At 39.1% G+C, this 144,179-nt stretch overlaps 3 protein-coding genes and 1 long non-coding RNA gene across 6 annotated transcripts in view; 2 read left to right on the top strand and 2 right to left on the bottom strand.

Annotated features, from left to right (window-relative positions):
- Positions 1 to 26,518, bottom strand: part of syn2b (synapsin IIb) — an 84,055-nt gene extending 57,537 nt beyond the window's left edge. Inside the window, exon 1 of the mRNA XM_039648553.2 lies at positions 25,712 to 26,518. Coding sequence (XP_039504487.2) covers positions 25,712 to 26,055 — 344 coding nt within the window. The 5' untranslated portion in view covers positions 26,056 to 26,518. The remainder of the gene's footprint in view (positions 1 to 25,711) is intronic.
- An 8,069-nt stretch (positions 26,519 to 34,587) lies between these two features.
- Positions 34,588 to 51,525, top strand: tamm41 (TAM41 mitochondrial translocator assembly and maintenance homolog). 2 transcript variants are annotated; one of them, XM_039649160.2, is made up of 8 exons: positions 34,590 to 34,972; positions 35,658 to 35,840; positions 36,242 to 36,334; positions 39,157 to 39,307; positions 40,641 to 40,786; positions 43,642 to 43,807; positions 50,046 to 50,108; positions 51,262 to 51,525. In XM_039649160.2, exons 1-8 carry the CDS (start codon positions 34,835 to 34,837, stop codon positions 51,336 to 51,338), a joined length of 1,017 nt encoding a protein of 338 aa, XP_039505094.1. In that variant the 5' UTR covers positions 34,590 to 34,834; the 3' UTR covers positions 51,339 to 51,525. The 2 variants fall into 2 exon arrangements, with proteins under 2 accessions (XP_088981297.1, XP_039505094.1); XM_089125171.1 differs by lacking the exons at positions 50,046 to 50,108; positions 51,262 to 51,525 and adding an exon at positions 45,764 to 46,072 and having other exon boundaries at positions 34,588 to 34,972.
- LOC148970068 (uncharacterized) lies at positions 46,337 to 46,719 on the bottom strand. The gene is made up of 2 exons (XR_016148585.1): positions 46,533 to 46,719; positions 46,337 to 46,387 (listed from the first exon to the last, which is right to left on the bottom strand). It is a non-coding gene; the product is annotated as an uncharacterized LOC148970068 (long non-coding RNA).
- Positions 51,526 to 51,727: 202 nt separating the features above from the next.
- vgll4b (vestigial-like family member 4b) lies at positions 51,728 to 123,593 on the top strand. 2 transcript variants are annotated; one of them, XM_089125173.1, is made up of 6 exons: positions 51,728 to 51,868; positions 53,396 to 53,472; positions 104,766 to 104,955; positions 117,018 to 117,234; positions 117,941 to 118,052; positions 121,325 to 123,593. In XM_089125173.1, exons 2-6 carry the CDS (start codon positions 53,409 to 53,411, stop codon positions 121,555 to 121,557), a joined length of 816 nt encoding a protein of 271 aa, XP_088981299.1. In that variant the 5' UTR covers positions 51,728 to 51,868; positions 53,396 to 53,408; the 3' UTR covers positions 121,558 to 123,593. The 2 variants fall into 2 exon arrangements, with proteins under 2 accessions (XP_088981299.1, XP_088981298.1); XM_089125172.1 differs by lacking the exons at positions 51,728 to 51,868; positions 53,396 to 53,472 and adding an exon at positions 82,340 to 82,678.
- The last annotated feature ends 20,586 nt before the right edge of the window (positions 123,594 to 144,179 follow it).

Raw genomic sequence — 144,179 nt, 5'->3', positions numbered from 1 at the left:
TCCTCTAACCCTCCACCTCCCCAGATCCACCTTCCCAGATCTGTCCTCTGAGCCCTCCACCTCCCCGCCTCCACCTACCCAGATCTGTCCTCTAACCCTCCACCTCCCCAGCTCCACCTGCCCAGATCTGTCCTCCACCTCCCCAGCTCCACCTGCCCAGATATGTCCTCTGAACCCTCCACCTCCCCAGCTCTTCCTACCCAGATCTGTCCTCTAACCCTCCACCTCCCCAGATCCACCTTCCCAGATCTGTCCTCTGAGCCCTCCACCTCCCCGCCTCCACCTACCCAGATCTGTCCTCTAACCCTCCACCTCCCCAGCTCCACCTGCCCAGATCTGTCCTATAAACTCTCCACCTCCCCAGCTCCACCTGCCCAGATCTGTCCTCTGAACACTCCACCTCCCCAGCTCTTCCTGCCCAGACCTGTCCTCTGAACCTCTCCACCTCCACCTGCCCAGATCTATCCTCTGAACTCTCCACCTCCCCGGTTACACCTGCCCAGATCTGTCCTCTGAACCCTCCACCTCCCCGGCTCCACCTGTCCAGATCTGTCCTCTGAACCCTCCACCTTCCCAGATCTGTACTCTAACCCTCCACCTCCCCAGCTCCACCTGCTCAGACCTGTCCTCTGAACCTCTCCACCTGCCCAGATCTATCCTCTGAACCCTCCACCTCCCCGGCTATACCTGCCCAAATCTGTCTTCTAAACCCTCCACCTCCCCAGATCCACCTGCCCAGATCTATCCTCTGAATCCTCCACCTCCCCGGCTACACCTGTCCAGATCTGTCCTCTGAACCTCTCCACCTCCCCAGCTACACCTGCCCAGATCTATCCTCTGAATCCTCCACCTCCCCGGCTACACCTGCCCAAATCTGTCTTCTAAACCCTCCACCTCCCCAAGTCTACCTGCCCAGATCTGTCCTCTGAACCCTCCACCTCCCCAGCTCCACCTGTCCAGATCTAACATGCTCACAGAAGTGTGTCTTTGTATCTATTAAAAGTAGCGAGTCCATACTTGCTCTGCAGCAGAGGTCTAGCAGATCTAGTCCTCTAATAACCAACACATTAACATTGCCATATTCAATAACATGCTAAAATATTTCTAGAGTTATTATGATTAAATTATTATAAGCAGTTATTATATTATAAGCAAACGACTAAACACGTTGTATTCTGCTGCCAGTCCAGTAGATGGCGATGTCACAGTGTAAAGAAACACTACGCGCCTTCAAACTGAACACGTAATGCGCATGTCACCGTTTTCACAGATTTGTGTTTTTGTAGTTTACACAGAGACGATAACCGTATCGTTTTCAAAAACTTGCACTTTAAAACCCATTTTCAAAAGTTTGATTTTTCAGGCACCCAAAACGCTGTTGTCGTGTACATGAATTCATTTGTTTCCTCAGTTACTCATCCATTCATTAATTAGGCTCACCTGTTTCACATTTTCTACATGGATAGCACTTATTTGTCCGTTGTTGTATTTTGGTGGTTTGGTTCGCTCTTCTCCAGTGCCCAGGCGTCTGGTTATATTGAGTTTGATTTGTTTTCTATATCCTTACCTCGCCTCGCCTCTCCTTTACTGAACCTAACCATGACTTTATCTATACATTTTCATTAAAATATTTAGACTCTAATGAATTACTGGCAAATGAGCACCAAAAGTTTGCATGCTCTTTGCACACACATAAGAACAGTTTCACAGTGTCTGCCTTTATCAATCCCAATTTCTTCCTTAAATTTGACACAGGGTAAAATCCATGATATTTAGGATCAAATCCGATCATACCTGCCTTTTATAAATGAGGACCCTGGGCTCACTTCTTTTTTATAGTTATTGCCCTCATGTTTAACGACCTTTGGTAATTTTGATCATTCTGAGAGCTGATGGACGCACTTTATTTTACAGCCCTGTTCTGCATACGTATACTATGTACTTATTATAGCACTTACAATAATGGGTTACTTCACAACCTATAAAGTTACCTTATATCCTTTCTTGGATAACTACGCTGTACATGTATTCTAAGTACATATACTGTAAAAAAAATGCACCCTGGCAGACCAAACCACGAAGATATGGGCCAAACGGGTCCATAATTACGCTTAAAGAAACACATAATGTGATATTCTTATTTTTCATGGGGAAATGTCAGTGATAGTTGAATCAGTCAGACCTGTGTTATTTGAAGACAGTGTTCTGTCTTTTTTATTTCTGGCATGAATCCCATGAGCCCTCAGAGACTGTTATAGGTAAAATTTAATTGTGCTACAGGAGTCTTAGAAAAGAGGACAATTATCATGACAGAAAGAAAGCTCAGGCACACTCTAATCAAATCACAGTATATTGAAATCCTACAGACAATCCAATTGTGGCACAAGTAAGCATATCCATCCCATGTCTGTAACAGAAATGTGAATTAGATCAACGCTCCACCAATCTTGAGTTTCGAGAGGCTCGGACTGGCAGCTAATGCTAAAATACTCTTTGACATGACAGTCAGCTTGTTGCAGTCTATAAACATTGATTTGGTTTGCCTCTTTTTAATGGTTAAACATTCACTGATTCAATAATCAGCTGTGATATGTGGCTACCTTTAGTTGTATATCACTGTTGGAGCCTCTGCCTGCATCGATCAGGATCTCTTTCAGGATGTATGACGTAACTGAGACCAGACTTTCTGCTATCCTAAGAGTTCAGTGAGCAGACAACTGTGAGTAAGCCATTCATCACTAGACTCCAAATAGTGTACCAGTTTGACCGACGAATTGGCAGACTATATGGGAGTGATTGGAAAACATATTTGAAAATAGTCATTATGTTGACTTGGCAAAGCTTTTTTTTTTTATTCTCACACTAAACAGTTTCAAGATTCAGTTCTAGAGCCTTCTAGCTTGGTTCAGTCCAATATTTGGGATTGCTGTAGTTTTTTGTAGTGAATAATCAAATTAATCCCCAGTCCATCCATCTATCCATAAGACCTTAGCAACCAATCAGAACACCCAAGCAACATCATCATAGAAACCAGGCAGAGCAGCTTAGCAACATTTTAGAAACTAGACAGAACAATCTAGCAACATCCTAGAAACCAAGCAGAACACCCTAGTAACATCCTAGAAACCAGGCAGAACACATGCCTGATAGCAACATCCTAGAAACCAGGCAGAAAACCTTAGCAACATCCTAGAAACCAAGCAGAACACCCTAGCAACATCCTAGAAACCAGACAGAACACATAGAAACACCCTAGAAACCAGGCAGAACACCCTAGCAACATCCTAGAAACCAGGCAGAACACATGCCTGGTAGCAACATCCTAGAAACCAGGCAGAACACATGCCTGGTGGTAACATCCTAGAAACCAAGCAGAACACCCTAGCAACATCCTAGAAACCAGACAGAACACATAGAAACACCCTAGAAACCAGACAGAACACCCTAGCAACATCCTAGAAACCAGGCAGAACACATGCCTGGTAGCAATATCCTAGAAACCAGGCAGAACACATGCCTGGTAGCAACATCCTAGAAACTAAGCAGAACACCTTAGCAACATCCTAGAAACCAGACAGAACACATAGAAACACCCTAGAAACCAGACAGAACACCCTAGCCACATCCTAGAAACCAGGCAGAACACATGCCTGGTAGCAATATCCTAGAAACCAGGCAGAACACATGCCTGGTAGCAACATCCTAGAAACCAAGCAGAACACCTTAGCAACATCCTAGAAACCAGGCAGAACACATGCCTGGTGGTAACATCCTAGAAACCAGGCAGAACACCTTAGCAACATCCTAGAAACCAGGCAGAACACCCTAGCAACATCCTAGAAACCAGGCAGAACACCCTAGCAACGTCCTAGAAACCAGGCAGAACACATAGCAACATCCTAGAAACCAGGGATAACACCCTCGCAACATCCTAGACACCAGGCAGAATACCTAGCAACATCCTAGAAACCAGGCAGAACACCCTAGCAACATCCTAGAAACCAGGCAGAACACATAGCAACACCCTAGAAACCAGGCAGAACACCCTAGCAACATCGTAGAAACCAGGCAGAACACATAGCAACGTCCTAGAAACCAGCGATAACACCCTAGCAACATCCTAGACACCAGGCAGAATACCCTAGCAACATCCTAGAAACCAGGCAGAACACCCTAGCAACATCTTAGAAGCCAGGCAGAACACCTTAGCAACACACTTGAACATCTGGAGCATCCGCTTAGTAACCCAGAAACTTTGAAATAATCATCTTACCCTTCAAACTCATTCTTTTCTCACTTTCTTTCTTTCTGGAACTCGTCTGAATGTGTGTGTGCATGTGTTTGTGTTAGATAATAGTGTTATATGTTAGAATAATCAATAAAGTCTTGTTTGTATTTTAAAGAGAAGTGTTCTTGGTATGTGCTTACAAATTGAATGTTTTAAACTGCTGATCTCAGTTGCCTTGCTAATAAATAGTGTTTTCACTATAGTCTAGATTTATATCCACTGCAGAGCTGATAGTTTCCCCCCCATTAAGTGAACGCTGGACGAGTCATTTGGTTGGACGTAAAATAAATGATTCTTTATTTACTTTATTTTAAAGAAATGATTCTTTATTCGAATTATTTAAAATTCCCTTTGAGCTAAATTGACCTTTTTACCCTTACAATTCAGACTGATGTATGCACAATTAAAATCAATTAATTGCTTTTTATTGAGTCCTATTTAATGGTCAGCGTCTATTGTTTTCTATTTGACTCCGTGAAGGTATTTTTGGCAGGAAACACGTTTCACTGTGATGGAAAGAATGGGTTGTAAAAGCCTATGAATCTGTTGACTGGAATATTAGCAGAAAGCTAGCAGCTGCCCAGTGACTTTGCAGTCCCCTGGAGGGCAAGAGTTACGGACATTATACAAAGACACAATCTATTAAATACTAGCCCTGCGGAGCCGCTATAGAGTGTGACAGCATGAGCTGCTATTAGCTCTCCAGTCTAATACAGAGCAAATCCTTCCATCTGAACGACAGAAGGACGTTCCCCAGCAGTTAAAGAAAATTATTAGCTTTGAATGACGTCAATATAATGTCTTGAATTACCATTATTGTGGCATATATAGTAAAGTGTATATTTCAGTAATTGTTTTACTGTTTAAATTCAGATCTAAAGCCTATCATAACAGGAGTGTGTGTTCAGTAAACAACCTTATAATATGGTTCATAATGCTGGAAATATTCCGTGTATCTACACAGAAATGTACTTTTTTTTTTTTTAAATGCAAACTTTACATAAAATATGAATGGCTGTAGATTAGCAGATACCCACAGGTCATCGAAGCAGTTCAACTCACCAGCAAATAATGAAGGGAAAAGACCCAAAGACCCTCTTGTGTGTGTAACTTACTTCAAAGTAGATCAGAAGATGCCTTACTAAAAGCCTTACTTCACAAATTCCCCCTTAGGCCTTCAAAGGGCTCGGGTAGAAGTAAAAAGGAGGCAGCGAGTGTTGTGGTTTTGTTGTGTGTTCATGCTTTCATGTCTTTTATTCCAACCCAATCTCACGGCAATTCATACGAATTTTACTAATTGTACGAATTCATACAACCTCAGTTGTACAATTTCGGACGATTTTTGCGAATTCGTACATATTTTATGAGTATGAGTTTTATGAGTTTATGAGAATTTTTCAGGATTCTTTGATGAATAGAAAGTTCAGAAGAACAGTGTTTATTTGAAATGAAAATCTGTCAATTTAATGCATCTTTGGTCAAATTATTGATTTCATAAAAATAAAATCACAATGTGCCAAACTTTTGAATGGCAGTGTATTTGATAAGGCTACATACACAATTACAATAGAGTCGGTTTCAAGCATAATAGTTCAAAACTTAAATGTATAATTTCTGTTCGTCCTCCAATCTAATATTATAATATCATATCTGTTGAGTAACTTGTGAATACAGCAAAAACACACAGAGTTGAACCCTGTTCTTGGATGAGAAGTTGAATTTTGAGAAAATTATGTTTTAAAAGTTGTATTTTATAAAAAAAAAATGATGCGTTGAAATATTGACTGGAGCAAAGCCTGTGACAATCAGCAGATATTTCTCACTAATAGGTTTTCGTGAACAGTTTATTTGTCCTGTCACATTGGAAATATTGAATTTGACCCAGAGACTTTTACAAGGATCAATACTTTTCTTCAATTTCTTTCCAGTTGACTTGCATGAGGATTGAGACAGGCAGGATTTCCCCGCCGCATCAATGATGTGTGAGATCATTTTACAAATAGTTTTGTTTTGAAATGCCAAGACTGTCTTCATTTACTCTCTCTCTCTCTCTCTCTTTCTCTCTCTCTCTCTCTCTCCCTCCGGTTTCATCTCAGAATGTCTGACAACTATAAGAACTAAGGAGCCAACAATATTCATCATATGCATTCAGTTGTTTAACAATAATGAGCCCGTTCTCATCCCAAAGCGCCATATAGGACGCTTTTGCAAAAGCGTAAATATCCAACGCACATGGCACCCTTTAACGTCAAATGAGACTCAGATATATTTGGGCAGAAGGCGCCCCCTAGTGGTCTAACCCATACCCTACACCATACCTAAACTTAACCATAACCGAAGCGTCTCATTAGACGTCAAAGGGTGCCATGTGCGTTGGATATTTACGCTTTTGCAAAAGCGTCGTATATGGCGCTTTGGGATGAGAATGCGTTGCAATAATCCTCACTTGTGCGAGGTTGTCCACTCCTCAGTTTATGCGAGAGTGTGTATAGTCAGAGTAACACAGCTGAAATCTGACGCAGACGCTCTTTGACTAATGTTGAGAAAGGTCGTTTTCACTCATTCCCCTTCCGGAGAGCCAGATCTCTTCTGTGACAAATGAGGCTGTACCAGATGATAAAACAGAAAGCTTCTGGAATTCATAGAATTTTAAAACATATATACATAAAAAAATAAAGACTCTGTAATTTCTCATGTAAAACGTGATTCTGAACTGTAACGAATCATCAGTAGTTCAGTTTCAGGTCTGTAACTAATTTGCATAATGCCCGCCTCTGGTCCTGATTGGCTGAGCAGCATCTCTTAGCTCCGCCCTCAAACACTGTAGTGTATCTGAGACTGGAAGAGTTTGGTTTGTGTTGTTCGTGTCGAAAAGACTTTGATGAGATTGATACGGTAAAACCCACGCCATCTTTACTGTTCATATCACTGTGTGACTGAGCTGAGATTCGGATATGATAATGAGCATTTGCTGACCAATCACAGCAGAGCATCTCTCAGAGAGGCGGGGCTTAGAGAGACTGAATCCTCAATGGAAGCGTTTCAGACACTGAGAGAAAGAGCTGAAGCTGCAGTGGAGATTATGAGGACATTACCTGGAGACACCAAAACAACACAACTAGCATTATAGGAGCACTTTCATAGGACATTACTAATAAAACATAATCTTTAGCATTTTACAATGTTTTCTATGGGTTTTATAACTTAACGTGAACAGTACTGTACTTTTCTTTGAATTAGTTCCCAGATAGCAGACTGACATTGAATCAACGTGGAAATATGACATCGAAACAACATTGATCTGACATTGTTTTGCTCATCGAATTAACGTTGAACCAACGTCAGATGCGTCATTCTTTCAAAACTAACGGAAAATCAACTTGAATTCAACACATTGTTTCAACGTTATGAAAGCAAACCAATTTTCGATTTTCATTTAGCTTTGAAGAATGCCGCGTCTGACGTTGGTTCAACGTTAATTCGATGAGCAAAATCAACGTTGTTTCAATGTCATGAGAGACGTCGTTTCCACGTTGATTCAATGTCAGTTTGCTGTCTGGGTTCTTTTTTCATTGCACAAGTACACTCTTTAAAAAAGATAATTTTTGGGGGCATTTATGATTCCATGAAGATCCTTTAACATCCATGGAACATTTTCATACCCCAAAAGGTTCTTTGTTGTGGAAAAGGATCTTTAGATTTTTAAAATAATTCTTATCATCACTAAGAGAAATGGTTTATTTAAGAACCGATCAAACCTTTATTGCTTTAGGAACCTGTATTGGATGATTATGCCACATTTTTTACTTTGATTCGTCTCCAGCTATTGATTCTGACTGACTTTAGAACCGCAGTTACTCATTCTCAGAACATTCATCAAACACACATTTATATTTCATGAATATTTAATAACTATTTAATTTCTGCCATTTTCTGAGAATGTCCAACATTAGAGAGCATGTGTCCATTCCTGACAGTATTGAAAGATATTTATATTTATACACCAGATGGGAAGAAATCATAAGTTAGATAATGCCTGAGTTACTGAATATATATTACATTATTGTGAATCAAACTATTTATTTTTTCCAAATCAAATTCTGTTATTTCTAATGTTCATTTACAGAGAAGCATTATTTTGCAGCAAAATGCACAAACACACAATCAGCATGTTTTTATCATTCAACAACACACACCACACACACACACAATATCGCGGTAATGCAAATATAGGATTTATTCACCTACGCTAAAATTAGGTAAATTTGTCTGCAAATAATTCCAATCAAATCCTCTTTCCACACTGAGCTGCTGCTTTATTTTTAACAACACAAAAGTGTACAGATCCACGACGCATTTCTGCTGACAAACACACCGAGGCTTGTGTGTGTGTGTGTCCGGACCGGAAAGACTTCAGGTTGTTTGTGTACTAAAGTGCACAGTGTGAGTTTGGTTATTGCAGATATAGGAAAAGCTGTGAGTTTAAATGAAGTGAGTTTGTGCTTTATATATAACTTACTTATACACTTTAAGATAACTAATTATTTGTTTCAGCGTAGAGTTGCACATACACAATGAATAATCCATTTTTTTTTACTGTGCATTTTTAAGTGATTTTTCAGTGCATCCAAAGAATTCTTGTAATGTTATTTTTTATTCCAGAAACTCAACCAATAGAATATGGAATACAGACAAGAGCACATACAGCGTTTCAATAGAGTAGAACAACAGAGAAAGATGCACATACATTCAAAAAATGTGGATAAAAAACATTTGCAATCAATTGCGGCGGATCGCATAGGGGGTGGAGCTTTAGATTCTAGAGAGCACTTGATTGGACAGAAGCAAGCTGAAGTCACAGTGATGTCATAAAAATCTCTGAAGCGGAAGTGAGAGACTGTACATTTTGAATGCTTATATCTCCTAAATGCTAATGTTGTTGTTGTTGTTGTTTTGGAACACACACATTCATAACCTTAAGGTTAACATATGCATAATAAAAGATAAAAAAAAAACTTACATTTTGATTTCAGGGGGCCTTTAAATTCGCAACCTTGATATGAAACAGTTGTTTAGAGCTAAACTAGGTCTTTATTCATCAGTTTGATGACACAGTATTTATTCTCAAACATCTGTTTGAGGTTTCTGACTGTTATTACAAGAATGAACACATCAACTGATGATCTATTCAGCACTGACAACAAATTATGACAAGGGTAATGACAGTGTATTATTTAGTTTCCCGGCAATAATTCAATTCAATTCAACTTTATTCGCCAGAGTCGATTCATTTACTGTAATCAATCCTCCCAATTAGAAATCCTTTAAAATTGTAATATTAATATTTTTTTTTTTGTTAAACAGAGAATAAATTTGGGCGTTGTTTTATTATTCATAATGTTATTATTATTATTTTTTAAAAGAAATTACGAAAAGTAATTTTGGTGCAAGGTAATGCTGTGAAGTAAATCACTAAGATTATTAAAAAATCCAGAGTTTCTAATAATTGCAGCAGTTTTTCATCTGTCAAAGCTGCAAAGGAAATGTTCAGTAAAAGCTCATTAGAGTTGAGAGAAAAAAGCTCTTGAGCCTTCAGTCATTAATCTGCTTCATCAATGAGCATCAACAGGCTCATTAAAGCAAACAAGCACAGGACAAATTATAGAAGACGTCTTTGTTTTATTAGCAATCGCACAGAAGTTTCCCCTGAGGACTAGCCACTTATCATATTTAATATTAATCTGTATTAGTTTAAGATGTTCATGTAGTTCCAGTTTAGGACTTTTCTAATGAAATTAATTCATTAATTTCAGTGTAATTACAGGCAGTGGGTTATTTGTATAATAAATGAAAACTAGTTTGACATTATTAAAATTAAAATAGCTTGATTATCCATCATCAAATGTCCAAAATGTTTCCTGATTGTGTGTCAGATCTGTGAGATTGATCAGTGAAGTTTCGGCAACTGTAATTCGAGCATTAAAAATGTAATTTATGTTTAATGTGTCGCTTAGTTGAACTCTCATTACAGAATTTGTTATTGAGCTTTATAGTCGTGCATTAAATAATGTTAACAGATACAAGTTTTGATTTTAATAGTACATTAGTGAATGTTGAAATTAACATTAACTTAGATTTAATGTGATGTAAACGATGAAACCTTATTGTAAAGTGTTCCCATAAGTATAACTGCTTTCACTGTTATTTCATAAGAAATATTTTCACTGCTCAAAATAATACAAGAATCAATTTGTCATTCCAAATCGCAATATACTTTCTGCATTAGCTAACCCATACAAGCTAGAGAACTAACTTGAATAGGCATTAAATGAGCTTGAAGCGAGAGTGAGTGTTGTGTTTGCACGGATGTACAGCAGAGCAGGGCTGATTGAGTTTGGATGCTGTTAAATAAGGTCAGAAGACATGATTAAATTACACTCTGGTAAATATTCGACGTGCTTAGAGACTCAGACTCCGACTCGACCACATATGCGCTAGATCTGAGCCGAGACTGGACGCCACGAACCTTTAAAAAGACTGCAGTTTTAGTCTGAACGACTCGTTGTATTCATGACATGATCCAGACAATATACAAGAGTGATTATAGCTTCTGTACGATAGACATGAGTGATTATAGACATCTGTACGATAGACACGAGCGATCATAGACATCTGTATGATAGACACGAGTGATCATAGACATCTGTACGATAGACACTGTACGATAAACACGAGTGATTATAGACATCTGTACGATAGACATGAGTGATCATAGACATCTGTACGATAGACAAGAGTGATCGTAGACATCTGTACGATAGACACGAGTGATCGTAGACATCTGTACGATAGACACGAGTGATTATAGACATCTGTACGATAGACACGAGTGATTATAGACATCTGTACGATAGACGCAAGTGATTATAGACATCTGTACGATAGACACGAGTGATTGTAGACATCTGTACGATAGACACGAGTGATCGTAGACATCTGTACGATAGACACGAGTGATTATAGACATCTGTACGATAGACACGAGTGATTATAGACATCTGTACGATAGACAAGAGTGATCATAGACATCTGTACGATAGACGAGCGATTATAGACATCTGTACGATAGACACGAGTGATTATAGACATCTGTACGATAGACAAGAGTGATCATAGACATCTGTACGATAGACACGAGTGATTATAGACATCTGTACGATAGACACGAGTGATTATAGACATCTGTACGATAGACGCGAGTGATTATAGACATCTGTACGATAGACACGAGTGATTATAGACATCTGTACGATAGACACGAGTGATTATAGACATCTGTACGATAGACGCGAGTGATTATAGACATCTGTACGATAAACACGAGTGATTATAGACATCTGTACGATAGACACGAGTGATTATAGACATCTGTACGATAGACACTGTACGATAGACACGAGTGATTATAGACATCTGTACGATAGACGCAAGTGATTAGTGTTGTCACGGTACCAAAATTTCAGTATTCGGTACCGATACCAGTTAAAATTCACGGTTCTCGGTACCAATTTCGGTACCAAAGCTTAGTTTAAATTTACATATATTTAAGTGTTTATCACGGTTACAAGTATGGAAACTGTACATTTGTATTATAAACACTTTAGAAAAAGATTAGATAAAATTACCTAAAATAAACAATAGTATACACTAACACATTTTTAAAGTTGTTTGTAAAGTTTTAATCCATTATTTATTTAATGCACAATGAATTAAGTGAACAAACATGAACAATCAGGTGTTTGTAATAAATAACATTTTCAAACATTAATTAATGTTGTAAAAATATATTGTTCACTCAATGTGTTGATAACTAAGTAATGTTTATGAATGGTATCTTTGTAGCATTACCATAAAACATGTTTTATTTGACTTGACTGTCCTTTTATTAATCTAAAACTGCGTTCATATTTAATTTTAAAAAGGCTTTTTAAACCTGCTGAGTTATAAAGGCAAGAATACGCCTAGAACTGGCACTGACATTAAATGACAATACTAATACCATAGTACTCTGGTGTCGGGTGGATACTACTGTGCTCATGTACTCGTAAAACTACCCCGAAAGCACTTTAGAGGCCGTTCACATGTCGCGCGTGTTTTTTAATTATATTTTTGCGCGTGCTTATTCTTTCCAAAGCGCTTGCTCTCACGCGGCGTCTGTCGTTGCTATGCAACGCCAACGAGTTTTTATTAGGAGCGCGCTTGAATCACGCCTATATTTGAAATTGCGAATTTGCATGTAATCGGCCTCTTATGGCAACGTGACATTAGCCTAATCCAAAATATTTCCATATGTGGCTCTTTCCTCCTTTCGTTTCAACAAGTGGATTCAGAGAGAGAGAGCCATATCAGCGTTATGAAGAGGACGCAACTGTGCACGTTTCAGACATCGTGTCTAGAACAGAACTGGATTAACCTGGTACTCGGTACCTAGAAAAGCTGGTACCGTAACATTTTTTTTTTTTAGTACCGACTTGGTACCGAAGTACCGAGTTTTTTGACAACACTACAAGTGATTATAGACATCTGTACGATAGACACGAGTGATTATAGACATCTGTACGATAGACACGAGTGATCATAGACATCTGTACGATAGACAAGAGTGATCATAGACATCTGTACGATAGACATGAGCGATTATAGACATCTGTACGATAGACACGAGTGATTATAGACATCTGTACGATAGACACGAGTGATTGTAGACATCTGTACGATAGACACGAGTGATCGTAGACATCTGTACGATAGACACGAGTGATTATAGACATCTGTACGATAGACACGAGTGATTATAGACATCTGTACGATAGACAAGAGTGATCATAGACATCTGTACGATAGACGAGCGATTATAGACATCTGTACGATAGACACGAGTGATTATAGACATCTGTACGATAGACAAGAGTGATCATAGACATCTGTACGATAGACACGAGTGATTATAGACATCTGTACGATAGACACGAGTGATTATAGACATCTGTACGATAGACGCGAGTGATTATAGACATCTGTACGATAGACACGAGTGATTATAGACATCTGTACGATAGACACGAGTGATTATAGACATCTGTACGATAGACGCGAGTGATTATAGACATCTGTACGATAAACACGAGTGATTATAGACATCTGTACGATAGACACGAGTGATTATAGACATCTGTACGATAGACACTGTACGATAGACACGAGTGATTATAGACATCTGTACGATAGACGCAAGTGATTAGTGTTGTCACGGTACCAAAATTTCAGTATTCGGTACCGATACCAGTTAAAATTCACGGTTCTCGGTACCAATTTCGGTACCAAAGCTTAGTTTAAATTTACATATATTTAAGTGTTTATCACGGTTACAAGTATGGAAACTGTACATTTGTATTATAAACACTTTAGAAAAAGATTAGATAAAATTACCTAAAATAAACAATAGTATACACTAACACATTTTTAAAGTTGTTTGTAAAGTTTTAATCCATTATTTATTTAATGCACAATGAATTAAGTGAACAAACATGAACAATCAGGTGTTTGTAATAAATAACATTTTCAAACATTAATTAATGTTGTAAAAATATATTGTTCACTCAATGTGTTGATAACTAAGTAATGTTTATGAATGGTATCTTTGTAGCATTACCATAAAACATGTTTTATTTGACTTGACTGTCCTTTTATTAATCTAAAACTGCGTTCATATTTAATTTTAAAAAGGCTTTTTAAACCTGCTGAGTTATAAAGGCAAGAATACGCCTAGAACTGGCACTGACATTAAATGACAATACTAATACCATAGTACTCTGGTGTCGGGTGGATACTACTGTGCTCATGTACTCGTAAAACTACCCCGAAAGCACTTTAGAGGCCGTTCACATGTCGCGCGTGTTTTTTAATTATATTTTTGCGCGTGCTTATTCTTTCCAAAGCGCTTGCTCTCACGCGGCGTCTGTCGTTGCTATGCAACGCCAACGAGTTTTTATTAGGAGCGCGCTTGAATCACGCCTATATTTGAAATTGCGAATTTGCATGTAATCGGCCTCTTATGGCAACGTGACATTAGCCTAATCCAAAATATTTCCATATGTGGCTCTTTCCTCCTTTCGTTTCAACAAGTGGATTCAGAGAGAGAGAGCCATATCAGCGTTATGAAGAGGACGCAACTGTGCACGTTTCAGACATCGTGTCTAGAACAGAACTGGATTAACCTGGTACTCGGTACCTAGAAAAGCTGGTACCGTAACATTTTTTTTTTTTAGTACCGACTTGGTACCGAAGTACCGAGTTTTTTGACAACACTACAAGTGATTATAGACATCTGTACGATAGACACGAGTGATTATAGACATCTGTACGATAGACACGAGTGATCATAGACATCTGTACGATAGACAAGAGTGATCATAGACATCTGTACGATAGACATGAGCGATTATAGACATCTGTACGATAGACACGAGTGATTATAGACATCTGTACGATAGACACGAGTGATTGTAGACATCTGTACGATAGACACGAGTGATCGTAGACATCTGTACGATAGACACGAGTGATTATAGACATCTGTACGATAGACACGAGTGATTATAGACATCTGTACGATAGACAAGAGTGATCATAGACATCTGTACGATAGACGAGCGATTATAGACATCTGTACGATAGACACGAGTGATTATAGACATCTGTACGATAGACAAGAGTGATCATAGACATCTGTACGATAGACACGAGTGATTATAGACATCTGTACGATAGACACGAGTGATTATAGACATCTGTACGATAGACGCGAGTGATTATAGACATCTGTACGATAGACACGAGTGATTATAGACATCTGTACGATAGACACGAGTGATTATAGACATCTGTACGATAGACGCGAGTGATTATAGACATCTGTACGATAAACACGAGTGATTATAGACATCTGTACGATAGACACGAGTGATTATAGACATCTGTACGATAGACACTGTACGATAGACACGAGTGATTATAGACATCTGTACGATAGACGCAAGTGATTAGTGTTGTCACGGTACCAAAATTTCAGTATTCGGTACCGATACCAGTTAAAATTCACGGTTCTCGGTACCAATTTCGGTACCAAAGCTTAGTTTAAATTTACATATATTTAAGTGTTTATCACGGTTACAAGTATGGAAACTGTACATTTGTATTATAAACACTTTAGAAAAAGATTAGATAAAATTACCTAAAATAAACAATAGTATACACTAACACATTTTTAAAGTTGTTTGTAAAGTTTTAATCCATTATTTATTTAATGCACAATGAATTAAGTGAACAAACATGAACAATCAGGTGTTTGTAATAAATAACATTTTCAAACATTAATTAATGTTGTAAAAATATATTGTTCACTCAATGTGTTGATAACTAAGTAATGTTTATGAATGGTATCTTTGTAGCATTACCATAAAACATGTTTTATTTGACTTGACTGTCCTTTTATTAATCTAAAACTGCGTTCATATTTAATTTTAAAAAGGCTTTTTAAACCTGCTGAGTTATAAAGGCAAGAATACGCCTAGAACTGGCACTGACATTAAATGACAATACTAATACCATAGTACTCTGGTGTCGGGTGGATACTACTGTGCTCATGTACTCGTAAAACTACCCCGAAAGCACTTTAGAGGCCGTTCACATGTCGCGCGTGTTTTTTAATTATATTTTTGCGCGTGCTTATTCTTTCCAAAGCGCTTGCTCTCACGCGGCGTCTGTCGTTGCTATGCAACGCCAACGAGTTTTTATTAGGAGCGCGCTTGAATCACGCCTATATTTGAAATTGCGAATTTGCATGTAATCGGCCTCTTATGGCAACGTGACATTAGCCTAATCCAAAATATTTCCATATGTGGCTCTTTCCTCCTTTCGTTTCAACAAGTGGATTCAGAGAGAGAGAGCCATATCAGCGTTATGAAGAGGACGCAACTGTGCACGTTTCAGACATCGTGTCTAGAACAGAACTGGATTAACCTGGTACTCGGTACCTAGAAAAGCTGGTACCGTAACATTTTTTTTTTTTAGTACCGACTTGGTACCGAAGTACCGAGTTTTTTGACAACACTACAAGTGATTATAGACATCTGTACGATAGACACGAGTGATTATAGACATCTGTACGATAGACACGAGTGATCATAGACATCTGTACGATAGACAAGAGTGATCATAGACATCTGTACGATAGACATGAGCGATTATAGACATCTGTACGATAGACACGAGTGATTATAGACATCTGTACGATAGACACGAGTGATTATAGACATCTGTACGATAGACACGAGTGATTATAGACATCTGTACGATAGACATGAGTAATCATAGACATCTGTACGATAGACACGAGTGATTATAGACATCTGTACGATAGACACGAGTGATTATAGACATCTGTACGATAGACACGAGTGATCATAGACATCTGTACGATAGACACAAGTGATTATAGACATCTGTACGATAGACACGAGTGATTATAGACATCTGTACGATAGACACGAGTGATTATAGACATCTGTACGATAGACACGAGTGATCATAGACATCTGTACGATAGACAAGAGTGATCATAGACATCTGTACGATAGACACGAGTGATTATAGACATCTGTACGATAGACAAGAGTGATCATAGACATATGTACGATAGACACGAGTGATCATAGACATCTGTACGATAGACACGAGTGATCGTAGACATCTGTACGATAGACACGAGTGATCGTAGACATCTGTACGATAGACGCGAGTGATCGTAGACATCTGTACGATAGACACGAGTGATTATAGACATCTGTACGATAGACACGAGTGATTATAGACATCTGTACGATAGACACGAGTGATCATAGACATCTGTATGATAGACACGAGTGATCGTAGACATCTGTACGATAGACACGAGTGATTATAGACATCTGTACGATAGACACGAGTGATTATAGACATCTGTACGATAGACGCAAGTGATTATAGACATCTGTACGATAGACACGAGTGATCATAGACATCTGTACGATAGACACGAGTGATTATAGACATCTGTACGATAGACACGAGTGATTATAGACATCTGTACGATAGACACGAGTGATTATAGACATCTGTACGATAGACACGAGTGATTATAGACATCTGTACGATAGACATGAGTAATCATAGACATCTGTACGATAGACACGAGTGATTATAGACATCTGTACGATAGACACGAGTGATCATAGACATCTGTACGATAGACACAAGTGATTATAGACATCTGTACGATAGACACGAGTGATTATAGACATCTGTACGATAGACACGAGTGATCATAGACATCTGTACGATAGACACAAGTGATTATAGACATCTGTACGATAGACACGAGTGATTATAGACATCTGTACGATAGACACGAGTGATTATAGACATCTGTACGATAGACACGAGTGATCATAGACATCTGTACGATAGACAAGAGTGATCATAGACATCTGTACGATAGACACGAGTGATTATAGACATCTGTACGATAGACAAGAGTGATCATAGACATATGTACGATAGACACGAGTGATCATAGACATCTGTACGATAGACACGAGTGATCGTAGACATCTGTACGATAGACACGAGTGATCGTAGACATCTGTACGATAGACGCGAGTGATCGTAGACATCTGTACGATAGACACGAGTGATTATAGACATCTGTACGATAGACACGAGTGATTATAGACATCTGTACGATAGACACGAGTGATCATAGACATCTGTATGATAGACACGAGTGATCGTAGACATCTGTACGATAGACACGAGTGATTATAGACATCTGTACGATAGACACGAGTGATTATAGACATCTGTACGATAGACGCAAGTGATTATAGACATCTGTACGATAGACACGAGTGATCATAGACATCTGTACGATAGACACGAGTGATTATAGACATCTGTACGATAGACACGAGTGATTATAGACATCTGTACGATAGACACGAGTGATTATAGACATCTGTACGATAGACACGAGTGATTATAGACATCTGTACGATAGACATGAGTAATCATAGACATCTGTACGATAGACACGAGTGATTATAGACATCTGTACGATAGACACGAGTGATCATAGACATCTGTACGATAGACACAAGTGATTATAGACATCTGTACGATAGACACGAGTGATTATAGACATCTGTACGATAGACACGAGTGATTATAGACATCTGTACGATAGACACGAGTGATTATAGACATCTGTACGATAGACATGAGTAATCATAGACATCTGTACGATAGACACGAGTGATTATAGACATCTGTACGATAGACACGAGTGATCATAGACATCTGTACGATAGACACGAGTGATTATAGACATCTGTACGATAGACACGAGTGATCATAGACATCTGTACGATAGACACAAAAGATCGTAGACATCTGTACGATAGACACAAGTGATCATAGACATCTGTACGATAGACACGAGTGATCATAGACATCTGTACGATAGACACGAGTGATCGTAGACATCTGTAGCATAGACATGAGTGATTATAGACATCTATACAATGATCAATGTAACTTCACAACAAGTACATAAATGTCTCCACTAACATTCAGAAACGTCCAGGAGCGTCTAAAAGTTACAACCTCTTCCGCTATTGCTTATTTCTGGGATTCTGGATCAATGAGATTGGCCTGTTTTGTTATTGCCAGAGTTTCTGAAGCTTATGTAAAGGCTCCGCCCACTTCTGAACGGAGGTGGACACCTCATTTACATTTAAAGGGACACTCACAAAAACGGGGCAAATTTGACAAGATATAAGATATATTCTGATACTGATACTGAAATATTTGAACCACTTCCAATACTTATTTGCTCTGGATGAATATTGTTGCTGTAACAGGTCTTGAATATCGCTGAGGGATTGCGCGGGTTGTGCATAATTTCACCCATTCCTGCAGATTTCGTGCTGACAGTCGAAGCGCGGCACATAAAGCCACCTCTCAGTACTAAATTTAGTTCATTTTTCACCGCTTATTGCACTTATGCAGTCAAATACACACAAAATAGCGTAAAAATGCCAGGCATGACTATGAGTATTGACACACAACCCCAAAAAAACTAAATTCGTATTTTGGTTCTTGGAACACATTTCAAAAAAAGTTGGAACATTAAAGCATTTACCACTTTGTAATGTTGCCATTCCTTTTCACAACACTTTAAAGATGTTCAGGGACTGAAGACACCAAGTGATGAGGTGTTTTGGGTGGGATTTTGTCTCATTCTTCCAGCAAACAAGTCTTAAGGTGGGCAAAATGCGCCACACATTCTCTATTGGAGACAGGTCGGGACTGGAGGCAGGCCTGTCAACCCGTATCCTCTTCCTCTTCGCAGCCAGGACTTTGTAATGTGTGCATAATGTGGTTTTGCTTTATCTTGTTGAAATATGGACGTCCCTAGAAATGATGTCTTCTTGAAGGCAGCAAATTTTGCTCCAAAATCTCTTTGTACTTTTCAGCATTAATGGTGCCATCACAGAAGTGCACAACCCCATACCATGACAGACCCTGACTTTTGGACTTGTTGCTGGTAACAGTCTGGATGAAGCTTTTCTTCTGTAGTCTGGAGCACACACGTCAATTTCTCCCCCCAAAAAACTGATTCATCTGACCACAGTACACGTTTCCACTGTGTGATGGTCCATCCCAGATGCCTCTGAGGACAGAGAAGTCTACGGTGCTTCTGGACACTGTTAACATTGGGCTTTCTTTCTCCACAGTACAGTTTTAATTGGCATTTGTGGATGTAACATATTGTGGTATTTGACAAAGGTTTGCCAAAGTATAGTCCTGAGGCCATGTGGTGAAATCGCTTATAGATGAATGATGATTTTTGATGCAGTGCCACCTGAGGGATCGGAGATCACAGTTGTTCAGCTAAGGCTTGCGCCCTTGTCCTTTATGCACTGAAATTCCTCCACATTTCTTGGTTTTTTTTAATTATGTTATGCACTGTTGTTATGCACTGTATGCACTGTAAGGTGAAATGTCTTTATAGCTTTCTTTGAGGAACATTGTTTTTAAACATTTCAATATTTTTTCTCACGTATTTGTTGGCAAATTGGCGATCCTCTGCCTATCTTTTCTTCTATAGGACTACCTGCTTTTGCTGCTTTTGCACCAAATTATAATTACAATCACCTGCTGATATCACCTTTAAATCACATCATTATTTAACCAATTTCTCTGATTACAAGCCCTAAATTGCTCCTGTCCCCAACCTTATTTGAAATGTGTTGCATCTGGAGGACATGCAGCAGGAAAGAATGTATATTTACTAGGGGTATTAAAACGCGTTATTAATGGCGTTAACGCAAACCCGTTTTAACGGCGTCAGTTTTTTTATTGCGCGATTAACGGCCTTTTTGGCCTAGCAAACTTTGTAGTTTTCTTTCACATGCTTTTGAAACAGCACGCGGCATGCGCACGCTGCTCTATGAAACCCATTCATTTCAATGGCTAGCACTGTGCGAGGACGTTTTGTTGCTTCGTCGACCAAAGCGCAAGTGGATCTAGCTAGACCGTAAACAAAACAACAGGCAGGTCGCACACACACTTGTTTGGGCTTGCGAGCTGGCCAATTAGTTGGTTAACGCTACGTTTTGAGTGGATGACGAGCGCGAGACGCCGAACTGGATGCCAATAAGATTCTGAATAGAAAGTTTACTTTTAAAAAGTTGCCAAATGGTTCCATTGACAAGACCAAAGTGATCCGTGTGGACATTTGCACAAAGCAAGCCGATCCACTTTTCCATGTTGATACGAGTATTAAAATGAGAAAAAAAAATAATGGGACAAAAAGAAATCAAGAGACATTTAAAATAGATAAAAATGTGATTAATTGCGATTAATCGCGAGTTAATTATGACATTAGTGCGATTAATCGCGATCAGTGTTGTGCAAGTTACTTCCAAACTGTAATACATTAGGTATTACTTGTTACTGTTATTTAAAAGTAATTCATTACCTTACAATATTACTGTCCCAGAATTGTAATGCGTTACATTACTCATGTATTACTTTTGAGTTACTTTCACCAAAATAACTAAGTAGAACTTAACTTTTGGGCTGTAACGATATGCAATATGAAACCGAAATCACGATTCGCCACATCCACGAACCTACAGAATCGCGACACACCTCTTCCAACTCCAGCGTTATTCTCCTTACCGTCCATATCCAATGCCACCTTATCTTTAAATTAGGCTATTAGTATTATTTGAAGTTAACTTTATAAAATACGTAGACCTACACCACAAAACTAGTTGAGGATAAATTATTTAAAATTGGGGAAGTCCAGCATTATGGACATGACATTTGCAGTCAAAACTTGAAATAAAAATTCTCAGAAAATTCATGTATTGAAACGTATATAGGCTACTTCCTTAAAGGACTCCAGACATTAGACAAATATCAGTCTATGTTTTATTTTTAATATTAGGGAAAAGACACACATTCATGCGTGACAAAAAAATAGGAGGCAAAATACATTTTTTGTAATTCTGTTAATTACACTGCACAAATCGGATGAGGAAGGGTTGGCTCTCCAGTCTCCATAGAACTTAAAATATTCATTTTATTTTAGTTTTCGTGTTCGCATTTATGAGGAAAAAACAATGTTACAGACGCGACCGCTCTGAACTGGCACTAAAAGACTGCTTTAAAACTTTCACATAGTCTGTTGCCTTTAAGAAGTAAAAGCAGACAATACACTGTAATACAACTGTAATACAAGCCTCACTGAACATGTAACGAGTAAAATATTACTGAAAATTGATTAGTAATGCCTTACACTACTGCGTTACAGCAAAAAGTAATATGTTACTGTAATGTATTACTTTTGTAATGCGTTACTCCCAACACTGATCGCGATTAAATATTTTAATCGTTTGACAGCACTAATATTTACAAATTAAATTAATTAAATGTGAAATATTTTGTGTTCACATTGTCTGCAATGAAATACGAGTCAAAGTACATTTAGAAATCACCACTTTCTTTTTTTATTTGTGTTTTCCATACTGTCACAACTTTTTCTGATTTGGGGTTGTAAACACGGTCAGTTACATTATAAGTAAACATAAACCGCTGAGAATGAAAAGGCACATGTGACAGTATAATGGATCCGTGCATTAGGTCTTAAAGTGACAGCAGCCTAATATTCCTGCTGTGGAATTATGAGATAATATTAAAAATATCAATTTGGCAGTTTTCACAACACTATTGGTCAAAACTGTGGCTAGTAACTTTGGGAAACCAGTGACTGTAGAGTAAAAGAGTTAATGTCAAGCCCTGGATCTGCATAAACCAGAAGAAGCGGATACCGGTAATGTGAAACATTACAGTAAATACTGTAAATCAAAACTGCCTTATGTTACAGAAGGAAATGTTGAACACATGAAAAGGAAACGACTGAAGCTCGTTCGTTCTTGATCTCGTTCTGAATCCCATCCGGACGAAGACTTTGACAAAAACACTATGTGGTAAACATAGACTGTTTGTTTATTCATACAACTAAATATTATGAGGGCCATGAAATGTTTGTGATGTTGATGCTGGTGGGGAGACAGTTAGCACACATGTATATACATAAACATAATTGCAGCAAATATCTGTCCTGCATGTCGACATTTGCTTTCCCAGCAACACCATCGTCCTCACACACACTCACACAGCGCTCAGACGCAAGCCTTGGGCTCACTGTGCTGATTCACCATGTCTCTTTTCATTACTTCAACACATGACTGCCCTCACACACTCTCGCCGATCCACACAGAGGAGACTCAAGGGCAGAACGGCTCCATATCCCCATATCCACCGGGATTCAGCGCTCCTCGTAGGCTGGTGGAGGGGGGGGGGGGGGGTTAAGAAAACTAACATGTAGAAGACCACAGACATCTCACAATACTTCAGCAAAATAAAGGAAATGTAGTAGTACAAGTGCCACAGAAATCTCCAGCAAGAGAAAAGCACACACTCTTGAGGGAATAAAGCGAGGTTTTTCCCAGATCCCACAGAAGATGGAAGCCGACGGTTATGTAAGCGTCATGTTTGTGTCATCCTCACTCTTCAGTGCTACACAAGACACTTTTCTGATCACCCTCAAAAACCAACCTTTCTCACTTAATGCTGGGATTAAAATGCGTGTGATCATATGAAATGCGCAAGGATGAGATGTTATTATAAGAGGTGAAGATTGAAGATGATGTTTGTCTTTATTCTCCTTCTGTTTGAATACACATTCTCTGCATGTGGACTGAAAACGCGATGTGTCGCACTCATCCAACACTCTCAGAGACAAAAGCTGTCAATGGGGCAGAACCCTTTCAAAGGATGCACATTTGTACTTAAAGAGTGCATGTTAGTACATAAATGTTATATATTAGGACCTTTTTAAAGGGTACCGTTCCAGTGACATCTCTACCATTTGTTTCTGAGAGTGAACAATCTAAATACTTGAATTTCATGAATGTGTAAAATGCAAAATGAATGCAAAACATTTGCAAGCCTCTACAGTAATTAGGCTCGCTTACATTACAGTAAAAGCTCTGCCTTCTTTAGTCAGTCGTATCGAGCCTTACGGGCTCCCCCAGTGCTGGAAAAATCAATAGTGTCCACATAACACACAGTTGGCTTTGCTTTCTTAGAGAGAACGCATGCTGACTCTCCTGGAGAAATGCTACTGAAATATTCATGTTTGTAACCAGGGGAAGTAAGTTGTGATTCCTCTACTCTGGGTTATGCAAATCCTGTGAATAAATGTCTTCTGTGGCATGCTTATAGCGCTAAGCTCATTAATGTAACGAAGCCCGAACATTCATCAGGTGCAGTCGGTCGGGGGTTTCCAAGCCAATCAATCGCAGCACTGGAGACAAGACTCTAACAAATGCTGGGTTGTTTCAACCCTAGTGTGGGTCAAATATGGACAAACCCAGCCAAATTGTTTTTTAATTAAAATGTTTAACCTTGCGGTTGGGTTTGTCCATGGGTCAAAACAACCCTGCATTTGTTAAGAGTGTATAGTAACCGAGACTGGACTTCTGGACATTTCATAATCAGCAATTAATTTGATTAAAAGAATAGCAGATTTCACACCACAACTATAATGATAATGATACACAGGAACAAAAGATTGCAAAAGATGGAATCATCATCCGTGTCAAGTCAGCTTTATTTAAATAGCGCTTTTAGAGTGTTTCAAAGCGGCTTTACCGAGATAATAGGAAAATAATGCAAGTCTGTTTCTAGAAAGAAAAAAAGCGTCATTGATGCATCTCAAACACAACCCAGGATAATCTCGATAAAAGGTTGAATTTGTGATGTAGAGAGTAGCTCTAGTGCTCAATCTGCGTCGTGACAAGCGGTGTCGTAAATCAAGCCAGTTTGCATGCATGCCTATCAGGCGTCCACTTCTGCCTGGAATCAGGCTCGTTTTGTGAAGAAAACCCCTAAACTGAGATGAAGCTCTAATACAAGCATGGGTGAGGAACGTGAGGACTGATTCATGCATGCAGTATTGCACAGCCAATCAATCACAGCACTGGAGTGGAGACTTTAGTCACCAAGACTGTAGAGCTGGGCATTTCATAACCAGCAATTAGGACTGCAAAAAGATGAGCAGCAGCCTCCCCTTTCAAGTGATGGATCTCAAACACAACCCAGGACGAAACTGTGATGTAGAGAGTAGATCTGCGTCGTGACGAACAGTGTTGCAAACCATGCACTGTTTGCTTAAGAGGCGTATAAATAAAGAATGGCAGTTTTCATGGTACCAATCAACTTCTGACTGGAATGAGGCTCGTTTTGTGAAGACAACCCGACAGTGAGATCGAAACGTGCCTCCAAAACAAGCATGGAGGACGACGTGTGCACGGATTCATGCACGATCAACAAGTCTAGTTCACTATGGTTTGGTGGTCAACACTGCAAAAAGATGGAAAAATTGCAGTTCATCCACACTTCCAGCAGCCTAACCATCTCATCTCAAGCACTGCACGATCTCAGTGAAAGGTTAAAATTGTGATGTAGAGAGTATAGCTCTAATGAAGAACAGTGCTGTAAATCAAGCCAGTTTGCATGCAGATCTGCTTATCAGGCGAATACATAAAGAACTTCTGACTGGAATCAGGCCTGTTTTGTGAAGAAAACCCGACAATGAGATAGAAACGTGACTTTAAAACAAGCATGGAGGATGATGTGCGCTCGTATTCATGCATGATCAACAAGTGTAGTTCCCGGACGCACACTCACCAGTCGTGCTGCGGCTCGTCAATGACCAGGAGGATCCTGAACCTGCGGGACGCCACGGACGGGCTTTGCTCCACGAGTCCCGCCGACGCCGCGGTCTGCTTGACGGCGTTGGTGATGGAGCTGAAGAAGCCGGAGCCGGTGGACATGGTGGGCCCGGTGGGGCCGGTGGGGCCGCTGGACTGGGCTGGCTGGAGCGCGGGAGGGGATTGGGCTGATGGGGTTGGGGTCGGGCCGCTGGGAGGAGGAGGAGGAGGAGGATCGGGCCGCTGGAGGTCCGACATGTATCCATTGGGAAGGTTTGCGATGAAGCTGCTGTCAGAGAGACGACGGCGGAGGAAGTTCATGGCTGGTGACGGTTGAACGCTCAGATCAGATGTGTGTGTATATGTGTGAGTGTGTTGATGTTGCTCTTCCTACACTGACAGCTCGAATGCCAGGAAGAGATGCTCACACTGTGCCTGTGTCTCTCGCTCTCTCTCTTGTTCTCCTCCTCTCACACGCTCTTCCTCTCTTGCTTTCTCTCTCTCTCACTCTCTCTCCTCTCTTGCTTTCCTCCTCTCACACGCTTTCCCTCCGTCGCTCTCTCTCTCTCGCACACTCTCACTCTCCTCTCTCCCTCTCGCTCTCCTCATCTCACACACTCTCCCTCCCTCCCTCTCTCTCTTGCTCTCTCTCTCCTCTCTCTCTCTCACACTGTCTCTCTCGCTCTCCTCCTCCCACATGCTTTCCCTCTCTCTCTCTCTCTCTCTCTCCCTCTCCCTCTCTTGCTGGAACTCCCCTCCCCCAGTCCCTCACGATCTGCTACATCACCGAGAGTGTGTGTGTGTGTGTGTGCATGTGTGTGTGAGAGTGTCTCTCTCTCTCTCTCTCTCTCTCTCTCTCACTCTCTCTTTCCCCCTGTTTCTCACGATCTCCTGCATCACTGCTTACGTGAGTGTATTACGCTTACGCTGAACCGCAGCTGCTGAACGGGGTTTCCAGTGAATACACATGGAAGGAGGGGACGCTCCTAAAGCAACCCCCCCTCCCCCTCTCCTCGAGATCGGGATGACCTGCAGACCCTGGGAGGACGATGGGATGAAGGAATAGGTGTGGGCAGATTGCGGAGACACGGCTGCGCCATCGTCCAGTTCAAATATGGCAACCCCACTACAGGAAATACAAACAAAATGTATGATGAGGAATGACGTGAGAGGCATTTGAAAGCAACAGAAATGTAACACGAGGTTGTGAGGCTGAAGGGTTAAATGGTGATGGTGCTTGTCTGGGTTTAAACAACAATGAAGCTGCAGCTGAAGCAGCACATATGCGACTATTACAGTTTTTTTACAATCACTTTGACACTATTTTCAAAACCTTGATGACACAAAACTCACAACCAATGATCAAAATGCACATTTTTCAAAACTCTACCCCTTTTCTCAATTGCTTGGATACAATACACATAAAACTTAGATCATTTATTCATTCAACAAAAATCACCTGTTCAATATGATACAAAACCTTACGCTCAAGAAGTGAAACATCAGCCCATATTTGCACAACTATAAGCACATTGTCAACCTCACACTAGTTGCAAAATTGTACACACAGTGATTTGCAAAACACTAAACACACTTACACTACACACAAAAATCTATCATGAAGTCACTTCCTTGCAATACCAAAGCACTGACTGTCAAATTACCGCACCATCCAACCAATTGGTTTAACACAGTCATCAGGTGTGCAAACACTTGTTTGCTTAATTGTAGACAAACCAATCAGGTGTATAAGCACTATAAAAAGCAGCAGGTGAGTTCATCGACCTTCAAACACAATGGAAAGAGTCAGAGAAAAAGTAAGACCAGGAGGAGAACGAGGAGAAGGACAAGGAGGAGAACAAGGAGGAAAACAAGGAGGAAAACAAGGAGGAGGACAAGGAGGAGGAAAAGGAGGAGGACAAAGAGGAAAAGAAGGAGGGGGCAAGGAGGAGGACAAGGAGGAAAACAAGGAGGAGGACAAGGAGGAAAACAAGGAGGAGGACAAGGAGGGGGAACAAGGAGGATGACAAGGAGGAAAACAAGGAGGAGGACAAAGAGGAAAAGAAGGAGGGGGCAAGGAGGAGAACAAGGAGGAAAACAAGGAGGGGGACTAGGAGGAGGACAAAGAGGAAAAGAAGGAGGGGGCAAGGAGGAAAACAAGGAGGGGGACAAGGAGGAAAACAAGGAGGGGGACTAGGAGGAGGACAAGGAGGAGGACAAGGCGGAAAACAAGGAGGAGAACAAGGAGGGCAAGGAGGAGGACAAGGAGGAAGGGGAGGAAGAGGAATCAAAAGAGGAGGAATCAATAGAGGAAGAGATGGAGGCCATGCTGGAGTTAGAGGTATGGGTAGAGGTATAGGTAGAGGAAGAGAAAGACAAGAAGGTGCTCAAAGAGACAGAATCTGACAAATGAGATCTGTGCAACACTGGTTGACCACGTTGTCAACCACGGCCTAATGCTAAGGGAGGCTTGACTGTGAGTACAGCCAAATCTAAGCTGATAAACAGTGGCAAGTGTGATAAGAACATTTTGCCTTGAAATAGGTATTGTAAAAATAGCATCATATCAAAAACATCTGTAAGTTTTCAGTAACTGCTTACAGTACTGTATTCTATGCACTATCTCAGCACTTCTGTTACCTTTTCCTGTGAAATTACTGTACTATTGTATACTGTTTTTTTTCTACATAGGATTGAGGGTCAGGAATGATTATGCAGAGCTATGCATTCACTTTAGCAGAGTGATCTTGCATACTGTCTCATAATCTTTTACTGTACTGTAGTACTTGATTTACACTGAACTACACAATTTTGCCTGACACTGTTCTTCAGAGAGTTTTACGAATGGAGAGGAGATCCAGCATGAGTTAATTTACATAGATGAGGCTGGGTTCAATCTGACAAGAACACGAAGGAGGGGAAGAAACATCATTGGCCACGGGTCTATAGTCAATGTCCCAGGTTAACATGGGGTAATATAATACTCAGACCTTACACAGAAAGGGGTCCTCCACTGGCATGCCCATATGGGCCCTTACAACACAGCACTCATAATTACATTCTTGGACCAATTGCACAACATAACAGCAGCAAATCAAATTGATCATATGCAATACATTATTGTCTGGGACAATGTGTCTTTCCACCGCCCTGCTCTGGTTCAGAACTGGTTTCAGCGTCCTATATCTTCCACCATACTCTCCATTCCTCAACCCTATAAAAGAGTGTGGCGAACAGAATGGCAGAAGGACGTGAGAGAACGGCACGATGCATCTCTCTTACACTTACAAATACATCAGGTAGAATAAATGGTATGCGTTTTTGGCATGCTGTCTGAGGAGACGGTTTGGGGCTCGATATTTAGGTTGAACCCAGAGTACTCCCCCCAAAAGTTGCGGGACAGCCACCAAAAATGATGTTGATGACCCCCAAAAATGTGCGAAGTGCAAAGCTTTTGGTGCCAGTCGTAGGGAGGGAGTTTAGTCCCTGTGGAGTTTGTTTGGATGGAGAAATGGAGCTCCTGCGGGAGCAGGGGAGCTGGCGTTGCTGCAGCATTTGAGTGAGTTTTGGCGGAGTAATGGAGCTCCTGGGGGAGCGGAGGAGGTGACGCTGCTGCGGCGGTGGAGCGAGTTTAGACTGAGTAACAGAGCTCCTGCGGGAGCGGAGGAGGTGACACTGCTGCGGCAGTTGAGCGAGTTTTGGCGGAGTAATAGAGCTCCTGCGGGAGCGGAGGAGCTGACACTGTTGCGGCGGTTGAGCGAGTTTTGGCGGAGTAACGGAGCTCCTGCGGGAGCGGAGGAGGTGATGCTACTGTGGCGGTTGAGCAAGTTTTGGCGGAGTAACGGAGCTCCTGCGGGAGCGGAGGAGGTGACGCTGCTGCGGTGGTGGAGCAAGTTTGGGTGGAGTAACAGAGCTCCTGCGGGAGCGGAGTAGATTGTGCTGAAGTGGAAAGACTTAGTTCTGACTTTCTTTGAATGATCCGATGATCCAGTTATCCGGTGGCCACACGGTGTTGCTGGAGGTTCATTTGCGGTGTCCTGGTCAGCATGGGAGCTCGTTGCAAGCAATTGAATGCTGCGATGGATCCTGGGCAACGAGGGAGTTGTCATCCGATGGGAAGAGTTTAAAGGGTTAGTCCACCCAAAAATGAAAATTAAGTCATTAATTACTCACCCCATGCTGTACCAAGCCTGTAAGACCTTTGTTCGTTTTCGGAACACAAATGAAGATATTTTTGATTAAATTTGAGAGGTGGATCACTGCTACATAGGCTGCCTAAGGGACCGAAACTTGACGGCCCAGAAAGTCAATGAAGAAAATGTTTAAATATTCCATGTGACAATTGGCTCAACGATAAGTTTATCCATCGACGAGAATACTTTTTGTGCGAAAAAACAAACAAAAATAACGACTTTATTCGACTATTCCTTTTCTTCCTTTTAGGCCAGACGAGAGTTCAAGAGATTCCCACAACGCATGCGCGAGAACTGAACTGTAGTTGAAGGAGATTGCAATTCTCGTGCATACGTCATGGAAATCTCTTGAACTCTCGTCTCAGGCGAGAGGCGAGTTCATGGGTGGAATACATATATGGCACCTTTACACCTCTGCAAGTGTGCGTGTGTGTGTGTGTGTGTGTGTGTGAGAGAGAGAGAGTTTGCAAATAAAAGTGACTTGACTTAACAGGTTAAGGTGATGTAAACAGGTTAGATTAGTAGCTACTAGAATTATTCATAGTATAAATAATAATAACAATCCATTACTGTAAACTTCAGCACATAACTCAGACACAGCAACAGGCACACATGAATCCTGTGGGATGAGTGGGATTGAGAAGGTCGTGCTGGACCATGAGACAAAAAATCCCACAAACACACACACTGAAAGAGGAACAATCAGAGAGAGAAAGGGTTAAAGCGATGTTTGCTCATCAAATAGCATGAGTTCTCAAGTTAAATTAGATGACGATCTTCATTTCTGTGTGAAGCCCAGCGGGAACAACAACATGCTGATGGCAAACAGGGAAAATGATAACCAATATGAACATAATTACATTGTGTCTTGTGTAATTAGAGATGAATTCAAATGAGATGTTGCAGGTTCAACATCTCAATTTGTGCACAACTGATAAGAAGCTACACCATTCAAGTACACTGAGATGCAGAGGTTTCTGCTTAGCTCATTGTTGGGTTTGTAATGCAGATTTACATTTGAAAATCCAGCATTTAGTTGATCCTAGTAAGCGTTCATTGTAACAGCTATAAACTCAAAGACGTTCTTCTTCCATGAGGTGTTTTGGCGTCACGGCATTTGTTTCCAGGCAGATCGATAAAGAATGCAACACACACGTCTCGCGGACACCCTGCAGAATTCAATTAATTCAACCAATCAGATCGCGACTTAGAAACACTTGAAGTGTTTCCAGAAAAGTGTGCCATATGCATCAGGCGTTCATATTGTGAGACTAGGCGAGCACGTGGCTGTCCAGCAGCGGCAGACTGCGGATGAGGATCCAGCGACTCTTCGGCAGATGGGAAGAACTGGAGTTGTGACATGGTAGCAAAAAAGTTCGAACCAGTATGACAACCCAATCTCATGGCAATTCGTACAAATTTTACAAGGTGGCTAATTCGTACGAATTCATTCGACCTCACTCGAATTCATACGAATTGGGCAACTCATGAAATATTTACAATTTCGCAAAAAACGTACTGGTTGACCAAAAGTGAGGTCGAATGAATTCGTACGAATTATCCACCTCGTAAGATTTGTACGCTTTTTGCGAAATCGTACACAAATTATACTATTAATCATACTGTCGAACACAAATCATACTACTAAATGTCTCATATGGATGACATTTAATAAGTAAAAAGAAATCGCTAGTTTACACCACTAACAAGGCTCAAAATAGCCCCACACTAACACAGTAACATAATGAGGGTCCCTGCATGCAAAACAAAGCATTGAGAACTTTGTAAGTGTACAGACCGTTTAAGAAGATATTTTGTACAGATCACTTCGTGTATACAGGCAGAAGCCATCTTGGAAAACAGTCTCGATAAATCGAACCACGAACGCCGTTCATACAGTTCAGAAGTTCGCTGAACTTCATACATTTCAGCTCACTTGGCACGTCGTTCATGGTTCGATTTATTGAGACTGTTTTCCAAAGATGGCTTCTGTCTAAAGTATCTTCTTATTAAACGGTCACTTACAAAGTTCTCAATGACCAAAGTTTCATTTTGCGCCGGACTTCTCCTTTAAGGTGGATACATTACACAGAAATGTGAGATTATTTTTATAGCCCTCTATTAGTAGATTTTATAATCTATGCGTTCTGATTAGTATTCTATTTGTTTTCCTATTTTTTATTTGTATTTAATAGGATCTTCCATGCAAATATATAGAGACATTATAGAATTTAGAAATTGAATGTGCAAACTTTGTGAAATTATTAATTTATAAATTTGCCAAAGGACATTCTGTTGAAAATGATCCAGATGAAAATGAATTTATGCTGCTTTAAAAGGAGATTATATAAACCCATCTGCCATATTAAACCAGCTCTGTAACATATGGCTGTGTTAAAGTGTTTCTGGAATATGATTAAGACGCTTTTTGTTGTTGCTTACAGTCTGTTTAAACCTCTCATGTTCTCTGCCAATATCTGCCTGTGTTTCCCTCCAACGATAAGTGCTGCATGAATTATTAAGCTGAATGTCATACTTCTGAGGTCTCCGTGTGTTAAGTGCATTGTGTTGATCAGAAAGGCATCAGGGACACAGTGTTGTAGGAGATGCGACAGTCCTCGGATGGCGGGCTTTACACACAGTGATGAGAAGTGAAAAGTCTCCATGGCAACTGCAGTAAAGTGTGAGTAGTGTGTGTGTGTGTGCTTGAGAAAGAGCTGAGGTCCAGATGCACGTATAATCGTCAGTTCCTCCATTATCATCACCGCCTGAAACACAATATCCCCTTAAATTAGCCTTCGCTGCGAGGCAGACTACACTGCACACACTCAAAACATGGAGAAAGAGATTCATCAGTGTGTTTTGGGCTCTGGGACTCTCTGATGATGATGATGATGACGATGTTCTCTCTCACGTGACATTAAATGCGCATATGTAGAGGACATGTGACAAAGGACTCTTGAGTTCTCATCACAGAATCAGCCCTTGTATCTGAATTTTTTTTAATGCTCAACAACATAAGAACATTGTCAAGGAATTACATACAAATACATATACATATAATATAGCCTAATAAAAGAAAGAAAGAAAAAATGACATTGCAGATATATGACAAGAAGGCATACACAACAATTGTATTGATACAATAACATAGGCTACATTAATATTCAAGGCAAACTTTTAAGTAGCCTACATGTATTTCTGCATAATATTTAATAAAACTATAGGGGTTCATTTTTTTTATCGTTATTATAAAAATAATGTCTTTTAAATTAAAAGAATGTGTGACATTGGTATAATCAAGATTGTAAGAACCAACATCAGACCAAAATTGTATCATCATCATCATAATCATCATCATCATCATCATCATCATCATCATCATCATCATCATCATCCTCGTCATCGTCATCATCACGTGAACGAATCCTGGTGTTGTCGTTGCTGTCATCAGGCACGTCATCTCTCTATAGTATATTTATCCTTATTTAAAATATAAATAAATAATAATAGTCCAACGCTCAATCCTTCAGCGCTCCCTAGTGGCCTTTCATGGAAACACAGCATTTGTAGAGGTAGGATTTCTGTTACACACACACACACACACACACACACACGCACACACACACACACACACACACACACACACACACTTTCATTAAAAAAAAAAACAAAAAAAAAAACAATAATAACATTTTATGGAACTCCGAAATGCTTTTTGTTTACAGTTTTTCTCAATTGCTAAAACACTAAAATCCATGGCTGAACAAAGTTCTGAGTTGCCTGAATTTAGCTAATTGTGGAGTCTGTTGTCAATACCGTAAACAATTTCACACGGTAAAACACAATTTGCAGATCTCACTTAGACTTTTCAGCAAAATTCTGAACACATTCTCATTCTCAAACACATTCTGCACTCTAATGCACATGTCATCCAAACTGGTAAACACAAGTGGCAACAACCAAATACAAATAGAAAACACATATCATTTGATTGAACACAACCACAAGAAAGAGGAAGAGGAGGAGGAAGAGGAGAAGGAGGAAGAGGAGTAGGAGGAGGAGGGGGTCGAGGAAGAAGAGGAGGACGAGGAGGAAGGGGCAAGGGACAATATTGCTTGTGATGTCGACGAAGTGCTCTGGCCTGACCCAGGCCAAAGACAAGAAGCACAATTGATCACGTTTACTCCTTTCATTTGTGTCCCTTTGAGTACTGTAGTACAGTGCACTGCTGTAGACAAATGAAAAAATATGAAATTTGTTTTGAGATTTGTTTTGACATATAGTTTTCCCTGAGAACTACAGTGTATGTTTTGAACAATGTGTTTTAAATTTTTTGGTGTATTGTTTACTCACTGCTTGATAGTGTAGCTATAGCATTTTGATCACTTTGTTTATGATTTGATAGCAGTGTTTGATTTTGAAAACAGGTAAAACTATTTTGAGAGCAGTGCTTGATTTTGAACACAGGTAAAATTGTTTTGAGGCAAAAGTTTCATTTTGCAAGAGGAGTCAGAGGTTTTATAAATAGTGCTTGAAGATGAGGTTTTGTTTTTAATGTTTTCAGAAATGGAGCAGGTTTCAGAAATTGTGTTTTAGCAATTGAGAAAAACTGTAAATGTTTAATTCTGCTGCGCCAGAACGCACGGTGGCGCCCGAGAACTATCAGCTGAACACCCGACACTCTTCAGAGCTCGACGGTGAAATAACAATAACCGGTCTAAAGAATCTAACATTTTTTAAATAACTCAGAAGACAAAAAATAATTGACAATATAACTATTAATAATATTCGTTATTAACATCATGCCTGTGAGTTCTAGCGGGGAACAGTGAGGTGTTGTAGCTCTGAACGCGATGTAAGTTAAACACGCGCTGGTCGGTGAGTTTGTGTGTTTATTCTCCGCTATGACTCTTCCAGCTCTTCAGAAAAACAGTGTTTTCTTCAGGAAGATCCTCAGTCAGTTTCCTCAGGACTGCAGTCTGGTCTTCGCTTATGGATCTGCTGTTTTCAGTCAGATGGGAACCTGTCAAGGTCAGATGAGGGTAAGAAACGCCTCACGTGGTGCAGATGTTATGGTCTGAAGAAAGCCTGTCACTTGGAATTAAAATAGATGAATTCCTGCCTTATATAAAGTATATCAACCGGGTTAATCATCATCAGTCAATGGTATGGTTACTGTCATGGAGAACAAACAAGAAAACCTTTACTGTCAGTCAAAGTTTTTTTTTTAAATAATAGTCTCTTTTCACCAAGACTGCATTTAATTTGATTTAAAAAAACAAAAACAAAAAAACAGTAATATTGTTCAATATTATGACAATTTAAATTATCTGTTTTCTATTTGAATATGTTTTGAAATGTAATGATTACTCCAGTCTTTAGTGTCACATCATCCTTCAGAAATCACTGTAATATTATGATTTTGAACTAGCATTTATTTAAAATTGGATCTTTTGTAACATTATAAATGTCTTTACTGTAACTTTTGATCAATTTAAATCATACTTGAGTAAAAGTATTGGAATAAAATGACACTACTATATAGTCACATAGAAAACAGCTGTTTTTACTGTGTTTTTTATATTTTTAATCAAATAAACACAGCCTTGATGAGCAGAAGAGACTCTTTCAAAAACATTAAAAATCTTGCTGATCGATCCCAAACATTTGACTGGTAGTGTTTGTTTATTCCTAAGAAGTGCTTGTGTTTTGTGTTTTGTGTTTCAGAGGAACATGCTGGATTTTGTGTTCGCCGTGGACGATCCGGTCACATGGCACACACTGAACCTGATGGAGAACCGCAAGCATTACTCGTTCCTCAGGTTCCTGGGGCCGAAACACGTCAGCAGAATCCAGAGCGAGTGGGGAGCCGGAGTTTACTTCAATACACTGATTCCTGTGGATGACCGGGTATCAAACTCGCACACGTTTTGTTTTTAAAGTCCCCCTGTAGTCAATCATCTCATCCCTTAAAACTCATCTTTGATCACCAAAATTACATATTTAAACGTTTGCCTTAAAATATATTGAATGTAACAGAAACATTCTATTCTTTGAAGAATCCAGAAATAAAAATGCGCACAACAGTTTTCAACACTGATAATAATCATAAATTATTTTCTTGTGCATCAAATAATCATATTAGAGTGATTTCTGAAGGATCATGTCACACTAAAGGCTGGAGTAATTTACTATATTTCACACTGGAATAATATTTCACTGTTTTTACTGTATTTTTGATCAGATAAATGCAGCCTCGGAGAGGGAAAACACAAGAGATGCGGTTTGTTTGACGTCTGTTGTGTTTGCAGTTGATCAAGTACGGCGTCATCAGCACCGAAGCTCTGATCGATGATTTACTCCACTGGAAGACGCTGTACGTCGCGGGCCGATTACACAAACCTGTGAGTGTTTACCCAGCCCATCGGAGGTGCCGGTGTTCTGATGATTCATGCTACCCATTGAGATTTGCTACTTACCGATTATGCGCATGTGCAGACTCACAGTTTTTTTTTTACAAAAGGTACATTTTCCTGTTATAATGTATAATTTCCCTTTAAAAAATGCTTTCTACCATATGAATATTTGTACGGTCAGCCAGCTGAAAAAGAATAACTGAAAGTTTCAGTTACTATGAGGAAAGGTGTTCTTTGACAAGTCAAAGATGAATATTTTATGATAATTTTTACTTTTCACACGGTTTTAAAAATAAAAACAGTAGTATACAGTAGCTACTCGTAACTTAGAATTGTATTATAATTGAATTTCATACGACTTTAATCGGCATTCTGTGATCAATTCGCGGAAGCAAAAATCGACAGAACACCGTAACAGTCAAGTATCATGTGGTTAAATATCACACACTAGATTGTGTGCAAATTAAACTGCTGTGACGTCACAATCACGGTGCATTGTGGGATATGGATCTGTCTGAAGTGAACATGTTGAGTTGTAGGGCTGTCACTTTTGTGAAAAAAAAAACATCCTGTTCGATTTTTGAGACATAAGTGTTCATTGAATCGATTGTAAAATCGATTTTCCATGTCTAAAGCCATTTTCCATGTATAAAACCATATGACATTCCTTTGTCAACATGACATCATGACTTTTGCGTAAACAACGAAGCAAAATGTACATCTACATCTGGGGAGCTATCTTTCTTTTTTCCTAGGATGGTAAGGGAACAGTCATGAATGCTATTAACCCCAGTGACGGTTAGGTTTAGGGACGGGGTTGAGGTAAGTCATATATTTATATATACAGTAATAACGTTAGGTCAACGGCGTTCATAAACACGCTGAAAAGCGATTATGCGTCTTGATAGCACGCCAAAAATGGAAATACGAATTGGCGTGTCATACACACGCTACTTCATGAGATCAGTCTGCCTTTGTAATGTTCCCTGAAAATCAAAAGTTTCCACAACAGTCCGATCGATTGTTTAGTCGATTTTCGAATGTAAAGTGACAGCCCTATTGAGTAGACGAGGGGTCGAAGCTCTGTCCAAATAAATTTTCCTCGTCTGCTTGACGAAGTTGAACGCACTTTAAAATGGCGGCAGGGATTCAACAAAGTTTGGTAATGTGACATTCACACAATCACACACTCTCACGCCATAATGTCATTTTGACGGTTAGGACTGAAAATGATGTCAGATCTCTATCTCTGTGTGCTCATGTGTGGCGTCCCGTAGTTTGTGACTTAATATTCACTAGCTTGGGTTGATTGGGCTTTGCTGATGTCACTGCCTCTTTAAATCCAGTACTTGGGTTATAACTGTGATTTGTGTCTGATATAGATCTAGTCTTTCCCCCTCTTGTCCCAAAGTAATAAAGACTTACTGTGCTGTGTTACTGAACCTCATTTCAAATCGGAATACCCTTTACGAAAGACACAAAACTTTCAAAAGGGTCGAAGCCCAGTGTGTGTTCATTCATAGTGAGATATCGGGAAACATAATCAAGCATTTCTTTAAACAAACAAGAGACACCTCACTCACAACTAGATCATTCTCATTCGAGAACACATAATCTCCCACATTTTCCCTGTTACTGCATGTGTCCCAGTTGTCCTTTATGTTTGGTACGTATCAAGATTGTGGATAAAACACACAATAAAATATATCTGGAACAATACAAGGACAAAAACATCCCAATCAAGGCCAGGGGTGAAAACTAAAAGAAAAGTTGTCTTTGTTTTAAAGACGGCGCATGCCTCCTCTGGGTCTCGGCTCTTCTGTGTGCATGATCTGTTGTTGTGAACCTGCAGTCTTTACTCTTCACATCCTCACCTATAATACTGCAAACTAACCGTCCTGGGGTGTGTTTCCCGAAACCATCGTTTGCCAACAAACATTCGTCAACAGCGTCGCAGAGTTGTGTGTTTGGAGCGACACAGTTTCATGTTTTCATGACACGTGGACTCAATAAATCCTGATCTTTTGCAAAATAAGCAAGCTGACATTCAGTACATCTATATCTTTTATTTAGAACACATACTAATGTCGTTTACGTCTTTTAGCTTGTCAAGAGATTTAAAGTGTCGTGTTTGAAGAGTGCGCATGTGTGAATGAGCTCTAGTGTGTAAGAACGAGTCTATGATAGACTATGGAAATAAAGAAAAATAACTGAGAAACTGAGAAATCTCTCGGCTGTCAGTGAAATGGTTAATTTTGGGCACTTGCAGGCGAACCAAAAAGTATTCAGACACCAGATATAATTTTTGATGTTGTTTCACTAGTGTGATCAAGACGTTATAGTGCATTTATGTAAGTCAGGAGAGCAAAATAAAGTAAACTGTGGCATATTATACCCAAATATTTTCCATACACTGACTACCAGTGAAACATTATTATTTTTGACACTTAGATCTAATCATGTTTTCTATAATTGCTAATGCTCTTTTTATACACAGACTGAACAACATGAAGCATTGTTTGGTCACTGGTTGAGCTAAACTGGTATTATCTAATTGTGTAGTTCAATTTATCAGATATTCAACATAATTCATGTGGGAGAGTCTAACGGAAGGACGGACAAACCCAGTGAAATATCCACTGATCTGATCGCTCGTCATATTTTACTAGCATTTTCTAAACTATAGCGAATAAACTGTGATGATGCGAGAAATGTTGAAGGTGTCTGAATAGGTTTGTGGTCTGACTGTGTGCATGGTGTCGGTATGTTCTCCTCAAGTGTGAGTGAGCTGGTGGTTTGTTCCCCCACAGGTTCGAATTCTGCTGCAGAATGAGAGTGGGAAACTGCGCTCCGCTCTCGTGGGGAACTTGAAGAGTGCCGTGACCGCCTCGTTCCTCATGCTGCCCGAGAGCTTCTCAGAAGAAGAGCTGTTCCTCCAGATCGCAGGACTGTCCTACTCTGGCGAGTCTTTCTCACATGCATTTTACAGTTTTACTCTAATCTGTATTTGTTTTTTGTCAGAAATCTCCACTTCAGCAGCTTCACACACACACACACACACACCAGACCCCTCTACAGTATATTCTGATGAGGTGGTCATGTATCATCCACTGGATTTTGTTTATTTTCTTTCACTTGATTTTTTTGGAGTGATGAGAAGAAAACTCTTTAAAAACCTTTAACTCTAAGTCATTTTAGGTTTTTAAATATATTTTTTAAATATTTTACTTCGTCGTAGTGGTATGAAACTTGGTAAAGGTTTTGGCACTTGCTGTGTGAACACACACACACACACACACACACACACACAAAAAAAAAAACATGGACATGATTTGAAAAGGTTAAATGGTCACAAAAAACCCCAACTGGTCACTCTTTTATTGTTTGCGGTCAAGAATGAGCCCATTGGAAATGAATGTGAGACGAGTTTCCTCTAGTGGAAGTGTTTGGCACTGCAGCTGAACAACAGAAAAATAATTTTTGTGCATTTTTCATAACAAAATATAAAATAATAAGTTCACTTTTTTTAACCCTCTGGTACTGCTAGTGTTGACTTTGCGTGCAACAAAATGACTACTTTTTATTTTTTTATATGTATATTTTGTATTTTAAGGGATTATACTGTATTTATGCTGTTGTTATAATCAGGGTTTGAAATTAACTTTTTCACTCCCCGGCCATTTTGGCTACTAAAATAAGTCGTAAATAAATAAACCAGTCCAACCACATCGCACGTTAAACTTTTTCCAATTATTTCCATGATTTTGTGTGCGTGTTCACACAGCAAGTGCCAAAGCGTACATTTTTGTGGTAAAAAATGACTGAACTGCACCTGAGGGTTAAACCTTTCTTCACTTCACCAATAATCTGCCAAGTGTCATCTTTAAAAAGAAGAACTTTGAACTTTAAAAGAAGAACTCTGGAACTACAAAGGATTCAAGATTTATGACCGTTAAGTCTATGCTCAAAAACTGAATAAATGGATTATAACTACTGCACAAATATCGCCTAAAAATGCGATATATTAAGTAAAAATAGAAACTTTGTCAAACTAAAACATAATACATTCATTTAATTGAACAACAACACGAGCAATACCAGATGATTAATATGTCATGAAAATGATTTGAAATGATGTTTTGAAAATGGATGCAAATCAATGCATATTTAATTAAACGATACCTAATTTGCATATTTTTTAACATAGCTTTTCAGGAAACTCGGTATTTAAATGTGACAGTTTGTTGAAATCTATAAGTATGTATTTTTTTGCTTCTCTTCTGTGTGACTGTAGGGGATTTCAGGATGGTGATCGGTGAGGATAAAGCCAAGGTCTCCAACATCGTGAAAGACAACATGCACGATTTTCGCAGGTTATACAGCAAGATTCTTCAGGAGTGTCCTCAGGTGGTGTACAAGCCTCAGCAGGGCCGGCTCGAGGTGAGAGACACTCCTCTGTTTACAATCCCTGGGGATTATTCCTCTGAGATCAGGCAGATTCACTTTGCTCATCCCTGGGTCGAGTCGAGTCGGGTCAAGGTCATTTCAGGTCAAGTCACCTTCATTTATACAGCGCTTTTAACAATCTAGATTATATCAAAGCAGCTTTACAGTGATAATTGGATATTAAAGTAACAGAAATTGTTTTGACTTTACAGCAGCTCTAGAATAAAGTTATTGTCCAGCTTAAGTTAGTTTTGGTTGATTCACTTCCGTCGCAACGATGATTAGTTATTAGCTTAGGTGCCGCTAACATGACACCGTTCTAACAGAAAACACATAATGCGCTCCGGCCGCAACAACAGTGTCTGGTGCTCGAGACCCCAACCTTGAAACAGGTTGCAAGATGCATGTGTTGAAAAATTGTGAAACAAAAAAAGTTATCATCTCAACGCAAACTTCAAAAACGCGAATCTGACACCGTGCACATGCGTACTACGTGTTTAGTCTATAGGTTTTCGCATTTGAATATAAATGTGCACAGGCGTGTGTCTTTTTCTACAAATTGACCTCAACAAACTCCCTGTCCTGCCTTAGAAATTCGTAATACAGATTTTTATTTTATCGCTTTTTATAGTGAGCTACTGGAGAGATTAGAGATTGTTTGAAAGTAGGGTTGGGCATTGTTTGAATTTTAACGATTACGATTCCAATTTCGATTTTGCTTCTCAGTTCCTAATTTCGATTCCAATAAGGTAAAAAATAAAAACACGTAGATATCATTCACATCTAGTCTTATGGCAAAACATTTGTAGCTGAACAAAAAACAAAAGGCTATAACACTTACGTAAGGCCTGTGGTTTAAAAACACCATAGAAAAACAACTAGCCAAACTAATATACATTTCAAGCATTATTAAAGACAAGTAAACACTCAGCAATTAAAGAACAAATAAGCAATGGCAACCAATAGATACACCTGAACAAAGATACAGTTTTCAGGTATTTTGCAGTAACACTGCACTTTATAAATAAAATATCAGTTACAAATATACTTACCAAAGTTATTCAGTCAATTTTCTCATTGTCTTCTGTAGTTTGATTAGTGTTGTAATCGAGATGGCAGGAATATTAGTGCTGTCGCTTTAAGAGTTGTCAAAGTTATACACACCTGCTGCGCTGAATGGTCTAAAACCACATCAAAATCAAGCATGCTTTCGATGTGTGTGTAGCTTGAATGGTTAAAAGTCAAATTAAAATGCTCATTAAGAGGAATCGAAATGATCCGATTCCTGATCTCAAGTATTTGATTCCAAAATTTGTTCCCAAGCCTATTTAAATAATAAATAAAAAAATCAAAGTTTATCAAATAAGTTTTTAATGTTTGATTTCTTCGTTATATAGTAATGTGGCGAATCCCTCAAAAACACGTCCGGGTTCTTTGGCATTAAGAAGGATATTTTTAGTGTCATTGCAACTTCACTTCCATCTGCATATTTTCTCCTCTGTGCACATGTATGTTCACTTGCACTGACGTCCATCAATCTGAATGAATCCAGTGTGTTCATAGATTCCAGGTCAAGGGTTCGATTCCCAGGGAAAGCAAGAACTGATAAGAATGTAAATGTGTTCCTTGAAATGCAAAATCGATAAAAGCATCTGATAAATGCGTAAATGTAAACTTTCAGTTCATTTCAAATATTAGTTTTCATGGGCACAGAGCTGCTCAATTAATCATTAAAAGATTGTGATCGGAGTTCTGATCCAGAGAGAGCTGTTATCATGTATAGATATGAAACAGCTTCACAAACAGTCTTTTCAACTCACAGTATCATTAATTCTGTCTTAATCATTCACATTATCACAGAAGAACTGAGATAAAAGTTTATAGTTCAGTTATAAACACTGATGTCTATGGTAGAGATCAAAATAGAGCAAATCACAATTACTTCATTACACCAGTAGGTGGCGGCAAGTGACTGAAGTGTCGTTGAATCATTCATTTAAAAACACTGATTCATCCAGTAAAGAAACTAGTGAGTCTTTATCAGTGAGTCATTGAATCATTCATCCAAACTGATATTTTTATAAAGTTATACAGATTCATTAAACAATTTTATATAGACTACAAACAATAATCGTTTTGTCAGAACCTCTTGTACATGTTATTTTGTTTAGTTGTCTGTTCAGAATCATGATCTCTGTTTGAAGCAAACAAACAGTGATTTTCAGTTAATCCAGATTCGTGCCGCTCTACATCTGATCTGAACAGACGCACTGTGAACACGTCACAGGAACTACAGGCAGAATGGTGTTTCTGCCTATATGATGATCTTTAAATATTAGATTCTTGAAAAAGAAACAAATTCTTGAAAAAAAAAAACCTTAATACTTGCAATGAATTTGCTGCATATCCAAAGAAGGATTACATGCCAAGATACTAGCATTAATATTTTGACTTTTGAGTCACTCAGTTATATGGTTGACACTAAAGAGCTTTTTTGCGTGTTATTTTCATAAAAATGTCAGTATGCCAAAAATCTCTGCTTTATTTTCTTTTTGCAAAATGTTTTTTTTTTCTACAATTTTGAAAATTCTAGACATGAGGGGACCAAATACAGGCTAGGGGAACTCATATTAATGTTAAAAAACCTCAGAAAATTATAATTTCATGCCAGGGGACCTTTTTAAAGCCTTTAAGAGTAGATATACAAGTTAATGACCAATTTGTAAAACAATACTCAATATGTGAAAAAATACATGGTATGTAAGAACAACTTGGCAGCTTTGGTGTCCAGAAATCTTCATGATTTAATGATCTTCATGATGCTAACCTCCACAATGTCTGTGCGTCAGGTGGACAAGAGCCCCGAGGGCCAGTTCACGCAGCTCATGGCTCTCCCGCGCGCGCTCCAGCAGAACATCACGGCGCTGGTGGACCGGCCCGGGAAGAACCGGGACGTGGAGGAGATCCTGCTGCAGGTGGCACAGGACCCGGACTGCGGATCCGTCGTATCGCAAGGTGACGCTACAACAATCGTTTGTGTGTGTGTATACATTACAACAATCAGATCCTTGTGTGTGTGTGTGTGTGTGTGTGTGTATGTGTGTGTATACGTTACAACAACCAGATCCTGATGTGTGTGTATGTATACGTTACAAAAAACAGATCCTGGTGTGTGTGTGTGTGTGTGTGTGTGTGCGCGTGTGCACGCGTTACAACCAGATCCTGTTGAGTCTGTGTGTGTGTATACGTTACAACAACCAGATCCTGATGTGTGTGTATACGTTACGACAACCAGATCCTGATGTGTGAGTTTACGTTACAACAACCAGATGTGAAAATCAGTGTTAACCCTTGTGCTGCATTAGATTTTTAACACCGTTGAGTGCATTAAGGACCAAAAATGGCCACATATTAAACATTGCCTAAAATATTATATATTATTATTATTTTCCACTTTTACCAAGTTAAATCTTTTAACCAGCATCAGTCCTCATCATAACTACCAAAAATGTATTCAATTTCAGGATTTTAACCCTTTAATTACCAGTTTTGTTTGCGAAACCATCGATTTGTATAAGAGGAAAAAACACAAAAATTCAATTATTTTCAATAAACTAAATGCAAAGAGAAAACTTTAGATTTGGATTATCACAGTCCCACTTTGCAAAAAATCCCACTTAGCGCGTTAGAGACCAAAAATGGCCACCTATTACACATTGCCTATTGCCTAAAATAAGGTGCATTTCCACCCATAGGGAATAAATATGTAGTGACGTCATCTGGTGGAATACACTATATAATGCAAATATAATGCTTTTGCTTCAAAATGAAAGGATGTTTGTGCAAAAATCATGTTTCATGTATTACTGACAGCCTCAGATTTAAACAACGTTTTAATGGGTTTCAATGGGCCATTTTTGGTCTTTATGGTGCTGAGTGTTACTATTTGATCTACACAGTGTGTGTTATACATATTTTGCAAAATGGGATCACATTTTTTACATGTATCCAAAAAGTCACAATTTTGCCAAATTTCATACCATTTGCATTAAAACAGCCAAAATGGTCAAAGAAATTAAACTGCAAAAGACCAAAAATGTCCCTAATGCAGAATAAGGGTTAAAGCCACTGCACATGTTCCAAAAGCCCTGATGTGTGTGTGTGTGTGTGTGTGTGTGTGTGTGTGTGTATATATATATATATATATATATATATATGAAGAGTTCAGATGCAAAAGCCTCTAAAATTTTCTTCTTGAATGATGATTTTTATCAAGCTTGTATATTTAAGTTCAGTAATTTCACTTAAATAACAATTAATAGGTAATCATCATTGCCATTTAAGTGAAATCACTGAACTTAAATATACAAGCTTGATAAAAATGGTCATTCTAGAAGAAAATTTCAAATGGCACTTAGAGGCTTTTGCATCTGAACTCTTCATATATATACACGTATTTGTATATATTTAATATTTTATATTTTCATTTGTATATATGCAGTATCAGTTAGATGTTTGGGATCGCAAGATTTTAAATATTTTTGAAAGAGTCTCTTCTGGGGGCTGTTCCATAAACCAAGATTAGAGTATAAGCCAGGCTTATTTCGGTTAGTCAGGCTTATTTTAGGTAGATTCGGTTTCATAAATCAAGCGTAAAAAAGTTCAAACTCAGTTACCCCGGCAACTTATGCTGGCAAATTAACCTGGTCCGGGGCAAGCTAACTGTCAGGCTAAGTCTGAGTTCAGGCTTAACGAGCATACAATTTATACTCACCTGCTGGTATTTCGATGTCATTTTATTAATTTTACTTAACCACTATTAATACATTTTTTTTTTTAAATAAATAAGGAAATGTTCAAAACTTGTGTATTTAATTGGTGACTTTGTTTAATGAGTTTGGTAATTAATGAAGTATATAAATAGGGAGCTAAACTCGTTTCCAAACTTAACCATGGCGTGTCCTTTCATAGATGAGGTGTTGGATGAGGGAGCTATAGTCTTGCGGAGGGCATTTCAAAGAGAGAGAACTTTCAGAGACAGGTCAGACCCATTGGCATTAAATGACAGCTACCTGTATGAACAATATAGGTTCTCAAGAGATGGGATTGCATATATTTGTAGATTACCAAGCCCACACATATGCAAATAATTTGTTGCCTTTAAAATTTTCCACTGGCCCCTTAACTTTCTCCTTAGTTGAACAAACACACAGAAGTCAAAGTATTGAATGTGATTTGTCTTTATTCAGAGTGAATCTGCCTGTTAGGGGTGAAAACACAAATAAATGTTGTGAATGATCAAAAAGGTAAAGTTTTTTTCTTTTCCTTTTTAAAAATGGTATTTCTACTTGCATTTTTCTGTAGCTGTTCTGAGCAACTTCCTCATCTTCAGTTTTTTATACTGGATGTCGATATCAATTGCTTCCATCTGTTTAAGGCGGTAGCGTTTTATACACTCCTTTTATGTTTTCTGGGTTATGTAGCAACATTTAAGTTATTTCATTGAATTCTCTTGTCACATTGTTTTCATTTCTTAATACTCACTTTGTCACATGTGGTCCCAGACTGAGAGGGCTCTAGAACAGTGTCTGCATCCTGAAAACACATTATGATCATTTTATCACACAAGTACACTTTTTAATATTCAATACAGTATATCATGGATGGAACCTGTGAGTACTGATTAAACTCAGTTAAACTCATTATCTTGCATAACTGATTTAAAAGGTCTCATACTCACAGGCAACATGATGTCTGGTGGATCCATAAAGCATACAGAATCTTCATAGAAAGAAAAAAATGTTTTTTTTTGTTGTTGTTTTTTTTTACCAAAATGCACCATTACAGTAGCAAAAGTACCTCTACGTGACATTACTGCTATGATGTACTTAGGCTTACAATGCCCAAGGAAGGAGGAAATCAGTTAGTCATGAAGGAATAATGATAATAAAACACACACCTTTTATATACTCACTCCTTATACTACGTGATATCTTTTTAGATGATGTCCCCCCCCCATTCCCTCAAGGACGGGCCTCCCTTTATTAATTTCCAAAGCCAGCTCCTCTGCAGGAGTGAAGCTGGCTGGTGGTGGCCTTCCCCCAGTGCCAGCAACCTCAGTCTTCTTTTTGGTCGTTGCAATAAAAAATAAATAATAATAATAAAAAAAAAACCTGAATAGTTGTAACTTCAAACTGGCATTGATTACATATCTACATACCATTAGATTTACTTACCATTCTGAACTATATTTTAATATTTTATTTTCACCTGCTGCCAGGTTCTTTTTCCTTCACTTAAGTTGCTGCTGTGTGAAAGCAATTAACGTTACTGTTATTCACACATAAACTTTGCAATGTATTGTGACACACATTAAATGTTGATAAAGTATTTTAAATAGTTTACACCGCTACTTACGCATTTAAGCCTAGTTCACACTACATGATTTCAAAACATCGGGCTGAACTGTGCAGTTCACACTACATGACTTGCTCTCTGTGAAATCAGGAGTGTTCAAGTTGCTGAGCCGTTCACACCAAACGACACATCATGATTGATCCGCAACTGGAGCTGACGCACTACAGGATTTGACAACAACTCTGTCACCCAACGATTCAATCTCATCTACAAGCGTTCGCAGGGATACGGCCCTGATCTTAATGTCCTCAACGGTAAAGTCTAGAATTAATAAAGAAAATGCATTATTCATTAATTCTCAGTTATGCACCCCCACTAATTCTTTTGTTTTAATTCTCTGTTTCAAACTAAATATGACAAATAAATCCTTGAACTGAATATCCTCTTATTCACAATATAATATATCACAACAAACAGAATTACAGTAAGATTTAATGTACATTTCCAATAACATTTTGCTCACTGTTTGAGGGCGTTTGTGATTTCTGTCCACCTTTTCTCTTTCTGGATGCGGTTGTGGTACATCTCATGTCCAACATCATAAAGGCATTCATGCTCCTGCCACAGTTCGATTCAATTTTGATCTAAATCTTGAGTCCATTGCTTTCTTGACATGTTGCTGATCTTTCTGCAAACTCCTATTGGACGTGTTTGTTCGAAAATCGCGCATTTCGCGTATTTACCTGGTGACCTCAACCCATGCCTTGCTCTGATTGGCTCTAGCTCATGACATCACTGAGATGGAGTCGCGCGACAGCTCTGGATATTTAGCATGCTAGATATTTTTCTGAGCTCGGTGACCTGTCTGCGAGGTGTCTGCGAGCTGTCTTTGATGCGTTGTTGGCTCTTTCATACTAACAGATTGGCCCGCGATTTGCACGCGATAACACCCTGACTTGTTGGTGACTCAACGATTTGCAAATCGGGCTTAAAATCATGTAGTGTGAACTAGGCTTTAGACGATCAGCAATTTCCTGCCAACCTTTCTCTCTTGCTTTATTTATTGCCGCTGTATTGCCTTTATTGGTGATGACATCTTTAAATTCTTCATTAAGTTTCCAATAGCAAACGCTGTTCCGTTGCCCTGAACATCGCTTTCTATTGTTGCCATGGTAGCCCACAGTAAATCGATTGACCCATGCTCGAATTTTCAGAACTTTTAAAGAATGGCGTGCACGCGCAATTATCTAGACTATTTAAACCTGACTCAAATTAGTAAGATCATATGATCCTCAACTTACTGTTATGGAACCAATTTAAGCGCGGATGTTTAGCTCGGCCCATTCAAGTCAGGTTTTGGACTTTAATCCCCGCTTTTCTAAGCGGCTTTTATGGAACAGCCCCCTGCTGTCCAAGGCTGTGTTTATTTGACAATAAAAAACGGTAATATTGTGAAATATTATTCCAGTGTAAATCATCTGTTTTCTATGTGAATATATAGTAAAGTGTAATTTATTCCTGTGATCAAAGCTGAATTTTCAGCATCATTACTCCAGTCTTCAGCGTCACATGATCCTTCAGAAATCACTCTAATATGATGATTTAATGCTCAAGAAACATTTAGTATGATTATCAAGTTTCTCAATTATCGGTTATCGGTATCAACCAAAATTTCCATGTGGGTGCATTTGTAGCGTTTTCTCATTTTCATGGTGTTTATGTTGTTATTGAGAGGAATTTGCAGCACACATTCATATAAGCACATGTACTAACAGAAAGGGTGTTTCAAACTTGTTTTTACCCTCGAACGAAGAACGTAAAGAAGTTTTCCGTGAGTATATCCGGGACTAAACACTGACGCCTTCTAATAAACGCATGAAGAACTTCAGAGCTGGATTTACTTGGATAAACAGCGTGAAATAAAACATTTCACCCGAGAGATTAATGAAAGGGCAAGCAAGCAGTGGTTTTACTGAGACTCGCCAAACTGGCCGGCTGGGTTTAGTCGGTGTTGAGTTTCTCCACGGCCTCACCCTCATGTCTCATTGTCATAATAACCGTCAGCGTTTTGCACAAACACCTGGCTGTCTCTCGGCCCTACGCTTAACTCCCGACTCTCCAGTATTAAGAGTTGCTGTAATGCATTTCAAATGCATATCATCTGTCAATCACTGTGAGAAACCTTGATTTCGGTGAAATGACCACTTCTGTAAATAAAATCATCTGTCAATATTTAGAATGAATTCCACAATTTAGTAAGGAATACTGAAACATGACAATATCTCACAACATAAATTCACCATACATTTCATTTTAAGTTCTTTCACTTTTCAGTTATAATACTTAAGTTGAATTTATTTATTCACTAATAACTTTTAAAAATGACAGCATGTCTGCATGCAGATGATTAGTAAATAGGGATGCACCGATATGGCCGATACCTATATTTTTTTATTTTTGAAAGCCGATAACCGATTTATTGGCGGATAAATCTAAATCCAAATTTGTATATTTTTGAGAGCCTGATTACAAGAACACAAGTCTCACCATTAGAAACCATAACCCAAACATACAATTATAATGTTCTAATTATAATATGCATCCGATATGACAAGACTTATGTTGTAATATATTTTCACTTTTTTTAAAGTGATTCCAATGAAATTTCAAGCAATTCAAACCCATTATATTGAATAGTTGCATCTGAAGGAAATAATACATTTATCAGCTTTAATATGTCAGCCACATTTTCTCGCCGTGCCGATAACGATAACAATAAAAATGAACATATATTGGCCGATACCGATATGGTGGCCGATATATTGTGCATCCCTGCTTGATATTCTAATTGCCAAATTATGATTTGTTATCATACGTAATTACACTGTTTTCACAGGAATCTCATCAATAGTGAAAACTTCCAGTCTAACTCAGAGTGCCAAAGGAATCGCAACTGCGGGTGAGAGTTCAGAGATCATAGGTCGACTGATCCTTTATTCTTCAGATGTGGGAAACATTGATGATCACTTGTGTGTTGAAAAAAAGCATTTGATTTTCTCTATCCTTGATCAAAAGTATGATATATATTCATGCCCTCAAAGCATAATAGAAGGATGTTTAGTTCTTTTAAATCTCTTTCTCTTTTTTTTTTACAATAGCAGATATTTTTATTATTATCAATTTGCTCATACTGTAAACTTTTCTTTGTAAAAAAAAAAAAAAGGGAGCTGAAATCCTCCATGCTTTGATGTTTGATCTGTATTCTGGAGTTTAAAGGAGTAGTTCACTTTTAAAAAAAACTTTTGCTGATAATTTACTCACCCCCATGTCATCCAAGATGTCCATGTCTTTCTTTCTTCAGTCGAAAAGAAATTAAGGTTTTTGATAAAAACATTCCAGGATTTTTCTCCATAATAGACTTTACTGGTAACCAAACGGTTCGAGGTCCAAAAGACAGTTTCAGTGCAAACTGTTCAAAGGGCTTTAAATGATTCCAGACGATGAATAAGGGTCTTATCAAGCGAAACGATCGCTCATTAAAAAAACAAAAACAAAGTTTAAGTTGTATAAGCTCAAATGCTTGCCTTGCTCTGTTCTGTGATGCATGTTCGTGACTCATCCATCGAACTCATTCATCAAAATGAACAAATCTTTTTCCAAGTCAATTCGTTAATTTTGTTTGTTGAATCAACCAAATGACACGAAAAAAGATTCGTTCATTTTGATGAACGAGTTCGAACAGGAGGGTCATGAACGCGCATCACAGAACAGAGCAAGCCGAGCATTTGAGCTTATAAAACTTAAACTTTGTTATTTTTTTAAAATGAGCAATCGTTTCGGTTGATAAGACCCTTATTCTTTATCTGGAATCGTTTTAAGCCCTTTGAACAGTTTGCAGTTTGCACTGAAACTGTCTTTTGGACCTTGAACCGTTTGGTTCCCATTGAAGTCCATTATATGGAGAAAATCCTGGAATGTTTTCATCAAAAACTTTAATTTCTTTTCGACTGAAGAAAGAATGACATGGACATCTTGGATGACATTGGGGTGAGTTTTCATATATTGATTCTACGATTATTAGTGACACACTGATGTTGAAACTTGTTTTACAGGTCTCTTCAAAACGGTGTCATACAGCGCAAGAAAGCTGCAGAAAATGTGGAGAGGCTGGCGTAGAAAACCCTCGTGACTGACAATTATTTCCAAACGCATTTCACAATTACTCATAATCGTGTCAAACATAGTAATATTTCCACAGTTGATATTTATTTACAGTCTAAGCATGAAACTAATGACTGGATCCATTCAAACTCTTATATTCCAAAGAAAATGTCAATAAAGATTTGTCTAAAAATGTCTTAAAATATTCTTGTCAAGTGTGTGTTTGTGTATTTGCGGACTTTCCCTTCACGTTGTACCTGTTGCAAGGACACGATGGCGTCACTCCCTCATTAGCATAATGTATGCTGATCTCATTCCCTTGACCTCGACCAATGAGAATGCTCGGCTCTCATCACCTGCTAGGAAGAGAATTCCATCATTCCAAGCATTCTTCCTCACAGCTCTCCTTCACACACACACTCACTCACTCACTCCTGGATTACCGCATCAAACCCTGGATCTTTCCCACTGGATTTAGCGCTGTTTGGGGGCTTTTTTTGCTCTGGATCTCTCATCGACTTTGTGATTGTGGAGATTTCAAAGTGGCGCTTCAAAGTGGTACGTAGTTTTGTTCTTTAAAATGCAAGAAAGAGTGGTTATACACGGAGTTTAGGGTCATTACAGGAGCAGGAGTCGCAAATAAAGCAGCACTAGTACGGAAAGAGTCGAAGACAACAACACAACGCGGTAACACAACCCGAGAGTTCCAGAACATGCGAGGTCACGCAGTTTCATGCGACACACATTAATAAGTAACGTGCGAGCAATTGATAGTAAAACATTAATGACTAGCTTAAAACAAAAGCGCGCGACTAAAACCCAAACGCACCGCAAACATTATTGAGGAAACACGCGCGTGCGGTTGTTAGAGGCGCGTTCTAGTTCTGGGCGTCCACAAAGCGCATTCCCGAAGTTATAATTCCCATTGTAAAGTTGGGATCTCCTGTAGGAAGGGGCTCAGCTGTGTGTGTGTGTGTGTGTGTGTGTGTGTGTGTGTGTGTGTGTGTGTGTGTGTGTGTGTGTGTGTGTGTGTGTGTGTGTGTGTGTGTGTGTGTGTGGAATGCACTCTGGGAATGTTCAGTGTGGGAAGAGCGAGCAGTGTTTCAGTTCTCCACATGTTTGCGCTGTTTATTCTGGTAATGCATGAGAAAACATGTGGATTGTGACCTTCCCAGTATTTACTGATATAGTTTACCTCTGGATGCGTCGATGCGATGTCATGAAAAGAATGTTACATTCACGTGTTGCTGACTTTACAGGGTTAGTTCATCCAAAAATTAAAATTATTATTACTATTATTAGGCTGAGTTATTATCTTTTTTTCAGCCTAACTCAGAGTTTATTAAATAATATCCTGGCTCTTCCAAGCTTTATAATGGGATTGAATGGTGCCTGAGATTTTTGAAGTGGATCATTCTTAACCATAATATACGGATCCAGGGGTTAATAAAGGCCTTCTGAAGCCAAGAAAAATATACACATTCATAACTTTATAAACTATAATAATCACTGGCTTGTGTTAACGGCCATACACAAGTTGAGCTCTGGTGGAAGAGTGACCTCTGACCCCACGCATGACCTCTGACCCCACCCATGACGTATGATGTAGGAGTAGCGTAAGCTCAGCTGAGAGTCGCTGCCTCTCACGGTTCAAACAAAAAACTCAAGCTCCTCCCACATTTTTCTTTAATAATGCTCCTTTTAGAAGTCTAATTCTTGACTGGTGTTTTGTTTTGCTCAATTCTCTGCGCTTCCGTGTTCATCAATATGTCATGCTTCGGGTCAGAGGTCATGGCCGTTACTGGAAGCAAGTGATTATAGTTTATAAAGTGATAAATATGGATATTTTTCTTGGCTTCAGAAGGCCTTTATTAACCCCAGGATCCGTATGGATTATTGTTATGATGGACGCGCTTCAAATTCTCAGGCTCCTTTCACTCCCATTATACAGCTGGAAGAGCCAGGACATTTTTCACATAATTCTGATTGTGTTCGGCTGAAAGATGAATGTCATAAACACCTAGTAGAAGATAATGTTCATTTTTGGGTGAAGTATGGCTTTAACGCTCTGGTTTTCCTGCGCAGGGTTTGGACCAGGATGGAAACGCCTCTGGATGTCTTGTCGAGGGCAGCATCTTTAGTGCATCAAGACGACGAGAAACGTGAGTCCATTTCAGAGATTGATCGGAATAGTTTGATTGTGTGTGTAAATGAATAGGTTTGGACCCAAAGCACATGACATAGAGACACCAGAATTACAATATTCATGATTCTGAAGATGAAAATACTGAGTTATTTTAAGATGAATATGCTTTCACTGTCACTGACTAGATATATTTAAAATAATGTCGGACACTTTTACTGATAAAGGTATTTGGCAGTACCAGGATCAACAAATATCCCCCATTGCATTAATATACATTATTAAAACATTATATAATGGTTTAAATAGTTTTAATAATGTAGTACTGATACTAAAACTATGAAAAGTAGAATTTTTCTCACACAGTAATTTTCATTGTGGATGAACTACACACACAATATACTGTATATTGTCACTATCCACATATAGTTGCATTTTTTTAATTATTTTTCAAAACTATTTTGTTTCTATTTCATGTATGAATTGTCTGTATTCATCAGTAAATTTTCCTTGTACAGTAAGTACGTTTTACTCATACAGTAAGTTTTCCTTGTACAGTAAGTTTTCCTCGTACAGTAAATAAGTATCCCTCGTGCAGTAAGTTTTCCTCGTACAGTAAATAAGTATCCCTCGTGCAGTAAGTTTTCCTCATACAGTAAGTTTTCCTCATACAGTAAAAAAGTATTCATCATACAGTAAGTTTTCCTCATACAGTAAGTTTTCCTCGTACAGTAAATAAGTATCCCTCGTGCAGTAAGTTTTCCTTGTACAGTAAGTTTTCATCGTACAGTAAATAAGTATTCCTCGTGCAGTAAGTATTCCTCGTACAGTATATAAGTATCCCTCATGCAGTAAGTTTTCCTCGTACAGTAAGTTTTCCTCGTACAGTAAATAAGTATCCCTCATGCAGTAAGTTTTCCTCATACAGTAAGTTTTCCTCATACAGTAAAAAAGTATTCATCATACAGTAAGTTTTCCTCGTACAGTAAGTTTTCCTCGAACAGTAAATAAGTATCCCTCGTGCAGTAAGTTTTCCTCGTACAGTAAGTTTTCCTCATACGGTAAGTAATTTTTCCTTGTACAGTAGGTTTTCCTCGCACAGTATATACGTTTTCCTCATACAGTAAATAAGTATCCCTCGTATAGTAAATTTTCCTCGTACAGTAATTAGTAAGTTTTCCTTGTACAGTAATTAGTAAGTTTTCCTTGTACAGTATGCTTTCCTCATACAGTAAATACATTTTCCTCGTACAGTAATTTTTCCTTGTACAGTAAGTTCTCATACAGTAAGGTTTCGCTCATACAGTAAATACGTTTTCCTCGTACAGTAAGTTTTCCCTCATACAGTAAATACATTTTTCCTCATACAGTAAATACGTTTTCCTCATACAGTAAATACGCTTTCCTCGTACAGTAATTTTTCCTCATTCAGTAAGTTCTCCTCATACAGTAAGTTTTCCTCGTGCAGTAAATACGTTTTCCTTTTACAGTTAATACGTTTTCCTCGTACAGTAAATACATTTTCCTCCTACAGTAAGTTTTCCATCATACAGTAAATACGTTTTCCCTCATACAGTAAATACGTTTTCCTCATACAGTAAATACATTTTCCTCAGTTTTCCTCATACAGTAAATACATTTTCCATATACAGTAAGTACGTTTTCCTCATACAGTAAGTTTTCCCTCATACAGTAAATACATTTCCCTCACACGGTAAGTTTTCCCTCACACAGTAAATACGTTTTCCTCATACAGTAAATACATTTTCCCTCATACAGTAAATATGTTTTCCTCATACAGTAAATACATTTTCCCTCATACAGTAAATACATTTTCCCTTATACAGTAAATATGTTTTCCTCATACAGTAAATACATTTTCCTCATACAGTAAATACGCTTTCCTCGTACAGTAAGTTTTCCCTCACACAGTAAGTTTTCCCTCACACAGTAAATACGTTTTCCCTCATACAGTAAATACATTTTCCTCATACAGTAAATACGCTTTCCTCGTACAGTAAGTTTTCCCTCACACAGTAAGTTTTCCCTCACACAGTAAATACGTTTTCCCTCACACAGTAAATACATTTTTCCTCATACAGTAAATTCATTTTCCCTCATACAGTAAATACATTTTCCCTCATACAGTAAATATGTTTTCCTCATACAGAAAATAAGTATCCCTTATGCAGTAAGTTTTCCCTCATACAGTTAATACGTTTTCCCTCATACAGTATATATGTTTTTCTCATAGTAAGTTTCCCTCATACAGTATGTACGTTTTCTTCATACAGTATGTAAGTTTTCCTTGTACAGTAAGTGATCTCTGAAACGCTGCTGGATTTCGATAAGGCTTTATTCAGTGTCTGCATTGAGCCTGTGATCATTTACATGAGAAATGCTCCTCATAAAGCCCTCGACTCTCTGAAATGCCTCTCGATTCTGTTGCTGCTCAGCTCAATGCTCTGATATATGATCGTGAGTGGAGCGTTATGAAAGAATAGGACTTTGAAAAGCTTCCTCCGGCCTGACATGAACACGCTGTGTTTCCCTCAGAAATTCCTTCCTAGATTAAACAGAATCAAATCCTTCTCAGTCGGCATTTAGTGTTGCTGGAAATCATTGTGCAACAACATCTACATGTTACAGCGTCTGTTCTGTGGCTGTCGTGTTCGTTCACTGATGCAACAGGATTTTGTTAGAAGTATGAAATGTATTGACTAGTTTAACTCCCACCTTAACATCTTCAGCTGTAACTAAACTGAACTAACATAAGGGTCATTGGTTGAGCCAGTGATTTTGTGTTCAAAAGCCTATATATTTATTTCATATTTATATATCAACCTATGAATGGTTTACTTCTAATTGTCTATAAGCAGAGATAATAGAAAGTATTTTAAAGTTGGCATGAAAGGGAGTTTCAAACTCTTTTCTCCTCTGCGTCGTGTATCGAGTGATCATCAGAGAAGAGGAGATGTTGCAAGAGGAACTTATTCTGATTCAAGATTATTAACACAATAATGATGTGTATATTTATAATAAACACTACGATATTACATAGAAAACAAGAACTGTTCATTTTGATTTCATGGTGACTTTAACGGAAAAAACCCAAACTCTTATTCACCCGACTTTACTCTTAAAGTCGGCCTTTAGTCAATAATTTATCCCTTAAAACTCATTTTTGATCTCCAAAATTACATATTTAAGCGTTGCCTTAAAATAGCTTGAATGTAACTTGACACCATTTCCTCATTCAGTATGTGCGGTTCTATGAATATGCAAATGAGCCCCGCCTCCACTCACTCCCTCAGATCAGAGTTCCACTGGTTGACGATCACACGTCGATCTGATTGGTAACAAGGTCGTTCGTGACGTCAGAAACTGTTCACTGCTCCCTACTCCCTGAACACGGTATATCCTACGGTATATATACGGACTTCCTGTGAAGTGATGTATCGATGTTCCCTTATTCCCTATGCCGTTTGCAGTGCCCTTCGAACTGAACATGTTTGTTTCCTTCGAATTGGAATCTCGCTTAAGATGGCGAAATACCCTGTGAAGTCCACTTCGCAGTCCACTTATGGTCGAATGGAACGCACCTTGTCTTTGGTTCACTGCAGTTTTAAGGAAAAAATACTCAGCAATGCAATGTCTCATGAACTTACTCATGCACTGAAAAAAAAAGTCTGTTGGATTTACATGATTTGATAGTGTACATCGGTCCCACATGAACCAATTAAGTTACACAAACATAATTTATTAATGTATCTTCAATGTCATGGAATTAAGTAATTTTAAGTTATCCAATTAAGTAGTCTCAAAGTGATTTTAAAAGGCTCCCTGATTGGCTGTTCCAGGTATTCAAATTCATATATTCATTTATCCAATTAAGATTAAATGTGTTTGTCACACTTCTCAATATCTAGTTTATAGCCTGCAGGTAGCTACCAATAGTACTTGGTGGCATACTGAATGCTAAGGTATACATACACCATCAGCAATAAGCAATTGCTATAAACATAGTTGAATCGGTCCACAGCCTAACCAAATCATCCACTCTTCTCCACAATGGTAACCAACTGTAATTCAAATGATTCTAATAATTCCAATGTAATTGAACATTAAACACAATTACACACTAACCTTTTCTTATTTTCTCAAAAACATATAAAATAACACATCATTTCAACATTTATTCTCTCATAATTCAGACATATGCAAAGCATGCTGGGAATTAACATGCACCGCCCAATTTCAGTTAATGCAACACAAATCATTCATGTTATCCAACACAAACGGATTAAGTAAACTTAAATTGTACATATATTTAAGCAGATTGGACACAATCAAATTAAGTTTGGACAAAATGTAAAGCAATTATGTTGCTTAAGCTAATTTTAATTAAGCGATTTGAACAAGCAGCAAAAATCATTTTTTTCAGTGTGGTTTGTCTTAAAGCATATTGAAAAGGACACATACACAACATTAAAAGCTGGATTTTCACCACCAGAATGTTCCTCAAAAGACTCCTGAACCTGTTGCGACTGCATTAAAACAGAACGGGATATTTAAAGGAGCAATTTCAAGGAGAAGTTTATTTCAATTAATCATAAATTTTCCCTGATATGTCACTAGACATTAAGAAGTCATGTTCATTTCAAATACCTATATCACTGGCGACAGTAGTCCAGTGAAGTCGCAGCCCTTGACTGATGTTGATTTTGTCGAGTTGTGTTTTGTACTGATTCGTCACCCTCCACCAATCTACCAATCACGGAGTCAGTAGTATTGCAGCATTCGGGTTGCCAGCTCTTCTCTAGTTACCACAGCTGCAGATACGTGTCGGAATTGGATAGAAAAAATTCTAACGTTGCGAAACCTCCAAAAAATCAATATGAATCCGAAATTCTGTGTTCCAAAGTCTGAAATAAATAATTAACAGGAAAAAAACCTCACTCTGTAGGACTTGTCACTTGCAATTGGAAGCTTCTTGTAGAAGCCTACATTCCTGCTGGAACCTGCAGCATATCTGGCAACCTCTAGTCATGGGGGAAGGCGGGGATACAACCTAATTTGAAAGTGATTGCAGTACCAGTTTTGGCCACAATCTTGCATACAGCTCTTTTAATGTTAGGGATTCAAATTTTTTTTAAATATGCAAGTTAGAGATAGAAACGGTTGAACACTTGTTTTTTTTCAGTGCAATTTGGTAAACACAATATGACATGATGCAACAAAGTAAGGCTGAGTCTGTCGTGGGAAACTGTTAGATTTGGTTTGTTAATTAAGGATAAAAAGGTATCTCATGTAATATACAGTATATTAATGTGTTGCTTTTGCTGAAATGTTACACACACAAATTATTTTTTTTTCTAAATTCCTCTATTGTTTAAAGGGGTGATGAACTGAGAAATCAAATTTTCCTTGAGCTTTTGACATCTAAGAGGTCATCATATTAGAAGAATATCCTGTAAGTTTCAGAACTGAAAACTTCCTTGTTAGTCCAATAAAAGCTTTTAATGACACCAGCCTCAGCAAACGACTCGTTTTTAAAAGTGGGGAACTATGACGTCAAAGAGGATAAAACACCACCCCCGCAGAAGATGATCAAAACACAGCCGGTTTAGCCCCGCCTACAGATTCGCGCATTACACGCATAGCTAAATAACATAGATTCCTACCTCGTGATGACAAACCGGATCGAGCTACCGAGCAATACAGAATATTGTGCAGTGCCTGGTTGTGGAAAACAGTTTCTGCATAAGCTTCCTCTGGATTCCAATAGGACTGCATGGATAAACTTCATTTTGAATGACGTTCCAGCTGCTATATTGGATCTGACAGGAATTGTACAACACATGAACTCTGGGTCGAATCATTCCGGTTGCCATTTTACAACACTGAACGTTTTCAAAACAATTTCCCCCAAGTGCATCGACGGGTGAGTTGAAACTAATTATAATATGCAAAACTGTTATCCACTCCCAGCAGTGGGCGTTTACTTAAAGTCTTCAGTGCGAGACGCCAATAAAAACCGAGCGTTTTCAGGTAGGCTAAAAGCTAGGGTACAAAATAGCCTATTACTTACTTATTTTGATGTTTTTGAATGCAAAAACCAAGCGAACGTCATAAGTTGACCTCAGACAACAATATAATAAAATTTAAAAAGCCAGTTCATGACCCCTTTAATGAGGAACTTTTGGTATATTTGGAGACGTTGAGAGAGATAAAGTCCTAAATCGGTTTATATTTGTATTCTGTTGGGAATGGTATGCATATTGTGATTGATTGAATGTAAGCTTAGTCTTGTTTGTAAAACGTTCAGTTATTAATGCCTTTCTGTTAATGTTCAACACACGTGTCTCTGGATCACAGACACAGTCACGTGTCGCACGGGTATATCTGTGGCAATAGCCAACAATACACTGTACGGGTCAAAATTATTGATTTTTCTTTTATGCCAAAAATCATTAGGATATTAAGTAAAGATCATGTTCCATGAAGATATTTTGTAAATTTCCAACCGTAAATATATAAATCATGCATTTTTGTAAGTGAATGCAGCACAGTAACCAACATAAATGCACAACTTTAGAGGAGATTTTTGCACCCTCAAATCGCAGATTTACAAGTAATTGTATCTCGACCAAGTATTGTCCTATCCTAACAAACCATACATCAATGGAATCTTATCTATTCAGCTTTCAGATCATGTATAAATCTCAATTTAAAAAAAAAATGACCCATGTGACTGGTTTTGTAGGGACGGGGTCACATTTAAAAATTAACAAAAGAAGGTTGTGATGGCGGTTGTTCCTCTCCCTTCCCCCGCTGTGTGTGTGTGTGTGTGTGTGTGTGTGTTGTTTGGCACAGGGCTGATGTCATGTCTTTGTGTCTTTGTCTCCTCAGTGTGTCTGACCTGTTTTCACTGTAGCTCCTCCTGCTCGTTTGCATTTATTGCAAGCTTTTTTGATTGTTCTCACTCGCAGGAACGCGTGGATCCGTTGCTCACACTCGCGCACGTTTGCCGCTGACAAGCTAAAGCAAACACTCGCTCACTTCAGTGTAGAAATACTTAATCACAGGGAAGGTGTGTCTCTCTTTATCTCCAGATTCAGGTGACAGCTTTGCTTTCAGACGCCTGAGGCAAAACAGCGCAATTACACTGTGTTCAGAATGCCATTACACACACACACACACGCCGTGCTTTTAGCAGCGATTAAAGCAAGTTGATTTATCAAGCCGAAGTACTCATCTTGAACAAGAGAATGGATGTTTACTTTTTGTCATAGAACTCAAAAGTCGAATGCCTAAAGTCTAAAATTTCCATTCAGAATGGATAATGATAGATGTTTCAGGATGAACTACCTCTGTTGATTCTTGAAAACACGATGATTTCAACTTTTTTAAAGGTGCAGTGTGTATTTTTAGCGACATCTAGCGGTTCGGTTGTGAGTTTGCACTAAGGGCTCAGCACACTGCTCACCTCTCCCTTTCAAAGAAGACGAGTCTGAGACGGCAGAGAATAGCGAGAATAAGCCAAGAGTGTGTAACATTGTCACTGTTTCTGTAACACAGTCCATTATAAACCACATCATCGGTAAAGTTTACAAAACCATAGTCAGGAGAAGATCAAGGGTCTTAATATTTTATAATAATAGTAATCAGCTGATCGTTTTATGAACGTAACCAGCTAGGGCTGTAGTCAAGACCACCTTTGTCGAGTCCAAGACAAGTCCAAGTCGAGTCCAAGTCAAGACCGAGTCCAAAGAGGTTCGAGTCCAAGTCAAGACTGAGTCCAGGACAGGAAAAAAAAAGTCTTCAGGGCCTGAGTTTCGTTTTTGCCAAACAAAATTATTAAATTTATCTTGCCTAAATGTTTGCGCTCGTTGCATTTTTTACAATAGGGTAATGTTGTTAAGAATTTACACAACACAAGGCTTGATTTAAAATGTTTGTTCAATTAAATTGAAAAAAGTTGCACGAATAAATACAATACAATAAAGATACAAATAAAGAGAAAAGTTTTTGAATAGGTCTAACACTAGTATTCATAGACAGAAACTGAATAAATGAATCAAATGGAAAATAACACTGGATAGTATTTTAGTCCTGAATAAATTAAAAACATAGGCTATCAATCCTAATTCCTTTAACTTAAAGCTCTCTTTTCTTGTTTTGATGACAAAATTAATGACCGACACATATGGTTGCTGTCAGTTTAAGAGCTAGTGTACGAATTCTGTATTCATTATACTGGCATGCGTTTTATGCTTATTAAAGACAAAACCGACTATTTTTAGAGTATACTCAGAAAGACCCAAATTGACACAGTTTTGAGTGTTAAAGCAATATAGCTAATCCGTGAAAATAACTTTTGTTACTGGGCAGCTGTTGTTGAGGCGGATTTTCTTTGAATGTGCGCATAGTCATCCCAGAGAGCGCGCGAGCACTGAGAGTTTAAAATCGCTTCAATGTTTAAACTGATAAGACTTAAAAAGACGTGCAAATGGTACGCTTTATTCACGATGCAAGTGGATATTCCGTCATGTCCCGACTCCTGAACGCGAGTGTTTATTATCGCGGCAGCACTTGATGGTTGTTTTCCACAACACATTTTGAGAGAAGAGAAGACGCGGCCCCGCTGAACACTCACGCTGTTTGTGAAATTGCGTCTGGCAGATAGTTATTAAAAGAATGATTTGATTTTATAATCTGTGTGGATTACGGATTATTGTGGGAAAATCCAACACTATCTCACGACCAATTCGTACGAATTCGACGCATGATTAAAAAGTGTCTAATTCGTACTAATTCGTACGACCTCACTCGTACTAATTCGTACGATTTGTCTAAACCCACGTGATGGTTAGGTTTAGGGGCGGGGTCAGGGGTAGATCATTCGTACGAATTCATACGAATTGGCCAATTCGTAAAATATGTACGATTTAGCAAAATCGTATTAATTCGTACGAGTGAGGTCGTATGAATTGTTACGAATTAGCCACTTTTTAATCATTCGTCGAATTCGTACGACTTGGTCGTGAGATCGGGTTGGAATATCCCGCATTATAAATGGGAGAACTGCGGGAATGATTAGAATTGTGCGCAACACCCAGGATTTTTAAGTAACGTTAGTAGCTAGTGAGATAGTAACTATAGTGACAGAAGACGTGCCCGGTTGTAGTGAGCACTTGGTCGGTTAATTTTGGCATTTTCTAAGTTAACGTTACCCTGATAAGCTAGTAATAAATGAACGTCGAGACCAAAAGCCATATTTGGCAAGACCAGTGGCCGAGACAAGTCCGAGTCCGAATACCAGCGAGTCCGAGACAAGTCGGAGACCATAGAAAAACGGTCTCGAATACTACAGCCCTGTAACCAGCACATTTCTCCATAGCCTAAATAGCAAACCCATAATACAGCGAGGGAGAAGAACCACATGAAACTATGCAACCATATATTTTTTCTAACAGGGTAGTAAAAGTTTAGCTGGCTAATATGAGCGGTTACTGTGGCTGAGATGGTTAAAGCGTAAATCATTGTTTAAACTCGACACGTCCGCATGAGCGCAAAGGTGCGCTCGGCAAAAATGATTGTAACAGCGCGCGGGCCTCCGCATCCCCGGCCTAGACACCATTTACTATACATAATAGGCTTTTTTCCCTCTGATTTTGAAGACTATCGATTTAAAATGCTTCCAAGATTGACAGGTTGGTGATCCCCCCCTGTAACATGACTTTTTTACGGTCAATGACAAGAGTACTAATCAGCTCAAAACTGATGAATTTAGATTTTAGTTTTTTAGTAGTCCTGAATTTTACTAAGGAAATAAAAATATAGTTTTATCGGTCACATTGTTATATCAGATCATATTTTCCCAATGCAAGCAGTAAGGCTTTTCTCTGCTTAGTTTTCTTTTGATTTTAATTGTGTGATAGAATCATAACCTCACACACCTCTTGAACAGAAGTACAGTACAGTCTCAGTGTAGTGTCAGAGCATTGAGGCGGGTCAGTAGTGTCACATGTGTGTGTGTGCTGTTAACACTCGCACCTGCAGTCCAAACAGGATCCAAACAGGAAGTTGACCTTTGAGTCCCTGGGCCATTTTTCTTTCCTCTTAATGAAGGATTGATATTCTGTGTTATTGTTCTGTGGAATGCCCAAACACACGGACACGGAGGAGTCGCGTCAATAATTACCCTGGTCCTTTTGTTGAAGCCGTCAGGATCTGGTTCTGCCATCTTTTACTTCTTTTGAGTCTTCTGCATTATGTCATCTGTTGAAATCACATGGATGTTTTGGATTCTGTTTTTGTTTTCAGCTTCTAAATAATGAAAGCATTTTTGAAAAATGATTTTGCCCTAGTAACCACCTACAACACCCCAGCAGGTGCATAGTAACGCCCTGGCAAACACCCAAATCACCCTAGCAACTGCATAGAATTGCACTACTGTGTTCACATTAGCTACTGCATATCGAGGCCCTGGCAACCACTTACAACATCATAGCAAGTAGCAACTGCACTAAAAAAACACTAGAATCCTCTCAAAACATCTTAACAACTGCATAGCAACACCCTGGCAATCACATAGTAACACAATGATCAGAGCATCTTACAAACCGTATACCAAGCCCTGGCAACACCTGACATTTTTCATATATCACTGCACTGCTCAAAACACCTTTGTGACTGCATGGCAACACCATGGGAAACCCATTAAACACTATAATCCATGTGTGTGTACGCATGTGTATTCCCTGGCAACCACTTAAACACTATAATCCTATAACACATTGGGAACCACCCACACCACCCTCGAAACTGGATAGCAACACCCTGGGAACCATCCACAACACCCTAGCAACTGCTTAGTGACACACTCTGCTAAAACACACTAGCAAATGTATAGCAACACCCCGGCAACCACCCACAACACTCTAGCAACTGCATAGCAACGCCCTGGGATTTACCCACAACACCCTAGAAACTGCTTAGTGACGCACTGCTCAAAAAACCTTAGCAAATGCATAGCATCACCCTGGGAACCACCCGGGCAACTGCATAGAAATGCCCTGGGAATCACCCACAATACCCTAGCAACTGCTTAGTGATGCACTGATCAAAACACCTCAGCAAATTTATGGCAACACCCTGGGAACCACCCCAGCAACTGCATAGAAATGCCCTGGGAATCACCCGCAACACTTTAGCAACCTCTTAGTAACACACTGCTCCAAACACCCTAGCAAATGCATAGCAACGCCCTGGGAACCTACCACAACACCATAGCAACTACATAGCAACAACCTCATAGTAACATACTGCTCACACACACCTTAGCAATTGTGTGGCAATTCCCTAGCAAATACCCTAGCAACACCCTAAGATTCACCCTTAACACCCTAGCAACTGCATAGAAATGCTCTGCCAACCACCCACAAAACCATTGCGACCTAATTGTAACACACTGCTCAAAACACCCTAGCAAATGCATAACAACGCCCTAGGAACCTACCACAACACCATAGCAACTACATAGCAACAACCTTATAGTAACATACTGCTCACACACACCTTAGCAATTGTGTGGCAACACCCCTGGAACCACCATAAATACCCTAGCAACACCCTAAGATTCACCCTTAACACCCTAGCAACTGCATAGATATGCTCTGCCAACCACCCACAAAACCATTGCAACCTAATTGTAACACACTGCTCAAAACACCCTAGCAAATGCATATCAACGCCCTGGCAACCACCAACAACGCCCTGGCAACCACCCACAACAGCATTTAAGAATGAAAAATAAGATGACTAGAGTTGGAGTGTGTTGGAGTTGATTGATTTGGCCCGTGTGTGTGTGTGCGTTAATAGACTGAGCCTTTTGTGTGCTGTCACCCATTGGTTCCTGAGTGCTTTGTGTCCCCTTGCATTGTGTCTGATTATATGCCTTATAACTTTCTGTGAAAGAACAATGTTTTACAAAATCATGGTCGTGAGCACTAATAAGACATTGCATCCTTATTAAAAGGTTTTAACAGAAACATAAGTCTCAGTGACAGTCTAATGCCAAAAACAGCATTTTCCTTGGTGTTGTAAGCAACCCGATCAGGGGCCCTCGGCTCATTTCAGCAGCACACATGCGTTACCCCGGGGTTTGGGGCCAGAGGTCATAGGTCACTGAAGTGGGACACACACAATTGTATTTGAGCCGCACAAGCTGTTGTCTCAATAGATTTCAGAAAGGAAAGTACCGATCTATTTCCGATGTGCACTAAAGCTTGCAGGAGTAAAAGTTTCGTTTTTATGAAGGAGTTTATGAAGGATTTTGTCAGCAGTCAGAGAAGACTGTAAAAGAAATATCAATATGTCAGCGATATACAGCTGTAATATAGCATGTTATGTGGTTATTTAAGGACAATTCAGTTGAATGTGTAAGGCAAAGAGTGAATAAGGCAGCGATTACTTGAGCTCGTAATGATCACAATATAAGGAAAATATTATAATACTGAATGTCGATCCACAGTTGCCATCATCGAGTCTTAATACAGGTGAAACTCGAAACATGAGAATATGGTGCAAAAGTTAATTTATTTCAGTAATAAAAGGTGAAACTAATATATTATATAGACTCATTACACGCACAGTGAGAGATTTCAAGCCTTTATTTGTTATAATTGTGATGATTATGGCTTACATGTAATGAGTAATATATTAGTTTCACCTTTTAAGTTGAATTACTGAAATAAATGAACTTTTGCATGGTATTCTAATTTTTCGAGTTTCACCTGTAGTTGATATTTATAATTAGTTATAGTTGTCCACGTTTGTAATAAATATTTGGGTTTGATAACCACATAGCAACACCCTAGAAACCATGCAGGAAAATGCTAACAAATGTTATATATTTCATTCAGTCATGTTTCAATATAACAAAACGCTTTATTTGAGATCATTACGTGTGTTTTCTCTTCACTTACTTGTTTTCTTCTTTGAGGAATAAACACTCGTCCGTCCCATAATCTGAAGATCTCAGACACGGAAAGACCTTTAATAGATCGCTAGTTAACCGTCGTCAAAACATTAATGGCTCAAAATGTTGGGTGTTGTTCCACCATGATCACTAAACTATAAAACAATAAACTTAAACTATAAACAAACTATAACCTGCATGTAGTTACAGTTATATTGTGGTTAATGGAGTGTTTTGATATTGAAGCAGTTGTTTTTAATAAGATCATTATTTAGATCTGCTCATTGATTGTTGCCGTTAGACACTGAAAACGGAGAAGAGTACATTGTTAATTCGTCTTATAGGCTGGTGTTTCATATGTTGTAAATAAAGTTACAATTATAGTTATAGTTATAGCACTATAATTACCATGTAAAAAGCATTTGTATTTGAAATCAAAATGAAATCACTATGAATCAAAAATGACATTTAATATATAAATTGACACATCATTATTGTGCTCATAATCTTGAATCAGAGTAAGTTCCTCTCGCATCATGTCTTCTTTTCTCTGATGACGAGAGCGTAGCAACCTGTCACTCACATGAGATCAGCCACAACCATCCAATTAATTCCCCACAGAGACAATCAAGCCCCGCCCACATGTGTTCTTGTTCAAGAAGCGTTTCACTTGATCTACAACACAAAAGAGGCGAAAAGACCACCACAAGTCCCTCTTAATTCCCAGAATTCCAGAACAGCAAACGCACACAGTGTGTGTGTGTGTGTGTGTGTGTGTGTGTGTGCGTGTGTGGCAAATGAGGTCAGCGGAGGTCAGAGGTCATGGCGCAGCTGTTTCACTGTATCTTACAGACCAGGAGAAGCGCAGGAATGCAGTGTGTGTGTGTGTGTGTTTGGGGTTATTCACATGTTAGAGAACAGCAGGATCTGAGATTAAGGAGGACTGTTGCATAAACTGATTTAAAGTGGCCCTATAATGCTATTTTAATGGTTCCTAATGTTGTTTTGGCGTCTCCAACAGGTTTACATTCATCCAAGGTCAAAAACACTGTAATGTCCACATAATCTCTACTGCAACTTTAGCTCTTTTCTCTCAGTGTCTGAAATGCTTTCATAGAGGATTCAGTCTCTCTAAATCCCGCCTCTCTGAGATCTCTGGGCTCCGCCTCTCTGAGATCTCTAAACCCCGCCTCTCTGTGATCTCTAAACCCTGCCTCTCTGTCTGAGATTTCTAAACCCCGCCTCTCTGAGATCTCTAAACCCCGCCTCTGAGATATCTAAACCCCGCCTCTCTGAGATCTCTAAACCCCGCCTCTCTGAGATCTCTAAACCCCGCCTCTGAGATCTCTAAACCCCGCCTCTCTGAGATCTCTAAACCCCGCCTCTCTGAGATCTCTGAACCCCGCCTCTCTGAGATCTCTAAACCCTGGCTGCTTCTCATTTCTTATTTGTGCATCCTCGTTTCCTTTCCTTGCGTCTCAGCTCCACCCCCTGTAGGATTCGAGGGAAGGAAGCGAGGAAAGGAAAGGAGGACAGAGGAATCGAATAAAAGCTTTTTTATATACATTGGAATACTTGATCACTCGAGTGTCACTCCACAGTGTCATCAGCAGCGCTAAAAGGATCTGCTCTTATGTTGTTGAAGTTTGGTTATTTAATAAATTCATAGTAAATAATAATATAAAAGATAGGCTATACTGTTGAAATATCTGAGATGTGTGGTTTATATAAACTGCAAAGGTAAAGTATAAATGAAAATGATTGTGACCGATGTGAAGGGGGAGGAGAATTGACACGTGTGTCACGTTTAGTCAACATAACAGTTCCGCGTAGGATGCCAGGGCTCCAGACTAACTTTTTTTACTAGGAGCGCTGTTGCCCCTAACTGAAAATTTTAGGAGCGCAAGCTGAAAATTTAGGGGCACACCTTAAATCAGCTTGCAATGCAATTATTCAAATTTCCCCCAAAATAACTGTAATACTGACAAATTCTTTAATAATAAATAGACTTAACATTATGATATGCTGTTTTGTTTTAAGTTCACAGGGTTTCAGACTCAAAGTTGAGGGCAGCATCACCTCAAATGAGAACTCACTGCGAGTTCTACAAAAAAAATAAAAAATTTGGTAGCACTGGTGCTGACAATAAATCACTAAGCTTAATTTAGGGTGTAGATGAAATTAACTTTAGTTATTATCATTTATAATGTCTTAATATTAATTAATAAAAGTAGTGAAAATATGTATATGGAGCGAAAATAGCCAATACACATCCTACTGTTTACAATGGTATAATTATTTTTTTAAAGTGTTTAAATAAGAGTTTTCCAACATCTCAATTTTTTTCTTTTTAGGACAATCTTTAAAGGATGAACAAAAAATGTGTTGGTAATCACATAAAAAATACAAAAAAATAAAACATTTATATATGATATTATTGAAGTGCTGGGAAAAGATGTGTAGCTGCTAGGCTACTTGTAAGCATTTGACTTTCTTACACATTATCATATTTATGGTTAGAGTTAACTTACTACATTAGCCTAAATCCATGGTTCTGTTAGGCTGATTTGTGGACTGAAAGCCTTCTATAAGTGTTTCTTTCCACGTCAGCGCTGTTTGATCTGATATGGTTTATAAAAGAACTCTGCGCCGAATCGGAGTGTTTCTCACTGGATCTCGTGGTGTTAATGTTATTAATTCTGAGGCGAATTCAATGGATTTCTTCACTGGATCTCCTATTAACAGTGTTGCGTGAGCGAGATCGGCCCGCGACTGGCAAGTTCGCGGCTTTATTTTACCGTCAATGGTTCGGATCGCTGCTGCTGCTCCACGGTCCTATGAGTGACGTATTTTCGTTCCACTTTCATTTTGTTTGCATTCGCTGCTAGGTAACGACTAACGAGTCGATAGATCGCTGATTGATCAGACGCACATCAGGTTGTGATATTTGTCTCCGTCTCCTTCCCACAGACGTTTACGCGCGCTATTCTTGTCACGGATTCATTGACGCGCCCCTTCCACGCTTTACCATGCGTTTAACGTGCGGCAAATTTACTGGTCGCACATGTGCGACTGGATGTAAAATTCAGTCGCACACTCTCAAATTTTGGTCGCAAAATGCGACCATTTGGTCACAGTCTGGAGCCCTGGATGCACCTGTGTATCCTCGCTTATGACTCCTCAGGAAGCCTCCTCACTCCTCGATCCTCGACTCCTTACGGTGCAATTAGAGAATTGAGATGTCCTTCAAGATGGCTGAGCTCGATCGGTTTCCGGGTCATAGGAGGGAGGACGGAGGAGCGTGAAGACGAGGAGGGATATTGAGAAGCACCCCCTGTTTCTCTGAGATGTCTAAACCCCGCCTCTCTGAGATCTCTAAACCCCGCCTCTCTGAGATCTCTAAACCCCGCCTCTCTGTGATCTCTAAACCCTGCCTCTCTGAGATCTCTAAACCCCGCCTCTCTGAGATCTCTACCCCGTTTCTCTGAGATCTCTTAACCCCGCCTCTCTGAGATCTCTAAACCCCGTTTCTCTGAGATCTCTAAACCCCGCCTCTCTGAGATCTCTACCCCGTTTCTCTGAGATCTCTAAACCCCGCCTCTCTGAGATCTCTAAACCCTGCCTCTCTGAGATCTCTAAACCCCGCCTCTCTGAGATCTCTAGACCCCGCCTCTCTGAGATCTCTAAACCCTGCCTCTCTGAGATCTCTAAACCCCGCCTCTCTGAGATCTCTAGACCCCGCCTCTCTGAGATCTCTAAACCCCGCCTCTCTGAGATCTCTAAACCCCGCCTCTCTGAGATCTCTACCCCGTTTCTCTGAGATCTCTAAACCCCGCCTCTCTGAGATCTCCTAACCCGCTTCTCTTTGATCTCTAAGCCCCGCCTCTCTGAGATCTGAGATGCTCTGCTGTGATTGGTCAGAAAGCAAATGTTCATTATCATATCTTAATCTCAGCTCTTGATCACAGGGATATGACGAACAGTAACAATGGCGTGGGTTTATACCGTATCAATCTCATCAAAGTGGATTTGCTTTGTCAGCAAAAAACAGCTTCTCAACACGAACAACACAAACCAAACTATTCCAGTCTCAGATACTCTACAGCTAAGAGACACTGCTCAGCCAATCAGGACCAAAGGCTGGCATTATGTAGATGAGTTACTGAAACTACTGCAATTGAGACTGATCTACTGATGATTCGTTTCACACTCGTCACACACTACATGAAAAGCATAATAGGGGATATTTAAATCAGTAGGTCCTCAATATTTGTGATTTCCGATCACTGAAACATGCTGAAGTTCAGATTCTCTAAAAGCAAATTCAATACGTTTATAGATTAGTTTATTAATATGAATTTTCATGTGTTCAACTGTTAGAGTAATTTCCCATGTCTGCCCATCTTTTGTCATTTTGCTGTTGTTGTTTTTTTGTCAATGTCCTGCTGGAAATGAAGGATTGTTCTGTTTTTCAGTGTTGTCAAACACACTGCTTTTCCTCCTAGTGGTTTCAGGTGTTTCCAGTAAAGGTCTGGGTGTGACTCCACGTCTCTCAGAACTGGTTTCTTTTCTAGACTGACGTCTGGACCGTTTCTGCCAATTCAAATTGAATCAAGCATTGCTATATAAGCATTGCTTCTGTGCAATAAATGACATTTAAATGTGCATTTTAAACAAACTACATCTTTTTGTCTCTTTTGTTTTTGCATATTTTTGTTTTAAAAAAAGGAAGACATTTATAATCTTACAAAATATTCTATTTCAAAATAAAGGCTGTTCTTTTGAACTTTCTATTCATAAAATAATACTGAAAAATAAAATGTATCAGTTTCCACAAAAATCTGAACTGGTTTCAGCATTGATAATCATAAATGTTTCTTGAGCATCAAATCATCATATTAGAATGATTTCTGAAGGATCATGGGACACTGACTGGAGTAATGATGGTGAAAATTCAGCTCAGAAGTGTGTGTTATAAAGTCACAATTCTGACTTTTTCTCGCAATTCTGACTAACACAATTCAGACTTTATAACAGAATTGGGACTTTATATCATGTAATTCTGACTTTGTATCACGCAATTCTGACTTTATAACAAAACTCTGACTTTATATCACACAATTCTCACTTTATATCACACAATTCTCACTTTATATCACGCAATTCAGACTTTATATCACACAACTCTGACCATATCATGCAATTCTAACTTTATAACACACGATTCTGACTTTAACACAATTGTGACTTTATATCATGCAATTGTGACTATATTACGCAATTCTGACATTATAACATAACTCTGACTTTATGTCACGCAATTCTCACTTTATAACACAATTCAGACTTTATATCACACAACTCTGACTTTATAACACAACTCTGACTCAATATCATATAATACTGATTTTATATCACACAATTCTGACTTTATAACACAACTTTGGCTTTATATCATGCAATTGTGACTATCACACAATTCTGACATTATAACACAGTTCTGACATTATATCACGCAATTCTCACTTTATAACACAATTCAGACTTTATATCACACAACTCTGACTTTATAACAAAACTCTGACTCTATATCATGCAATTCTGCCATTATAACACAACTCTGACTTTGTATAATGCAATTCTGACTTTAGAACAAAACTCTGACTGTGTATCACACAATTCTAACTTTATAACACAATTCAGACTTTATATCACACAACTCTGACTTTATATCATGCAATTCTGACTTTATAACACACGTTTCTGACTTTATAACACAATTGTGACTTTATATCATGCAATTGTGACTTTATAACACACAATTCTGACATTATAACACAGTTCTGACTTTATTTCACCCAATTCTCACTTTATAACACAATTCAGACTTTATATCACACAACTCTGACTCTATATCATGCAATTCTGACTTTATATCATGCAATTCTGACTTTATAACACACAATTCTGACTTTATAACACAACTCTGACTTTATTTTACGCAATTCTCACTTTATAACACAATTCAGACTATATCACACAACTCTGACTTTATAACACAACTCTAACTCTATATTATGCAATTCTGACGTTATAACACAACTCTGACTTTATATCACGCAATTCTGACTTTATAACACAACTCTGACTTTATATCACACAATTCTCACTTTATAACACAATTCAGACTTTATATCACACAACTCTGACTTTATTTCACGCAAGTCTCACTTTATAACACAATTCAGACTATATCACACAACTCTGACTTTATAACACAACTCTAACTCTATATTATGCAATTCTGACGTTATAACACAACTCTGACTTTATATCACGCAATTCTGACTTTATAACACACAATTCTCACTTTATAACACAATTCAGACTTTATATCACACAACTCTGACTATATAACACAACTCTGACTCTATATCATGCAATTCTGACTTTTTAACACAACTCTGACTTTATATCACGCAATTCTGACTTGATATCATGCAACTCTGATTTTATAACACAACTCTGACTTTATATCACACAATTCTGACTTTATATCACAACACAATTCTGACTTTATATCATGCAATTCTGACTTTATAACACACGTTTCTGACTTTATAACACAATTGTGACTTTATATCATGCAATTGTGACATTATAACACAGTTCTGACATTATATCACGCAATTCTCACTTTATAACACAATTCAGACTTTATATCACACAACTCTGACTTTATAACACAACTCTGACTCTATATCATGCAATTCTGCCATTATAACACAACTCTGACTTTGTATCATGCAATTCTGACTTTATAACAAAACTCTGACTGTGTATCACACAATTCTAACTTTATAACACAATTCAGACTTTATATCACACAACTCTGACTTTATATCATGCAATTCTGACTTTATAACACACGTTTCTGACTTTATAACACAATTGTGACTTTATATCATGCAATTGTGACTTTATAACACACAATTCTGACATTATAACACAGTTCTGACTTTATTTCACCCAATTCTCACTTTATAACACAATTCAGACTTTATATCACACAACTCTGACTCTATATCATGCAATTCTGACTTTATATCATGCAATTCTGACATTATAACACACAATTCTGACTTTATAACACAACTCTGACTTTATTTTACGCAATTCTCACTTTATAACACAATTCAGACTATATCACACAACTCTGACTCTATATTATGCAATTCTGACGTTATAACACAACTCTGACTTTATATCACGCAATTCTGACTTTATAACACACAATTCTCACTTTATAACACAATTCAGACTTTATATCACACAACTCTGACTATATAACACAACTCTGACTCTATATCATGCAATTCTGACTTTTTAACACAACTCTGACTTTATATCACGCAATTCTGACTTGATATCATGCAACTCTGATTTTATAACACAACTCTGACTTTATATCACACAATTCTGACTTTATATCACAACACAATTCTGACTTTATATCATGCAATTCTGACTTTATAACACACGTTTCTGACTTTATAACACAATTGTGACTTTATATCATGCAATTGTGACATTATAACACAGTTCTGACATTATATCACGCAATTCTCACTTTATAACACAATTCAGACTTTATATCACACAACTCTGACTTTATAACACAACTCTGACTCTATATCATGCAATTCTGCCATTATAACACAACTCTGACTTTGTATCATGCAATTCTGACTTTATAACAAAACTCTGACTGTGTATCACACAATTCTAACTTTATAACACAATTCAGACTTTATATCACACAACTCTGACTTTATATCATGCAATTCTGACTTTATAACACACGTTTCTGACTTTATAACACAATTGTGACTTTATATCATGCAATTGTGACTTTATAACACACAATTCTGACATTATAACACAGTTCTGACTTTATTTCACCCAATTCTCACTTTATAACACAATTCAGACTTTATATCACACAACTCTGACTCTATATCATGCAATTCTGACTTTATATCATGCAATTCTGACTTTATAACACACAATTCTGACTTTATAACACAACTCTGACTTTATTTTACGCAATTCTCACTTTATAACACAATTCAGACTATATCACACAACTCTGACTTTATAACACAACTCTAACTCTATATTATGCAATTCTGACGTTATAACACAACTCTGACTTTATATCACGCAATTCTGACTTTATAACACACAATTCTCACTTTATAACACAATTCAGACTTTATATCACACAACTCTGACTATATAACACAACTCTGACTCTATATCATGCAATTCTGACTTTTTAACACAACTCTGACTTTATATCACGCAATTCTGACTTGATATCATGCAACTCTGATTTTATAACACAACTCTGACTTTATATCACACAATTCTGACTTTATATCACAACACAATTCTGACTATCACACAATTCTGACTTTATATCACACAGCAATTCTAACCTTATATCATGCAATTCTGACTAACACAACTGAGACTTTATATCACACAATTCTAAAATAAAACATTTTAAAAGGCAATTGCGACTTCTTCTATTCTTTGACGGAAACCAGCTTCCACAGAAATGTGCTGCGTCTTCTGTTTCTAAACCCTTTCATAGTGTTTTGTGAGATTGTGACTGTGGAACAGGACTGACTCCTGTGAAAGCTCACGTGACCTTCGGCTCAGAGGGATCATGTTCATATGGTGTAGTGTTCACACTGAGAGGCTGTTTCTCTTACAGAACTACTGGAACAATCCAGTCTAATAACACTGTTCGTCCTCGATCATGTTGAGGCAGTCAAGATTCAAAAGCGCAAAGTACCAGAATGGCTGTTGTGTTTGTGATGTTATTCAGTAAAGTTTTCCTCACAGTGAAGCTTCAACTGCTGAGAACGAATCATTAAATGAGTTCGTTCCTTGAGAAGCTAATGATCACTTCAAGTCAAAGAACACACCCTTCAGTTGTGTGAACTGAATCAGCCACGAGTTAGAAGAACACACTGACACGTAACAAATGCCACTACTTCTCTCGTTATTTCATTATTCATTTATAAAATGTAGTGTGTAAATGAATAACTGTATAAATCAGTGTTGGTTCAGGTCAGTCAGTTCAGTTCAGTGTTTGTTCAGTTCAGCGTTGATGCAGTTCAGTGTTGATTGTTCAATTCGTTGATTCAGTTTAGTCACAAAGTTGGTGTTGAGCAGGTCAAGCTTTTAGCAAACGATGATTTAAATGTCAGTGTTTCTCGCTATTGTATGAGGGCGAGAGAAGGATAACTGAATGATCATTTTTGAGTGAACTTTTAAGTAATGCACTGGTTGTATAATGTTGATCTTAACTGACAGCCCGTGACTGATTAAGGCTTGGATTTGACTTAGTTTTTTATTGGATTAATGACATGGTAACGGCTCATTAGTCAGACATGACACAATCTAAAGGCTGATCATATGTTTAAACTTCGACTCGACTTGTTTCATCTGATCCTGGAGACAGAAAGGCTGTGAAATGCCCTAATTAATCCGGTGCATCCCAGTTTATGATTATATACTCGGAGTTCCACCAGGCCAGATTTGTGGGACTAACTTGATCATTCCCAGTCTGATCCAATCTGATGCTCACAAAAGAGAAACCGCTTCAGGCTTGAGTAAGAATTAATCATCTTAACTTCGTGTTTCAACACAGCGGCCTTTTGAACAGCATTAGCTCCTGCTTCAGATTTAACACTCTTAATACAAAGCCTTTTAGTGTATTCGGCAAATTATAGCCATTGATCATACGTGGAGAGTTGATGATCTGTCTCTGATGATGAGCACGACCGACTGTGAAAATGAGTTTTGGGCACTTATTCAAAATATTTAGAAAAATCTAACCTTTAATTTCAGTTAATTTACACAAAATATAAATGGGGAATTCATGAAACAGGGTTTTCTCAAATTATTGGCACCCTACAAATTTTAATTTTAATTTGACAAATGTAGACTAAGTGAAATTCCCATTTACATGGTATAAAGTAGACCTTTTAAATTAATAAATTATTTTTGTTGGGCCCAAGAAAATTCAGTTCAGTGTTGATTTAGTTCAGTTTAGTGGTTCAGTTCAATGTTCCGTTCAGTGGTGATTCAGTTCAGTGATTCAGTTCAGTGTTGATTCAGTTCAGTAACAATGTTGATGTTGAGCTAGTCAAGCTTTTAGCAAATAAATATTACAATTTCAGTCTGTTTCTCACTATTGTATGAGGGCGTGTGAATGATAACAGAATTATAACCCATAAAATACAATTTTTATTTTTTTTCCAAATTCTGTGTTTTCCATTTTAATTTTCTGTATTCTATTTCAGTCGTTTAATTAAATTTGAATAATCGAAAAGACTAATCAATTAAATCCATAAAAACACCCCTTTTCCTCCCTCAGCTCAGAGATCCACTGGTTGACGACCACACATTGATCTGATTGCTAACAAGGTAGTTTGTGACCAGGGTTCTCAAGTTTGAGCAAAAGCTTGGAGTGAGATCACATGCGGTTAGGGGAGGAGCCATAATGAAGCCCCGCCCCTAATTTTACCCATTGTTCATAATTAACCAGAACAAATTGAAATTATAACAATTAGTAAATCTGATAAATGACAGAGCAATTCGTCACATCAAATATACTCTTTAATGCAGTATTACAAATATAGCTAACCAAAAATATAACAAATTGCTCCAAACAGTTTCAAACAAATCTTTAAAAATTGCATTTTGAATGCGTCTTCTAGACGAATGATTTATTGTGTGGTGGGACATTGAGAAGAAATTGACAGATTAGAGTGCACCACCTCTTCCACTGTCTCCTCCTCTAATCTGGCAACCTTTTTAGGGGGCTTACCCTTTGGTGCCCAAAATGACAAAATATCTTTCTGCTTTTTTCCTGACATCTTTGAAAAATACAAATGCAACATTATGACAATGATTAAATATTACCCAGAGCAATCTGCTGTAATACATCCTTAATGTAACTAGAAAGACTATTAATATTACAGTATAATATAATTTAAAATAAAATCAGTAAATCTTCATTCCTTTCCATACCCACTAACATTTCTCTTAGTTTCAGATAACGTAAGATAGCCAAACTGAGCCTGGTTGCAAAGTAGTTGTAGAGTTTTTGACTGCATCAATAATAATGTAGGCTACGATGGGCTATATATTAAATGTTCTAGCCTAAAAATGTTAGACGAGCTTCTTCCAATTTACCTTCTTCTCCATCACGACACATGTGTTCGCGCGATGTTGTTGGTTACCTAGCAGTGTTGGGGAAGTTACTTTTAAAAAGTAGTGTTTGCTCGTTACTCGTTACTTTTTAAAAAAGTAATCTGTTACTTTACTTAGTTACCCCCTTTGGAAAGTAACTTTTTACGTTACTCGTTACTTTTACGTTACTTTTATGTTCCTTGACTTTGGGCAGAACCCAATATATGTTCCTAAATGTGTTGGCCTACATAAAGTTCTACTATGGATGACATAACAGTTATTTCTTTTGTGCTCTTTATTATAAAAAATAGTATCAAGGCTCCTTGGGAACAACACGGTAACCTCAAATATGTCTCAAAATAAAACATTCATGCCTCATCTAAATCCAACAAAAAAAATAAAAAAACTTAAAAATGGCTTGATGTTGATGGCTTGTGTAAATAAAATGGCATAATACAGCTTAGAGGCAAAGACATTTTAGCCAAAATAAAATCAAGCACAACTTAAAGGATGACTAGCCTCAGAATTAAAAAGGCTTTGTTAACTAAATATGCTGGTCCTTCTTCACAGTTTGATGGCAGATAAAAGAGGATATTGGGCATAGGCTTGGGTTGTTTATAGCATGGGTGGCAGGCAACCTATTCCACAACTGCAGAAAATGGGTGATTATACCTCATCAGGAGCAGTCTTTCAAACCGTTTATCTGAAAGTCTGTTTCTTCTGGGGGTAAGCACAAGACCTCCCAGGCTGAACAGCCTTTCCACTGGTGCACTGGATGGTGTGGCAGTGTTGTACTTCATGAACACAGCTTTTACTCGGGGGAAACGGTTGAGAGTTTCTATCTCTGAGCCTGATCTCATGTATTCAAGTACCTCTGAGTCTGCGCTAAAGGCCATTGCATCTTCCTCCTCATCAAAAGCAAAAAAGTCCTTCTCATTGGCGCTGCTGTGTGCGGCAACCTCTCTGTTTTTATTCTCAGCCGGCTCTGCAACATGGGGTAGAGTGCGGCACTCCGCGATGAGCAGGGCACGTGCCGCTTCTCTCCGCTCCTCTCCCCCTATCCAACGAACTTTAAATTTTGGCAACGTCAAGGCAGCCAATAAAGCTTCCCTGCTCTCCAACACCGGTGCGAATCGCGTCTTGATAGCCTAGGAGGACGAAATAATATAGAAGACAAGCTTAGTTTTCAGAAATGCCTTTCTATAGCACGCATTGTGTATTATCGTGCAATTTATACGCGAAAATGAGTTTTCACGTGCATATGATACGCAGTTTTTGCGTGCATTTGATACGCAGTTCATTTGCGTGTAATACACACGACACGAACCCCAATTGGTTGATAAAACATTGATTGAAATTAAGATACAATTTATGAAAAAAAAAAATTAACTTTAAAGAAAGGCTTTCTACAGAAAAAAAAAAAAAACGGTGAAGTAGTCAAAATCATGTCTGCCCACTCCATTTGTCTCCCGATATATTACGCAAAATTATGATCTTACTCATGGTTTTCACTTTTCATATTATCAACATAGATGAAAAAAATTATTTTTTTTACATAAATATGAAACTAAATCGGGGTTTTTTTAATGACTAGGATACAACACGTAGGCCTGTTACTTACTTTCAGATAGGCTATTAAGAATTGGCTTACCTGTACAATTACACCCGGTAGGTCTGCTGTCATCCTTGATAGTCCATTTTGGAGTGCGAGCGTCCTTGACATCAGGGTCTCCAGGGTTGGTAGAAGACAACCATAGTAACAATTATCTTCACCTTGCAAGATATCCAGTGCTACTGTCAGTGGTTTCAAAACACTGCAGTATTCCTTTAGGAATAGATGTTCGCGCTCTGTCGGGCCTCTGATATCCAGTCTAGTACAAAGCGTATTCAAATCTTGGGCCGGGATGTCACTGATACGGGACAAGGCATCGTGGAAGGAATTCCACCTTGTTGATGTAGGCACGATCATTTTTTTCCCACAGATTTCATCGACAATCTCAGAGGCCATGGTAGAACGGCTTGCCTTTGTCCAAAGAGCAGCACACTTCGCCGTTGCACTCCTGTACACAGATTTTGAGTCAGTATTAGATGACAGCCATTTGTCGATGTCATTGCACGAGATCAAATTGAGCGTATGCGAAGCACACCTAAAATGCGGGGGAAGAGAAAACTGTCCTTCTGTGGTCCCAAGCAACTCTTCCACATCTGTGAAAACTACACCTTGCTCTGCATCCTCCTCCTCTTCCTCTTCGTCAGGCTCAGGGCGTGCATACATCTTAAAAGCTTTAACAAAATTCGACCCGTTGTCTGTAACGGTGGCGGTGATCCTATGTGAAAGGCCAAACGTTGAGTGAATCTGTTCCATTTCAAAGCCAACAACATCATATGTATGCCTGCCCTTTATTCGTTTGCATGCGATGGCAGCTTTCTCACGATTCAAATTGCGTGGATTGATCCAATGCACGGTGATTCCCAGAAAGCTTCTGTTATGGCTACTCCATATATCCGCAGTGGTTGACACATACTGCAAACTTTCGAACGTTTTCTTTAATTCAGTCTCCATTTTTAGATAACATTCGTCCAGATAGCCCGTGAAAGTTCTACGATCTGACCATGGCCGCCTGTCTCCTGTTATTGGTATTTTGCTTAGTATCTTTCTGAAAGTGGGAGATTCGACAGTACTGATGGGCAACATTTCATCGACGATGAACGAAGCGACAAGTTTGTCCAACTCTTGTTTAGTTACCTCCTGGTGGTGAAAATGAAGTTTTAGCTGCTTATTTGGAGTTGGAATCGACACATCATCATTTCCCCGGGGATCTTGAGCGACAAGCTTCATGTTAGCATGTTTTCCTTTCAAATGCTTGCTGAGGTTCGCAGTTGAGTTAACGGCGGTGGACAAAAGTTTCTCGCCAGGACACAGTGTGCACCTTACACTCACATTCCTCCCCTTAGTTTCAACGAGTTTGAAGTAGTGGGAATACTTCCATCCCTCAAAAGTTAGCGTTGGCTGCTTCTCGCTTGCCATGATTGCTCTGAGTCTGCTACAGCCTCTGTCCGTTGCTACCGTGTTTGTGAGTATTGCGCGCGCAAGCGCGCAGCTGGGACAAAAGTGTCGCTGTCAAATTTTTCCATGGGGAAAGTAACGTTGCGCCGAATTTAAAAAGAAACTACATTTCGTTACCAAATTTTTAGTAGTAACGCGTTACACTACTTTTTACCCGAAAAAGTAGTTACGTTACTGTAACGCGTTACTTTGTAACGCGTTACACACAACACTGTTACCTAGTAACGAACGTACGGTGGCCGAGGATGTTCCGTCCATTTCCGTGTGTTCTGTCATTCAGTAGCGCGAACACACGGAAATGGACGGAACATCCTCGGCCACCATACGTTCAGTGGTGCACGCAGCGCGCGTATATGTTGCCTAGTAAGGAACGCAATCTGGCGGATATACGCGCTGGCGGCAGGAAACTTCACTTTGTTTGCCTGCGCCTCGTATACAACGTTAGAAAGCTTTCAGCCAGGACAACTTGGTTGGCATTGCCTTTTCAGCGTGAGAAATACACAGTGTGGCGTGTGAGCGTGTGAACCGGTCGAAATGCGTGTGTCTCACGGCCAATGCGTGAGACTTGAGAACCCTGTTGTGACGTAAGAAACACCAGCGATTTCAAACCATGTTTTTGAGACCGTCTTTGGTTCACTGCAGTTTTAAGGAGAAAATACTCAGCAATGCTGTCGACTTATAAATTTACACATGGTTTGTCTTAAAGCATATTAAAAACAGCACATAGACACATAAACAACAAGCTGGATTTTCTCTTGTTACAGTACAGTAAATGCTAATGATGGACAACTCAAGAAGTATTAACTTTCTCAATATCCTTTTAGATGTTATATTTAGAAATATGAGCCCCAGTCTCCGATCCAGATAAAAACATGGTTATTATTCTGATATAACGTGTGTAAATCACAATATCAGTGAGTTATCGGCCCTTATAAAGCCTGCTGAATTTCTGCACATGATACAAGGCCCCAGCAGAGGGCAGTGTCATAAATCATATCAGCTCACATTGAGTTAAGGAGTTTATAGTAAAGCATATGAACTCACATTTTGGTTCTGTCTTGTGAATATTCTATAATAATTATAGTAAGTGACATTTATTGGGCTGATAGCAAATTGATCAATGCATAAAAATGACAATATGGTTAATTTAAGATTTAATACAGAGGTGGACCCATAAAGAGTTGAGTTGTAAAAATATAATCTGAAGATTTTACTTCCTGTGCATGTTGTTTTAATTTTTCCCTTAAACGTAGGCTACAGGTAATTATTTTTAGATTTTTATTAGTACCTATAGGTGTAGGTATGGTATACAGACTACTTACTCTGAAAATAATGATTACAATAATAACAATTTCATTGGTAATGATTAATAAATGTGGTTAATATTTATATAAATAAAGCAAATCTTACAAGTTACATTTGTAGCTCAAGTCTGAAATGTTAAAAACGACTTTCCATGTTAACTTTTCTTTGTTTTGTACATTTCTTCTGATTCCCATGAGTTTGGGAGGGGGGACTCTCGCGAGATTTGGCGAGCGTGAGGAGGACTCAGCGCTCATAGGCGGCGCGTGTCAGTCGACTTACAGCGGGCTGTGAGGAGAACTGGCGTGACCCCTTTGTCCTTAAATACAACTCTTTTCATACGCTAAAACTTCTTAAAGTTTCTTTAAACTCGCGTTAGAGTACTTCTACTCGTCAGGTACTCAACCAGGTCGGTTTATACTAGTTATTTTCGCTCTGTTTGAAGTTAAAGGCTGGGCCTTTACATGCGCTCCTGACGAGAGAAAAAGAGAAGCTGTTTTTCTGCGACTAAAAGTCCATAAATGCTTTTTAACGAAATGGACCTGTTGAACCAGTACTTCGACAAAATGAACAATAACATTGGGATCCTGTGCTACGATGGTAAGTTTTAATACATTCACTGCTTTCCGACTGTTGGTTGATGAAATGAAGTGTTTGTCAGTGAAAATAACGGACGCACGTGACGTCACCGAGTCTCACTAGACTTTTGCGAGCGCGCAGTTTTTCTCTATTTCACACGACTTTTACGATGCTTATCTACTTCTAACGTAGATTTTAGATTTAAGGATTTTAATTTTCTATTTTAAGAAGAATGACTGAAGTTTTGTATTCGTTTGTTCATGGGGATTTTTTTTGCATCACGAAAAACAATAATAACAACAGATGTGTTGCCAACTTCCCAAAACCACTTGACGTAATCTCGAAAACAGCATTTAGCTGTAAGTATGCACAGTTTCCAAGTGCTCATTTTAGACAAGTGAATGCCAGGAATATTTGCAATATTTAAAATTAGTGAGTTTTAGGCCTGTAAAGGTTAAAAAAGTGTTTAATATGTTTGAAAGAAATGACAGAACCAAATATAAACACGTATTCATGAATGCTTTTTAAATATCAATGTTTATTTCAGCCCTTTTGCCACCTTTTGTGTTTTTTCCTTTTTCTTTTTTAAGTAACTTATTAAAGTGCAGAACATTTTAGGCATTGGCACAGAATTGTTTTTAAAATATTATAAACTGAATTTTAGTTACTTTAGATGAGGTTGCCTTTATGTACTAACAATGATTAAATACTTAGAATACTATCAGCTCTGGAATAAATGAATAAATTAGAGGTGTAGGTTGGTTGTTGAGTAGTAAAGTTAGTGTTAGGGTTAAGGGTAATAGTTGGGTTATATTAGCAGTTCCAATGTGACAACTACAAATTAATTAAATGCAATTAAGTACTTTAAACGTAATTACACTGCAGCAACAGCAAGTATGCAAGTAAATTGTGTCAAATGGTTAAGGACATTATGTAATATTGTCGAGAAACTTCTTATTATTGTTATTATATGAAGTGTGCATGAGAAATGTTTAGTATGCAGATTCCTTTGCTACATATTCTGCAATCCAGATTCCAGAGCATTTACTCATGGCTCTACTCGCCTTCTGTCTTTCTCACGGTTCATCAATATTGTGTTACATTGTGTTTGGCTTTATCTTGAGTAACATGTGAGGCCATATGGTCCAATAGAGCTGTGGATGGAGTAGAAAAGCAGGTAAATTGAGCGTGGATCTCTACACTGGCCTGCTGTTGTCGACCATCACATGTCAAGAGAGTAGAAATGTGATCCAGTCCTCCTCTAGACCCGTTTACTCGCTCGGGCATGATCTACCAAATGCCTCTTTTCATCTGATGGGCTTGAGATTTACGATCCTGGAAATATACAACATTTCATGCATCAGGTCAAATAAAAAACTCATACTTTATTCAAGGCTTGGCATTAAGCCTTTTCATATGTTTATCATACGGTCAAGTAAATTGGTCATTCACTTGTCAGAGTAAAAAAAAAAAAATGTCCAGGAAATAGGTTTTTTTTTGTGTGTGTTGTAAATTTAATTTATTCTTCTGAGTAGGGATGGCTAATAAATAAATTCAGTCAAGGAACATTCAGTAGGCAAAATTTAGATTATCTATATTATTATCTATAATAATAATAATAGAATAATGCAATGTTAAACCATTACCTGTCATGGATCAACAGAGAATTATCAATATTTATGGCAGTTATTCATCTTGGTTTGGTTACTTTTTTGGTTTGTGTTCGGGTTCATATTATGTATATTATTCATTGCATAAAGTAATGTTAACATGCTAGATTAGTATATTACTTTTTTTTAGGTCATTTTATTACTGATTGATAGATTAATAAATGCTATAATATTGTTCGGTCAGGTTATCGACTGAATGTTGACAATGTATCTTAATTGTAATATTAGTAATATTAATATGACTACTATCGTTCTCTCTCTCTTTCGGCTTATTCCTCTATGGCTCGGCACAGCAGCAGTAATATGCCATTAAATTTAGTAGCACTTTTATAATTTATTCATTCATATTAAATTAGTATCTTAGTTTGAAAGTGCAAAAATTATGAGACCTAAACTGAATTGGTTCGTGTCATGCAAGACAATTTTAGCTGTCGTGTTTACCGTATCATATTTAATTGATACGCTCTTATGTATGTCCGCTGTTCAGTGTTCAATAAAAGTCTAAATTAAATCATTTGAATGATGAACTCGCCTGTTGACCTCTGAACTCTTTGAACAAGTCAGGATGAGCAACTGACAAGTGCCTAGGCAGATTTGATGTGTTATCTCCCATGGCAACATTATTTAAAGCAGCATTGCAGAGTGGTGCGTTGAGGTCTGTTTCTTAGGCAAAGTAATGCTTCATTTCACTCATACTTCTCTCTCAATTTATTGATTTCGGCCATGTAGAAATTCGAATGCGCTTCATTTGATCTATCGTGTTCCTCCGTCAGATTAGGTAGCGCACTGCCGCCTAGCGGAGAACTTCAAAACAGCAGTGCATCAAATACCGAATGATATTGTACTGTTTGAAATTTATTATTATATAGTACCGGTATTTTTGCTTTTCCGGTATACTGTGCATCCCTAATTCTGAACCAATATTCTTATCCATGTTAATTCACCTTTGAAACATTTAAATCTGAATTTTTATGATATCTTAAAGGGTAATTCCACAGTTGGTGACATGAATGTATTGAAAGTGGGTCATATATGTAGTAGAATGGTATCATAAATTTCTAATTTGGGTCCTTCTTGGCCGATAAAAGGCAGAAAATGACTTTTTAGTGCTTGTGGATTGCAGACAACAATCCCCATAGTGCATTGCATTGCTCAGCTCTGCAGGCCACTTCCACAACTCCACCCATCAATGTAGACTAGAGTTGAGCTCCACTCAAGCGGCAAGATGAAGCCTACCCGGAAGTGCCATAAACTGCAATACATCTCAAATCCGCTAGAGGCCGGTCCCAAAAGAGAGCAAATATTCATAGACGTCATGTTATAATGTCCGTTTTCACAGCATAAATTCATATGTTTACAGTTTGGTCCCATGAACTTTTATTGTAATCTTCAATATGTTCCGCGTGCCTGACAACTGTGAGGGGGGTGAATTTTTTTTTTTTCTAACTCGTTAGTTTAGATCATATTTAGATCTAAAACGTATGACAAATAAGGGCAGTTAACTTTGATTGACAGCTGATAACGGGCTGCGCCGAGTGAATTTGACGTCTCGGCCATGATCTGACACAACACATCATACCACCTAGGCATGTGCCGGTATCAAATTTTCATGCTGCGGTTAATTGATGAGCTTTTATCACGGTATACGGTTTTATCACGATATTTTAATGAAATTACATTTTAATGCTCAAGAAAAACAGATGCATTGTGGGTCTCTAAAAAAACCTCAACTTGTATCACAATGTGTAATTGTGATTTTCGAAACATATGGTAACTAAACCAAATTGTTTAAAGTTTAGTGACAACATGTTACAATGACTGGTAGGTTACTGTTTGTATAATTCAATTAAATTCTTGGATTTGATTTCAGTCTTAATTCAATATTGACTCATTTGGATAAATATTAGGTAGGCCCCAGTCTGTTAATGTTTCTCAAGAAAAAAAAAAAACTCACATAATGCTGTAAACATACAGAGAGAAATTAAATATAATATTTAGCAAAATACTCCTTGATATTTTTTTCTAGTCAACTAATGTGCTGGTCATTAAATGGCTTTCCTGAGGTAAATGTAACGTTTTGTGACACAACTGTTCTCCTGCAGTGTTACTGACCTCTTTCCATGTTTGAAAACACTGATTGATCGTTATTATGTACAAGTAAATATACCTTTCGGTAAGTTATACTGTATCTTTAAATAAAAACGAAAGTAACATGATGATCGGTTTACTTGAACTGAGGAGCAACGATCTGTGATCAGAAAAGCTGATTTATCAACTTCAGTTTATCAATAACAACTTTCATATCAAAAGTAACCTGTTCTGTCTAGTCTGTCGGTGTCAGTGTCCTCTTTGCTCTGTGATTTTTCTCTGTGGGAGAGCGTGTGAAAAGTGTCAATTGCGTTAAGCGCCTTTCAGACAGGACGCGGAATGCGCGATGCTGCGGCCGCTTGGTTCAACGTTGCCCTTCAGATACAACGCGATTTGCCATTTTACAAATAAAAAGTTGAACTATTTTGAACTTTAACACCGGCGTGGTCGATGCAGGTCAACGCAGCAACAAAACAACCCTGCGCGTCGCGCGCGTATTCCGCGTCCTGTCTGAAAGTCTCAAGCTTGAGTCTAAAGCGGAATGTCTGAGAGTTTGGCAGCCCTGCGGGGATAAATCGTCGGGAGTATTCCGCCATGCTTGATCCATGTGAGGACTGTTTACATTAGACTAGTGCGCACTGCTGCATGCACACAGTGCTTATACATAATGGGGATTGTTTACATCAGAGTGCGCACGTGTTCTGCGCAGCACGCAGTGTTTGAGCGGTTGAAGGAAAATAAGCAGCTAATGCGCGCTTTAAAAGTCTAAATTCGAATCTATTATTTTTCACGGTATTTTGAAGAGCCCGCGATAACAATATCGTGCATATTCATTACCGCGATTTATCGCATTACCGAATACCGGCACATGTCTAATACCACCTCTGTATCCTTTCTGAAACTTTTGTATTTTCCAGTATGGCGCCGCCCATACCCCCCATAAACAGCTTCAAACCCGTTCTTCAGAGACTCTATGGGTGGCGTCACAGACGCTTTGTCCATATTTTTTACAGTCTATGGCTCCACTCTATGCTCTATGCTCCACTCTACTGCCTGGAAATCATTTCGCACAATGAAATCAGATAATGCGCGTTAATATAATATGACTGCGTAAGAGCATCAAGGTGTCGCCCGCGCCATCAGCCAATGGATTTGCGTGATTCTATATGGGCTTCAGATAATCTCCACACTTACACTATGCGTAATTTTACACGTGAAATGCAGCCAAACTTTGGAGCGTTTTGTCTTTGGCATCTTCATTAATCCCCTCACTATCAGATGTTTCGGGAGTCTCCCGCATATTGATATTGGCTCCCGCAAATTAGTTAAAATCTTTCGGAATCTTGAGCGAGAGACAGATCAGACTGTAAAATTATAAAAAGAAGATAATTGAGATGAAACCAACCATTACAGACGCATTCTGTCTAGCGCAACTTCCTTCCCTTCACAGCGTTGCGCTGTCATTTCTTCCTACAACCCAAACGTACCGTCAGAATCAGCACGATTGGTGATTGTTGTAAAATGCAGTCTGTACTGTTGCTAAACTGCGGACGCGTTCAATCATTAAAAGAGCTATTAAAAGCACAAAAGTCTGCGCAAGAGACGCTGTTCACAAGGCGACGGGCGCTCCGAAATCCACTAAAACGAGACAAGAAAAGTAGGCTATAGCCTCATTTTGGGCTTCATGTGCGCATCTAAACTATCAAATAAACATAAAATATAAAATGACCTGCTCTGAGATTCATTTAAACACAGTTTATATCTTAATTGGACGTAAATAGTTGGGAGAAAATGATGGTGCATCAGTCATCTATCACAGTAGAGTTCTGCATTTGGTCTTAAAGGGGCAGTAGTCTAATAAACATGTGACGATTGAGCCAGTAATGTGAATCAAACTACAAAAGGCAGATAAAAATCACTCGCAGCTCTTGAATGAATAACTTAAACTTTAATAAGCATTAATCTAACTATGATAAACTATGCAGTGTAATTTTACATTTGATTACTAAATTAAATTAATTTCTTTTCAGACAGAGCAACAGCCTTAACTGAAAAGTAGCTAATTTTAGACCTTCCTGAAATTAAAGCACTGTGTATATAGGCTAATTTGTATCTTTGTTTAATTGTATTCTTTGTTTGACCATGTGTTTTGTACTTGTTTTTGCCTATCTCATGTATATATGCACAACAAATAGATTTTATACATTTTGTGACTGGCCTAAAATGTAACCGGTTGTAGGTTGCATTAACACCTAGCGGTGGATGCACAGTTTGAAGACCCAGTCAGTGACGTCACAATATGCATTTTTTTTAAAAAAAATTCACGATCACCATGACCAAAATTGTACTTTTTTTTTACACTGAATCTTGAAAAAAAAAAAAATAGACCTACCTACCGACCCTTTAAAAAAAAAAAAAAATTGCTGTTACTGCAAACCAAAATATTTTTAAGGATGGCCTTAATGATGTTTACACATAGGCTGTGCTATATTTTTCTAATAATTCAACTGCCCGGAGTCAATTATTCCTCTAATAGCTAATACAACAATTAGGTTTAGTCAGGTAGTCAGGTTTTTGTCTTTTAAACCATTCTTGTGAGTAGAAATAATAATTTGGTACCCATCTCATCCCAAGCCTCAATTGCTAATTCCAGAATGGAATTTTAGAGATTGTAACAGAGACTCTTGATTTTTTTCATTAATTTTCTCTGAATTGTTAAATGACGAGTGTCAGTGATGTCTGGAGACTGTAGAGTATACTGTGAGATTTTAAAAGCTTTTCTTAAAGGTGCTCTAAATTTTGCTTAATAAACCTAAAACATCTTTGTAACTTGTGGTGAGGGCCTGTCTGTAACTCTGATTAATTCTTTGATTGTGATTTGTTTACGCCTGTGAGTGACGACGAAAGCGCCATCTTCCTCGGTCGCTGGCTCTCCTGTGTTTTCCAGATAACTCTTCAAAACATAAAGTGGAAAAACTCCTGCCACAACCGAATGCGTCTCTCGACGGGCTTCGGTTCAGAGAATCTGTCGTGACCCGCTTTAATGCCCTCAGCTCGGGCAGCCGGTCACATGACCCGGTGACAGCGGATGGAAATACACAATCACAGCCGGTTTTTGCTCACTGTTGCACGGCTGCCGCTTCAGCTATTTATAATGTGTGCCAAAGAATGTCCTGAGCACATGGCTAATCTATTACAGCATCGTCCCTGGAAATAGCTCTGTTTCTGCATCACTTCTTGTCTCTGCCGAGTCGAAACGTGCAGCTCTCTGGTGAGACACATGGCTTTGCTGAACTTTGCTTTTGCGCTTTATCTGGAACTGATTGAATGCAGCCATTCAAAGGTCACAGACAAGCTTTCTTATCTTTATGGTCATTGTTCTTCACACCAGAGATAGTTTTGAGGACTCTTTTACTATGAGCTGGGAAGATTATAAAACTGAGCAAGTTTAATGGAATAGTTGCCTTGTGAACACTTGTTTAACACCAATATTCACTTAAAAAGGTGAGAGCAGAAATGTTTTCCATTGACGAGTTGAACTGATACTATTAGGGGTGGGAGAAAACAAATTGATTCTCGGATGCATCGCAATTTCTCTCTTCAACGACGATTGATTCTGAGATTAGTTTTTAACCTAGTGGACAGCAGCTGTGAATGACTGTTAGCAAAGATGAAAACTTGCATCTGAAAATGCTTTTTTGATCCAAAATGAATGTAAACATAGACAGTTTTGTTATAACGCGATGCTTCACCTAAAAATTAAAATCTGTCATCAGTTTCTTACCCTTTGCAAGACTTTTGTTCTTTGAATCACAAAAAAATTTCATTTTTCATTTTTTTCAACATTAAAAATAATCATAAATGTTTCTTGAGCATCAGATCATCATTAGAGTGATTTCTCAAGGATCATGTGACACTGAAGACTGGAGTAATAATGAGCTGTTGTCTGAATTACAGGACTGTAGTTATGCAACATATTGATACTATTATTATAGACATTCAACTGCAAATTAATGTAGTATTGATTGTTGTAAAGAACAGTCCCCCTTCCGTGTTGATACAACTGCTTTCACAAACTTGCACTGGTGGTCGTTAGATGACAGAGGACGCAGAGGTATATCAGCAGGAGGATTGCAAGTAACCACAGGAACCGTGATATTCATATTTTTTTTATAAGACTATACCCTTCTTGTTTTGAACTTCATGCATGTGTTTTGAATGTTAAACAAGTTCATAATGATAACGAGGAGACTGTTTATCGTGGTGATGATGTGTAGCCTACAGAGGCTTCGCACAGACAGTGAATGAGAGAGATTGGCAGAGCGCGTGTGATTACCTGCGTCTGTCTTTGAAGTCATATGTATTCGTGGTAAGGCTGCTGTGTCAAAGGAAAGCAAAATAGTTGTCATATCGTCCTTTTAACCTTCATGTCATGGGTATTTACTAGGGATGTCCCGATCCGATCCACGGCATCGGTATCGCGCCGATACCGGCCCAGAACGCTAGATCGGAGATCGGAGGGGAGAAACAAATATGAGCGATATCCAGTTTAGCGGCGCAGCCTGTCACGTGATGATTGTTGTGTTTACGCACACGCGCGCACTCTCGCTTTGCGCACGGATTCTAATGTAATCGGATGATTCCACCCACAAAAGCTGCATTTCAGTCTTTTCAGAAATTCATTGGCTATCAGAAAATAGCGTCATTTCATTCTCTATTGCAACTGGATAGATAAACTGTCACTCAAAGAGAGGTAGGTACCGATCTTCACCAGGCACGCTCGTTGGCTGTTGGAGTTTAGAAGACACCCCTAACACTCGCCGATTGGCTAAAATGACCTGTCAATCAATAGTTCATGGGTCAGCGGCCATTTTGACATTCTTTTTTCTCCAATGTTTACGTTTCAACTGAAGTTAGACGGATCATAGTGTTGTGCTACGTTCACACCGGACGCGAATCGCGCGTCAAATTCGCGCCTGACGCGTCTAGACGCTTGACCACTAGTGTATTCGCGTGTCAAGAGCGAAACTGGCACGCGTAAAGTTTGAAGCGAAATTTACGCGCGTGACGCGCGTCAGAATCAAAATCCGTTGGCGGTCATTGTTTTTATGTCGACCGAGCATTCATCAAGAGAGTTACCGCTCTGTATTTACTCTGGATAGCAGAACAGCGGCGTGGGGATCATCGTCGCCGTATATTTGTGTCCACCGGACCCTTCGGAGCCGAACCGTTTGGCGAGTTTCACCATTTGCTCGCTCCAGGAGCTGCGCTGGATGACGGCCGCTGTCAGCGGTACTTTCGCCTGTCACGCGCCCAGTTTGATGACCTGTTGTCCCGCATCTGAGCGAGGATCACCCTCGCCCGGCCCCTCATCCATCTAATCTAGCTGTCATTTATTTTTGTTTTGATAATAAATAGAGCCAGCCTTCAAAAGTTATTAACCTGTCCTGTGATTTTTTTTTCTCTCTCTCACGTCCAGACACGAATTTATGCACATATGTTGATTGTCTTTACAACATAATACTATTTCTAGATATGGAATGAATAACATTTAATACAAAATGAACATGTCTCCATATAGAAATAATGTTTTAAGTGATGAAACATTTGCTTTGTTGTGCATAATCCCACCATGCATTTAGTCATATTAACAAAATAATTTATTGAAGCATCCAGACACTTCACCACGTGAGCAAGCAGCTAGGCTCCTGATTGGTTAACGCGGCGCGAATTCACGCCAAAGTTCAGATTTTTCAACTCGGGCGGCAGACGCGAATTCGCGTCAAACGCGTGAATGCACAACGCTCAAACGCGTCAAAAGACGCGTATTCGCGTCTTCCGCGCCGCGCTCCACGCCTCATTCGCGCCGCAGGAATTTTTCTTGCATTGACTTAACATTGAAATCATTCGCGCCTGACGCCCTATTCGCGTCCGGTGTGAACGTAGCATTAGTGCGTCGAAGTTGTGATAGCGCTGTCGGCTAACGCAAAATGCTACTATTTACAGTCCATGGATGTTTATTCATATATACAATTGTTTTGGACTAAAAACTTCTTCAAATTGGATTGTATGGACGCTTTACAGTGAAACCAAACCATTTTTGTTGGAATGTGGACTAACAGATGGCTAATTGGTGAGTTTCTTCCAGTTTGTGTTGGTTTGTTTTGGCTGTTGGTGGTCTGACAAAGAGACAGATTGTGCCCGCTGTGTTGATTGTATCTTAAAATGGTTTACGTCGTTCGAATCACGAGTTTCTCAGCTTTCCAAAGATATGTATTATGTTTACTTTTGTGTTTGTTTTGTTTTGTCTTTCACAAAGTTAAACCTATAAACCACCCTGTGGGCCGTATACGGCACGTCGGACCACGAAAAAAAAATATCGGACTAATATCGGTATCGGCAAAAGCCAAAGGTGCGGCATCGGTATCGGTATCGGAAGTGAAAAAGTGGTATCGGGACATCCCTAGTATTTACCATAAATGTACGTCCGCAGCAGCGCTGGTCAGCATCCCACAGCGCAAGGAAGCCGCAGGGAAATAAAATCAGCGAGTCACACATTGAATCAATGCCACATAATAAGTGAAGCATCAGCATTGCCCATGCAACGCATTGCTGCTCAGCTGAGCCTTGAAAAGTGGAACTCAAAGTTGAAAATAATTAACACCTTGTTTCATTACATCTCTTTTAATGAATCAGTTTTTTTGAACGTGTTCGTTGAATAAACGGTTTAAAGGGATACTCCACCGGGTTTTCATATTAAACTATGTTATTCCCTTAATTAAGACGAGCTGATGCATACCTCTCTCGTCTCAGTGCGTGCACTATATCGCTCTGTATTGCCGCAAATCTATGTTAGCACTTAGCTTAGCCCAGTGCATTAAATATGGGCCAAAAAGAGAAGCGACAAAACACTTCCTCGTTTTCCCTATTTAAACACAGTTACTCGATTAGTGTAACTCGACCTAGGCTGGTGACACAAAATAAAACGTTGTGTTTTTCTAAGCGTTTAAAATTGATGACTATATTGTATGGCGGAATACCATAAAAAAGTGCTTTAGAGCACTTCAACTTGGCGCAATAATACCTTCACTCGTGAAAAGTCCTCTTACCGGCTCCCGCTTTGTCGCATGTCACGTTGGCTGCATTGACGGTAATAAGAGGGAGGGGGAGAGCGAGGAAGCGGGACACCGGTTACATCTCTCCCACCGCGGCATCTCTCCCCCCACTGTCGATTTTTTTTTTTTTTTTTTTTAAATCATTTAGTTCAGTTAGACAACAGCCACTATTAAACTGTACATATCTGCTTAATAAATTGTGACCAGAGCGAGAGTCGCCGCCGCACAGATCAGCAACAGGAGTCAGGTTTCATTAATCACAAGTAGGGCTGGGCAAAAAAATCTATTTTTCGATTAATCGTTTTTTTAAAATGTGGTCGATTTAAAATCGATTCTCAACGGCCACGAATCGATTTTTTTCCATATTAAGGGCTCGCGGTGCTGCGTCTTCTCCCTCTGCACTAGGCAAGCGCGCTACAGGCGTTACACACTCGCGTTTTGGAGTCGGGACATGACGGAATATTCACTTGCACAATCGGGCCAGCATTGCATCGTAACCTATGATCGTAACTAACGTTTATAATTTTCACGTCTTTTTAAGTTTACCAGTTTAAACATTCAAGCAATGTTAAACCATCCCGTGCTCGCGCACTCAGAGATGTCTTTCACTGCGTGCACATACAGTAAAGCCTAATCCGCCTCACAAACAGCTCACCAGAAACAAAAGTTTTATCCCTGGATTATATCGCTTTAACAGTTAAAAACACGCGAAATTATGTCAAAACTCTGGTCTTGGTGAGTAACCTTGTAAGGACAGTCGGTTATGTCTTAAATTAGCATTAAACGCGTCTGAGCGTAATGGGTCCGTGCACTACCGGTAGTTCTTAAAGTGAACGCAGCCATATGTGTCTGTCATTAATTATGTTGTCATAACATAATATAGCATTAATTGTAAGCAATCAGAATTAAAATCCTATGTATTTAATTCAGTCTGGACTAAAAAGACTACCCAGTGTTATTTTACATTGGATTTACTTTATTCAGTTTGTATTTCTGACATACCCCCCCCCCCCCCCCAAAAAAAAAAAAAAAAACCTACCCAAAAATGTCTCTTTTTATTTGTGTCTTTATTCTATTGTATTTATTTTCCAATTTAATTCAAAGATTGAAATCAAGCTTTCATGTGTTTCATAAACTCTTAACAAAAAATTACCCCATTGTAAAAACAAACATTTAGGTATGATCAATGTAAATAAAAAATGTCTAAATATTTAGATATTTATTTATCTATATCTATCTTAAACATAAAATAAACCCTGATCCTGTTTGTTCAAGCTGTGCTACTCGTTCTGACTTGTCCAATTTCCAGCATCAATTTTGCATCTTGCATCAAAATCCTGTCTATTCATTGTATGCATTTAGTGTATAGTGTACCTAAAATAAAAAGATTTTTATATACAGGTTTGTGGCTCTTAATTTCTTTGTATTAATTAACCACTAGTAAATTTATGTCCTGTTCTTTTTTTTTAATATAAATATAGGATTTGTATTACATCCATATTTATTGTAGTTTAATCGAGAATCAAATCAGGAATCGAGAATCGAAATCGAATCGAACTGAGAGCTTGCGAATCGAATCGAATTGAACATGTGAATCGATACCCAGCCCTAATCACAAGAGTGAGGATCTGACTGACAAGGTAATGCAGAATATTTGGTGTCAAAGTAAAATGTAAAAGCTCCTATTTAAGTAAATTTGTCATTTCACTGTTTTGTTGTTGTGTTTTCATTAAGAGTAATAGGCTAATGAACTAAACACTCAAGTAATCCACCTTGAATTGACGCTAATTTGAAAATGGAACTAACATGCGCACGGCCACGCGTGTCAATGGGTGCGGAGCAAGCAGAACAGAGAGAGCGTTTTCAGTTTATTTCTGAGGAAAAATTCTCGCCCTGTTCTGCTCACTCCGGTTGGCGTGCGGCTATGCACGTTTCATTATCAAATTGGTGCCAATTCAGGGCTATATCCATCACATGACTAAACATACATAATGATTTTGACAGTCACACGAAAACTGCTTTTTCTAATTTATCCACGTTTGGATTAAACAAAAGGCTTCACTTTCATTAATAAAAGCGGCATTAGTTTCGACGGGAGGCCAAAACGGAGAGAAATATATGGGTTTTCAAACTAAAACGTATTAGTGTGGATGAGGCCTGAATGTTTAGTTTTGGCTCACATCTGTAACACAAACTCATTCTGGCTTGATGTTTGATGTCTCTAGTAGTAGAGCTAGACTTTGATCACTTGCGCTTATAATATCAGTCTTTCAATAGATCAAACATTGGCTTCATCTCTTCTAACACTGATAGGCATCTTTATGGCTCCTGCAGTTCCAGCGAAGGCTGTTGAGGTTTTATCTGGGTCGTCTCAGACTCACTGAAGTGTGAAATTCAACAAGTTGGTTGAAAGCGGCTTTGTTCAGTTTCCTCTTTTCTCGAGGGGTTAGCATGTGAAAGGTGTCTGCGTGTTTTGTATTTGCACTTCAGAAGTTTCGCCTCGAGTTTGAGATTTTATTTATTTTATTTTTATTAGGGCTGTGCAAAAATTAATTGCGACTAATCGCATCCAAAATAAAAGTCTGTGTTTACATAATACATTTGTGTGTGCTGTATATAATTATTTTTTATATATAAATACACACACATGCATGTATATATTTAAGAAAATGTGTTATTCGTATATAAAATATTTATATTTATATAATATAGATTATGTATTTATATATATATATATATATATATATATATATATAGAATTTAAGCGCAAATAATTCTTAAATATATACATGCATGCATAGGTATTTATATATACAAAGGGATTATATAAGCACACACAAATATATTATGTAAACACAGACTTTTATTTTGGATGCGATAAATCGCAATTAAGTTTTGCACAGCCCTAATTTATTTTTTTAAGTCTATTAACTAGAGCAGGGGTTCCCAACCTTTTTTGTGCCAGGGACTGGCATATTCATAAAAAAATTTCCAGGGACCAGCTGTCAATTTGAATACCTCAATTTTAAGGTGCATCGTTTGGATTCGGAACATATCACTGTGCAAAACAGTAACAGGATATAATTTATTTGCATATAATGAACTAGGGGGCAACAAAGGCTCCTTGCATACCAATCTTTTTAAACTTTCAGAACGGTTCACAAAAAGTTTCTCTTTTCTCCCATTTAATTAGGTCTACTTCAAAAGCAACTCACATAGCACTCACTCACTAGCAGGTGCATAGACGTTGGAACCCTAACCCCCGGCCGCCCCCTAAATTCACATAAGGATTCAATAAGGATTATGCATTAGCATGCATTGTGCATTATGATGCAATTTATATACAAAAATTAGTTTTTACGTGCATTTGATACGCAGAAAACTTAATAATTGGTCAGAATTATGTCTGACACATTCCAAATGTTTTCCGATATATGGTGACCCAAGCACTGATGGACCAAAGAGCGCACATTTTGACATGTGCAGTAAAAACTTGTTTTTACGCGCGCGCGCGTGTGTGTGAATGTGCTTGTATTTGCGAGTGTATAAACGAGAAAGAAATGATAGAATGAAGCAATGGTAAAAAGACAATAATGATAAGAAGGAACATATAGCAGATGGGAGTCAAGTGCGAGTCAAACCTATTATATTCAGTCAAACGCATGGCCAAAAGACGCAGCTTCTGACGTCACTACATACGACACAAGCTGGGGTCAAAGTGCACAGGAAGTGATGTCGTGATCCGTCCATGGATCCGTCATCTGAAGACGCAACTATCAATTGCAGATCTATAGAACATGTGTGCAAAGACGTGCAATGCATTTTGTGTGTTTTTTTTGGAAACGCATTATTACAGACTCATTAGAGGGTGGAAACCGCGCAACATCAGCATGTTGAGGCTTGATCTGCCATAGTGCACCGAACGTGATACCTCAATGCGCCATCGGAAGGCGTTACTATCAATCGCAGATCTACAGATCATGTGTGCAAAGACGTGCAATGCAATTTTGTGATTTTTTTTGAGAAACGCATTTTGAGCATTTTGTACAGACTCATTAGAGGGTGAAAACAACGCAACATGCGCATGTTGGAGGCTTGATCTGACCATTTTACATCTCTGGTTTTGTATGCAAAAAGAATGATTGAGCTAGCCACTTGGTTTCAGTTTCTATAGGCTGTTAAACAGACACACGCAAACCGGAGCGCCGACGCTCCCGTCGGTCTTAAAGGGTTAAAGGAGCAAAATGCAAGTATCTAAGGTTTTTCAGAACTACGCCCCCTCTGGCGACAAGCGAAACTGTGCGCGCGCCCACACACACATACACGCACGTTTGCACAAGCTGTTCATAACCAAAGGAGCATCAGCCGCACACTGTGCGGCACACATCTTTTGTTATTCATAATGAGTTAATACAGTTATAAATCTGCAGGTCATTTAAAATATATGAAAGGAAAGGCATTTGAGTACACACGTATGTGTGTGTGAGGGGGGAAACAGGGGTAGTAGAAAACTTCGTTTTTTGTTTCCATCTATCTCCATATTATGTGCTTACTGTATCCACGTATGATTGTATAATTATGGAAACACGTTCATGAACAATATAAGTTATTACTTTGTATAGGACCCGTTTGAGCCCTAGAGCAGACCGGAGATCTCTCCATTTGTTGAAAGCCTTCCCGATGTTGACTCTCGTCTCATTCCGACGACTGGCACTGGATAGACAGAAGTTGTATTTTCTTTGTCTCACGTGGAGTTTGCGTTGGGGTTTGGAATGAACTACAAGCCGGTCTCTTTGGGGCTGTTTACACCTAGCCACAAAGCGTTTTCTCAGATCGTATAGCTATCTGATTTATCAAAACGATTCCATTACACCTGGTCACATAAATGTGTTTTTGCAAAACGGATATAATCTGATTTTCAATTCCCGCACTATATAGGCTACAGAATTCATGAAGTGCACGTCACCGAAAGCAACAGATATGACTTTTAATGAAGATGGTAGTGTTAAGCGTCTGCGACTTACTTTCACTTTGATTTGCGATAGATTGCGGCGCGCTGGCTTTATGAATAGACACTCAGCTGCGCATCTGAGGTGATGCGTGTCGTCATATATGACTAAAATAACATGACATAACCTATAGCCTGCTTTCAACAACCAGATGCATTTACACTTGTCCAGTTTTGTCTGGAATACGGCCCAGACCATGTCCTCAAGTGATTTGAGTGATCCGATTCAAATCCGTCTCAAACGTTTCGGAGGGCAACCTGGTCTTTTCACGATCGAATAGCTATCCGATCACAGAAAACGCATGAAGTGACCTGGTGTAGGCTAAACAGCTCCTTTGAATCCATCTTCTACTTTTGTGGAAAGTTGACTAAAGTTGTGTCGCTCGAGTTGTCTTCTCTGATACGGAGATGGCGGCGAATACACTACCTGCAAGACATAGGCACATAGCCAGGCGAGCGTGAACGCGCTTGACGTCACGGCCAGTCTCAGATTCGAGCCCAAATCCCTCTTATTTATTTTTATTGTACAGGATTAAAGAGGCGATCTCAGTGTTTAGAGAAGGGCTCATTCAGCCCATCAGGCGATTGTTTAAGCATGTATGGGTTAGAAAACGGCTATTTTTAACATGAAATGTTGCGCAATGCACCTTTAAATGCAACTTGAGTACTAGCCACTTTGGACAATTATTCGAAGTAATTTTTGGACCACCTCCAGATTTTTTCCTTTCTTGAAACCTCACATCTGTGTTTGAAACTATTTTATTGTCATTTGAGAAACCAATCCTGTTCAAGACCAGTAGAGCTATAGACAACACTTAATGCTTGTTGAAAACCCACTGTGTGGTTCAGTGTTTCCCAACCCTGTTCCTCTGCAAACACTGGTGTTCTTCATCATTCGACGCCTGTCTCTACAGCATTCTTCATTGATGATAAATTAATAAATGATTCATTCGCCACTAACTTTCACAATAGCGCCAGGGCAGCCCACATCTCTGGAGATGCACACCAATGATGAGATGGAGATGCACACTCTCATGGAGTCAAACCAAAATATATTCAGACAACTTCGGCATTTCTCACATCATCACAGTTTATTCGCTATAGTTTAGAAAATGGTAATAAAACATGAGCAGAGCTCAGGGTTATCAGATCAGTGGATATTTCACTGGGTTTGTCCGTTCTTCTGTTAGGCCCCGTCCACACTACTGCATTTTCATTTAAAAATGGAGAATTAAAACGAATACGTTCTCCGTCCACACTAGTGTTTTATCTGCATATTAGAAGTGATCTCCGTCCACATTAAAACGACTGAAACAGCGGATCACGTGACTATTCACCAACACTAGGCATGCGCGTGCCGGTTTAAACGGTGGCTGACGAATCAGGGAAGGACACATCATGACTGACACCCAATCATAGAGCCGAGCGTCAGTCTCTGCGTCAGCGTTTTTTAAAGTCCTTTTTAGGTCTTTGTTTGTTTTTTTTTTTTTTTTTTTTTTTCTTCGTTTTAGTCTGGACGGGAGGTGCAAATGTAGCAAAAGGTCTCAGTTTTAAATGAAAACACAGTAGTGTGGACGGGGCCTCAGACTCTCATACATGAATTATTTTGAATATCTGTCAGTTTTTAAATTTAACTACACAATTAGGTAATACCAGTTTAGCTCAACCAGTGACCAAGCAATGCTTCATGTTGTTCAGTCTGTGTGTAAAAAGAGCATTAGCAATTATAGAAAACACACTGAAGAAGACACGATCAGCTCAAAGTGTTGGAAATAATAATGTTTCATCACAAAGTTTCACTGGTAGTCACTGTATGGAGAATATTTGGGTGAAATATGTAACAGTTTACTTTATTTTGCTCTCCTGACATACATAAATGCACTAGTGTCCTGATCACACTAGTGAAACAATATCAAAAATTATATCCGGTGTTTGAATGTCTTGGTTCGCCTGTAAGCGATTGTGTGTTGGGGTGTTGTGGTCGTTTGCACTCGTCTAAAGCTTTTCTCTATTAGCAGCTCCGGCTCTTGCCAAAAACGATGATGTCAGCGTCGTTGCCATGACGCTCGGACTAACGAGCTGAAACATGTCAGTCGGGAAAATAGGCCGCTTGTTTTGGGAAGTACCTCGTGAGCTTGTCCATCTGAGCTTTATCCATCGTTTACTTGACTCTGAAGTCGAGTGAATGCATACATGGCTTATTTTATGAGGCTTTAGTGTGGGAGAGGTTATTTTTTACCATCTGTATTTATTTCAGTCTGTAAATAAATGCACCAATGCAGTGCTGTGAAACTCAGGTCTGGCTTCATGCACACTTTCTTAAGCTTAGTTAACCTCATCGCAAGTGGAAAGTCCCATTGGAGAGAGTGTGCCAGTTGTAATTTTCCGGCCTAACTCCCACACAAACGCACTGAGTGCCCTTGTGCTACATCTCGTATTAGAGAGGATTGAAAAGAATCTTCTAGCACAGTGTTGTAATGACGCTTCCAGAGACACATCCCAGTTCTTTTTTGCATTATAGTCCTCCAGTGCAGTTTAGGGCCGTAAAAATGGCTTTCGTAAATATTATAAAAATTCGAATTATATTCAAAATCTAAAGGCAATGCTTAATGTTAGAGGGAAAAAAGTACTGTATTGTCAATAAGCAAATATAAACCAAATCAAGTATTGCATCTTGTATTGAAATGATTGACATTCACTTTTTCAAGGGCATTAAGTTTTGAAACAATTGTTCTTTTTTTCCTTAATATGCATGCAAGGAAAATTAGGTTACAATAGTGTATGAAACTGTGTTTGTGCATCAGTAACCTGAGAAAACACACTTCAACACAGCGTGATAAACTACATGAACACACAACAGCAAACTGGCATTCAGAAACACTCACTTCTACTCACTACATCGACATATTGATCACCACACACACCAGACGCTCAGCTTGATCTGAGCGAGTGAAGAATGCTTTCTTTTCACTGTGTTTCCAGCTGATACACTCGCACACACACACACACACACACACTCAGCTCTGACTGATATGCAGGTTTGGTCAAGTGTGTCGTTGCACAATTTTTGCCTTCAGCTGAGAGGGTTTTCGTCAGCAGACTTTTTTTCTGACATTTTTTCAGTAAATACAGGACAAGCTAACAAAAACAAACTGTGTCATTGAAGTCATCATGTCTCGCGTGCCTCTTGACCCACCAGAAATTCAAATGCTGTTTTTGCTTCAGTTGTTTGTTTCTTTGACAATTTTTTAACAAAAATTATTTGACAGCCATAGTGCAGTACGTTTGCTGAGAATGACATTTGTTGATCTCTATTGACCTGTTTGACTGCAAATAACAGGCAAAGATTGACTTGAAGACTTTGCAGCCTCAGTGTATCAATGCAATTCAAAGTTTTCAAAGTACTTCAGTACATCAATCTCTGATGTTTTTCCTGCTCTGATATAAGATGTCAGATCAAGTCAAGTGTCCTCAAAAGAGAAAGAGAGAACGATGTCAGGACAGAATGATGAGTGGGTTTATGGTGATTGCTGTGATTCTTCTCTGTGTGATTTGATGGTTTTTATGATCTGAAAATCAACATCAAAGCAGTGGCCTGGAGCTTTCATGTGTAATATATATTGTAGTGGTCGACCGGTGTTGGTTTTAATGGGCGAGCGCTTGTCTATCTGCAGCTTGGTGGCTGATATAATACATTTAAAAGGCAGGGATGTGATTTTTCCGGATTAATCCGGAATTGTGGATTTTTCGACCTAAAAATGTGACCTACATGAATCATGCAGATCTGTAAAAAAAAAAAAAAAAAGGGGGACGGGTGTCGGCAGCCGTAGTGAAAAGGAGAGAATATGAGGACATAACCCATAACTGGCTGACATGCGTACAGAAAGTTCCTTTCAAAGTATCAACAAGGACGTATTTGCGTTCAGCCAGAGAATGTCTAATTGGTTCAGCTTGTTCACCTGCTCAATTTTGTATCTCAGTCGCTCTCGCGCTGGTATCGTTGTCAGTTGACAAGAACATCACAGTTAGGTCACCAGGGCTATTTTCCTGCTTTTTTGTCCTTAGCCAATCACATTTCTGAAAAGGGTACTTCACCTCTGGAAAGATGAATGTGTATTTAAAATGGGGAATTTATGTAAAAGAAATATGAAATTTATTTTTGAATTTCTAGACTGAGAAAAGCCAGAAAATGTATTTTTGGCTTATGTGGATGAAAGACAACAACTCCAAGAATGCACTTGATTCGCTGCCCTAGGAGGCCATGCCTACGCATAACAGAGCGCTTAACAAGTCTAGGCTACTAGTGAGTCTCCGTGATGAGTCTGGCCGAAGATGTGTTTCGAGATCATCGATGAGCGACACCCGTGAGACGCACCAGTCTTGTGTCGCTCACCGAGGAGCGGGAATTTTCTTAGCAATGTTAAAACGCACATCAACTGATCGCTTGTTTGGCGTTCATGTAAACACTAAATTCAGATTCACCAATCAGAATGAATTCAGTTAGGTTTGAAACAAAAGGTGTGCATGTAAACAATGAAACAATGGCGACTGCAGAAAGCAAAAGCTGAATCCTGGACATCGAGGGCCAGACATGTCCGTGAAAGAGGATGGTAACCCCTACTACTCGGGTCTCTCCAACAAGAGCCTGCTTAATAGCTTCCAAAAAAGATGGCTGACACTGTGTACATTCTGTGAGTGAGATCCACCCTCTGTGGGCGGGTTGAGAACATGCGGGTCAGCCCCATGACTGACTGTAGTCTTTAGCCTCTGGCCAAAAAAATCCTCTGATGCGAAATGAAAATTCTGAGGAGTTTTGCCAGACAAAAAATACATAAATCTCTCGTCTCAGGGGGATATGGGGGTGGAAAGCATGGTAATTTGAAAATACTGAAAAGTGTGTAGATCATTTTGGTTGTCTGCTCAGTGCTCACTCGCATTATTATTTTCAATATTTGCTGGGATCAGATCATACAGTCAAACCAAAATTTATTCAGACACCTTGCTTTCCTAACTTACATAATTTAACTATAGTGTCCTGCACACAGTAGCAAAAAAATAAATATGAAAGACGCTGCAAGATATTGGAATAAACTTTCATTGCAATATTTTTTTTTTCTTTCATATATATATATATATATATATATATATATATATATATATATATATAGCGACTATAAAACAATTTCAACAGATGATTTGAATAGTTCTATTAGAAAAGAATTAATCATTCTAGAATAATTGGGGTGATTTTGGAGTGAATCTGCATAGAAAACAAACGCATTACAAGCATAGATAAATACAATAGAAGATACAACTGAAGTTAGCAGTGATATGTTTTTCAGGTACATCGGTCAGTATTCACGTACAGAAATTGAAAAATCAAATGTAAAATAACAGTCTTCAATGTATAAATAAAATATAACTTATTTAAGAAAAGGACTTTTGTAGCTTTAACAAAGATAAATTGTTAATATAATAATATATAAGATGAAAGCATGGACTAATATGATTGACACGCATCCGCTTTCTTTATAGATAACCGAGTGTGTTTACGAGGATACTCAACGAACCAGGCAGTTTGACTTCATTTTGCGTCTATGTGTCCATTTAAGCTCAAAAGAGAAATAGAACAACTCTGTGCTCACTTGCTGTTAGCGCGCGCACGCGTGATAGAAAACAGTGCATGAGCTCCAGTCCAGTCCCGTGTGGATCAGGGAACTGCTATGATCCCTATAGCAAACCAGACATTGCACATCGTTCTGCGATGTGACTAGCGCAGATGCGCTTATCGCGATATTGATGCTAAAACGATATATCGTGCAGCCCCATAAATTATGTATGGCCTCTGAATAATTTTTGGTTTGCCTGTCTGTGTATATATAATATTAAGCAACTACATGTACTTACTATAGGGTTAGGCTTGGTTGAGGGTTAGTTGCGTGTAATTATGCATAATTAACTGTTATTTCCATGGTAAGGACATGTAACATATGCAACAAGGACACTGTACAATAATGTGTTACCGCACTTTGTTGCATTATAATGATTTATGGCTTGTTAATATAAACACACGATTAGTGGATTAATGGCTTAAGTGAAAACTTTAGTCGAGGGCAGCCCTACCTCTCACACGCTCTACAAAAGCAAAATCCACTCCAGTGGTGCGATACGGGGTAAGTGGAGTACTGTAACCGTGTTATTAATGCTAGCTGTGTTTGTGTTTATAGGTGAGGCTGCTCTGAGAGGTGAGTCCAGAATGCAGTCCATGTCCCTGTCCAATGCGGTCAGTAATCACCGGACTGGTCCTCCTCCCATCAGCCCCAGCAAGAGGAAACACAGCGCGGACCAACCAGACCAGGACATCGACTGCAACAGCGAACATGTGGCCAAGATGAGCCGGCTGTTCGCCGCACAGTTGTAAGTGGATCTGATAATTTCACGGGTCTGTTGGGATGCTGTGTGTGTGTTCCACCAACATGGAAATCTGGTTGGTCGTATCTAAAAACCTGCTTAAATGGATAATTCACCCATAAATGAAAATTAGTCCATTTATTTTCTCACCCTGAAGTCATCCTAGGTGTATATGACATTCTTCTTTCCGATGAATAGAATCGTAGTTATGCTAAATGTCCTGACGCTTCCAAGCTTTATAAAGGCAGTGAATGGCTGTTTCTGTTTTGAAGTTCATAACAGAGCATCTATCATCATAAAGTGCTCCACAGGCTCCGCGGTGTTAATAAAGGCCTTCTGAAGTGAAGCCATGAGTTTGTGTAAGAAAAATATCCACATTTAAAACTTAAAGTAAAATAACTTGCTTTCGGCCAAACGAACATACAGATTTTACTAAGTCTAAGTGCAACTTTTGCGAGTAATGCGGCACACAGCTGATATTTACGCTTGGATAGGTGCACTTTTGATGAACAGATGCACTTTTTTGATGTATTGATGCTCTTATGATGGATTGATGCACTTTTATGATGGACAGATGCATTTTTATGATGGATAGATTCACTTTTATGATGGATTGATACACTTATGATGGATTGATACACTTTTATGATGATAGATGCACTTGTATGGATTGATACACTTTTATGATGATAGATGCGCTTTTATGATGGATAGATGTGCCTTTATGATGATAGATGCACTTTTATGATGGATTGGTACACTCTTATGATGATAGATGCACTTTTATGATGGATTGAGGCACTTTTATGGACTTCAAAAAAGAAACAGCCGTTCACTGCCATTATAGAGCTTGGAAGAGGCAGGACATTTTTTTAACATAACTGTGATTGTATTAGTCTAAAAGAAGAAAGTCATGGACACCTAGGATGACTTCAGCGAGAGTAAATCATGGGCTAACTTTATTTTTTGTGTGAACTATCCCTTTAAGTCAGGGCAGTGTTCCTAAAGAAAGAGCTTCGGGAATGCTTGGGAATGTGCTGAAGGTCTGGGATTCCTGGCATTCCCAAGCTCGCAGTGCAGCACGAGCACATGGGCTGTTTGTAGTGCCGGCCGAGCCCTCGTGGCAGAGCTCAACATTCCCCACATTCCAGACACGTTTGGAAGAGCGGCATTCTGGGACATGAGAGCTGCTGTTCAGCAGAGAAAAGCCCCACTGGTGCTGGGCAGAGCAGCGCATTGGTTTATGGCCATTGATTTGTTCTATAAATTAGGATCCGAATGCAAGAGCCAGTGAGAAGAGAAGCTCAGAGATTAATGTGCTAATTAGTAAGGCAATATATTATTGGGCTCAACTATAACAGGTTTGAATGTTGATTATTCCCTCATATTCTCCATTATTGTGGCTCCTCTCTTCCCAGTCTGTCAGTAACGCTCTGTTTACTTCCTGTCTCTATAAAGTTCCTCCTTCTGAGAAGCACACTGCGCTCTGATTGATCGGCTGGAGCAGTGTGTTGTGGTTGGTCGAGCGCTTCGAGTGTGTTTGGGAAATGTCCCGCCCCTTTCCATAACCTCCAGTTTAACACACTACTAACTAACTCAACCAGGCCCTGTCCCTTTATTCTGTGTATTAATTATTTTAATGAGGAATATTATGACGTGTTCGTTTTCCGGAAGAAACTCAAGACTACTATGGAGGCGTTTCACTGACACTGATATAGAGAAGAACTCCCTTTTTCGTGCTCAAACAGCAACATTACACACTGAACACAGATGAACATGGAAACAAGCACAATAGTTCCTATTATCTTAAAACAATGTCACTTTGACATTGTGTATGTTTAGTTTGGTTGTTTAAGTTGTTTTAAATTTCGACTAAATGGATTTACTCTTGCAACACTCTCACTCTCAGACACACAAACACTGTTTGATTCTCGTCCTCCTCTTTGGCAACCCGTCACAGTTTATGTCCTGCTAGTGCTGAGATTTTCACTTTCTTAACAATGCCTTTCCTTTTCATTACCTTTAACACTTGGTTTCCCGCATGTCTCCTGAAGTGACTGACGACAGGATCCTGTTCATGGCCTTCACACTGCATTGGCTAGTCGACACAGAATGTGCTCTTGTTTAGTGTGTTTAGATGAAAATGCCAAAGTTTTTTGTTTTATTGAAGTGCAAGTGGTTTGGATTATGTGAGTGTATTGTTGTTTCAAACATTTATCTAACAATTACTAATTAACTTTTTGATAATTAATCATTAGCAAACCTCTGCAGAAACAACAATTTACAATATAATTCTAATTAGAAAATAAATAACTTAAAGCGTATTCAATGTAATTTGACTTCGAAAATTCGAGTTGTGTGTAAAAGGTTCAAGCTGAAGTGTTTGTGAAACAAGAGCCTGAATGAAACTTTTATTGCACTTTTCTTTGTTTTTCCAAGAGTAGAAATATGTTTATATTATTTGAACTGAGGACTGAATTGTTAATTTCCTTCCGTATTCCTCCACACTGATGTGATTTAGATCAGAATGGTTGTGAATGAGCCGTTCTTCTCGTTGTGAGTTTGCGGGAGAAACCGGACACCACAGATTGAAACAGCTCAGGTTTCCATGATCCCGTTTTCCTATAGAAGGGAATGAAGGAGTGGGGGCTGGGAAAGAAAATCACTCTTCCTGTGTTTCTACTCACCATAAGCGTTTGTCCAGAGTCGTAAAGTTATTTTAAGCATTTCTGTTGTTATAATCATGCATCGTTGTCTACGAGTGTTTAGAGTTGTTTCATGTAATGCTTGTTTTTGATCTGAAAGCTTTGTAAGGAGTTTGTCTACGCGCTTGTTTACTGTCTGGTCTTCTCTGTTCGTGCCAGACTAAACAGTTTAAAACAAAGAGATACGACTCTTCATACGCAGCTCCCTCAACGCTGCCAGTGAAAACCCGTAGGCTAATAAAACGGGAGACTCCGGGAGACATATTGTCGTCGAGTGGGCCTGTGTCAGGGGGTGGGGGCCATTTTCTCATTTTCACTGCTTCCATGAAAACAAAGGGCCTGTTATCCGGTCGGCCCACTGCGTTCTGGACGCTTGTCCCACTGGAGACGCCCCAATGCTGAATAAAGCTCACTGTTCCTGTTGACGTCTAAATGACTGAAAGTACCGTCTTTAAAGGAAGGTTTAAAGAAAATAGAAGGTATTCTGCTGTTTTCCATCTGTGTTTAGTGTGTAATGTTGCTGTTTGAACATTAATCTATTCAGTTGAAGTTTAAAACAAATTAAGCATGAAGAAGTTAAACACAAAGTCAAATCAACATTGTTTAAAGAGAATAGGAGGTATTCTGCTGTTTTACATCTGTGTTTAGTGTGTAATGTTGCTGTTTTGAGCATGAAAAAAGGGAGTTGTACCCTATATCAGTGTCATTGAAATTCCCTCCATTGTAGTCTTGAGTTTCTTCCGGGAACGAACACGTCACAACATTCCTCATTATAATAATTCATATGCAGAATAAAGGGGCAGGGCCTGGTTGAATTAGTTAGTAGTGTGTTAAACTGGCGGTAATGGAAAGGGGCGGGACATTTCCCAAACACACTCGGAAGCGCTCGACCAATCATAACATAAGCTAAACAAACACAGTGTCAAAGTGACATTGTTTAAAGAGAATAGGCCTATGTTTATTTCTTTAGTGTGTGATGTTGCTGTTTAAGCAAGAAAAAGCACCCGTTATTCTCTATATCAGTGTCAGTGTTTCATCTGAATAATTCATACGCAGAATAAAGAGGCAGGGCCTGTTTGAGTTAGTAGTGTGTTAAACTGGCAGTTATGGAAAGGGGCGGGACATTTCCCCCACACATTTGACCAACCACAACACACTGCTCCAGCCGACCAATCAGAGCATTGTGTGCTTTTCAGGAGGCGGGGCTTCATAGAGACGGCATGTAAACTGAGTGTTTACATGATAGATGTGTTTACTGTTTACTGACAGACTGGGAAGAGAGGAGCCGCAACAATGGAGAATATAAGGAAAATCAACCTTCAAGCAGTAAAACCTGTTCTAGTAGAGCACAAAAACAAGACTTAAAAGTTATAAAATGGTCTCTTCAGGCAGTGTAGAAAAGAACGTTATCATTAGCAGCCCATACTTTTAATGTTTGACCTAAATCTCCCCTATAGGAAGCGAGTAAGGACAGACATCTGACTTCAGTTTGGAATTCAGTTGGGAGTTGGGAATACTCCACTTCGGCCTGTGTGTTCCTGCTGGGAATTTAGAAACTGCGTATTTCTCATGCATCCGAAGCCAGCCAAACGGAGAGTCGTGAAAAGGCACTGCCAGTGTGGTTAGGGTTTATAAAATATATATATATATATATATATATAGACAAACACACGAGTGGCTCATTTGCGTTTGGATTATATTTGTCAAAGCAAGTTAGCCGAACGGTTTTAAACTGATTACACACACAGTGAAACTCGATCCAAACTCTGAAACTGTCATTTACCTCTTTGGATGTTCTTTTTAAAACCTGCGCCAAAAATATTCAACGTGCCAAAATGTTTTACTAGCTTCAGTAACCACATTTAATAGTTACAAATGGGAAGTAAATGTATTAAGAAATATATAAATGTAACGCTAGTTTAACGGCTGATGCTATTAATAAAGCTCGTTGGCTAATGTTTTAAAACACATTTCTAATGATTTGTTGTAAGAATGCTAGAAATACGGCTGATATTGAGCATGAAACGACTGAAGAACCATTTCCACAGTTCTGACTGTGTGTATCCCGTGGTTCTGCTTTCCTCGTCTTGATTTCTCCCAGATGTTTCCTGTATCTTTGTGGGCGATGGTCCAGTGACTTAAAGGAGAAATAAGAGAGAAATCTTCCTGCCAAGATCTGTGGTGGAATCGTGAGGTTTCGCCGCACGGCTATGAAATGCTTTTATGAGAAAATGTCCCAAGTTTTATTGGCCTGCATCTGTGACTAAAGTGAGTCTTGTAGAGTTCACATCACTTCTATAAAGTTTGGTTCAGACTGCATAGTACCTTATCCTGCGTACGGTTTCAGTGTGTAGATGCGTTTATTTTTACTTGTGTTTTTTTTTGTTGGGGGAACTGTTGGACAAAGCATTAGGGCTTGTCAGAAAACCATTTTTTGAGCTTCATACTTCATTCGTGTGTGTGTGTGTGTGTGTGACACACACACACACACACACAGAGAGAGGTCTGTTAACTTAAGCAATATATTTTTAGGTATTGGTAAGCTAGAGATATAACACACACACACACACTGGTCTTTTGAATACAATATTTTTATTAGGTATAGTCTTATAATATTTTTCTCACTGACAAAGTAGGGTAGATTTAAATAAACAAAATTTAAATAAAGAAAAACAAAAAATAAATGAACAAACTAATAGCCTAAATAAAGAACACTGTAGCAATAACAATTTTAATTAATTTCAGTAGATGAATTTAGATTGATAATACCGGGTAAAAACGATAATATATTTTGTTTCTATTATTCGATTTTCCACAATGTCAAAGCAACGCAGCTTAACCCAAAATACAAGTTTAGGCATCCACTTCTATCCAAACAAACTCAGCTGTTCTGCGCTTTAGCCAGAGAATACTCCCGTTGCAGGAACACTTTTAGTCGTCCAAATACAATAGCAAATAAATATCTACAAATATATTTGTTTATTTTATATATTTAAGTTCAACTACTGTAATGGCAGAGCAATGGTTTGAAAATGATCTTGGCAATCTAGTTAGTTAAACTGTTGTTGTTTTCAATTAGGCATGTGCCGGTATCAAATTTTCATGCTGCGGTTAATTGATTGAGCTTTTATTGCGGTATACGGTATTATCACGATATTTTAATGAAATTATATTTCAAGAAAAACAGATGCATTGTGGGTCTCTAAAAAAAACCTCAACTTGTATCAATGTGTAATTGTGATTTTCAAAACATATGGTAAGCTAAACCAAATTGTTTAAAGTTTAGTGACAACATGTTACAATGACTGGTACTGTTTGTATTATTCAATTAAATTCTTGGATTTGATTTCAGTCTTAATTCAATATTGACTCATTTGGATAAATATTAGGCAGGCCTCAGTCTGTTAATGTTTCTCAAGAAAAAAAAAACTCACATAATGCTGTAAACATACAGAGAGAAATTAAATATAATATTTAGCAAATTACTCCTTGCTATTTTCTAATGTGCTGGTCATTAAATGGCTTTCCTGAGGTAAATGTAACGTTTTGACACAACTGTTCTCCTGCAGTGTTACTGACCTCTTTCCGTGTTTGAAAACACTGATTGATCGTTATTATGTACAAGTAAATATACCTTTCGGTAAGTTATACTGTATCTTTAAATAAAAACGAAAGTAACATGATGATCGGTTTACTTGAACTGAGGAGCAACGATCTGTGATCAGAAGAGCTGATTTATCAACTTCAATTTATCAATAACAACTTTCATATCAAAAGTAACCTGCCCTGTCTAGTCTGTCGGTGTCAGTGTCCTCTTTGCTCTGTGATTTTTCTCTGTGGGAGAGCGTGTGAAAAGTGTCAAATGCGTTAAGCGCCTTTCAGACAGGACGCGGAATGCGCGACGCTGGTTCAACGTTGCCCTTCAGATACAACGCGATTTGCTATTTTACAAATAAAAAGTTTAACTATTTTGAACTTTAACACCGGCGTGGTCGATGCAGGTCGACGCAGCAACAAAACATCCCTGCGCGTCGCGCGCGTATTCCGCGTCCTGTCTGAAAGTCAAGCTTGAGTCTCAAGCGGAATGTCTGAAAGTTGGCAGCCCTGCGGGGATAAATCGTCGGGAGCGTTCCGCCATGCTTCTTCATCATGTGAGGATTGTTTACATTAGACTAGTGCGCACTGTCGCAAGCACACATACATGTGGGGATTGTTTACATCAGAGTGCGCGCGTGTTCTGCGCAGCACGCAGTGTTTGAGCGGTTGAAGGAAAATAAGCAGCTAATGCGCGCTCTAAAAGTCTAAATTCGAATCTATTATTTTCCACGGTATTTTGAAGAGCCCGCGATAACAATATCGTGCATATTCATTACCGCGATTTATCGCATTACCGAATACTGGCACATGTCTACGTTGGAGAGAGAATCGCGATGGATCGATTGATTTTTTTTATTTATTTATTTATTTATTTTTTAATCCCACCTCTAACACTTAGGCTTGTTACTGTCACAGTACTAAAAGTTAGCTCATTATTTACTATTCTATTGAGCCTAAAACATTCAAAAACACCCAAGCTTCATGGGAAAGTAGCAAATGCTGTTCAGTATCCCGAATAACTGAATGTCCGTTCTCGGAGCGAGTGTCTGAAAGCACTGGTGGGTTATTGCCAGAGCATTGCTCCATCAGAGAGGAGTAGCAGGAACTGAAGAGCTCATGAAAAGCCCTCTTTGCTGTTTGTTTTCAAAGGATCTTGAGTGAAGAGGCTTTCAGCAGGTTTTCTCTTAGATCTGACCTTACTGCTAATGATACATGCCTGAAGCCGATATAGATTCACGTTATTGTTGTACAATGGTGAAAAGGTGAGGCCACTTTAGCGAGTATGTGTCCATTTTCAAACCCAATTGTTAGTTTACATGCCAAACACATGGGTCCAGCTCAGGGTTGCGTATCGATTGCATTTTAACAATTCCGATTATTATTGATTCCTGATTTGGATTCCTATAAGGTAAAAAAAAACCTTAGATATCAATTATAGCTGAATATCGTGAACAAATATCACTTTCGCAAGGAGTGTTTGTCTGTGGTGAGTGTTGTGAGTGTTTGTCTGTGAACACCTTAGAAAAAATCTGTTGGTGCCTCAGTGACTACTTCGTTCAGAGAACCTGTCAATCACAGCTGTCAATCATCACGTCACACCACCGCATTAAATAACTAAAAAATATTTTAAAAACAAACACTTGAACTTACATCAGCATGATAAAAACGACAGTAAATGACAAACCACCTTTGGAAAAATGACATTTGAAGTTGTTTAATTTAATTGTTTTAGTTGGTCTCGCGTCCTGTTGAATAACATGGGTCCAGAACTTTAAGATTATGTTTTTGTTTGTATTTTGTTGTTGTTACAGTCATGCTGATAGTCACACACATGTAAAGCAAGATTATACATGTATCCGTCCAGACATCATGACATCTCATTGTCTTCTAGCCCGTATGTTTTGCCCTGGAAGTTGATCTGGCCGTGGAAGGGATTGTGAAGGACTAGTGTCTGACAGATTTTCCTCTCCAGCTTTCCATCCGTTATTGTGAGGATGGTAATTTCCGGTAGACGTAACAATTTACTTGCAGATGCTTCGCTTGCCAATAGCGTTGCCAAGAAACAGACGATTTCAAGGATTGCATCCCACACAGCTGAGCTCTACGAGGCTCGGCGTTTATCGGCCCCAAACTGAGGTTACTGATTCTGCATTGAAAGCATTTCCTTCAAATACCTGATTCGAGTTTCCCTTGCTGTTGTTCAGCGCTTGTGTGCTGCTGAAGGGTATTAAGTTCTCTTCCTGTGAAGCACAGATGAAGGCTTTTGAATGGTGTGCCCCTCGCTGGGCCTCCTCTGTTGGCAACAGGAGGCGATCGCTCCGGAAGGGTGGAAAACGCTCTGGGCTTTTGCTGCATGTGTGTCTATTCTTTTAAAGGGGGAAAAGAAAAACAGGAAAGGAGGTCGGTAGTGGAAAGAGTCTTTTGTAGCGCGCGATCTGAGCTAATCCAATAATGCTTTTTGGTCTTCCTACATAATTTATCTTTGGAATACATTGTTGCTGTATGTGTTTTTTTTTTTGTCATTTCATTTTAAGAGTAATATTTGGTTTTGTTCTGCTTATGCTGCTTGCAAAGTTTTATCTCATCTTAATCTGAGGTTTGAATCAAATTAAACAACTTTCTTTAAAATAATTGTGATTATGTTTTGAGTACACTGAGCAAATGCTTGAGTATAAGCAATGTTAACTCCATAAAAACCCCTCCTCATCGAGTCATCACGGGTTGAGCTAATCTGACCAGGTTTCGATCAAATTACCCCCCTTCTTTAACCCTCCCTGGTGTTCTTCGAGTGTCGGTCAAAAATGCTGTTTGCAAAAGCAAAAGCAAAAACAACTGCTTTCACAAACTTGCAATGGTGTAGACGACAGAGGACGCAGAGGTATATCAGCAGGAGGATTGCAAGTAACCACAGGAACCGTGATATTAACATTTTTTTATAAGGCTATACCCTTTTTGTTTTGAACTTCTTCATGCATGTGTATTGACTTCATGCATGTGTATTCACGTTACGGGTATTTACCATAAATGCGCGTCAGCAGCAGCGCTGATCAGCATCCCACAGCGCGAGGAAGCCGCGGGGAAATAAAATCAGTGAGTCACGCATTGAATCAATGCCATTTGCCCATGCGACGCATTGCTGCTCAACTGAGCCTTAAGTGGAACTCAAAGTTAAAAATAATTAACACCTTGAAGTTGTTTCATTACATCTATTTAAACGAATCTGCTTTTTTGAACGTGTTCGTTGAATGAACGGTTTAATGAATCAAAGTCCATTGTCGTAACAATGTGCGTGCTGAGTGAAAGCTCAATGCGCGCACAGGGATCTCCGAGTCGTGGCAAGTTAAAGTTCACGGGGAAAATGTAGGCCTATTAATAAAATCGATTCTCTGAGTTACGGATCGATCTTTAGAAATTAATATGAAAATCGATTCAGAATTGGTGAATTGATTTTTTTCAACACAGCACTAATATATATATATATATATATATATATATATGTATATGTGTATATATATATATATATGTATGTAACATGTCGTGCCATGTCACACTGCGCGAGTGGTATTTACGACAGTAATGCTAAATACAAGTACTCCTGTTTGACAAAAACAGAATGCATGGTGTTCCTTTAAGATCGCAAGTTTGGGAAACAGGGTTAGGGTTCTCTCTTTCTCTGGTTAATTCATAACAAAATTATTACAGCTCTACTTTATTTCACTTCAGAATTCTAGATCTGATCTGTAGATAAACAGGAGGGGAAAAAATTAGAACTACATATATATTCCGTTTGACCAGCAAAACATTCATGAGTCATGAAGACAGCTGTTATCATATCTATTAATCCAACCCATTAAAAACAGTCTGTTAATGACATCTTTTGGACATTCATCATATTGCATTTGTTTTCATTTTGTGTCCTCAAACAGAGCACTAATCTGTTTATTTTTAAGTTAGACATTCTACATTGATTAAAACAAAAAAAATTTATATAAATTATTTATATGAATTTTTTATATAAATTATTTCAGATGAGAATAAAGTTAGTGTTAATTAAAATTAAAGGAAAAATAATATATTGATCTGAAATATAGCAAATTAATTTAATTCATTCAAGAACAATTAACCAAACAATTACCAAATAACCCCTCCCCCCATTAATTAATTAGGTTAATTACATGAATTACTCAATGTAGTACACTTGGTGGTACAGCCTGAGACATGCACAATTGTACCCAACTCAAATCAAACCATGATGTCTGAACCGAGGTATGAATCGAACCGTGACTTCTGTATACCGTTACACCCTTACTAGTGATGCGTCGGTCGGCTTTTTTTCCAACCCACGGGTCCTGCTTTTATGAAATTATTGTACCGGCACCGCACCACTGGCTCTATTTTTATAACCCGCCCGCACCCGCTACCCGCTACCGTTAAATAGACATAGTAGCTACTAGGCATTGTAATGTAAATGAAAACAGCCTTTATTTCAGCCTGAAAGTGCTTGGAAACATCGCCCTGTAAACTGGCAACAACAGACGATTATGAATATGAACCATAAATCAGGCCATATTAATAAACATTTTCAACATTTACAAAGCAACATTTGTATTCATCTAATAGGCTAAACCATTTTTTATTTCTTAGACCCCCCAAAAATATGTCTTGACATGCTGGAAGTGCCCATTTTGTGGCGCTACTGTTTGTATATTTTTCACACGAGTTGCACTTCAGGTAGTGGATACTACTGTTGTCTCCTGCTGCAACTACTTCTGAGAACCGCTCCCAAACATTAGATTTAGCAGCCTGACCTTTTTTTCTTTCAATCATGTATATTCCCGACCTCAATTTCTCCCACACCTCGTCTTCCATCTTCACTTTTATTTCTCCGTCGTTGTTGTGGCTGGCGGCAGGAGCTGCTTGGCGCACCGCTTTTGTGACGCGTCACGTGACACCAAATGTTTGGGAACCTCACGCAAGTTACGTTGCTACGGCAATCATATTGTAACCTTATCAAATAACCGTATAAATATGAAAATAAATATTACCAAATATTTAATATAGGCTGTAAATTTCAAGCAACATTCATGGATAAAAAAAAAAATCAATTTATGACCCGCCCCACAAATAAAGTGACCATCTCTTCACCCGACCCGCGGGTTAACCGCGGGTTACAAGTCGACGCGCGCATCACTAACCCTTACTACACATGGAAGATTATTGCTGACGTTAAATTTCTTATTTTTAAAAGTGAACTTAAAAAAAAAAAGATTATAGAATTTTACATTGTTATGAAAAATGTGCATAAACACTATTTCCACTTTTTATTTACTGTAAAAATGAGAAAATCAAAGACATAAATCTCAAGTTGTGTTTTGAGGCTGATATCTCAGTAAATGAGCATTCAGTGAGATTGGCTGCAATACCAAAACACTTCCACTAGAGGTTGGTTTCAGGACCATTTAACCTTTTCAAATCATGTCTTTTTTTCACACAGAAAGTGCCAAGAACTTTACCAAGTTTCACAACATTTAAAAAAGAAATTTTTCTGTCAAAAATGCACTAAGAGCACCAGAGGGTTAAAATAATAGAGATTATGTTGAGCACAGCAAGCGAAGGCTTGAGTATAATATTGACTCCATACAAACCCTTGTTATAGAGTCATCGCTTGCGGGAGGTACGCGACTCTTGCCAGACCCACTGAATACATTAATATCTCTGCTTGTTTGTGCCGTTTACTTTACAATCCCTCCTTTGTTTCTCTTGCAGAGGAAAACCTGCCAACGGGGACTATCGCAAGGACCTTCGGGAGCGCAGCCGCAGTCCCATCGAGCGCCTCGCCCCCCCCAGCGTGGGTCTCGTCGGTGGGCATCTCTACGCCCACATGCCCACCCTGGCCATGGACCAGCCCCTTGCTCTGACCAAACACACGGACACGCGCGCCGTCAGCATCTCGCCTGCGCTCAGCCCTGTCGAGCGCCAGCAGGTCTGCAACACACGCTCGCTACTTATTATGGGTTTTTTTTTGTTTTTTTTTTTAGTGCTGGGCAACGATTAATTGCATCCAAAACAAAAGTTTGCTTTTGCATAACATATGTGTGTATAATTATTTTGTGTATATATATTTGCGGAATTAAATAATATTTTTTTAATAAAGTTAAATTGGCACAAGTTATCTACATTTGACCACAGTTAAAATAATTGCTTGTCTAAGATTCCTCAGTTATATTATGTTAACTTTAAGAAAACGGTGAAAAAACTAGACAACACAGATTCATATCAACAACAATACTAGGTCATCTTGGTTATTGTTTCAGAGAAGTTAAAATGAGAAGAGTTACAGTTTTGCCTTTAGGATTTTTTTAGCAGTGGGCTGTCCAAACAACCCTGATGCTGAGCCTGTTCCTTAAGTCTGTTTTCACCCATGAAATAATTAAAAAAAAAAAGATTGGTGTTAGGGATTATTGATAGTTAAGCAATCTTTTGGGTGCCCACAGCACGCTTTTGGTACTGTTCAGATATTTTAGTATCGATATTTTTCGAAATATTGATATTTTACTACAACACTACAATATAATAATTTAATGCTAAAACAATGAGCTCATTGAAGTAATGAATACATTAGTTGTTGTTGTGTTTGTTTGCCTGTACACTTGCTCATCTGGTGTGTGTGTGTGTGTGTGTGTGTGTAGAATCGTCCTTCTGTGATCACATGTGCCCCACCGAACAACCGTAACTGTAACCTGACACACTGCACCGTGTCCCACAGCGGCCTGACCTCCAGCTACCGCAGACCCTCCAACTGTGAGTATGGCCACTGCTCACGGCATACGGACACACACCATTCATGTCTTTCACCTAAAAATGCCACTGATCACATTTCCTTTATAAAGAGAACTATTAGTTGTCAGATAAAGTATGTAAACTTTCAATTTAACCAGAAGTGATTGTAACATGCAGGAAGTGACATCGTTTAAGTAAATATCAGTTTGTTATTAAACAATATTAATCGCATTAGTTAAGATCAACCCTGCTACTAAAGTTTTAAATCAAAGTTTAAATGTGTATGAAGGGCCAAGAAATCTTAAAAATGAATAAATAAATATCCACCTATAAAAATCCATTCAGATTTAATTTTTTTAATTGTATTGCATTTTTTTTTTTTTTTTGGTTGAGAACTTAATAAAAAAAACAATATTAGTCATGCAGTGAAAATTCTAATTTTGTAAATCTAAAGTAAATTGTGTTATCCTGTGCCACATTAAAGGAACACTCCGACTTTTTGGGACTTTAGCCTATTCACCTTACCCCTCAGAGTTAGATAAGTCCATACATACCTTTTTCATCTCCGTGTGTGCTACAAGTCTGTTTGACGCACCCACCGCTAGCCTAGCTTAGCACAAAGACTGGATGTGAATGGTTGCAGCTTTCATACTAATCCAAATGAGTGGCAAAATAACGCAAACGTTTTCCTATTTACATGTTGTGATTTGTATAGTCACAGAATGTACAAATTACAAAGTCAAATGAGACACAGACATCTTTTGACCGTATAAATACTATATGTTCTGAAGGCGAAGCACTGCTACTTTGACGGAGTGATAACCGCATCACCGGAGACACGGCGTGGTGAGGAGCGGAGAGTTCGCTCAGTGTTTGGGTAACAGAGTCAGCAATTTATAAATAGTAAAAGCGTAGTTTACAGTCACGGGTTTTCGCTCTATTGTAAATAGCTGCGACATTAAACAGGGGAGGTAACCATGTTTCACAGAATTCCAACTAAAAACGCTGACTGGATGAAGAAATGGCTAACTTACTTACTCTGGATATTTATCCAAACACACCTAAATAGATTATCAAGGGACATTATGTTTGCTCGTTACATTTCAATGGACGACTATTTTGAAAAAATGGAATTTGCCACACGGACCATAATGTGCTGAAGGATACGGCCATCCCATCGATAGCACAGACAGGACAAGCGGATCACCTGCGGCTGAGGTAAGTTTTCCCTTATGTTTTTAGATGACCTACTGTAACAGTGCCATTAGCCAGAGCTAATGTAACGTTAGTGACACTATTATATGATTAGGGTATGAATATGTTTTTATCTTGATGCGGTGCGCGTTTTTTTCCAAGCGCGTTCACCGCGTTGAACTTGCACCCTGCGCGCGGCGCGCCTAGTAGCCTAAATTTGAAATAACCATGGAAATAACGAACTTGAGCGTGCAAAAGGGTACGATAGGCTGTGAGTTCATTGTGCAAAAACAATTTGTGCTATTACTTTCCCCTTATTCTATCCTATAGTAATGCAATTATACTGTATATTATATACTGTTGAATACATTGGTTCAGCTAATAAATTGCATTTAAAATATATTGATTCCTGTAATAATAATTGTTTATTCATGTGATATTTATAAATCTGGGTGCGTTTTTGGTTGGAAATCAATGAAACATGGTACCTGGTCTCCCCTGTTTATTGTCACAGCTCATACAATAAAGCAAACACCCATGACAAACTATGCTTTTCTATCTAACGTTAGTAATTGCTGACTCTACTCCAACACTGAGCGAACTCTCTGCGATTCATCACGGTGCGTCTCAGGTGATGGTTATCACTCTGCCCAAGTAGCAGTGCTTCGCCTTCAGAATTATTTATACGGTTAAATGATGTCTGTGTCTCATATGGCCTTGATATTTGCACACTCTGTGACTATACAAACCACAACATGTAAATAGGAAAACGTTTGCGTTATTTTGCCACTCATTTGGATTAGTATGAAAGCTGCAACCATTCACATCCAGTTTTTGTGCTAAGCTAGGCTAGCGGTGGGTGCGTCAAACAGACTTATAGCACGCACGGAGATGAAAAAGGTATGTATGGACTTATCTAACTCTGGGGGGTAAGGTGAATAGGCTAAAGTCCCAAAAAGTCAGAGTGTTCCTTTAAGTGTGCACTACTAGTCTTCACTTTGTTCCAGTAGCATTGATTTTCAAATGTGAAAGTATGCTTCCAATGTCATGGGTTGTGTATACAAAAATCTGCGAACTCTGGGCGCCGCCATCTTGCCTGCCACCATTACTGCCTGCCTGCTAACACTTGCCGGTGCCCTCTAATGACATTTCAATGAAAGCGGGTCCTACTCATAAAAGAACATGTTTGGTGAAGGAACATTGGCTAGATGATGTCAGGTAGTGGCCTAAACTGACAGATAAAGGTATTTTATTGACAACATAATGTATTCATGTAAAAATGTGTCAGCCTAATGTAATTAAGACGTGTATTAATTGATGACAACAATAAAACTGAACACTGTTACTATTAGCTGTTGCTAATAGGTTCACAAGCTTCACAAGTTGCAAATAACTCAGTGTTTCCCCTACCATTGTTTTGTAATAATACTCTAACCCGCAATAATACTATTTAAATGCGAATCATACATGTTCAGTGTGAATGAATGGTGCAGTCGACACAGTTTCATTTAACACACACAGACACTGAAGCACGTGTGACACTAGAGCTGTTTATTTGCCTATACTTGGCTGAATTATATATGAATAAGTTATTCAGTCAAAAGCAGCGTTTGTTTTTTCTCGGATTTGAAAACCTGATCCGCTATACTGTTACTGTATACATGCGCTCTCTTTCTCAACGGTTTATGTTCATTTCACTGACTTCGTTTACTAGGATACATGAGCATTTTTGACATACTTTTGTGTGAATGTCCATTCAAAAAAAAAAGGAAGACAAGGAAAAGGAAAAAGACATTCGGCCCTGTTTTGAAGCCTATCTATGGAAAGAGGTTAAAACAATGCCCAACAATAGTCTAGTCAACAATTAGACTACAAAGAAATGAAATGAGTGAAGAAATGAAACTAAACCGCTTGTAATCACTGTTGACTTTACTTGCATGGTGGAATATAATGCATCTAGCAAGTTATTCTGGCAAAGAATAACTGTTACAGCCAGACTATATCGGGTCTATAGTTAATCTAGATAGAGAAATGACGGCTATTGCTTGCTATGATCTAGTGTCTTTGATGCGCACTGAGTGTGGTTCTCTCTTGTGCAGCGAACACCGCCTGCGACCCCGTGATCGAGGAGCACTTCCGGCGCAGTTTGGGCAAAAACTACAAGGAGCCAGAGCCCGAGCCCAACTCCGTGTCTATCACCGGCTCGGTGGACGACCACTTCGCCAAGGCCCTGGGGGAGACGTGGCTCCAGATCAAGGCCAAGACCCCAGACTCCTCCTCCTCCAGCGCTCACATGGTCAACCACAACCAATCCCCGTCCCTCGTGTCCTGAGGACCAGCGAAACCAGAACCTCTTCCAGACTAACCCACTCTGAGCAGCACGCATGCTTTAGCAGAGCTCGTGTGTATCTGTGTACATAAGAACGCTCGCTTAAACTGTCACTTGTGCATTTTCTTTCCTTTCAATTCGTTTGTTTGTTTGTAAGTTTTCTAGTATACTTATAGCTTGGCTGTTGCATTATGGGATGCCCGTACCTTAAAAAAAAAATGTTTTTTGAGATCAAAATCAGCCAGGCGCTTATCTAACCATCCAGATACCAAAGAAACCGCTGATGCAAACCTTTTTACCCAGAAGCCATTCTTCCTTTGCGCCCATTCTGTCTTACACACACACACCGGCTGAATCTGCATGTGTGTTCACTTGAAACGAAAGGCCTGGACTGATTTTGCACTATGGCTGGATGGAGGTGGTGTCATTTTGTGTCGGGTGTTCAGAGCGGTGATGTCGTCACAGACGGGAATTGATGCGTTCTTAAACACACTTTCAACTGGACTTCGGCAGAACGTGGCCATTTCTGTTGTTTTGGAGTGGTCTCCCCCCCCCCCCCCCCCCCCCAGGCACTGTGGTTTAGTAGAGTAGACGTTTAAGAGTAGACTAGTGCTTATAGGTGCATGTTTTTGAACAAATAAATAAATAGCTGGTATCTATTATCGTGTAGACATTTCAATCATAATACTTTTAGCCTTTTTTTTTTCTTCAGATTTGATTCTATTTTTGTCAGTAACAGTCCTAGATAAACTTACTGCTGGTACAGTTGTACTCCATATTATTTTCTATTCAATATTCATTGTGGTAGCTGCCAGATACAGAAGAGAAATCAGCCTCCGGACAGGCCATCTATATAAATATATATAGAAAATATATATTAACGGTTGGTTTTTGTATGATATTAATCCGTGGTACAGGATGCTGTCGCTTTGCATGACTGAAAAAGCAGCGTTCGCAGTTATGGACACGTCAACTAGCGTTGACAATCTGCCGAAAGCGTCAAGCTAACTCCGTGTGTGTTCGTCGTTCTTCATCTCCTCTTAACTCTGCTTCACCCAAACACACTACATTCCTCTGCTAGGGGACGTCTTGTACCTTCTCCTGTGTTCAGTTTAGCTACTAACCACAACGTGTGACGAGAGGTTGCAGATGCAGTAGACGCTTGCGCTCGTCCTTACATTCCTTCGGCCCAGTTACAAACGTCGGATCTGGTGAATGTCCCACATCTTTGATTTCATCGTTCCGTTTGCATGTTTGCCACACCGTTGTCCAATCCCACCATCACACACATTTCACGACCAGTTTACTGTGTATACCACACTTTCTCACTCTCTGCTTGTCATCCTACATACACACTGTAGGCAAATCACTTAAAGAAAAACAAAAAAAAGTTTTTATATAGGAAACTATAAGACCATCATTACGCTGTGCGTAACGAATGTACAGAGAAAAAAAAATCGTAGGTATTTTTGAGGAACAATTAATTTGTTAATGATATGTAGCTATTTAATTTTTCCCATTGTCCTTTATTGTAATCATGCTTTTTTTTTTTCTTTTTTTTCTCGAGGAAAAAAGTTGATCTTTTTTGTTTGTAGGGTTTTTTTTCTTTTTTTGTCTGTTTAAGGTTAAAGTGCAGGAACACAGTTATTCTATGAAAACACTGCGTTAGTGTAATAGCCACTTGTGTATTATTTCCGAAGGCTACTGAGCAGAGTCTCACACACTTCTGAACTGTCTCTGGAGACATTAGAACAAACGGACCTCGAGTCCCGAGCGAGTTCCTCGGTCCCATGCGATCCGCTGGGATTTGAGCGACGATATTTTCTATATTGATGTGCGCTTCCAGGAGAACGACGACGAGAAACCAACGTTTAAAACACTTCACTGCACCTCGAGTGTACTTCTTAATGATGTGTAAATCTGTATTATTCCCTCATTTCATGGCCTTGTTTCTCCTTGGAATAAAACAAACTTTTGGCAGGCCATTGTTTTGTACTTTTAAGTAGCCTCAATGAACAATAAAGTGCTCTTAAACCACAGCCGTGACTCCAGCCTCCTGCTTTCTCTAGAGAGAGACACTACTGTAATTATCAAACAATATCTTTTAAATTCAAAAATACATTAATATGGAACAAATAAAGAGCAAACACTGGTAACTTTAACCATTGAAAGGATATGACAAAGATATCGCTTTCCTGATTCAAACTGACATTGAGTTGAAGAATGAAAGATGTATATTTATATGAGCAATATCACTCTTTATCAGACGGGTTGTGGCGTTGATTTTTTACACATTGTCTGATTAATAATTCAAACACTTTTCATAAATGTCAAGCACCTTGTACGAACCCTGAAGTCATTTTAAACATGTTTGAAATTCCACGAGTTTCTGAATAGTAAAAACTCGTAATTAAATTGTGAAAACCCACTGCATCTCAGCCGGACGCTCCTCCTGACGCCACGAACATCCTCGCAGAAACGCTGTAATCTCATAATGATGGTGATTTAGGACGTGATATTCCCCATCTGACCTCAGTGACCAGACACCAGAAAACATCATTACTGTGTAAATATAGTCCATGTTTATTGTGAGAAAAGACATTTACAGATGTAGAACAGACATCATGTTGAGTGACAGGATAATACTGACCCCACACCTAACCATATAGTAGGGTAGGAAGGGGGGGTTCACCTGCACCCGAAAGATATATTTTTTTAACCTAGTTTTTTGTAATCCTTAAGGTGTCTAGAAAAGAAATTTTGATGTTCCCCGCGCAAATTTTTGTCCCATATGTGATTTTTTTTGTGTCATCTTTTGTGTCCGTGCTTGATTTTTGGCTGCGGAAAATGAAAACTTTAAACCTACATAGAATCTGAACAATACATCCTACAGACACAATCTATCCCATTTTCTCTTCGTCTTTGCATGAGGAATTGATAGATATGAGGATTGTCTTGATTAGATGATGTATAGTGCATAAAAACTCAAATAAACACCAAAAAATGGTGACATTAGATCACTGGAACTCCTCCCCTATGGACCCTTCTGATATATGTTTTCTAACTTTTGTATTTTTACAGTCTTTAGGATGTCTAAGAAGCAAATGTTGATGATCCCCACCTGAAATATTGTCACATGTATGTATTTTCTGGCTATATTGGTTGCCACCCTGGATATCCAAAAAAGCACATATAGGCAGCCTGTTTTTCTCCTTTAGTTTTCGATTTGATAAATCTCCATTTTTCATAACTGGCTATGTAAATTATTATTGAGCACATGTTGAGCTTGTTCCCAATGTTCACTTGTTGCACATTAAAAATATAACATAGATATTTTAATTAAATAATACATTTTAAGATACAATGTGTTCAAAAATATGCATTAATTAAAGATCACATCATGTAATTAGGATTCACTGGTAATGTGAGGTTTATTTCACATACATTTTTAAACTAACTACACAAATACATAGCCTACACCATGCACCAACACACAATTAGAAAGGTCTTTCTTGGTGAAGAGTATTTAGCGTTATGGAAGCCCACATTAACTGGCAGATAATGGTCTCTCCAGATTTCTGTTAAGCAGTTGAGGGTTGATTACCTAATTTACTTTTATTTACTTAGAGAAATCCTTTTTTTTTTAATGAATTTACTTAGAGTTTAAAAAATATGATCAGTTTAGGGTAAAAAGGCCGCATAGTAGGTGGTGTTAAAAGTAATTTTATTACAAAAACCTGTACTATTTATTACTATTGAAACCTGAATTTGATGCCCCCAACTCTGGAAATTCCACGAATGCTCCCACTCTACGAGTGGAAAAAGACGCACTCCCTTATGGTAGATATACCTGAGACCCTAAATTCATCATCAAGTCATGATTAGATGATGTATAGTGCATAAACACTCAAATGAACACCAAAAAATATAAAAATAAATTGTGACATTGGATCACTGGAACTCCTGTCCTCAGGACCCTATTGATATATGTTTTCTAACTTTTGTACTTTTACAGTCTTAATGATGTCTAAGAAGCAAATGTTGATGATCCCCACCTGAAACATGTTGGTCCAAATGAACATCTCCCATAATCATTAGATACTAGCTATTCAAACCATTATATTGGTGTTATATTTATTGAAAAAAAAAAAACAGAAAACCACTCATAAATTCAAATACTGTATGTGTAATGTATATATGAAGAGTTCAGATGCAAAAGCCTCTAAGTGCCATTTGAAATTTGGTTCTAGAATGACCATTTTTATCAAGCTTGTGTATTTAAGTTCAGTAATTTCACTTAAATGACCATTAATAGGTAATCTTCATTGCCATTTAAGTGAAATTACTGAACTTAAATATACAAGCTTGATAAAAATGATAATTTTAGAAGAAAATTTCAAATGGCACTTCGAGGCTTTTGCATCTGAACTCTTCATATAGGGTATAACAAATCCCCATTAGAATAAACTGAAATAGAAAAAAAGTGATTCTAATCAACCCCTCCTTGCACTGCCACCTTAACGTGGTGGAGGGGTTTGAGTACCCGAACGACCCTATGAGCTATGTTGTCCAGGGCTATATGACCCTGGTAGGGTCTCCCAAGGCAAACCGGTCCTAGGCGACGGGTCAGACCAAGAACGGTTCAAAAAACCTTATGAGTGAAGTGAAAACAAGGACAGCCGGGGCCCCACCTTGGAGCCAGTATGTGAGCGCCTGGTGGCAGGGCCTCCCACACGGTGTCCGGCAGGGCTCAGTCCGAAGAAGCAACGTGGGGCCTCCTTCCCGTGGGCTCACCACCTTCAGGAGGGACCGTAAGGGGCCTGTGCTGAGAGGATCGGGCGGCAGTCGAAGGCGGGGGCCTCAACAACCCGATCCCTGGACATGGAAACTAGCTCTAGGGACAGAATGGCTCCCCTGACCTGAACCCGAGTAGTGTTCAGTTATTGGACTTCTGTGCTAGTCACAGTTTGTCCACAACGAACACCATCTTCAAGCAAAGGGGTGTCCATCAGTGCATGCAGCAGCTGAACACCCTAGGGCGTAGGTCGATGATCGACTTTGTGGTCGTTTCATCTGACTGCAGCCATATGTCTTGGACACTTGGGTGAAGAGAGGGGCAGAGCTGTCAACAGATCACAACCTGGTGGTGAGTTGGATCAGATGGCGAGAGAGGAAGCTAAACAGACTCGGCAGACCCAAGCGTACTGTAAGGGTCTGCTGGAAACGTTTGGCAGAGATCTTCAACTCCCACCTCTGGAGGAGCCTCGACCAGATCCCGAGGGAGGCTGTAGATATTGAGTCCGAGTGGACCATGTTCTCCACCTACATTGTCGAAGCGGCTGCTCAGAGTCGCAGCCGTATGGTCTCCGGTGCCTATCGAGGTGGCAATCCCCGAACCCGGTGGTGGACACAGGAAGTAAAGTATGCCGTAAGCTGAAGAAGGAGGCCTATGGGGCCTGGCTGGCTTGTGGAACTCCTAAGGCAGCTGACTGGTACCGGCAGGCCAAGCGGACTCCAGCCCGGGTGGTTGTGGAGGCAAAAACTCGGGCCTGGGATGAGTGCACTTTTATGATGGACAAATGCACTTTTATGATGGACAGATGAACTTTTATGATGGACAGATGCACTTTTATGATTGATAGATGCACATTTATGATGGACAGATGCACTTTTATGATGGACAGATGCACTTTTATGATGGACAGATGCACTTTTATGATTGATAGATGCACATTTATGATGGACAGATGCACTTTTATGATGGACAGATGCACTTTTATAATTGATAGATGCACATTTATGATGGACAGATGCACTTTTATGATGGACAGATGAACTTTTATGATGGACAGATGCACTTTTATGATGGACAGATGCACTTTTATGATGGATAGATGCACTTTTATGATGGACAGATGCACTTTTATGATGGACAGATGCACTTTTATGATTGATAGATGCACATTTATGATGGACAGATGCACTTTTATGATGGACAGATGCACTTTCATGATGGACAGATGCACTTTTATGATTGATAGATGCACATTTATGATGGACAGATGCACTTTTATGATGGACAGATGCACTTTTATGATGGATAGATGCACTTTTATGATGGACAGATGCACTTTTATGATGGACAGATGCACTTATGTGATGGATAGATGCACTTTTATGATGGATAGATGCACTTTTATGATGGACAGATGCACTTTTATGATGGGCAGATGCACTTTTATGATGGACAGATGCACTTATGTGATGGATAGATGCACTTTTATGATGGATAGATGCACTTTTATGATGGGCAGATGCACTTTTATGATGGATAGATGCACTTTTATGATTGATAGATGCACTTTTATGATGGGCAGATGCACTTATGTGATGGATAGATGCACTTTTATGATGGATAGATGCACTTTTATGATGGACAGATGCACTTTTATGATGGGCAGATGCACTTTTATGATGGATAGATGCACTTTTATGATGGACAGATGCACTTTTATGATGGACAGATGCACTTTTATGATGGACAGATGCACATTTATGATGGACAGATGCACTTTTATGATGGACAGATGCACATTTATGATGGACAGATGAACTTTTATGATGGATAGATGCACTTTTATGATGGACAGATGCACTTTTATGATGGATAGATACACTTTTTTTTCTCAGTGATCGTAAATAAAACAAAATTCCATTTTTCTCGGTTTAATGAAAACCGATAGGTCGTTATGGCACATAGACATATACACTAGACCTCACCTTGGATACGGCAGTTCATTGGAACGAATGCGTCAATAGAGCCGCCATCTTGAAACAGGGGAGCCCCTCCACTTTAATGCATCAGCGTCAATCAGGGCCTGAAGTTAATTTTTTCGGACACCGGCCACTGTGGCAGGTGGATTTAAAAATTCACCCGCCACAGAGACTTTTTACCAGCCATTTTTTTTGCCTCATAAACGTAAAAAAAAAAAAAAAAAAAAAACCCGGGAATTTCACAATATTGTTCTTTAACTTGTAAGAACACACATTTTAGTGCTGTCAAGTAATAATAACTCTAATAACATACATAAAAAAAAAATATTTTTATTCATTGATTTTGACAGACACACACACACACACACAACATAGTATATACTCAACAGATAGACCTACCGCAGCTCGTAAACAAATCACACGCGGCTGTGTTGATGGCGGATTTAGTCACGTACAGGTCTTACTCTTAACAGCTTTTAGTTACAGCGTTCAGGAACGGTTAAATATGAACTAAATTAATAATGTTATTACTGATAAAATTACCGGGTACCGGACATTTTCTCACCGGTTCCCAACTCCCATCATGCACAGTTGCACACGCACATCTGTGCAACTGTCATTGTACTGTAACCTACAACAGCGACGCGTTACATTATCTCATCCCATCTCACCAACAGTTTAATACTCGCACACGTAGTCAGAAAAAGAGCCTCATCTTCTTTCTGATCGCATGAATGTTACGAAACAACAGTCGCTGTCATAAATCAGCCGCTCACGAACCTTGCCATTGCCGCCGATTGTTCACTTTGTATTAAAATGTCTTCTTTACTTTTATTTTTCTCATCCTCATCTTTTTGTTGGCTGTTTGTTTTGTTTCAGCTGGCCTCTTTACCCCAGTAATGTGCCGCCACATTTTAGCTAAAGTCCACCGCAATAGCGGACTTCGTTGAAATGTAAAAATCCTAATGAATCACTCAATTCTCATTGGCTACCCGCCAATGTGGCAGGTAGATTGACAGTGTTACCCGCCAATAGCAAAATTCACCCGCATTTGGCAGGTGGTCGGGTGTTAATTTCAGGCCCTGGCGTCAATGTAGTAGACACAGTAAATCACCATAAATCATCATGAATGAGATTTTTCTTGTTTTTTTTTGGTTTGTTCCAACGGTCAGACATTTTATCATTGATTCCAGAAAGAAAAAACTTTTTTTTTTTTTTTTTTTAAAACATTCTTTCTAGTTCAGATTTAATCCGTGAACATCATACGCTGCACAAAAGTCCGCCACCATCAATGAATTTGAAGTAAAGGCAGAGATAGCAGCATTACCTAGCTACTTCCTATGACAAGACCCCTGTTCCAAGATGGCGGCGGTTTTGACGCATGCTTAGACCCCCAAGGTGAAGTCTAGTGTATATGTCTATGGTTATGGCAGAGGCGAATAAACATCTGGATATCTCTCCACTGGAGCGTGTTAACGCAAACGTGTAAGTTTCACGTTTGAGGGGGTTAACCCGTGACATCTACACATTTTCCAAAGTGGACTATTTAGGCTGCTTCGGCGTGGATCGAGGCAAATGAATCCTTTTTCACCTTGAAAATAATAAATGTTTTTTGCATTTTAAATAATAGACCATTTCTGGGTGATCGTCAATAAAACAAAATTCCATTTTTCTTGGTTTAATGAAAACCAATAGGTCGTGATGGTAAGTTTCAGTTTAACTGTAAGTTTCACGTTTGAGGGGCTTTAAACCGTGACATCTACACATTTTCAAAAGTGGACCAACGTGATTATTTCACGTCTTGTCGTGATACCGGGTTGAAGAAATGTTGTTTTGGCCACTTTGTTTGATATAATCACAACAATTTAACGTAAGCAAGAATGGGATTTGAACTCAGATCTTCTTGATTAAAGCCCAAAGCTTTATCAATTGAGCCACTGAATCTGTTGAGTTCAAAGGTGTATTGAATGAATTTTTATTGACGGTTTGGTTTTATTTGTTGGAAAAATAAATATAGAAATATGATTTGACACAAGAGGGCAGTATAGCCCTATTTATGGTTTTGAGTTTAAACTAAACCGTGACATCTACACATTTTCCAAAGTGGACCAACATGATTATTTCACGTCTTGTCGTGATACGGGTTGGGCACTGAAGTTACAGGAGTTTCTTCCCGTTGCTAAGCAACGGAACTAGGTCGAGTATTTAAAAGGTTATGGTTAACACCGTTAACGTGGTTTAACAACGATGTAATACGTTGTTTTAGCGTACCTTTTGCTTAAACGAGGAGCTGGGGGACGCCCAAGAAAATAGACATTTTACTCATTAGGCGTGGATCCAGGCAAAAGAATCCTTTTCACCTTGAAAATAATAAATGTTTGTGTTTTTTTTTTTTTTTTTTTTTTTTTTTTGCATTTTAATAATAGAACATTTCTCAGTGATCGTAAATAAAACAAAATTCAATTTTTTCGGTTTAATGAAAACCTGACATCTACACATTTTCCAAAGTGGAATATTTAGGCTGCTTCATTAAAAATGTGACATTTAGACGTTTTCTTCGGCGTGGATCCAGGCAAATGAATCCTTTTCACCTTGAAAATAATAAAAAAAATTATTTTTTTGCTTTTTAAATAATAGAACATTTCTCAGTGATCGTAAATAAAACAAAATTCAATTTTTCTCGGTTTAATGAAAACCGATAGGCAGAGGCGAATAAACAGAGGTTATGGCAGAGGCGAATAAACATCTGGATATCTCTCCATAGAGGGCCATGAGACATAGACCTGAGTGCAACAATGGAGGCTCTAGACCCTTCCAGTGCTGAGATATCGAAACTCAAAATTTCGACCAGAAAAAAAAAAACGACAGTGTTACCCCCTACGTTGTTTTTTTTTTGGGGGCGAAAAATTAGGTATCCCCAATCTTCTCAAAACTCTGGATTCTGACAGAGGCCATGAGACTTAGACCTGAGTGCAACAATGGAGGCTCTAGACCCTTCCAGAGCTGAGATATCGAAATTCAAAATTTCGACCAGAAAAAAAAAACGACAGTGTTATCCCTTACGGTTTTTTTTTTTTGGCGAAAAATTAAGCATCCCCAATCTTCTCAAAACTCTGGATTCTGATAGAGGGCCATGAGACTTAGACCTGAGTGCAAAAATCAAGGCTCTAGACCCTTCCAGAGCTGAGATATCGAAATTCAAAATTTCGGCCAGAAAAAAAAAACGACAGTATTACCCCTTACGGTTTTTTTGGGGGGCGAAAAATTAAGTATCCCCAATCTTCTCAAAACTCTGGATTATGATAGAGGGCCATGAGACATAGACCTGAGTGCAACAATGGAGGCTCTAGACCCTTCCAGAGCTGAGATATCGAAAATCAAAATTTCGACCCGTAAAAAAAACGACAGTGTTACCCCTTACGTTTTTTTTTTTTGGGGCGAAAAAATTAAGTATCCCTAATCTTCTCAAAACTCTGTATTTTGATAGAGGGCCATGAGACTTAGACCTGAGTGCAACAATGGAGGCTCTAGACCCTTCCAGAGCTGAGATATCGAAACTCGGAATTTCGACCTGAAAAAAAAAAACGACAGTGTTACCCCTTACGTTTTTTTTTTTTGGGGGGCAAAAAATGTAGTATCCCCAACTTCTCAAAACTCTGGATTCTGATAGAGGGCCATGAGACTTAAACCTGAGTGCAATAATGGAGGCTTTAGACCCTTCCAGAGCTGAGATATCGAAAATCAAAATTTCGACCAAAAAAAAAAAACGACAGTGTTACCCCTTACGTTTTTTTTGTTTTTTGGGCGAAAAATTAAGTATCCCCAATCTTCTCAAAACTCTGGATTATGATAGAGGGCCATGAGACATAGACCTGAGTGCAACAATGGAGGTTCTAGACCCTTCCAGAGCTGAGATGTCGAAACTCAAAATTTCGACGCGAAAAAAAAAACGACAGTGTTACCCCTTACGTTTTTTTTGTTTTTTTGGGCGAAAAATTAAGTATCCCCAATCTTCTCAAAACTCTGGATTCTGATAGAGGGCCATGAGACATAGACCTGAGTGCAACAATGGAGGTTCTAGACCCTTCCAGAGCTGAGATGTCGAAACTCAAAATTTCGACCCGAAAAAAAAAACACAGTGTTACCCCTTACGTTTTTTTTTTGGCGAAAAATTAAGTATCCCCAATCTTCTCAAAACTCTGGATTCTGATAGAGGGCCATGAGACTTAAACCTGAGTGCAAAAATGGAGGCTCTAGACCCTTCCAGAGCTGAGATATCGAAAATCTAAATTTCGACCAAAAAAAAAAACGACAGTGTTACCCCTTACGTTTTTTTTGTTTTTTGGGCGAAAAATTAAGTATCCCCAATCTTCTCAAAACTCTGGATTCTGATAGAGGGCCATGAGACATAGACCTGAGTGCAACAATGGAGGTTCTAGACCCTTCCAGAGCTGAGATGTCGAAACTCAAAATTTCGACACGAAAAAAAAAACGACAGTGTTACACCTTACGTTTTTTTTGTTTTTTTAGGCGAAAAATTAAGTATCCCCAATCTTCTCAAAACTCTGGATTCTGATAGAGGGCCATGAGACATAGACCTGAGTGCAACAATGGAGGTTCTAGACCCTTCCAGAGCTGAGATGTCGAAACTCAAAATTTCGACCCGAAAAAAAAAAAACACAGTGTTACCCCTTACGTTTTTTTTTTGGCGAAAAATTAAGTATCCCCAATCTTCTCAAAACTCTGGATTCTGATAGAGGGCCATGAGACTTAGACCTGAGTGCAACAATGGAGGCTCTATTAAGTATCCCTAATCTTCTCAAAACTCTGGATTCTGATAGAGGGCCATGAGACTTAGACCTGAGTGCAACAATGGAGGCTCTAGACCCTTCCAGAGCTGAGATATCGAAATTAAAAATTTCGACCAAAAAAAAAAAAAACGACAGTGTTACCCCTTACGTTTTTTTTTTGGGCGAAAAATTAAGTATCCCTAATCTTCTCAAAACTCTGGATTCTGATAGAGGGCCATGAGACTTAGACCTGAGTGCAACAATGGAGGCTCTAGACCCTTCCAGAGCTGAGATATCGAAATTCAAAATTTCGGCCAGAAAAAAAACGACAGTGTTACCCCTTACGTTTTTTTTTGGCGAAAAATTAAGTATCCCCAATCTTCTCAAAACTCTGGATTCTGATAGAGGGCCATGAGACTTAGACCTGAGTGCAACAATGGAGGCTCTAGACCCTTCCAGAGCTGAGATATCGAAAATCAAAATTTCGACCCGAAAAAAAAAAAACGACAGTGTTACCCCTTACGTTTTTTTTTTGGGGGGGGGGGGGATTAAGTATCCCCAATCTTCTCAAAACTCTGGATTCTGATAGAGGGCCATGAGACATAGACCTGAGTGCAACATTGGAGGCTCTAGACCCTTCCAGAGCTGAGATGTCGAAACTCAGAATTTCGACCTGAAAAAAAAAAACGACAGTGTTACCCCTTACATTTTTTTGGGGGGGAGCGAAAAATTAAGTATCCCCAATCTTCTCAAAACTCTGTATTTTGATAGAGGGCTATGAGACATAGACCTGAGTGCAACAATGGAGGCTCTAGACCCTTCCAGAGCTGAGATATCGAAAATCAAAATTTCGACCTGAAAAAAAAAAAACGACAGTGTTACCCCTTACGTTATTTTTTTTTTGGGTCAAAATATTTAGTATCCCCAATCTTCTCAAAACTCTAGATTCTGATAGAGGGCCATGAGACTTAGACCTGAGTGCAACAATGGAGGCTCTAGACCCTTCCAGAGCTGAGATATCGAAAATCAAAATTTCGACCCGAAAAAAAACGACAGTGTTACCCCTTATGTTTTTTTTTTTGGGGCGAAAAATTAAGTATCCCCAATCTTCTCAAAACTGTGGATTCTGATAGAGGGACATGAGACTTAGACCTGAGTGCAACAATGGAGGCTCTAGACCCTTCCAGAGCTGAGATATCGAAAATCAAAATTTCGACCCGAAAAAACAACAACAGTGTTACCCCTTACGTTTTTTTTGGGGGGGGGGGGAATTAAGTATCCCCAATCTTCTCAAAACTCTGGATTCTGATAGAGGCCCATGAGACTTAGACCTGAGTGCAACAATGGAGGCTCTAGACCCTTTCTGAGCTGAGATATCGAAAATCAAAATTTCGACCAAAAAAAAAAAAAAAAAACGACAGTGTTACCCCTTACGTTTTTTTTTTTTGGGCGAAAAATTTAGTATCCCCAATCTTCTCAAAACTCTAGATTCTGATAGAGGGCCATGAGACTTAAACCTGAGTGCAAAAATGGAGGCTCTAGACCCTTCCAGAGCTGAGATATCGAAAATCCAAATTTCGACCATAAAAAAAAACGACAGTGTTACCCCTTACGTTTTTTTTTTTTGGGCGAAAAATTAAGTATCCCCAATCTTCTCAAAACTCTGGATTCTGATAGAGGGCCATGAGACATAGACCTGAGTGCAACAATGGAGGTTCTAGACCCTTCCAGAGCTGAGATGTCGAAACTCAAAATTTCGACCCGAAAAAAAAAACGACAGTGTTACCCCTTACGTTTTTTTTTTGGGGCGAAAAATTAAGTATCTCCAATCTTCTCAAAACTCTGGATTCTGATAGAGGGCCATGAGACTTAGACCTGAGTGCAACAATGGAGGCTCTAGACCCTTCCAGAGCTGAGATATCGAAAATCAAAATTTCGACCCGTAAAAAAAACGACAGTGTTATCCCTTACGTTTTTTTTTTTGGGCGAAAAATTAAGTATTCCTAATCTCCTCAAAACTCTGGATTCTGATCGAGGGCCATGAGACTTAGACCTGAGTGCAACAATGGAGGCTCTAGACCCTTCCAGAGCTGAGATATCGAAATTCAAAATTTCGGCCAGAAAAAAAAACGACAGTGTTACCCCTTACGTTTTTTTTTTTTGGGCGAAAAATTAAGTATCCCCAATCTTCTCAAAACTCTGGATTCTGATAGAGGGCCATGAGACATAGACCTGAGTGCAACAATGGAGGTTCTAGACCCTTCCAGAGCTGAGATGTCGAAACTCAAAATTTCGACCCGAAAAAAAAAACGACAGTGTTACCCCTTACGTTTTTTTTTTTGGGGCGAAAAATTAAGTATCTCCAATCTTCTCAAAACTCTGGATTCTGATAGAGGGCCATGAGACTTAGACCTGAGTGCAACAATGGAGGCTCTAGACCCTTCCAGAGCTGAGATATCGAAAATCAAAATTTCGACCCGTAAAAAAAACGACAGTGTTATCCCTTACGTTTTTTTTTTTGGGCGAAAAATTAAGTATCCCTAATCTCCTCAAAACTCTGGATTCTGATCGAGGGCCATGAGACTTAGACCTGAGTGCAACAATGGAGGCTCTAGACCCTTCCAGAGCTGAGATATCGAAATTCAAAATTTCGGCCAGAAAAAAAACGACAGTGTTACCCCTTACGTTTTTTTTTTTTTGGCGAAAAATTAAGTATCCCCAATCTTCTCAAAACTCTGGATTCTGATAGAGGGCCATGAGACTTAGACCTGAGTGCAACAATGGAGGCTCTAGACCCTTCCAGAGCTGAGATATCGAAAATCAAAATTTCGACCCGAAAAAAAAAACGACAGTGTTACCCCTTACGTTTTTTTTTTGGGGGGGGGGGGGGGAATTAAGTATCCCCAATCTTCTCAAAACTCTGGATTCTGATAGAGGGCCATGAGACATAGACCTGAGTGCAACAATGGAGGCTCTAGACCCTTCCAGAGCTGAGATATCGAAACTCAAAAATTCGGCCCGAAAAAAAACCCGACAGTGGTACCCCTTACGTTTTTTTTTGGGCGAAAAATTAAGTTTCTCCAATCTTCCCAAATTCTGATAGAGGGCCACGAGACTTAGACCTGAGTGCAAAAATGGAGGCTCTAGCCCCTTCCAGAGCTGAGATATCAAAACTAAAAAATTCGGCCCGAAAAAAAAAACGACAGTGGTACCCCTTACGTTTTTTTTTTGGGCGAAAAATTAAGTATCCCTAATCTCCTCAAAACTCTGGATTCTAAAAGAGGGCCATGAGCAGGGCTCAACATAAAAAAAAATCCCCACTGGCCCCTGGGGCCAGTAGATCAGAGTTTTGCTGGCCCCTTCTATATTTTGACTGGCCCTGAAAGAAATACAAGGAAAAGCACTTTTCCATTAAACTGTATTTATTGTATACATTAGGATTAATCAAAACAGTGAAGGAAGTTCAGGAATTAAGAGAGAGACCCTGGAGACATGCAAAAATAACCTACTTTCAGCGTCCAGTAGATTATTTGTCAATACCTGCTCTCTCCTCATCTCGATCACTCTCTCTCTTTTTCCCCTCAGTCTCCTCATCTTACTTATTAAAGCTAAAGTTATTCATTCAAGACCAGTGAGTGATTTTCTTTTTGCCTTTAGTTGTTTGATTCGCAGTAATGTCGCAATCGTCCGCATATTAGACTGCTTCCCCTTTTAGAACGAGTGCAGATGTAAGTCTACTACTGATGCACCATATTTTCTCCCAACTATTTCCATAACTGCGTCCATTTTAGACATAACTGTTTAAGTGAATCTCCAAGCCAGTCATTTTGACACATTTTTGTGTACATTTGATCGTTTAGACGCGCACATGAAGCCCAAAGTATATACTTATCTCGTTGCGGTCTGTTTTGGAGCGCGCGCCGCATCGGGAACAGCATCTCTTGCGCTTTTTGTGCTTTTAATAGCTCTTTTTATTATTAAACGCGCCCCGCAATTTAGCAACAGAAGTGACTGCATTTTACAACAATCACCGATCGTGCTGATTCTGTATTCAAGTTTGAGTTAAGGAGAAATGACAGCGTGCTACTGTAGCCTACTGCTGTGATGGTAAGGACGTTGCGCTAGACAGAATGCAGTTTTTAATGGTTTTACCTCAAATATATTCTATAATCTAGGGAAGCTGAAATCTAAAATAAAATCATAGTATTATATCACAGATCTAAAGTGTAACCATAACTTGAATGTTTAGTTCTGTCCTCCGTCAGGTGTTGTGCGCGCTGTGGCACCGCGTGAGATCTCTCTCTCTCTCTCTCTCTCTCTCTCTCTCTTCCTCTTCTGGACTGCGCGAATAGCAAAATGCATCACAGACAAATGGTTTAATTTTATTATATATAGGCCTACACATGGCTGGCGACTCAGCGAGATGGTTAATTTTTTTTATAGCAATAATAAATGATAGCCTACATGTATTTCTCCAGCGACAGCAATAGCAATAACGTCCGAGCTTATCGATACAGCGGTCTTTTTAAAATTCAGTCCCGTTTAATACCGAGTACCCATCCATCCCTACCAGGTGTACTGTGTTTTCCATGACTCTAGGAATGTCCAGCCTCGTAGTTCTTTGGCATTTTAACATTGACACTCTTCGCGCCACACTGTGTATGACGTTTGCTGTTTGTTTTGCTGATTGCCAGTTACTGGCCCGTGCGGGCAAGTGACTGGCCAATCAACTAGCCCGACATACTCTTTTACTGGCCCCGGGCCATCGGGCCATTGCTTATGTCGAGCCCTGGCCATGAGACTTAGACCTGAGTGCAACAATGGAGGCTCTAGACCCTTCCAGAGCTGAGATATCGAAATTCAAAATTTCGGCCAGAAAAAAAAACGACAGTGTTACCCCTTACGTTTTTTTTGTTTGGCGAAAAATTAAGTATCCCCAATCTTCTCAAAACTCTGGATTCTGATAGAGGGCCATGAGACTTAGACCTGAGTGCAACAATGGAGGCTCTAGACCCTTCCAGAGCTGAGATATCGAAACTCAGAATTTCGACCTGAAAAAAAAAAAACGACAGTGTTACCCCTTACGTTTTTTTGGGGGGGGGGGGCAAAAAATTCAGTATCCCCAATCTTCTCAAAACTCTGGATTCTGATAGAGGGCCATGAGACTTAGACCTGAGTGCAACAATGGAGGCTCTAGACCCTTCCAGAGCTGAGATATCGAAATTCAAAATTTCGACCCGAAAAAAAAAAAACGACAGTGTTACCCCTTACGTTTTTTTTTTTTTGGGCAAAATATTAAGTATCCCCAATCTTCTCAAAACTCTGGATTCTGATAGAGGGCCATGATACTTAGACCTGAGTGCAACAATGGAGGCTCTAGACCCTTCCAGAGCTGAGATATCGAAAATCAAAATTTCGACCCGAAAAAAAAACGACAGTGTTACCCCTTATGTTTTTTTTTTTTGGGCGAAAAATTAAGTATCCCCAATCTTCTCAAAACTGTGGATTCTGATAGAGGGCCATGAGACTTAGACCTGAGTGCAACAATGGAGGTTCTAGACCCTTCCAGAGCTGAGATATCGAAAATCAAAATTTCGACCCGAAAAAAAAAACCAACAGTGTTACCTCTTACGTTTTTTTTTTTGGGGGGGGGGGGGGGGGATTAAGTATCCCCAATCTTCTCAAAACTCTGGATTCTGATAGAGGGCCATGAGACTTAGACCTGAGTGCAACAATGGAGGCTCTAGACCCTTCCAGAGCTGAGATATCGAAAATGTAAATTTCGACCCGAAAAAAAAAACGACAGTGTTACCCCTTACGTTTTTTTTTTGGGCGAAAAATTTAGTATCCCCAATCTTCTCAAAACTCTGGATTCTGATAGAGGGCCATGAAACTTAAACCTGAGTGCAAAAATGGAGAATCTAGACCCTTCCAGAGCTGAGATATCGAAAATCAAAATTTCGACCAAAAAAAAAAAAAACGACAGTGTTACCCCTTACGTTTTTTTTTTTTTGGGCGAAAAATTAAGTATCCCCAATCTTCTCAAAACTCTGGATTCAGATAGAGGGCCATGAGACTTAGACCTGAGTGCAAAAATGGAGGCTCTAGCCCCTTCCAGAGCTGAGATATCGAAACTCAAAAATTCGGCCCGAAAAAAAAACCGACAGTGGTACCCCTTACGTTTTTTGTTTTGGGCGAAAAATTAAGTTTCTCCAATCTTCCCAAATTCTGATAGAGGGCCATGAGACTTAGACCTGAGTGCAAAAATGGAGGCTCTAGCCCCTTCCAGAGCTGAGATATCGAAACTCAAAAATTCGGCCCGAAAAAAAAACGACAGTGGTACCCCTTACGTTTTTTTTTTGGGCGAAAAATTAAGTTTCTCCAATCTTCCCAAATTCTGATAGAGGGCCATGAGACTTAGACCTGAGTGCAAAAATGGAGGCTCTAGCCCCTTCCAGAGCTGAGATATCGAAACTCAAAAATTCGGCCCGAAAAAAAAACGACAGTGGTACCCCTTACGTTTTTTTTTTGGGCGAAAAATTAAGTTTCTCCAATCTTCCCAAATTCTGATAGAGGGCCATGAGACTTAGACCTGAGTGCAAAAATGGAGGCTCTAGCCCCTTCCAGAGCTGAGATATCAAAACTCAAAAATTCGGCCCGAAAAAAAAAACGACAGTGGTACCCCTTACGTTTTTTTTTTGGGCGAAAAATTAAGTTTCTCCAATCTTCCCAAATTCTGATAGAGGACCATGAGACTTAGACCTGAGTGCAAAAATGGAGGCTCTAGCCCCTTCCAGAGCTGAGATATCGAAACTCAAAAATTCGGCCCGAAAAAAAAAACGACAGTGGTACCCCTTACGTTTTTTTTTTGGGCGAAAAATTAAGTTTCTCCAATCTTCCCAAATTCTGATAGAGGGCCATGAGACTTAGACCTGAGTGCAAAATTGGAGGCTCTAGCCCCTTCCAGAGCTGAGATATCGAAACTAAAAAATTCGGCCCGAAAAAAAAACGACAGTGGTACCCCTTACGTTTTTTTTTTGGGCGAAAAATTAAGTTTCTCCAATTTTCCCAAATTCTGATAGAGGGCCATGAGACTTAGACCTGAGTGCAAAAATGGAGGCTCTAGCCCCTTCCAGAGCTGAGATATCGAAACTCAAAAATTCGGCCCGAAAAAAAAAAACGACAGTGGTACCCCTTATTTTTTTTTTTTTGGGCGAAAAATTAAGTTTCTCCAATCTTCCCAAATTCTGATAGAGGGCCATGAGACTTAGACCTGAGTGCAAAAATGGAGGCTCTAGCCCCTTCCAGAGCTGAGATATCGAAACTCAAAAATTCGGCCCGAAAAAAAAAACGACAGTGGTACCCCTTACGTTTTTTTTTTGGGCGAAAAATTAAGTTTCTCCAATCTTCCCAAATTCTGATAGAGGGCCATGAGACTTAGACCTGAGTGCAAAATTGGAGGCTCTAGCCCCTTCCAGAGCTGAGACATCGAAACTAAAAAATTCGGCCCGAAAAAAAAACGACAGTGGTACCCCTTACGTTTTTTTTTTTTGGGCGAAAAATTAAGTTTCTCCAATCTTCCCAAATTCTGATAGAGGGCCATGAGACTTAGACCTGAGTGCAAAAATGGAGGCTCTAGCCCCTTCCAGAGCTGAGATATCGAAACTCAAAAATTCGGCCCGAAAAAAAAAAACGACAGTGGTACCCCTTACGGTTTTTTTTTGGGCGAAAAATTAAGTTTCTCCAATCTTCCCAAATTCTGATAGAGGGCCATGAGACTTAGACCTGAGTGCAAAAATGGAGGCTCTAGCCCCTTCCAGAGCTGAGATATCGAAACTCAAAAATTCGGCCCGAAAAAAAAACGACAGTGGTACCCCTTACGTTTTTTTTTTTGGGGCGAAAAATTAAGTTTCTCCAATCTTCCCAAATTCTGATAGAGGGCCATGAGACTTAGACCTGAGTGCAAAAATGGAGGCTCTAGCCCCTTCCAGAGCTGAGATATCGAAACTCAAAAATTCGGCCCGAAAAAAAAAAACGACAGTGGTACCCCTTACGTTTTTTTTTTGGGGTGAAAAATTAAGTTTCTCCAATCTTCCCAAATTCTGATAGAGGGCCATGAGACTTAGACCTGAGTGCAAAAATGGAGGCTCTAGCCCCTTCCAGAGCTGAGATATCGAAACTCAAAAATTCGGCCCGAAAAAAAAACGACAGTGGTACCCCTTACGTTTTTTTTTCGGGCGAAAAATTAAGTTTCTCCAATCTTCCCAAATTCTGATAGAGGGCCATGAGACTTAGTCCTGAATGCAAAAATTGAGGCTCTAGCCCCTTCCAGAGCTGAGATATCGAAACTCAAAAATTCGGCCCGAAAAAAAAAACGACAGTGGTACCCCTTACGTTTTTTTTTTTTGGGCGAAAAATTACGTTTCTCCAATCTTCCCAAATTCTGATAGAGGGCCATGAGACTTAGACCTGAGTGCAAAAATGGAGGCTCTAGCCCCTTCCAGAGCTGAGATATCGAAACTCAAAAATTCGGCTCGAAAAAAAAACGACAGTGGTACCCCTTACGTTTTTTTTTTTTGGGCGAAAAATTAAGTTTCTCCAATCTTCCCAAATTCTGATAGAGGGCCATGAGACTTAGACCTGAGTGCAAAAATGGAGGCTCTAGCCCCTTCCAGAGCTGAGATATCGAAACTGAAAAATTCGGCCCGAAAAAAAAACGACAGTGGTACCCCTTACGTTTTTTTTTTGGGCGAAAAATTAAGTTTCTCCAATCTTCCCAAATTCTGATAGAGGGCCATGAGACTTAGACCTGAGTGCAAAATTGGAGGCTCTAGCCCCTTCCAGAGCTGAGACATCGAAACTAAAAAATTCGGCCCGAAAAAAAAACGACAGTGGTACCCCTTACGTTTTTTTTTTTTGGGCGAAAAATTAAGTTTCTCCAATCTTCCCAAATTCTGATAGAGGGCCATGAGACTTAGACCTGAGTGCAAAAATGGAGGCTCTAGCCCCTTCCAGAGCTGAGATATCGAAACTCAAAAATTCGGCCCGAAAAAAAAAAACGACAGTGGTACCCCTTACGGTTTTTTTTTGGGCGAAAAATTAAGTTTCTCCAATCTTCCCAAATTCTGATAGAGGGCCATGAGACTTAGACCTGAGTGCAAAAATGGAGGCTCTAGCCCCTTCCAGAGCTGAGATATCGAAACTCAAAAATTCGGCCCGAAAAAAAAACGACAGTGGTACCCCTTACGTTTTTTTTTTTGGGGCGAAAAATTAAGTTTCTCCAATCTTCCCAAATTCTGATAGAGGGCCATGAGACTTAGACCTGAGTGCAAAAATGGAGGCTCTAGCCCCTTCCAGAGCTGAGATATCGAAACTCAAAAATTCGGCCCGAAAAAAAAAAACGACAGTGGTACCCCTTACGTTTTTTTTTTGGGGTGAAAAATTAAGTTTCTCCAATCTTCCCAAATTCTGATAGAGGGCCATGAGACTTAGACCTGAGTGCAAAAATGGAGGCTCTAGCCCCTTCCAGAGCTGAGATATCGAAACTCAAAAATTCGGCCCGAAAAAAAAACGACAGTGGTACCCCTTACGTTTTTTTTTCGGGCGAAAAATTAAGTTTCTCCAATCTTCCCAAATTCTGATAGAGGGCCATGAGACTTAGTCCTGAATGCAAAAATTGAGGCTCTAGCCCCTTCCAGAGCTGAGATATCGAAACTCAAAAATTCGGCCCGAAAAAAAAAACGACAGTGGTACCCCTTACGTTTTTTTTTTTGGGCGAAAAATTACGTTTCTCCAATCTTCCCAAATTCTGATAGAGGGCCATGAGACTTAGACCTGAGTGCAAAAATGGAGGCTCTAGCCCCTTCCAGAGCTGAGATATCGAAACTCAAAAATTCGGCTCGAAAAAAAAACGACAGTGGTACCCCTTACGTTTTTTTTTTTTGGGCGAAAAATTAAGTTTCTCCAATCTTCCCAAATTCTGATAGAGGGCCATGAGACTTAGACCTGAGTGCAAAAATGGAGGCTCTAGCCCCTTCCAGAGCTGAGATATCGAAACTCAAAAATTCGGCACGAAAAAAAAACGACAGTGGTACCCCTTACGTTTTTTTTTCGGGCGAAAAATTAAGTTTCTCCAATCTTCCCAAATTCTGATAGAGGGCCATGAGACTTAGACCTGAGTGCAAAAATTAAGGCTCTAGCCCCTTCCAGAGCTGAGATATCGAAACTCAAAAATTCGGCCCGAAAAAAAAACGACAGTGGTACCCCTTACGTTTTTTTTTTTTGGGCGAAAAATTACGTTTCTCCAATCTTCCCAAATTCTGATAGAGGGCCATTAAACTTAGACCTGAGTGCAAAAATGGAGGCTCTAGCCCCTTCCAGAGCTGAGATATCGAAACTCAAAAATTCGGCCCGAAAAAAAACGACAGTGGTACCCCTTACGTTTTTTTTTTTTGGGCGAAAAATTAAGTTTCTCCAATCTTCCCAAATTCTGATAGAGGGCCATGAGACTTAGACCTGAGTGCAAAAATGGAGGCTCTAGCCCCTTCCAGAGCTGAGATATCGAAACTCGAAAATTCGGCCCGCAAAAAAAACGACAGTGGTACCCCTTACGTTTTTTTTTTTGGGCGAAAAATTAAGTTTCTCCAATCTTCCCAAATTCTGATAGAGGGCCATGAGACTTAGACCTGAGTGCAAAAATGGAGGCTCTAGCCCCTTCCAGAGCTGAGATATCGAAACTAAAAAATTCGGCCCGAAAAAAAAACGACAGTGGTACCCCTTACGTTTTTTTTTTGGGCGAAAAATTAAGTTTCTCCAATTTTCCCAAATTCTGATAGAGGGCCATGAGACTTAGTGCAAAAATGGAGGCTCTAGCCCCTTCCAGAGCTGAGATATCGAAACTCAAAAATTCGGCCCGAAAAAAAAAAACGACAGTGGTACCCCTTATTTTTTTTTTTTTTGGGCGAAAAATTAAGTTTCTCCAATCTTCCCAAATTCTGATAGAGGGCCATGAGACTTAGACCTGAGTGCAAAAATGGAGGCTCTAGCCCCTTCCAGAGCTGA

Source organism: Pimephales promelas, chromosome 21, assembly GCF_988280905.1.
Source record: "Pimephales promelas chromosome 21, fPimPro1.hap1.1, whole genome shotgun sequence".
NCBI lineage: Eukaryota > Metazoa > Chordata > Actinopteri > Cypriniformes > Leuciscidae > Pimephales > Pimephales promelas.
This window is presented reverse-complemented; position numbering and strand designations above follow the sequence as displayed.

Bases quoted from the DNA above. Each gene is read 5' to 3' on its own strand.
- tamm41 (XM_089125171.1), top strand. From the start codon at position 34,835: ATGACTCTTCCAGCTCTTCAGAAAAACAGTGTTTTCTTCAGGAAGATC. The intron at 36,335-39,156 runs GTGAGTGTTTAC...GTTCCCCCACAG, and splicing joins CGGGCCGATTACACAAACCT to GTTCGAATTCTGCTGCAGAA. The intron at 40,787-43,641 runs GTGAGAGACACT...TCTGTGCGTCAG, and splicing joins CTCAGCAGGGCCGGCTCGAG to GTGGACAAGAGCCCCGAGGG.
- vgll4b (XM_089125172.1), top strand. From the start codon at position 82,600: ATGCTTTTTAACGAAATGGACCTGTTGAACCAGTACTTCGACAAAATG. The intron at 104,956-117,017 runs GTAAGTGGATCT...TTTCTCTTGCAG, and splicing joins CGGCTGTTCGCCGCACAGTT to AGGAAAACCTGCCAACGGGG. The intron at 117,235-117,940 runs GTCTGCAACACA...GTGTGTGTGTAG, and splicing joins GCCCTGTCGAGCGCCAGCAG to AATCGTCCTTCTGTGATCAC.